This window comes from Homalodisca vitripennis, chromosome X, assembly GCF_021130785.1.
Source record: "Homalodisca vitripennis isolate AUS2020 chromosome X, UT_GWSS_2.1, whole genome shotgun sequence".
NCBI lineage: Eukaryota > Metazoa > Arthropoda > Insecta > Hemiptera > Cicadellidae > Homalodisca > Homalodisca vitripennis.
Window position 1 is genome coordinate 40,097,928 of NC_060215.1, and position 143,670 is coordinate 40,241,597.

At 33.4% G+C, this 143,670-nt stretch overlaps 3 protein-coding genes and 1 long non-coding RNA gene across 4 annotated transcripts; 2 read left to right on the plus strand and 2 right to left on the minus strand.

Annotated features, from left to right (window-relative positions):
- Window positions 1-10,905: 10,905 nt before the first annotated feature.
- LOC124368947 (juxtaposed with another zinc finger protein 1) lies at window positions 10,906-49,753 on the minus strand. The gene is made up of 5 exons (XM_046826514.1): window positions 49,627-49,753; window positions 41,707-41,907; window positions 28,330-28,438; window positions 25,543-25,686; window positions 10,906-21,885 (listed from the first exon to the last, which is right to left on the minus strand). The coding sequence occupies exons 1-5, from the start codon at window positions 49,730-49,732 to the stop codon at window positions 21,501-21,503; spliced, it is 945 nt and encodes a 314-aa protein (XP_046682470.1). The 5' UTR covers window positions 49,733-49,753; the 3' UTR covers window positions 10,906-21,500.
- A 289-nt stretch (window positions 49,754-50,042) lies between these two features.
- LOC124368948 (ATP synthase lipid-binding protein, mitochondrial) lies at window positions 50,043-60,989 on the plus strand. The gene is made up of 5 exons (XM_046826515.1): window positions 50,043-50,190; window positions 50,679-50,746; window positions 59,218-59,325; window positions 59,857-59,962; window positions 60,368-60,989. Exons 2-5 carry the CDS (start codon window positions 50,702-50,704, stop codon window positions 60,529-60,531), a joined length of 423 nt encoding a protein of 140 aa, XP_046682471.1. The 5' UTR covers window positions 50,043-50,190; window positions 50,679-50,701; the 3' UTR covers window positions 60,532-60,989.
- Window positions 60,990-72,843: 11,854 nt separating this feature from the next.
- Window positions 72,844-95,709, plus strand: LOC124368949 (phosphopantothenate--cysteine ligase). The gene is made up of 6 exons (XM_046826516.1): window positions 72,844-73,100; window positions 78,027-78,157; window positions 79,885-79,985; window positions 81,111-81,325; window positions 85,124-85,309; window positions 93,370-95,709. The coding sequence occupies exons 1-6, from the start codon at window positions 72,981-72,983 to the stop codon at window positions 93,538-93,540; spliced, it is 924 nt and encodes a 307-aa protein (XP_046682472.1). The 5' UTR covers window positions 72,844-72,980; the 3' UTR covers window positions 93,541-95,709.
- A 30,343-nt stretch (window positions 95,710-126,052) lies between these two features.
- On the minus strand, window positions 126,053-130,829 carry LOC124368950. The gene is made up of 3 exons (XR_006923022.1): window positions 130,669-130,829; window positions 128,005-128,157; window positions 126,053-127,081 (listed from the first exon to the last, which is right to left on the minus strand). It is a non-coding gene; the product is annotated as an uncharacterized LOC124368950 (long non-coding RNA).
- Between the last annotated feature and the right edge of the window lie 12,841 nt (window positions 130,830-143,670).

Genomic DNA, 143,670 nt, shown 5'->3' on the forward strand with positions numbered 1-143,670 from the left:
TTGTAGAGACAAAACCTTATCACTTGAACATATCTTTAGCAACTAACTGGAACTTGACATGTAATTATGAGGAGATGTAGGAAGAAGGAAGGAGGTGGGTCGGACACAACCAGGAGACGGATGAAAAGTACAAGTGATAAGAGTATTTAAACAATGTGCAGATATCAGAATCAGCGGTTCTGTCCCTAATCTGCCTCAGATAGCTTGGCAGAGTCCACGGCCTGTCTGTCCTTATGCATGCGCTAAATTCACGAGATCAGTTCAACTACTTCTAAAGAAAATCAAACAAATTTTTCCTTGAAATTAAACTCAATTTTAATGTCTCCTCTTAACCTCCTACTTTTAGTAAAAAGAAGCCTAATCTTCCGTTGCTATGGTTTTCAATTATAAAACCGGTACACGTTCACTAGGAAAAGAAACTAAGGTAACGTCTACTGCACTTGATCACTGCATAGCTGGAGATTGTGCTTCAGTAGGAATTAAACAGGTACATTTATTCAATGCCCAATTCTATGAGGACTTCTGCATGGTTGCCAGATCGACAGAACATTCAGGATAAGTAAGGGTCAGTGATTGGTGCAGCATCCTGCTGAGATCCTACCTTGAGGACGTTACATCCAACTTGAGGAGGGATGGTCAGTACTGTTAAGTCTTGCCACCGTGGAAGGGCAAACCAGCTCTGTTCAGCCTTTTCTAGTCAAGGTGGGTAAGGGAAGGCTCTCTCTCCTGTTTAGTCTTTAAAAAAAACTTCAACACTATGGTAGCCCCACCCCCTCCAACATTCATCCTCTACAGTAAATAACAAAGTTATCTCTTTACTCTAATCTCAACATTTGCAGTTAATGATGAACTGCTCCATTGGGTTGCCTAGATGTAAGGCACTGGTAGATATAAATCACCCAGAAATGAATCCTTTGGGAATGTGCTTTACTTCTCTATTTTTCCTGACTTTGACATGTTCAGTACCATGGTTTTTTATTTTAAACCATTCTACATGTTTCACATTTTGTTTTAGAATTTGCAATCCAAAGGAGAGACCCAATTCATAAAATTTGTAATTTGATATTTTATGGACGGTAACTGTCCATAACACCCATGTTATCTTTCCTAAGCCATTCATGCTGGCCTTCCCATTATTGTTGCAAAATAGAACTGTTTCATAATTGAGATAAACTTGCACAAAATTAACTATAAAGTAATCACAGTAATAGATTCTATGATTTATCTCTGTGTAAAAATGCTTTAACTTCATTATTCTTAATTTATGTATACTAATACTGAAGATGTATACTAATATTGAAACAAATATTAACACACTTATTTATTACTAAGCCATATTTTTAGAATGCTTACACATTTCGAATTTTTAATTAATTAAATATATTTACAAAGTATTCAAATATATATCTTGTCATCTCAAACTTATATTCAACAATTAAACCACTCATTTAGGTGTTCACTGACCACTGCCTGCATTCTATCCATATAATACACCGAAGGGATGACGACAAGCAATCATGTAAAGAGAGAACTTGTTAAGCTCTCCCTTGATAACATCGACCGTTTTGTCTACTCAGAAGAATGACATAAAACTGTTGGTTTTCAAACAAGCCGAAAAGCTAAAACTGGCAAAATTGAGCAATGATGTGTCTATACATGAATACCAGGGTAAACAAGCACCTCATGTTATAGTTGCAAGGTTATCAACTTGCAAAATTGGGCCATGATGTGTCAACTATACATGAATACCAGGGTAAACAAGCACCTCATGTTGTAGTTGCAGGGTTATCAACTTGCAATGAAGAGATCTACAACTCACTATCACACTGCCTTGTTGCAATTTCACGACATACCAAGTCCTTTATGTATATTGCTCCATCTCAAGAAGACTTACTCACAAAATGGATCCGTTATAGTCAGCAGTATTCCGACTCAGATCTTTTAAACCATTATAAGAAACCTGAGTTAAACGTACTGAGGGAATCAAACAAACCCAATCCAAAAAGATTCCTCACACTTTTAAAACCTTTGACATCAGACTGTAATACACTTCTACAACCATTGACATTGAGGGAATCAGACAAACCCTGTCCAAAAAACAGCAACCCCTCTTCACAACTATTGACATTGAGGGAATCAGACAAACCCTTTCCAAAAAACTGTAACCCTTCCTCACAACTATTGACATCGAGGGAATCAGACAAACTCTGTCCAAAAAACTGCAATCCTTCTCCACAATCATCGAGACAGGATAATAACTTAACACCAACTACCGCATGCTCTCACCAACATTTTTTAGGACACCACCACCACAAGCATTCAAAATTCAAAACCAAATTATAAGAGGACATGGGAACAAAGTGGACAAGCTTAACCATATAACAGCTGAAACTCAACCTAGCACTGAAGGAATAACACCTCAGACACAGAAAACTAAACCTAATGGAAAGGAAGATATGAAAATTGTAGTAGTACACCAAAACATAGATGGAATAAAAAATAAAATAGAGAGGCTTACACACTTCCTGCACAGTATTGACCCCTCATCTTCATTCTAACAGAACATCAACTAAAAAGTGAAAATCTCGAAAATACACAAATTCCAGACTATAAACTTATAGGAGGTTTTTCTAGGACAGAACAGAAGGAGGAGTCGCTGCATTTGCTAGCCTGAAACTAAAAAACAAAGTCACAATTGTCTCAGTATCCGATGAAACATCAGAAGCAGTCTGTGAGCCCATCCTACTGAAAATTAGTTATAAAAAATTCAACCTTTTCCTAATGGGAATCTACAGACCACCTCAAACCAATGTAGATGATTCAACAGACGTAATCTCAACGGAACTAGATAAAATCATAAACCTAACAACCCAATAGTTGTAATGGGAGACATAAATGTAGATAATCTAACAAACAACAAAGAGAAACAAATTTTAGCAGAGGCTCTAGAAGGGTACAATCTGAGAAGACTGTAACTGCCACCTACAAGAGTCACTCATCATAGCTCGACCTCTATTGACTTCATCTGTACGAACCTTAACGAAGATCACATAGCGTACAACGGGACTCTCTGACCACACTGCATAAGTATGTAGTATTACAGCAGAGGTACAAAATACCACCTTTAATGTGACCAAGTGAAGGATCATCAATAAACACACAATGGAAGAAACTAGAAGACTCCTAGCAGCTCAAGACTGGACCAATGTCACAGCTAGAGAAAATACTGATAGTGCTTCCAGTGCTTTTGAAGGTGATATGCGGTTTGTAATGGATATTGCATGCCCAAACAAAGTGATAAAAATGAGAAACAAAGAATCAAAAAAAAGGACTATGGGATACAAAAAGTGAAGAACTTAAAATATCCTACCTGGAGGCACTAAACAGAGAAATTCTCACAGGAAATGCCAACGATAAAAGAAATACGGCACTCGTTAAGAAAAATTATGACCTTAAACTTAAAGACCTGAGGAAAAAGCAAAATGTTGAGTTTATAGAACAGGCTGAAAACAAATCCAAGGCTTTGTGGAAGGTTATAAATTCTGGGAGAAAGGTGAAAAACACTGCTACCTACATAAACAGCTTGAATGCTAATGGAGAGATTCATAACTCACCTAAAAACATTGCCAACCTTTTTAACAAATTCTTTGCTACAATCGCAGAGAAGACACTGGAACAAAATAAATCATCTAACCAAAGTCTAACAGCTGACACAACTCAAAGGTTTCCTCAACACTTCCCTATTCCTAACCTACAGCTCTATGACACGACAGAAGAAGAAATAAAAAAAAAGTCATCGACTCAATGAAACCCAAAACATCATCCGGTGTAGATGACATTCCTTCCAAATTAACTAAATGTTGTAAGGACGAACTAACTATTCCCCTCAAGGACTTAATCAATAAATCTTTTAACGAAGGCATCTTCCCGAGTAGTCTGAAAACTGCGAGAGTCTACCCTAAATTCAAGAGCGGTCATCACATAGAAGCAGAAAATTATCGCCCAATATCTTTCATTTCAAATTTCTCAAAAATTCTGGAAAAAGTTTCCCTAAATAGGCTACTTGAACATCTCCAACAACACAACCTTCTTACCCCCAAACAGCATGGCTTCATTAGGAAAAGATCAACAGCAACAGCAGTAATACAACTACTTGAAAGTATAATACGTAGATAAACTGGAACAAGGCTATATAGCAACAACGATACTGCTGGATTTCAGCAAAGCATTCGACTGCCTTGATCACAAAATGATCATCAAAAAGCTACAAAATCTTTGTATTAATGGAAAAGAACTTCAGTGGTTTGACAGCTACCTCAGCAACAGAAAACAACTGGTAGAGATCACATATAAAGACAACCAAATAATAAAGAAAGCGAAATCAGACGTTCTACCAATCAGTAGAGGAGTGCCCCAGGAATCGGTCCTTGGCCCTGTCCTATACATTCTTTTGACAAACGACTTTCCAAATTACCTACAGAACCTCTGTGAAGCAGTGATGTTTGCTGATGATACCGCATTGATTGTTGCAAATAAAAATAAAGAACAACTGGAAGTAGATACTTTTATAGCCTTCAACATGGCCAGACAAAATGACTATAAAAATTATCTAGTCCTAAACGAAAGCAAAAGTTACCAACTCATTTTTACATCAAATCCAAACCACCACCAAGGGCTCCCAGAAATTACTACAGTCAAATCTAGTAAATATTTAGGCATAATAATTGATAATAACCTTACATGGGAACCTCATCTAGAACAGCTCCGCAAGAAACTTAACTCGGGCATTTTTGTTATACAAAGTAAACAGATAAGCAACATAAAAACAGCCATGACAGCATACTATTCACTTTTCGAATCACACCTGAGGTATGGGCTGATAGTCTGGGGAGGAACTAGTGCCACACTCCTTCAAAGAATCTTGATAATACAAAAAAGGGCTGTAAGGACACTTAAGGGCCTGAGTGTACGGGATACTTGCAGAGACGCCTTCAAGGAACTCAAAATACTGACTATAACATCACTCTACATCCTTGAAACTATCCTCTACACCGTGAAGTCCGGCCAAGCCAGATTGGGAGACCAGCACAACTACAACACAAGACACAGGCACAACTTCACACTTAACATACACCATCTCAGCCTCTTCGAAAAAAGGCCGTCCTACCGAGGCGCTGTCTTCTACAACTGTCTGCCTGAAGAATTGAAGAAGCTACCAGTGAGAAACCTGAAGACATCACTGACGCAGTGGCTGATGGACAGACCCTTCTACACCCTGCAAGAATTTCTAAACTGGAGGACTTAGAAGAAATAACAACCTATGTCATTTGCTAAATGCTTTTTATTGTATATATTAATTTATTTTATTGTATCTTGACGCAATACTGTACTCTATGTACATGTAAATAAAGATGATTTGATTTTGATATGCAGAAAAACTCTCTGAATAAAGTATCTTTTAATTATATTTTTGTATTATTCAATTATCAAGATCAAATTTAAGCAAGAAAACTTTCAACATACAACATTTTGGCCAATAACTTAGGGAAGGAGATGGTCAGCTTAATAACAAAGTGGATCAATATAAGCAAAATGAATTTTCACATGATTTACATTTACATGATTTTCATTTTTTGGCCCCTTGCCAATAAGCAATATTATTATGACCACAAAGAGATTTAGTTTGACAGTGTATCACAATATATTTTGTTTATAAAAACAACACAATGAATGAAAGAGCTAGACCTTCATGTGGTAAACACATGAAAGTAAATATAGGGGTAATGTTATCATGTTTAATAACGGATCATTCTGTTAACTGTTTTCCATTGATTTAACGTTGACTGAAATTGGCTCCCAGGACAAGGCTAAAACGTTTCAAGATTCAAATTTTGTTAAAATGTTTTAACAAGGTGTAACTAGGAAACAGGTGTTACTTGCAGCTGTAGATGTTTACATATAAAATACTAAACATAAACAATCTGAAACTAGACAACAAGGGTATGACTTTTTAATTAAAAATCATATTAGATGACCTTCAATTTAAAACAATGTCAGACATGTTGGGAAATAAATTAAATAAGCCAACAGACATAAAACAATATGAATCAAATTCATTGCTCTATTCATTCTATTTAACGCCATCCTTGAAGGGAATAAAGTTACACAAACAATAGTCATAGTCATAGTCATAGTCATAGTCATATTTTCTTTATTAACATATTCTTCAAGAACAGTAATAGAGTCACAATGTTAACAAATTACATAATTGATATTAATAAATAATCAATACAAGATGTCAGAGCCTCCAATCTTCCTTGTTTACTTCTGTGAATTCTTCGATGGTGTATATTGGGTGGTCCACCAGGAAGTTGTGAAGACATCTTTTCAAGGCAGCTCCCTTGAGGTTTTTTCACAGCTTGTGGCAGGAGGTTCCTCAGCTTCCTACCAATGTAGGATGGTTTTTTTCCTCGAAAAGTGATGTCCGATGTAGAGGTAGTGTGTAATTTCCTGCATGGCGTGTGTGTTATGTGTATGAAGGGTTTTTTCCTGTTTGTACATGCAGATTGGTCAACGTGCAAAATTACTTCTTGTATGTAGAGTGCAGTAATTGTCATAATTCCCAAGGTTTTAAATGCTTGTCGGCAGCTTTGTTGGTGTTCGAGTTCCGCTAGGGTTCGGATAGCTTTTTTCTGCAGGAGTAGTACTCTGTTCAGGTTTCCTGCAGAGGATCCACCCCAAACAGCAAGTCCATATACCTCACATGAGTTTCCACCAAAGCATAGTAAGCTGTTTTTGCTGCCTCCAAGTTGCCGATACATTTTATTCGGCGTACTACATATATACCAGTGCTGATTTTTTTGCAAACCTGGTTTACATGCTCAGTCCACGTAAGTTTGTGTCAATAGTTTACGCCAAGGAATTTGATATGGTCTTTTCTTGATACATCAAGTGGGTTAGGGATATGGTCCTTCCTCTTGCTGAAGTTGATGTGAACTGTCTTCGATGGATTCATGGCTAGATCATTCCTTCTGCAGTAATTGAGGGCTTTACTGAGAGAGCTTGTGGCACTTTCGTACACTCCTTCAGCAGAGAGTCATTCTTAATCAACAATGTTGTATCGTCTGCATACATCACACAAGTGGTATTGTGATCACGTATATAAGCTGGGAAGTCATTCACAAATAAGACAAAGAGAACTGGGCCCAAAACAGATCCTTGCGGTACTCCCGCGGGTAACAGTAGTGGATTGGATTGATGTGAAGTAGTTACACCATAAATGGTAGTTTGCAGCTCGACTATTTGAGATCGGCCTGTGAGGTAACTTACAAACCATTTGTTAGCTGTGTCTCTGATTCCTAATGATGTTAATTTCTTTGAGATGATGTCGTGGCCCAGGCAATCAAACGCCTTGCTGTAGTCAAGAAAGAGTGCAGATACGTATTGTTCTTTGTCTATTTGGTCAATAACATGTTCAACAAGGCTGATGATGGCAGAGCTGGTTGATTTTCCTTTCAAAAATCCATGTTGCTTTTCGGTTATCAGATTTTCTTGTTTTAGGTGAGCCATGAGTCTGTGTAGAGCTAATTTTTTCTATGATTTTTGAGAATGTTGAGATTAGAGAGATGGACGGTAATTTTGGACTTCCAGTGTTGAACCTTTTTTATGTTTGGGTATACTTTAGAGAGCTTAAGGGCTGTAGGGAACTCACCAAGGCTGAAGGACTTATTAATTATGCTGACTAAAGGCGGCATTAGCTCTTCAGAGCAGTGTTTCACAATTTTAGAAGAATATTCATCCACTCCACTTGAAGATTTTGATTTTAGGGCATTTATGATGTTCCGTACTTCATTGATGCATGTTGGGGTTAGATATAGAGATTTATCAACATAGTTAAGTGGAGTTTCGTAATTTTCATTATCATCTGCGTCCCCTGGGGAGCAGTTATTCTGTTTCAGCGTCAATTCTGCTACTTCTGTGAAGAAGGTGTTAAAGTGGTCTGCAGTTTTGTGTGGGGTTGTCCACATGTTTCCCATTCACTGAGAGACATATGTTTGGCTGTAGTTGATGTTTTCCTCTTCTTTCATTGTTTTATGACATTCCAAAGAGCTTTACTTTTGTTGTCAGCTGAGTTGATGAAGTCAGCATTAGCATTTTTTCTTATTTCTCTAAGTTTTTTTATCACCTAATAGATGACCACCCAGCTGATAATGCAGTTAATTAAAGAAGAATAGTGGAAACTAGAGCTTTCTATCTTAACCCAGTACAAAATGGCAGCTGATTGAAATAAATTAAAAATGAAATGAAGCAAAACATTAACACCCACATTCAGAAGGTAATTAACTTCAATATACAACCACTTTCCCTACAAACTCAAACCTGTTTTACAGTTATTACCTGCTGCAGGGAAGGCCTCCCTTATTTTATCAGTTTCGAGAAAATCCAGTGTCATGTTCAGTTTCTGGTTGAAATTAACAAAGTTAAGATGTGTTTTGTGATACTTTACATTGAAATGGAGTGTTTAAGTGAACAAGAGCATATTATTATCCTGATGATGCGAGGCTACGGAGACCGGGTGAGATCTTATGATGAAGTAAGGAATTTATTTAATGACACTTATCCAAATCAAAACTCTGTATCTAAATCAGGAGTTCAAAAAACATTCCGTTTCCAGGAAGCAGGCAGCGTTAATGACGGCCCCAAACGTGGACAACCTAAATCCACAACAATGCATGGTCACTTGACGTTTTACAGTCCGTTGTAGAAGATCCTCATGCCTCAACGAGGGAGAAATGTTTCTCAAATATCAGGTATATCTCAAACGTCACTTATTAAAGTTTTACATGACAGTGGTTATAAAGCGTAAAAAGTTCTTTTAGTTCATGAGCTAAGTGAGGACGATTTTAATCGTCAAGTAGAATTTCGTGAAATAATGATGCGGAACATTGATAATATTACAATTACCTGTAGATTAATCAACATCTGCTTTCTCAGATGAAGCAACTTTCATGTTAAACGATAACGTTAACAGACACATTGCTTGTTATTGGGCTGATATTAACCCTCAGTGGATGAGTAAGCAACATCCAGCACCATGGAAAATTAAACGTTTGGCTTAGCATTGTGAGGGATCAGTCTGTTGGGTCCCCTTTTATTGATGGAAACATTAATGCCGAGGTACAAAATGAGGTTTATCCAGCTATCCAAGTGGCAACCAACAACTGTAATGAAATTTGTTTCAAGCAGGATGTAGCACCTCCACACTATGGCCTGCATGTCCACAAGTATTTAAACAATATTTTTCCAAATCGCTGGATAGGCAGAAAAGGAAGTATCGAGTGGCCACCAAGATCGCCAGATCTATCTCCACTTGACTACTTTGTGTGAGATGTCACATTAAACGTCTATAAAACGAAACCCCAGTGCATCAATGACCTTAGGGACAGAATAGTAGCAGAAATTTAAAAAAATCTTGTGTGGATCCATACAGCGTGCAGTTTGAATTTCTACAACAGACTTAGGGATTGTCCAATTGTCCTGTGACAGCAGTTTGAACATCTCATATAGGAACATAGGTTAGTAAGTTTTAGCCGTATTATTGCTTAACATAATTGTAATTACTAGTACTGTAACTACATTAAAAATGTTTAAACTGCCCACCAAAAAGACCATTTTGGGGAAAGGGTTCGCATTTGTTTCCTAGAGGGGTTTCCTGAGTTTAATTTTTCTATCTTTGTCTATTAATAGTTCAGCAGGATCCATCCAAGCTTTTAACTTAATTAATTTTAATGAGCTGCCATTTTGTTCTGGGTTGAGATAGAAAGCTCTAGTTTCTTCTGATTTTCTTCTTTTATCAAGGCCTTTCAAATGAGGTGTTACTTAATGCGTCTTTACATTTAAAAATTTTGAAACACCTCTCCAAAATGGAATTGGAGTGTATCCATACTTAACTCACATTGTACATTTAAATAACCAACAGTTATAATTATAGCCGGTAGGCCTACCGGCTTCATACATTACCGGCACACGTAGAAGACTGCAGGATCAAGTTTTGTTACTGCTGTCGTTACTATTAACTGTGTTATCAGCTGGACATTTAAAAATTTTGAGCTGCCCCCTCCCCCCAAAACCCATTTTGGGGAAATGGGCAAAGTTTTAACAGTAATTAAAAAGTTCACTTCTATTTCCTAGAAAGGTGTTATAGTTCCATCCCTCTATCTTTATCCATAAAAAACTAAACAGAGTGTAGCTATACTTTTAACTCACACTGTATGTTTTATTACATTACAAGCGTGTTAACAATTTTAGTACTGATTTATAACTGGGAAATAGTTTTAACTACTTCACACATGATAGTACCCTAAACTTTTCCGTTAAAAATATTTTTGTTAAGTACAATTTTGATGTTAACATTTAAAGACTCTTTCCTGTGTGGGAATCACCTGACTATCTGATAGGTTCATGACTCTGCTGTTTGCACCATAAATATAAAACCTGTACATTCAGCTTTGCACTGGACTCAAATGGCTACTGGCAATACAGATTGTAGTTTCTTATTGGATACACCAACAGTGAGTTTGCTAAATAATATCTATTACGTAGCTATACTTTCCTTGACTGAGGGTTACCAGATTTGTCAATGTGACCAACAGTGGGCAAGGCAAGGTTAGATTCTGGGTTACTCGATTAGTTTGCACTGTGATCTCATGAAGAATGACATGATGTAAAGCGCATCTATTGGTAGCCCATGAACCTCCCACCTCTAATTCTTATTTTGGAATAAGTACAGTCTATAAGAGTTATGATAGCTCCGGTGTTGAGATTCAGTATAAAAGTAATTTTTGTTGACCTGGAAAACATCTTAATGTGGAAAGTGGTAGCAAAACAGATAGAAAAAACTCTGAAAACTGTTAACAAACTGTTTATTGTTTGCAACAAGTAGATATACACATTCTATCACATGACTAACATTTCAAGTGCACCAAATTAATCAGTCGGTTATTCCATTTGGTTTTACTTGCAATCACATTGACGGACAATGGGTCTCTTGATTTGGAGTATCCTGATTGGAGAATTGTGTCTCAACACTTCAGAATCATAACTAAATGTACACTGATACATAAGCAACTAAATATAGAGGTCAACAATAAAATTAACAACTCTTGCAACCTATCTAAGTCACTGGCATGAAAAATACGACTGTCTTAATTTTTTAAACTCTTTAAATGTCGTACTAAAATATTGATCAAAACATAAAAAAAGATCATTGCTTGTTGCTTTTTAATTTTGTTAAATACAGCTATTCAGAACTGTATTTAAACTAAAAGTCAATAAGATTTCTCAAAATATGTTTTTACCTTTAGTTTAAAATATACAACATATAGTGGATTTAAATTTTAGTGAGATACTAACATTCTTAAATATGATGTTCATATAAGTGATTAAAATATTCTATGATAAACTGGTATTCTATGGGAAATGTATTCACGCTCTTATAGAATATGAGTACTACCAGCAACATAAATGAAATGATTGTATTGAATCAATATAAAATCGTAAGTGAATTTGATGTCTGTGTTTTCTATCAAATCTATCATACAGAACTTATTGGTGTATTTTAAAACTAACACTTAAGAAACAGTAATTTTAGCAATTATTACTATTTCAAAGCACTCTACAAATGTTAACTGTTTAAGTATGGACATTTTAAAAATTCATAAGGCCTTAAAATCGGACCATACCATTAATTTTAAATATTTTTTGAAAAAAACAATCAACAAACCAATTGTTATATCAACTCTTAGGCATACAAAATAAACATACAGTCAATTATGTAAATTTAAATAAATCATACTAAATATCACAAAATTGTAACTATTATATACTCCATCTCTAGCATTTTTCTCAACAAATCAGTATACTTTTTAAAATATATTGGCTTCTATTTTTTACAAGCTATACACATGGGTATTCTCTGAAATTTAATGTAATACTATGAAACCTATTAACTAAAATATAACTTTCCATTGTGAATGTACCATTACTAAATTATCAAGTTATAATGTATTTCTCTAAACTATGAAATCAAATGCTTAGAGAAACCTTTGTATAAATACAATTATTTTAATGAACTCGATTCTAATATACTTATATCATTTTGTAATAGCATAATTAACAAATCAATAATATAACAAATCTAAATTAAAATGATCGAGTTTACAATGTATTTATAATTATTTTTCTATATTAATGATTATATAAAAATAAAGGAACAAAATAAATGAAAATCATACAAATTATATTATTGCTGCAAGGATTTCATTGTATTTCTATCACAGAACTACCATAACAATATTCACATTAGTTTATATACACTTTACATTTTAATTATAAGATAGTTAGCAATAAACTGTACCATCATCTTAGTACCGAGTTGTATGCACAGATTCAAAAAACAATATTGATGATGCAACTTTAATGACAGTGGAAGTTTATCTATAAAAGAACACAATGAGCAACTTTATTGTTGGAATTTTCCAACCTGAAATAAAGAAATATGCATTACTTCTGCATAATAATGAAGATTTAAATTAATACGTATTTTACATTTTTATTGCACGTAAAGAGTATTTATGCACATTATATAACCCTCGAACTGCCGTGTGGGTGTGTGTGTATGTGTGTCATTGTCACTACCGTACCGGTACTTAAAGTCAGGTTCTGATATTTATGCAAATCTTTAGGAATTACTTACTTTTTACAGCACACATCCTGTTGCACACAGAAAATATAGTCGCCAGTTTGAGGATTAAAGCTCTAATTAGTAATTTAACTCCTGGTCCCTGCTATGTCTCCTTAAAACTTACTGTCCTTAAAAGTTTAACTTAAACATTCAATTGATTGTAGAGAAGTTTATTTTAAACTACTAACACCAAGATTTATTTATACGAGTATATCTTGTATATTTGGATATAAATAAAAACGATGTAGCCATTTCTCCTATACTTTTGTGGCTTATTTTCCTAGTGTGAAATTATAGAGAAGGAACATGCTGGTTTTATTGTAATTGTGATTTGGGTTGAGATCCTTGATGTAAGGTGTTAGTTTTACTTCAGAGCTGCACCCATATTTAGTTTTATTTCAGACCTGCACCCATATTTATTTAGGTACAAGGGACAATTGACTTTGTCTTTCAAATAAATAGTAGGCCCACCAACAGGTGATGGTATATTTGACACTGCAGTCTGAACCTATGACGTTGGGAGCCAACTCCACACATCAACCACCACAACTATAAACCAAACCTTGATAACCTGAACCTGAAGGAACAGGGAAAACATTTGAGTTTCCGAGGGTCAAAACCACCAACTTTGAATTATAGAGGGTCTACAGGTTACTGGACTCGAACATGCTAGGTAATGCATCACATTCACAAACGCGTTCAATAGCAAATCACAAAGTGTGGTACAGAACGCTGCAGTAAACAAGTGGTGAAGAATACATGACACTTCTGCAAGGCACAAGGCAATTGTTGGCCTTTTCACTAGTGCAGTTGCTGCACTTCAATTATTGAGTTGTCTCAACATATACTTCAAGTCTTAGGTGAATGGATTGGAACTTCACAGTTACTGCACTGTTCCAGATAATAGAATTTTGACTTCTATCAAGTAATTTTTTATCAAGTAATTATAACACAACACTTTAGTTTTAGAGGTGAAAATTAATAGCGGACTTATAAGAACTTGAAAAGAACGCTACTCATCAAGGATTTTGTATTGAGTCAATGAGGGTTAAGTTATCAAGGTTCAACTGTAAATACAATAAAATGTGATTTACACTGATACGGAGATCAGATGTGGTCATGAGGAGGACTTTTCAAACTTTACGTTCTGACATCTCTGAACAGAATAACTGGCTCCTTACAATTGATGGATGTTGGTTAATTTTAATAAGATAGATTTGCCTATTATGGGCAACAATATTTCAGCATATTCTTTCACCAAGTTTCTTGGTCTTTTTTAGACTCAAAACAAAGACTTTTCTTTCCACAGTGATTAGTTGGAAAAGCAAACAGATCCAATCTGCTTTTTTATTAAAATAATATTTAACTGTGTTTCTTTAGTCATTATAAACACAGAATATTCTTTTTGGTTTTCAAAACGTTATAACTATGGTTTAATTACATGAGGTAGCACAAACTTACAAAATTTTAATAGTATATGTATAACACAAAAGAGAGCATAAATAATTAAACACACAAAAACCACCCATGATACATTGTAAGTAATTACTCACATTAGCACAAATATTGACTGCCAAGTTTGTATATTTTTGAAACATATACATCAAGATTGATTTACAAATAATAGCCACTTCTGTAATGAAAGTGATACAGCTTTGCAACTTTGTCTTTACCCAGTTAACTCTACAAGTTACAACTCTGTAAGTGGGAATAGGTCCCACTAGATGTAAAAAACAATCTTTATAATATTGACAATGAAAGGAGTATTTTATAACTTTTTTCTTAACAAGTTAAACAAATATGTATTAACCATGCTTTTTATTTTAAAATTTAAAAGTTTTAAACAATCACACCAATTTTTGTAGTGAATGTTACAGAATGATTGAATAACTGAAATCTGAGGCATGACGTAGATTTCCTGGATTCCTAATTTATTAGTTTTATGTTACATAATAATAATTTTATTATTATTAAAGTACACTTACTAATGGACAATATGTATAAAAATGGGAAATAAATAGCTCGCCTTATCTTAATAAAACTTTGTTGAGTATTCAAAGCAGTAATGAGGGGAGTATTAACACATAGTTCAATTAATTTAGTTTTACGAGACCAAACTTTAAAACTATTGAGAAAAATTCTTTATTTAAATAGTACAACCTAAACCACTTATAACAAAAATATTGAGTTTTGAGAATCTAAATAATTCAATGTAAGTCTTGGTTATAAAAATAAAATAGATACAAAATTTACAAATAAATCCAAGTTCCAAAAATCACAATTATGTAACAGGCTAGATTTACAAACGAGAAAGAATTCCTGGAGTAGGTATATTCAAACCTACCTCAATAATATGCCAGAGACGATGAGAAGTCTAACTTCGAAAGTTCTTCAGCAAACAGTAAATTAGAGTTCAGGAAACAGAGTGAATGAGTCATGTTATGGTACAACTTTTTATCCAAGAAATGTTCAATATATGATAGACACAGAAATGATGTATTTAGAGCTGTTGTTTGAGGGTGTAGTGAAGATGGAAAAAGAGAGGCTCTACCTCTGAGGTTTCCTGTCTCAGGAAGCAGTCTTCCATATCTTTAGTTTTCACTTGAAATCAATTTGGAATTGTTACACAGGGTGGCAAATCCTATATACAGGGCCTGTTCCCTCCAGAAATATGTCAGATGGAGAGATGGTGAATACATCCTGGACATTTATATTGGGGTTATACTGGGTTCGAGTGAGAAGCTGTTGAGATCAAGGATGAGGAAAAATATTCTTAGCAGGTTGAATGAAGCTGAGACACTTGGACCTATAACAAACAGCAAAGGAAGTCTACAGGATTGAAGCCGCATAGGAGGGTAAGGATAAGGGAAACGGATCTGAGAAGGTTGGCTAATGAGAAGGATAATATTGTATCCAAGAGGGGCCTCTCAAACGTGTTTCAACATGAGGTACAGAATTCTATGGCCAACAGACCAAGAAAAGGTTAGGGTGTTGTCCAAGAGTAGTAGGTGAACAAGAAGGAGAAACAACAGTAGACCTTCTTTCCATGAATAAATGACTAGCTACAAAATGGTCATTGATCCAGAGACCTAAGGTAAGTTTCTCAGAGCGGAATTTTGAGATTTCAGGTTAATGGAAGATGTGAAGAGAGGAAGACATCTTTCACTACAACAGATCTTGGCAACCTACTTGTAGAAGAATATTCTAGCTGTTACTTGTGGTAATGAAATGAGATCCTAGCTGAGAGCAAAGGATCCTTCGCTGGAGCTTGTACACGATGTGAGCGGGTGTGACTGTGCGAGATTATAAGGATCATCTTAGGTCTACTAAAGCTCTTATCAGAATTAACAAGTTCCTTTACTGAAGGATGCAAATTTGTTCTTTGCCAGATGAAGAAAGAGGAATTTGGACTGTCAAAAAAGGACTGGAAGAGAATGAAGGATTACTACACTCTTCTGTTGACAAAATAGGATTGAAGGACTGGGCCTACAGGGTCCTCCCAAACCCAATTAAAATCCAAATTAACAGAACTATGTGCTACTTCCTATAACTAATTACTTGTAATCTCAACATTAGTACATGAAAAGATTAAAGGACATAAAGTGTTTAAAGGGTAAAGGTTATCACACATTGTTACAAATTTCATTTTCAATGATCTAAATGTAACCATATGATATAAATAATTTGAAAATGTCTTCCTTCTCTCAAAAATCACAAAATACCCACAGACCTAAACAGGATGAAAATTCAAAAATTATGGGACACAAGGTAATTTACAGAGAGAAAGTAGCACATATTGTCACACATTTGACTTTTCTTTTAATCATAACCGAGAAATAATCTAAAAAGTAAAAAAAAAAACGAAAATCTCAAAATGAATGGCTGTCATCTTACAAGACAGTCTATAAACTGTTGTTTGACAAAAAATTAAAATCTGGATTCAAAGCAATTCAACCTGTTAGGCCTGTAGGAAAAACAAAACAACTGTTCCATGTATGTATATAACAGATACCAATTGAAGTTTTTACATAACTATTAGAATGGTTTTAATTGCATAAAATTTTAGTAGAATTCGGATGGAGATTAACATACTCCAAACAACAGGCATTTTTGGAAATTTCAAAAGTTCATAATCGATATTATACTCATCTGGAGAGCCTAAGAGGGGTTCACTTAAAAGATTGTTGAACTCTGATCACTATTTTATTGTAAATAAAGATGTATTCCAGGTAAGGGAGAACTGCTAAATCACTATAAATATGTTGCAAGTGTGGATAGTTGTCTCATGTTTAGATCTGAAATTTGGGTTTAGAAAAATATGGGAATCACTCAATGATTTAAGCAACAATACTACATAGCACGTTATCTGTGGACGTGTAGGGTACTACAACATTATGTATGAGGGCAGAAGACAAACATCATACTAACGGATGTATAAAACAAGAAGAGAAAAAATGTCCTAAGGATATGAACGATGTGCATCACATTGCCACAAAGAGTTACAGAAAAAGCATGAATTAATGACTTTCACTATTAGACTCATTTATTAACTGAAGTAACTAACACAAAACTACCAGGATAAACATTTTTATGGAGACATATGGTAGTATCAGATACATATAAAGCACAAAATAAAAGAAAAGGGTGTGAAATTTTATGGTCGTAGCACCTTGAAAATGATAGATTTTATACCAAAAAAGGCACTGAGAGAAATTACCAACAAAAATGTAATAATATCAAATAATCAACAGCAATATTTTTACACTTCGCAGGAGCGAGTTGAAGCAGTAACAAGAGCTCAACTTAATGTTGTCTACATTTTTCTAGCTATTTACACTTAAATACATGGAGTTTGTATACGAACATTGAACACAACTCTTGAACAATACGTGTATGCTCTAAATTGAGTGTTCTCTTCCAGGAAAATAAATTTTTATTAACAATGACATTTGCAACTAATTAAAACTCATGTGAACTGTATCTCTTACCATAATTAATATTATGTTTAAACTATTAAAGAACATTTCTTTAACATCAAACTAATAACTGATGTACACCTCACTTCACTAAATAAAAACAAGATATTATAATTAAAGTAAAATGCTACATTGGTAAATCCTAAATGTGAATTCAATACAGATAAAATTAATTTTAAACTTTTAACAACTAAGAAAGTTAATGCAAAACGAAACACTTAAAGCTGCATGAGTTTAACAAACTTAAATCAATTGTGTTTATGTTTGAAGTAGTAAAGGAATAATATTGAATGTTAAATAAAATGAGTATTGAAATATGTTTCAATTAATAATTTTAAAATCACTTGTATGCCCACTAACACCAACATAAATATTCTATATAGGGCTATCTAGATTACATGTTACAATTTTCTAGGTCAATTTCTCAAAAAAAAGACATTCTTCTTTAAATATGTGTCCACAAATAATACCTTCTCAGCTAGAGCCGCCCAAAGTTCAGGAAAATTAAATTTTTTTGTTTTTTCCCATCCGCTATCCATTAAAAATCACTAGATTTAGGGATCTGCAGTAGTTTTTTATCCACTTTTTCATTTATAGTGGTACCTGATCCAGAGTTGGGGGATTTTTAAGCTCTGAGGCTTTACTGTGTGAGGAAGAATATTTTTGAAAGCTAAAACTTTACTTGATGACTTGCCAGGTAGGTATGAGTTTACTATAGCACAATTTACAGTGGTACTTCGTCCAGACTTGGGGATTTTAAGCTCTGACTGAGGCTTTATTGCTTAAGGAGGAATAGATACTGAAAGCTAAAACTTTACTTGATGACTTGCCACGTACTTGCTTGGATTAGTTAACTAATTGGCAATATCCTTTTTTTTCTCTTAATTTTGATCTCTTTTTAATGGATTCATTATTTTTTATAATTTCCCCTTCCCTCAAACTTGCACTGTGTAACCTTACTCCCCTAAACATTAGGATGCTCTAGCTTAGACTGGCAGTACATTTTCTTTTATAACACATAAGTTTACAACAATCATGGAAAAAATATCTTATATCTTGCTTGACCTGTACTACTTGGCCCAGAGATTTGTCTTACAAGTATTGAGACATATTTATGTCCAAGCATATATCACCATTAATATGGTAGTTTTATTATATTTCAATCTACCAGTGATAGCTTGTATTATGAGTTTACTGGTTCAGTGAAATTTCAAATGGCTCAACTAACATTTTTTGAAGCGATAAGTATGTATTATACAATAGTCAGAGTTTAATAAGTCAGTAATCCAAACAATTAAAAAATTGCAAATGGCATAAATATAAAGCAACAGTATTGCATATTTTGAAGCTTGTGGGACAGATGTTTAAAAAAACAGAAGTAAAAATTGAGCACAGATGAGACAATATGCTTGTTTTTGACCTACTTTGCAAGCCAAGTTAAGGCTAAAAGCTTCTATAATATAGGCCAATCACCATCACATTAATAAACAAATAACTAAAAACTTAAAGGTTACTTCCAAACTGCCAGAAATGACCAGGTAAGTGACTGCTTGTAAGGACAGGATCGCTCAGCAGTAACCTCTTAAAAAGGAAGCCATACGTTTTATTTGACATTGATTATCTAAGTGATATACCACTGTACCCACTAGACAACTATTTTACAAACGGTGATGTTAATATAAAAATAGTAAATTCACATTAAGTGATAACATATAACGGTCTCATATGGTTTTATAATACAATCATTAAATTATTTGATGGCATGTTATTAATTTTTTTTTAAGACACATTCAATCAGCGACTGATTTACAAGCTATCACTGTAGATTCCTTGCCTAACTTTTCCATCCAACCAACATAGCCTTTTTTTAATATTACAAAATATTTATTTTTAAATTCTTTATATGTTATGTTGTCTTCAAACAAGAATAAATTCTTGAATATCTTTCCTGGTGAATCAATTTACAACAACTTAACTATAGTGAATTGTTTATTTTAACCAGTTAATTAATGAAAATTAACCATAGCACTTAAATTAAACAGTTGGCTGTATATATTGGAAGGAAAAATTGTCTAAAATAGACAATGATCTTAATCTTGCGATATAAGTAAATTAAGGCTTATGAAAAAACCACACACTCAAAATTAGGCCTATAGGAAGTTTTTATTTAAGGACTAGAACATAGGCAATGACAGGAACAGACAGCCGTACTTCGTTCCTGGGTCTTTTATAACATATAACATTAAACAGTTCTTATACGGCCATGTCTGTTTTAGAATTATAATATCGTAACTCGATATTGACTAGACTAACACTGAACATACAAATGACTAATGTGACTATAACCATGTATTTAGCCCAGTTTTCAACATGCCTATATTTTTAATTATTTGTGAATCAAAAGTAAATTAGTGGTGCTTGTGCTGGTATATAATTTGAATAAATTTTGTCAATACTTGAAAAAGCTTGTTCAGTAGAAAAGCAACTCACTTTAACTGCTTTGTCAAAAATAAAACCTGACCAAAATCAGAATTTTTGGTATATCTTTGCCAAACAATGCATAGTTATCATGAGGAATGTATTATGGAATGTGATCTTAAAAATAACTGGAACTTTAATGCTTAATTTTGTCACTTAACTTTATATATATATGTGTGTGTGTGTGTGTGAGAGTGTGTATATATATATATATATATATATATGTTTTAAATATGGCCAAATCAATTATATTCTAGCTAGAAGCCTGTAATATTTGTAAAGATCTTTTGGAAGTTTCCAGAAACAGCCCATTATATTAAAACTAAACTAAAATAAAACTCCCAGAAAAGGAAACAGTTCACTGTTTTCTAATAGTTGAAAACCGAGCCAAAAACATGACAAAATAAATCTGATACTACATTTAGTAATGTACATAAAATAAATAAGTCTACACTACTTTGAGTGACCTTTCAGCCATATTGACTATATACTAAATTTACAAAACGACTAATCATACCGTCTAGCTAAGAGCGACTAAGCGTATATTTAGGAGCTAATTGCTTGCGTGCACTTCGCTCAACTAAAAGCACGAACCATAAATGATTAGAATCAAAATCCTCTCTGGTTGGAGAAAAAGAAACTACTGCCATCAAATGTCTTTGAGAAATACAGGGGATGGTAACAGCCTAAAGGCAAAAAAGTGATAAAGTGACCAATTTCCTCAAAAAATAACCAGGTTTTTAAAACAATAATAAATATAATCTTAAATCCATGTTTTACTTCATTTTTATTCATATAAAACTTAAAAAAATTTAATAAAATAACCCATTATACAATAAGTATAATAAAACAAAACTAATATGAATTCTTGTAAGTGTGTCTTGGATCAACAAAAGTAATGTAAAATAATTGATCAATGATGCAATAATATAAATTTAAAATAAAAGTTACACTCCAAAAAGGAAAAATACCTACCATCCCTGACACAGTCAGATACATTATCTATGAACCCAGAGACGATTTTTGGGAAGCAAAAACACAGTTATAAGAACACACATGGGAGCATTCTTAAATTTCATTCCAAATTTAACCAATGTTCTGAACATATCTGGACATAATGGATAGTTTCCTTTCACAAAAAAGGGAAAAAAATCTCAATGCTTTAATGTTTCATAAATTAATGATTTCAACTTAATTATTCATTCGTATTATTAAATATAACTTTAACAAAATCTACAATTTATGAGGTCTTGGCCACTGTTAACTCAGATGAGAAAATCGTAAGTACAAATAAGACTAGCTATTTACATATTTATGCTAGGATCACCTACACTGGACGGGGAAGAACTAGAAGGGGAGGGGAGAGGAGAATGTGGTGAGGTTGCTGGGGTAAGGACACCGAGTGAGGGAGGGGGAGGGGGAGAAATAGCTCTTGGAGATTTCTCCAAAGGCTTGGTTGCCACAACTAGGGTCTTCACTGGGAGACCAAGGCTGGCAATGTGTTTCAAGGTGAGTGCTCGAACAGGCTGTATCGTCGTCACCTGACTGCTAGGAATCTGCAGTACCTCGCCTGTCTGTGTTGTGATCGTTGTCATGTTGGCACCACTGTGGACTACTGCTGTGTGGTTTTTCAACCCAGAAGAGGTTTTGTAACTCTTACCACAGTGACACTTGAAGCCCTTCCTCACCCTAGAAAATACAACAGTAGTTTAGTAACTATCAAACTAACACAGAAATTATACACGAATGTTAACAACCGGATCATATGCAACCATAAAAGTATTTCATAAAACAAAGCCTAACGTTCCCCTATTTGTGATTAAGAAACATAATAAGATTACAGCTGACAGCACCTGTTAACAAGCCATCGATATAAGCTAACTGAATACTGACAGAGGCCAGTTGTTCCTGAGCCGTGCCAGCCAACTTTAAATGAATAATTTTTTTTTATTTATTCTTTATGTGGAGGATGCATAATTTAAATTTTAATATATAATTATGACAAATGAAATTTTATTCATAGTAACATTGAAACAAGGATCATATATTAGATCACAAAGGAAACATTTTCAACAGCATCTACTCGGAGGTAATTCTACACTGGAATAACCAAATTAACGTATGACTAAAGTTTAATGACAATTACACTGATAGGCGGCCATATTCTAACACATATAACAGCATCTTTAATTTTCAACCCAACCAAAATTATTAAAATTACATCGTTTTCCTTCCAGCTCAATTGGAAAAAGTAGGCCGATTTTCTGATGTATTCCATATTTCAAAACCTGCTGCTCGAGATACAAAAAAGTTTATAACAAAGGTTTAGGAAATATAAGCATTCCAGAAAAGTTATAGCTTTTTCTCTAGTTTCATAAGTAACGGAGCTGTGAATCATATGATAAAGCTATATCACAAGGCAAGTTATACGACATAGATATAGATATAAACATTTTGGATGGGAGTGGTTTTGGGCTCTGGGTGTCATATTCAGTAAAGTGATGCATAAATTTTTAGTAAGTGATACCCTGAGGGAGAATGCAATAAGCTGATTTCGTATAGAAAATCTACCTAAAACTAACAAAATGAAAATTGGAATGACCATTAAACTATTTTAATATTAAGGCTCACGATGCCAGTTACATGACTATTATCTAAGTTTTCCAGTTCAAACCAAAAAGAAGCTAACACAATAAAAATTTTGGGACGTTTCAGCCTCATTGTGGACAATGATCATCAGCTAACGATTGTTAACCCATTGGGGTAGATACATATGGTGGTTATGGTTATGGTTTGACTGGGACCAAATGTAGTCACACACTGGGTGCGTGGTCTGCATTTGATATTATACTATTCATTTTATTCGCTGTATTTTCACTAGATATCATTGGCATATGCTTTGCGAAGTCTTTAGATGCAACAACCAACCACATTCCATTTTCATGAGTAACGTAAACCTGATTTCTGTTGATTTTTATTGTCTGTTTAGCTTGTCATCAGCCAGCAGCTTAGATATTCACTGTATAGTCTTACAGTATGTTATAATGATGGATCATGAATATGATTCACACAATATAGCTATGTTGAGAGGGGTTGATTCAACGTGAATGTTCAGTTTAGCTCCAATTCACCTTCCTCTTAATGCAGCATCTGGAATCTGATGCTGTCACAGATTTGACTCCTGGAATCTAGTGTCATGTTCGTGTGGAGTTCCAAAACATAGTCTGTGACGAAGAAGCTCGAAATTAACTTTTTACATTGTTTCAACATCAGATACACCTAGAGTACAAAATATAATGTAATATAGGTGAAGAGGTATTCCCCTGTCTCATCAGGTGCACGAATGAATACACTAAGAAGTTTTAAACAAAATCTCTAAGTAGGGTGAAGCAACCGAGTTTTCTACACATATGTTCATAATTGTGAGATACAATTAAAAAAAGCAAGTTAGTATAAATATTTAGGATACATTTTATATGATATTAAATGGAAAGAAAATGTTGATTTCTTTATGTTTAAATTTAATATTTTATTTTATTTACAAATTTTGCCAATTAAGCTATGTTCTAATAGAGGGTGATTTAAAAATGGTGTATTACATATGTATTCAGTCACCCATGTTATTTTAAATTACTGCATGGGGAGGAGTAAATAAAGACAGTATTTCACGATCAGCCAATCAGCCAATTACAGAAAAAAAAGGTTGCTGCATCACCAGTGATGCTTACAAAAAGCCACCCCACCATCAAGCCAGGAATTCTTTTTTAATGCCATGTCGTCCTCCACAACCAAGCACAGTACTCAAAGGGCTGATATGCCATAGTATGGTCTTTCAGTTACATGATTTGTTGTAAATCACAGGTCAGATCGTCAAAAGCTGCCCTGCCAGTTGTAGCATGCCATCCTCCGTTAAAGTACCAAGCCAATTGGTTATCCCAACTCAACCAAGATAATAAAGCAAATTTACAGAGTATGTAAAATCATCCATGAAGAATTGGAAACGAACAAATAAGAGAATGGTTGTTGTTCACTTTGGATAGCTAAAAGCAACCTATCACTGTTTAACACGTGTTTACTGTACTTAGTATTTGCCTATCTAGGTATATTAAAACAGACAGGCTCCCACTGAAAATCGTCCAGTATTTCTTCCTTTATGTAATAACTGTATTATTATTGATGTTTCGCATAACCATTATTTCTGAAATTTTAATTATTTGTTATGTTTTCTACTTCATTTTTAATTTTTTTTACTGCTTAACTATCAGTTGGGTTCAGTTCAAAAACTTGTCTAATATTGTTATTAGGTGGTTTCCTCTCTCACCAGGATCAATAACATCTCTGTTTGTCTGGTTCCAGGCCATGGGAATCAAGGGAAATCAAAGAACTGATGTTTCGGCAAACTTGGGCTAAGCTTCAAACATAACAAGACCAACTTTTCTATGGAAACCATGGAAACTTTTCTATGGAAACAATGGAAACTTTTCTATGGTGTCTGGCACTTATAGCTATGTCGAACTGGATCAAAATGATCACATAAGAGAATAGAAAAAGTTGACAAGCTTAAGGATGAGTAACCTTGTTCTGTATTCATCTTCTCATAGGGTAGTGTGTAATCAACAGCAATGAGCAGATTTTTATTTTCTCGTATTTTGGAAATGATGACAGTGCATGCATATCGGAGGAGACATCTTCGTAAATTCAGTGTTTCTATACATAATTCTGTAGACTATGCAATGATCAACACTAAACTGCTGTTTGACTATCTTGTGTATGGATAGTAAATGTCTTAAGGAAGACCTGGTTAGTTGCTTCCAACATTTGTAGGTCTACAGAAACTATGAACTGCTAGTGCTTCATTTCATACTTTCAAAACATGCAATAGTAAATTGTGGTTTAAGTACTTGGCTGTTCCATAGAAGAACAAACATTTCAACAGCCGCTTAAATCTTGGCATGTCTGTAACTATTAAACATATTTAAAACAGTGTTTGGCACAAAAGTACCAAGTTCAGTGCACTAAAACAGATAAAGTGATCTAAACATTTTAATGAAAAATAAATCACATAATGAGACCAAAATTGTTGAAATCTGACATTTATTCAAATACAAACTTTCTGGTACACAATTTCTGTTATACCTTTGGCAAAGGTCAGTGTCATTTTTTTTATTCTTGAAAACAACCCATTCAACAATGAACAGCTTTAAACTAGGAACAATCTGTAGAAGATATTTATCCTGGAAATTACAAATCCTGATATATAACAAAACGTTGATGACGAAACCAATCTTAAAAAGTTCACAACAATTTAGACACTGATTTTTAAAAAAATTATAAATTCTGACTTACCTCCCATCGTGTTTGTGTCCATTTTTCGAATGGTATTTGATTCCATTTACGTTTTTGTACCGCTTTTTACAGCCAGGTACCGGGCAAGCAAACGGCTTTTCTAAGTTTATACCATTTGGGCCTGGTGAACTGGGAGTCATCATCCTTGAACAGATCGACCTTGTTTAATCGATGTATAAAAAAAAATAGCTGAATTCAGCTATTTCAATGGATAATTGTAAATTAGTTCATTTATGTGATCTCTAATTTTTATCTAAATATTGCTAGCTTTCATAAAATAAATTTAGAATCAAATTTGGGTTGATTTTGAAATTTTGTTTTAATTCAGGACATAAATTCAAAATGTAATAATTTTTTATTTACATAAATAAAAAAATAAATAGTAGGATAAATGTTGCATATAACCTACTTTTGGTAAGGTACTAAAATCCTACTAAGTAACAAATCATCCTATTCTAAAAGATGAAAAATGTTTTTATACTTCTCAAATGTTATTAGAATAATTCATTTTGTGAGTAAATTTCCAATATTTATACTACCTTATAATGCTGATTTAAACTTTTCTTTCTACCAAAAACTTTGGAGGATTATATTAAAATCTCCCCCCTGCGTACATCTGCTGCTAATCAACATGAAACTCAGCCTGCCACTTTTTCTGTAACTTTATACTGGTCACTGTCAAAGAACTGAAATCACATAGAAAAAGTGCTTTAGCATGATTATTTAGATATATATTTATGGTAATTAAAGTGTGTAAGAACCTAATGGGGCAGAAAAGGAATGATATAAGAGCTGGATGTAGTGAAACAACATTGAGCTTCAATCCCATTAGAGCCATGTCTTCAACTCATATATCCACATCATCAGTTCACTATATTGTTCACCTCTTCATGTGAAAGAGGAAAAGGTGGGTAGGTTAATTAAATCCACACAGCCCCTGCAGTACTGGTGGTCATTTTATTCTACTAACTGAAGTTCACTTGGCCACATTAGGGAGCTATATTCAAGATACTAAACCCATACTCATAAAAACTGTGCAATCTGATATAACAAAATCTCACGCGACTTGCATGACGAGAAGAGGAGCAGTTTCAAAATGTATAATTTTAGCTTTCAAAATTGTGGCCATACAAAATTTTCAAACTGTAATAACTGAAAAATGGGAGATTGTATAAAATATTTATAATAATAGTAAAATATGACTATTAGATAAACATTTTAATAGCAAGTTGATTTCACTACAACACATAGTAAGGGAGTAATATTGGATTTATTGAAAGCCATCCTTCACTTAAAATACACTCATCAGGTTATTAATGTTTTACAACTGCTGGTTAGTAATTTAAATTACAACAGCAATGATTACATTCAATACCTGAAAGTACATGTAGCCATTACATTAGCTCATTGTTTTCATTTTGAACATTTTAAATACATCTCCTGTTTTTAAGTTATTACAGTTAACCCATGTGAATGCTTTGATTGGTAAGTAGTAATAAAATAAGTAACCTTAATCACATACTTTAATCCATTGCACTATGCAGGCCACTAAGTATGGCCCATACTCCTTTATAGCTCAACTCAGGTGGAATCACAGGTAGTTGTCCTCTAAGCTCGGTGGACAGTACATAGTGGACCGGCTGGGTTCTAACTTGGCACACTTGCGTAACCGTGTACATCACTTCGACTCGGTTTAAATGACAGTATTTGACATTCGGCTCTTTAAATAACTGACATATAAATTAAATTATCAAACACTTTACAAGGTTTATTACTTTCAAGGTTAAAACTTTATTGATTGGTTATTTTTTTACGAACTAATTAATATTAGTTAGTTTTAATTTATGCGTTGACTTATTTTTAAAGTATATTTATTTGCAGGATAAAAATACGATCAGTGTCAAGTAGGTCTCTAATATAAACACAGTATAAACTCTTTTCCATATTTTGAGATTGATCTCCACCAAATGCACAATATTTTAATAAATTGATAGGATACACTATAGCAGCTACAAGAAAACTGGCACACAGTTAAAAAAAAATTATAGACAACGTTTACTATGGTATGTGCAGCAAATAGAGAAATATTAATTTAGTTATTTACTTGGCCAAGAGATTGCAGCACTTTCCAGCCACAACTGGATAAGGATTGAATTTCATAACTGTGCAATACAGTGTGCTACACAAAGTGGCCTCAACGGCCAAAACAGAGACAGGACATGATCATAAACCTCCTACATATTACATAGAACCCATATGGCCATCCATAGTTTCCCCCGAACTCAAAGAACAATCTCATAAGTTCAACTCAGAGCTCTAAGGGTTAAATTTTGTTGTAAGGAATATTTAACTTGTTGACAATACACCTTTGATCACAAATTATCCTTTATGATACCTTTCGATATACCTTTATAAATGTTTATATAAAATATGATAAAACCACATGAACAAAAATGTGTACACCAAATATGTAAGGACCTTGTAAGTAGAATACTTAATAGACAATTTTTTTACTTTATTTATTGATTGGATGAAAAATCCCCTGACATGAACTTCTATTATAGATTACATGACTTTCAGCTAGACATAACTACCACAAAAAAGATAGTCAACTGTGTCCAAAATATAACGAATTTGAAAACAGTTAATTGTAGAAATATATCCCTTTTTATATCTTGAAACATACACACAGTTTTATCTTGTAAATTTAATCTGAAACGCACATTAGATTTAGAAAATAATTAACATATTAAATATACATACTATACTATACACTGTTATACTTACTTGCTGCCATATCTAAGAATAAACTCTGAACTGAATTCTTCAGGAGTTGTCCAAGAGTCATTACTATCTTCCAGTTCACTCATGAGCTCATCATCATCAGCCTCACTACCTGAAAGATGTAGCAGCATGTTAAAACAAAATGCTGTACAATCAAATAGGCACAATAGTTTTCAGGGTTCGTGTGAAGTTTTCAGGAATAGTGATATTTTTATAAATTGTGTAATAAACATAATACATAGAAAACTGCTTAAGATTTACTCTTTTTTCAATCCACGATATTAAAGGTGGTATAAGCTAGTTAAAGAAAAGAGTCCAAATGGCATTATTGTTGGTCCATTTATACTTCCTTACAAAATAAATTTAAGGAAGGGACACTTAATTTAAAATAGCAAAGTTGAAAATTCACTGATTCATTGTCTCTTGTAGACTGATCTGTAAATCTTCTTTCTCAGTCATCGTAATATGTGTTCTGCGGCCACACAATCTTTGTATTGAGATGGAATGTTGTCTACACACCCACTGTGTTCCAAGACCCTCCTTGTTCTTGTAGTTGGGGATGATGACAAAGTTTTCAAATAGTGAACTAAAGATAACAAGGGAGTGTTGGTCTTGGCTCAGGAGCACAATTATTAGGCTTTCAATCAACAGTTTAAATGAAGGCTCTCTGGCCGTGCTTTGACGATTCATTAGTCTGGATATGTCTAAAAACTATCCAGTCACCACTGTAATCTTTCCTGGGTTCTGGATAAACAAAGTGCTCAAGGTGAGTATGATGACACCATTGGTGTAAAGGCGAGGAGTGGAAGCACATTTTTCTTATTACAGATTTTTTTCACAGTCAACAGATGTTTTCGAACTCAGGGAGAGTCCAAATGTCAGCTTTGAATCATGGATCGGAATTATATTCACTTTGTTCATGCTCGAATTAACTGCATCTCCACAAGAATATATTCAACAAGAAGAACTTTAAATTTAAAGACTCGAAAGTGGTTATAGAGATGGAGATATCCAATAATAATTAAGCAAATTATGACTGCTAGGATAATTTGTTGCCAATTATGCGCCAGTTGTACTTTGGAGAATTTCATATAGAGATGCAGATAATAGCTAGTACAATTATATAATGTTCACAGAGGTAATGTTAAATATAAAAGAGTTCCTTGACTTTACAATCAATGGCATTAAACCAACTTTGGTTTTATGACACAGGCGTTCAGTTTTCTTTTCTTATTTGATGGCCTATTGATAGCATTCTTCACATAACTGTAAGTATTTTTTTCATTAACAAGGTGTGAAATTCTGGCACATTTATATTCCATTACTGAATTTCTGACTATACCCGTTGGAAAAAAACCAGGTTAGGTAAAGAAAAACTATTTTTTTTTCTACGGATGGATAGTTAGCTGAATCTGATGTGATGAAACCTTAATGTCAAATTGGTTGTAGCAATGCATAATAAAACATGGGGTGTTTCAGGCTGGATGTGCGACACTGAAAGAGATAAATTCAACCTGATCTTGATTAGCTAATTGACTGATGAACTGTGTTTATTCAATGAAAACACAGGCAAATGAAGAATTGGTTAATAAGATTCAATGGTTTTAGTCACTGAATTAGTCACTTATGAACATACAGTGATTTATCAAAAACTATTATCATCTTTCAAGCTTTGGTTTAGACAAACTCTGTAACTGTTATAGTCTTTCTGCTATAATCTGTAAATCGCATATACATAAAGAAACTGCAAAAATTAACATAAAAAGTGCAAACTTTAGAGAAACAAAAATCCTGGAGATTTGAAGAGGGAAGCCCGTTTTATATCTAGCTCCAAAGCTTACACAAAATCTCATTGACTTCAATGGAATGTCTGATCATACATAATCTTGGCACTAACACTCCAGAAAAGGCAATGATACAACAGTATGCATCAAACCAAGAGATGAATACAGGGTGGCTTGGTAAACCATTTATGTTACATAAATAAGTTGTTGACTACTATACCATGACTATGGATTCACAATATCTCTAAAGTAAGTTGACTTTCTGACGACCTTCTTATACAGTAGAAAATCATCTTATGTGGGAGGAAAACTCATTACGCATTTGTTTCAGAACCTTGGTGAGTAAAACTCAAGAAAGGCCTACAAAATTAGCAAATTGAGAAATTCATTTAGACTGCAAAAGAGTAGTTTTAGTCATAGACAATAATACTGCATTGTGAAGTAAGAGGCCAAAGATGTCATTACAATGTAACATTGTTATCATACTGTAAATAAGGAAATATTAATTTTTACTGAATTATTATCTGAATTTAGTTTTTATTTGTAAGGACTTTACACTTTACTTTTATTATAAACTTGTTTTATTTAGATTTAAATAAGTTTTCTTAATATAACTCACAAAATATATACATTTAAAACAAAAGAACACACGGATACTTTGAGTGTAGAATTTATTATATAACAAGACTTTTATCCACTCAATTTTTCAAATTAATCGTTTTAGGTCATATAAACACATTTTTTCATCTGTTAAAAAAACAAGAAAACATGCATTACAACACACTATAAAAACATGCTTTAGTATTTGGATTGGGGTATTATGTTACTAGTTTAGTACTGGGCAACACAACAAAAACTAGAGTGACATTATCAGTTTACTATGACTTACTTGATTCAATCCGTTTAAAATAATGTGCACAGATTAGAATAACAAAAATTAATGTAAGTACTCTAATATTGAGAAGAGAACAAACAGTATTTTAGTACTATGCGATTCTCCTATATTGAATTTTAGATAACTTGAGAAATCCCTATAGAAACACTTATACTTTTTTTTAAATATGTTTGTTTAGTGAGGTTTAGCATAGGAGCGATCGCTTAGTAATAAAAAACTCAAAAGGCTATTATTTTCAGAATTCATTTACAACTAAAAAATACACTGTTGTTAATTAAACAGGTAAATGGCTGCACTCATAATAACTTGCCCGCTATTCCATGAACACTTGGAGAAAATTTATTTTTTGAAGAAGAAACTTCAATTATTGCTACCGAAACAGGTTTTGTGGTAGATGGGCGAGAAACAGCAACATCTATTACAGATACAAATCTTTTTAAATTTATCAGATATACAAAATAGTAACATGAGAGAATAAGAAAATATACATTTCAATTGTTTTATTAAAGAGAGGTGGTGAATATTTAAATGCAAATAAAAATTAAGAATATAACTCATTATAAGTGTCTCTACTTCTGTTGTATACAAAAAAAAAAACAAACAAACAAATGAGGTTTTTTAGAAACTGGGTTGTAATTTCTAAATAATTGGCTCCTAACATTTTGAGCTTTGGTCTCTGTGTTTTAATCACCTTTGTGAATACATTTAAAGTTTCCAATAAGTACTCAATCCCACTTTATGTTTAGTATAAATTATTGTGAAAATTTATAGCAGATAATTCTGTAGATACCACAGTCTGAGTTATCAAGAAATCAGTTTCACACACTATTTCAACTGAATGAGCAAGAAACATTGTATGCCAACTGATAGTTTTAATTACAGAAAATATATGAAATGTTACTAGAGTAATTACAATTCTAATTCTAATTGTTCATAACTCATTTAATAAGAAATTAAAACTATTTATATAGCTCACTGATGTGTGTATATCATAAGTTTCAGGAAGAAATATATACTGGACTGGAACCAAGAATTCAAGAACCTTTAGAGAGAGTTCAATACGAAGAGAGACTGCAACAGCCGACTGACTGCTTAAATCATTTAACAATACTAGGGAAATGAAAGGGGTAAACACCCCTGAAGAGCTCAACTTCATTATCGAAAGCTTGGTCCTCACTTAACTAAGCTCTCCTATGTCAAGCTTCTGAATAATTATTAAATCATTCCAAATATTGAAAATTATTGAAGTCCGTGAAGTATTTTATAAGCAGTATGGTGGACAGTCAGCTAGGTTTAGCTGAAAGATATTATTATCTTTTTGTGACTAGATTGGCAATCAGTGTTGATTGTGATTATCAGTAAATACCTTAATAAATAATATAAAAGTAACTATTTTATTACTTAACTGAAAAATCTGTCTTTTAAAGTTGGAGTGCCAGATTTTCTGAGAGAGAAGGTTTATAATCCAAATATTTGGCCTTCTGGCTCATTTATAAATCACTTCTGGTTTTCAAAACAACTTTCAGGTCACCAAAGTGACTCTTCCTTTTTGGGAAAAGGGCAAGACTGCAACTGCAGTGGGCGAAGTTACTAGAACTAATCTGTTCAAAATTTAACATGGCTGTTGTATTGATAATATTATAACTTCAGTACCTCCGGAAAGATTGTGTGCTGAAGTCCTCCATACAGGTGATGTGTTGGACCATGACACTGACCTTGACATTGACCTTATATATACAATCAGCATGAAGAAATAGTACTTTCCATAGAGTTAAAAATATAACTAGGATAAATAGGACTGCTGACTACTGTCTATTGGACTATCGCTTCAACAAATCAATTGGTCAGATGTTTATAATTGTAACAATGATTTAAATTGTAAGTCAAATTAGTCTTAGACTTGTTTGTGTGGGTGGTTCATAGTTTTATTCCTCAAAAGTCAGTTGCAATTAAGATTAATATTAATTGGTTATCATAATGGCCTAGTTAATCTTTATCATCTACTAAAATGCACTAATTCTGAGACAATCCTGCTGAAAGGAACAAACAGGTCTCTTAAAACACTATGTAGAATGGAAAAAAAGAACCAAACTTACTGCTAAATGTAACAATATTAAGACCTCTGATAATAGATAAGTCCTGACAATGGATTTCTTACTATGTTAAGACACGTGTAAAACATAAGTGATGATGTTCCCACTAGTATTAATGACCATGAGCATTATCTTAGCAAAAGGGAAGTGGGAAGTAGGCCAACTGAACATTTTAAGAGCAGAAAATTCTCAGTTGAGGAGGTTTACTCAAGTCATTAATGATCTAAGAAAAAGTGCTAGTCTTGATGTATGATGTCTTAATGCAAACATTTTTAAAATATCTTCTTACAACATCAGTGAGATATTGATTTACGAGTTCAATTTGTAGTGTAGGATCTTTTCCCAATACACTTATGCTGAGTAAAGATGGACCGTATACATGTGCCAATTTTAGACCGATCTCCATCATACCCTCATCTTCTTAGAAACTAATAAATTATTGTCCTACTGTCAGTTTGGTTTTAGACCCAACCATAGTACGACACAGACAGTGCATTCCTTAATGACAGATGGTTTAGATTACAAAGAAAATGTGATATTTGGATCCTTTGACATATTCAAGGTCTTTGACATTGTAACCCATAGTGTCTTGGTGGATAAATTGTCACATTTGTTTTTCAACAACATGGCTGATAAGTTTTTCAAAAATTATTTGGAGGGCAGACGCCAGTCAGTCTATGTTAATGGAAAGCCGATAACCAGGGGTCAGTTCTGGGACCCATCTTGTTTGTAACGTACATTAAATGCCAAGTATTGCTGCTTTGATAAAGCAGAAAAATTTGCCCTAAATTGTGTTTTATATGCAGATGATCTAGTCTTGTGTGTTAAGACTTCTATACGCTTAAGCTCAGTTAAAGTGATTGATAAAGGGTCCACAGAAGTGGGTATTTTAAAGAAATATTAAGTTGGTGTTGTCCAAATAAATTAAGTATAAATGGTGACAAGATCCAAGATCTCAGGAATAAACTTGGCTACAGAAATGATGATGCTTCACTTAAATTCCAAGGAATCATTACAACCTAATCTCAAATGACAATCATATCAACAGTGTTGTTGCTCATTTGGCCAAGGGACTTTTTATGCTACTTTCTCTAAAAGATAGTGTTACGCATGACGTTATGTTGAAAGCCCACTACTCTAATATTCACAGTCATTTAACTTTCTGGTTTTTCCTTGAGGAGTAATGTTGGATTAGCAAGTAAAATGTTTATTCTACAAAAAACTGTGCATTTAATTTCTAGAGTTCCGATACATGCACATTGTAGGCCACTTTTCATTAGCCTTGGGATTCACATTCTGCTATCTTTGTATGTACTGTATACGGTTCTGTCCATCATGTAACCTCCCTGGATATTCCAAGCCAAACGATGTTCACGCTTGTGAAACCAGACAAAGGCACAACATTAGTATAGTCAAGTACATGTACAGTAGCACCCAAAATAATTTTAGTTTAATTAATGTATTGAACTTATGTAATGCATTACCACAGAATATTAGATCTTTCACCTTAAAGAAGTTAAAATTAGTACTTAATACTATTATAATAGTCTGCATGTCTCTACAAGGTCCATAATTTTTATGGTATTTTTTTTTTTTTATTTATTGTAATTTTATGTACTGTCTTGTTTATTTTAGCTTAGCTTATTAGCTAATTTTACTGATTGTTAACATTTTTAATGCAACTTTTGGTGTCCTTTACAAAAAACATTCTTGGTTAATGAAATTATAGCAGATATAATACATTACTTTTATCTAATTTCTACTGAACTAAAGTAAGTTAAATAATAAAAAATATTAGCTGGCTATTGTAATTTTGTACTGGAATTGAATTTTACTATTTAATTTCGCATACTTTTGAATTCCCTAGAGGTTTTCATAATTTTACAGGAACAGCAACGTGGTTTGTTGCACGGTTCTCATCCATTAGTAACGGGTCGTTGTACTTTAGGTTGGACAGGTTCGTACATCAAATATGGAGGTTTGCAAAGTATTACTCTAGATGTTTTAGCCATAGCATTTTGGGTATCTGGAGAAGAAAGTAAAACATTACAGGTAATTTTCATAATACTGTTAATTTTGCGTAGCCCAGGAAAAAATGGTGTAATAAACTTTGTTTGTGTTTTATTATTAATCTACTTGGTAGATTTTTTGGTTTGTTTATTAGTAATTTAATTAATAATTTTTAGACTGACCTTATCATATAATTTCTATGTTTAACTAAACAGCTGATTTAAGACTAAGTGAAGTGAAATATTAGTCAGGTTTACTAAATATCCGAATAGTATAATAAAAATCCCCCTTAAAGAACCACACAAAACCATTTCTTCAGAAACCGTCTTGGAGGAGGTCTATGGAAATTTTTATTGTAGATCTTTATCAAACATTACCTTAAACTAAACTGCCATTTGAGTTAATCATCATGTAAACAACATGAAAAAATGAGTGACGCAGCCAGCAATGCCCGATCACAAAATTAAGAAATGTATAGATTATTTAAAAATAAATAACATCAACTCAACAGTCAAGCTGGCTTTATCAGGCATCTCGCACATACCGTTGTAGATTTACTCTTAATCAGCTGGGGTTGTGGCCACCAATAGGCTATTAGAAGTACATGAATCATTGCTGTTTGGGGAAATACCATTTCTTGTTGAGCGTGTGGACCTCTAGTTGATTACTTTAATTAATTCTACTTAAAAGTTTGTCAGTTTCCAGAAAATAGTTGAATAATACAAAACCAAAATGGCATTATATGAAGTTGATTGCATTGATTATGAGAGGATACGGCGGTCTACAGTGATCTTACCAACAGATTAGCTGATCTATTTAATGATAGATTTCAGAACAGACCACCTATTTCTAAACATGCAGTTTACGCTACAGTCTACTTCAAAGTATTTGGAAATATAAAAGATCGTCCACACAGAGGTAGATCTAAAACAATGACCTGTAGTGAGATGGCTAATCATGTACTTCAATCTTTCGTTGAACATCCACTCTTCAATTACAAAAGTTGTTACTGAGCATGACATAAGTAAAAGTTCTTTGTTTAATATTTTAAAATGTAACAAATACCACCCTTACGAAATAAAACTTGTGCATGAACTATCTAAAGACCATTTTGATCAGCGTATTGAATACTACGATACAATGATATAAAAATTGGATGAAGACCCGAATTTTATGAACAACATAGTTTTTACTGTTTTTGTTAAATGGAAATGTCAATCGACATAACAGTAGATATTGGGCTGATACAAACCCTCACTGGATGATAGAGGTCCACTCCCAGTATCTCAAAAAACTGAATGTGTAGGCAGACATCGTAGAACAAAATATTATTTTACATTTTTATTATAGATGAAAATTTGAAAGAAATTTACCACGACATGTTGGTTAATAGAATTTCCTGCCAACATGAATGTAGAAGGATTAAACTGGGATTCTGTTTGGTACCAACAAGATGAAGCGTTCCCTCCTTGTGCAGCAGGCATACATAATGTTTTGAACCATACGTTTTGACAGCGATGGATAGGTCAAAGAGATCCAATTGAATTACTTTTATTGGGTCATATATAAAGCAAAGTTTATAAGTCTAAGACCTCCAACCTAAATGACTAAACAAATAGAATACTATATGAAGCAGCAGGTATGTCTGCTGAGATGCTACAAATTGCTATAGATCAAAGTCAAAGTCAAAGTCAAAAGTTTCTTTATTCATATACATCAAGTACAGAGATAGTGTCAAAAAGTAAGTTATTACATTTATGTGATAATAATAATCGATAGCATCAAAATTCATGATTTGTCTGATAGTTTGAGACATCCAGATAGAATTCTTGAAGTGTATAGATGGCCCGTTGAGAGAGTAGTTTCCAGAGTGCAGTCTTCAGTTCTTTTCCCTTCTTCGTCCGTATTTCTGTTGGTAGGCAGTTGCTCAGCTTTCTTCCCATGTAGGTCGGTTTTCTTCTCATACTGCGTTAAGTGGTGAGTGGGAAGTTGGTACATTGTTGAGTTGCGTGTGTTGTAGTAGTGAATGTCTTCAAGCCTTGTAAGGTTTTTTCTCCGTCACGTACATCACGAGTTCTTGGATATAGAGAGCTGTCACAGTCAAGATATTTAGGGTTGGAAAGGCCTCTCTGCAGCTTTCCAGGGGATGAAGGTTTGCAAGGATTCTAATTGCCTTTTTTGTGGAGGATTAGAATTCTGTTCATGTTGGTTTTTGAGGTTCCTCCCCATACAGCCAGTCCATATCTTATGTGTGTCTCAAACAGAGCGAAGTAGGCAGTACGTGCAGTAGTCAGATCTCCGATAGCTTTGATCTGCTTGAGGGCATACAAGCTTGAGTTCAGTCTGTTACATAGCTGGTCAATATGAAGGGGTCCAAGATTAAGTTAGAGTCAACTAAAAACCCCAAGGAATTTTGGTTTGGTCAACTAAGTTCACTTCTGGTAAGGAGTTTATTTGCCCTGATCTTCTTCCAAATCCTAATTGGCTAGTTTTGGAGGGGTTCACCACTAAGTCGTTTCCATCACAATATTGATATGCCATATTGACAGCAATATAAGCATTCAGGCACAGAATTTTCAGGAGAATGGTTGTCGAGGATTAAAGTTGTGTCGTCTGCGTACATCAAAAGTTTTAGTGTATTCACTTAAGTATTCTGGGAGGTCATTAGTAAAAAGAATGAACAGCACTGGGCCCAGCACAGATCCTTGGGGCACACCTCTTTGGATTGGCAGAGGTTGCGACCGAAATGCCTTGGTGGTTCCTTTTACTGTAGACTTAATTTCAACTACTTGACTACGGTCTTTGAGGTAACTCTCAAACCATTTTAGGGCCGTTGCTGTTACACCCAGTGCATTTCAGTTTCTTCAGTATGAGGTCGTGTCCTAAGCAGGTCGAACGCTTTGCTGAAATCGAGGAAGATCGCTGTAGTTAGGTTCCCATTTTCTAAGCTGTCAATTACTGATTCTAGTTAATTCAATCATTGCTGTGGTAGTTGATTTACCTTTGACAAACCCATGCTGAGAGCTTGTTATCAGGTTGTTGAGTGTACAGTGTTCTAGAAGCCTGGTGAGTACTACTTTTTCACAGAGTTTTGCGACGTTGGGAGTAAGGATATGGGGCCTATAGTTGCTTAATTCTGTTCTACTACCAGTCTTAAATTTTGGATATATTTTGGATATTTTTTAAAGCGGAGGGAACGTGGCCCTTCATTGAAAGATTTATTGAAGATGTCAGTGAGGGGGCAAATTAGTTCTTCTGCACAGTGCTTTAGTACTTTTGTGGATATGTCGTCTATTCCTGCTGAGTTTTTGGATTTTAAGAGCTTTTAATAATTGATCTTAACTCCTCTTGGGTTGTGGGTCTTAATGATCTGAGTTCACTGGTGTGAGTCCCTCCAGGGAGTTCAAACTGGTCTCCTGGCAGTGCCATTATTACGATCAATGGTGTATTTTGCAATGTTGGCAAAATAATCATTGAACTGTTCAGCTACAGCATATGTGTCTTCAATAAGTTGTCCATTGATGGTCAGTTTGAGCTGAGGTAAGGTGTCTTGTTTTTTTTGATCGGGACACTATTAATCGTTTCCCAGATGTTTTTGACTTAATTTTGGGAGTTGGTAATTTGATCTGCGATTCTTTGACTTCTTAGGGTCTTCAGTCTTTGGTCATACTTTTTTTTTTAAGTCTGTCGCTTTGATTCTGTCAGCAAGATTTCCTGTGGTTTCAAAACTGGTTGAGGTAAGCTAGGTAATCATTCTTCAGAATTAATGCTTCTGCATCTGCAAAGTGTTTAGGTTTGGTCTTTTTAGTCCTGGCAGTTTTAAGAGGGCAAGCAGTGTCCAGAGCTATTGTTACCGTGGTTCTGTAGTTGTTGTAAGCTTCCTCTGAGTTTAAAGATGTATACACTTTTTCCCACCTTTCATTTATTAACAACCATTTCAGCTCATCCAAGTTTCTTCCTCCAATTGCTCTGTGCACTGATTTAGGTGTTTTTTATTTCCTCTAAGTTGGTGATATGATAGTGCACTTCTGGGCTGTGTGATCAGAGAGTCCAGTGTTAAAGACTGATATGTCAAGTGCTTCAGTGATCATATTGGAAGCAATCCAGTCTATAGATGATTTTGATATAGGAGTAATTCTTGTGGCTGGCAGATCAACTCTTTGAATATTATGGTAAGCGAGCATTTCGTTTAATTTTGCTGTGTTTCTGTATGGCTCCAGTATATCAACATTTATATCTCCCATGATAATGAGATGTTTATTTTCGACATGAGTGTAATCTATTATACGAGTTAATGTGGCTATTGTATCTTCTAAGTTACTATCAGGTGATCTATATGTGCCTATGATGTAAGTAATGTCTTTCTTAAAAATTATCTTGATCATTGCGACCTCACATGAAAGTTCTTGGCAATATTGTGACATATCAACCTCCTCAACATAAGCTTGTAGAGCATCTTCTACAAAGATAGCTACACCTCCAAGTCTGTGATGGGTGCGGCTGTTAGTGGGCTATTAGTTCAAAGCCAGGTAACCATTTAATGGACTCTATCTGGTTTTGTCGGAGTCCATGCTCTGTTAAGATGATGACATTGAGTTTTTCCAGCTCCGCTAAGTGAAGGAGGCGATGGGATTTGCTTTGTAGTCCTCTTATGTTTTGATGCAGGATGGCAAGTCTTCCTTTTTTTGAGATTTTTGTCTGCCTTGCTTTGAAGTGCTCAAGTCTAAAAAAGATGATTCCTTTTGATCACTTCGAGGTTGTGTACTGTTCTCCAGAACCATGGTTGTCACTCTGCTTGGGTAACTATTAATGATTTGCCTGTAGTGGTCTATGTTTTTGTTGAAGAACTCCTCTATTGTTTCATTGTGTGTGATCGTAGTCTTGCATTTAGGGGGGGATGGTGTGTTGTGATTTTCCTAAGTGAGGACTGCTTATTTGTGGCCGTGTCAGGTTCTAATCTATTGTTGTCACTCCTTGGTCATATCCTGGTTCAGTTTTTTAAAAGGAGTTTGGCTGTCTCTCCTGGTCATTTCCTGGTTCAGTTTTTTAGAAGGAGTTTGGCTGTCTCTCCTGGTCATATCCTGGTTCAGTTTTTCAGAAGGAGTTTGGCTGTCTCTCCTGGTCATGTCCGGGTTCTGTGTGTTTTGAAAGGAGTTTGGCTGACTTCCCTTGTAGTTTCTTGGGTCATGAAACTTGTATAGATAGATACTACAATCGTCTTGCTCACTGTCAAACTGCCGAGGGAGAACATTTGAACATCTATTGTAAAAAAAGGTAAGCTATAACAATAACCTAATCTGGACCTACAGAAAGTTTTATTATTTTGTGACATGCAGAAAATTGTCAAAGGTCTCCTTCTAGACTGTTTCTGAATGTGGTGTAAAGCCATCCACAATTTGGAAAAATTCTTTTTTTTATGCTGTGAGGTTTGTGGCTTCATTATTTTATCTAATAGTAGGAATGACAACTAAGCTTTATTCAACAAGCTCAAGTTTATAACTTTAAACCGCTGCCATTTTGGCTAGGGTGAACCTTTTGAGGTCAGATTTACGGCATTGTGTTCTCCCAATAGAGACCTTTAATTACTCAATTTCTTATGTAATTATTATATGCAACCTTAAATTCTACAACTGAAAATATCTATAAGTATAATCTAAAGTATTCTATAACTGTTAATGATTTCAACTACATGATGCAGGTTGAATATTTTGTGCTTTCTCATGTATCAGCACAAGCCTTCCCCTTCCCATATTGTCATTAGAATTGTTTCACTAAAACAACATAATGAGAGCAGTTGCATAATGTTTTACAATTAAATTAAATTTTTTGAACAGTTAAGCTTGTTCAACAACTGTGTTGCTTATTTTTTAGTTTGTGGTAGTGGGTTGAAGACAATACTACTGACAATAAATTAACTTGTTGCATAATATCAAAATGATGATCGAATTCTTTAATACAATTGTTTTTATTTAGGACAAGAACCTGGGGAAACTTTGATGTAACTAATCCTATAAGGACTTCAATACAGTTTCAAGAGTGAATGGGTAAGGGTGGGGGATTAGGGCCTCCTGCTACAGCCACCACGAGAAGGAATGTGTAAATAAGATGAAGAGGAGGCTATCTCCGTTTCAGGATCTACTGGTCAAGACAGGCAGGGGGAATAAACCAGCCAGAAGTGTACCTTCTGAGAATCATAAAATTGTTACTCAGAATGATATTTTGAGAAAAACTTGGCAAATTATTTAAGGATGGGATTTCAAATCCAGTACTGCAAGACAATTGAAAATCTTAATGATTATGGTGGTGTATCCCTGAACAATTTAAAACTATATTATGCAAATTAATTTACCTTATTAATCACTATTTAACTATTTGATATATTTGGAAAAATGTAATCAACATTAATTGATAGAGGTAAAATGTATACAAAATTCATTGTTTGGAATTTTAGGTTGTCTTCCACTTTCCATTCTTCCTTGCTTAATTCCACTGTGGCAATTTACAGAACATAAAAAATTAGCCATTATCATAGAAAAATACCTCTCACCTTATGACAAAGATCTTAATGACTCTGATAAAGAAAACATGTTTTACTTACCAGTTGGTGTTACAGACTGTGTGGATGACTGCACTTGAACTGGTGGTGGGGGGGCAGGTTTGACCACAGGCTTGTTTATTTTTGGCTTCACGTCTTTGTGATCCTTCCGAGCTGCATCAGTAAAGAAGGGAAGGATATAGCTGAGGGGCATGCACTGCGGCTGCTGTTGCTCTTTTTGTTCTATAACTAGGGGGTCGTAATCTGGAAATAAACAACAATATCACCATACCATTGTCTTATTTCAATTTGGTTTGTCAATTAGATTGAATAAAACTGCTTTTCACATGTGTTTATTTAAATTAAATCTTAATTTTTCTAGTGCAGGTGTACCTGCCATTCTCATCAACTAAAAAGACCAAAATAAACATTTTTATAACTTTTATTATTGAAGTTAGTAATGCAACAGAAAAGAACAATACTAACTAATAAGAAAATATAAAACATTTATCACCCTCATAGAAAGCATTGTGGAGGAAGTCAAATACGAGGATATGCACTGAGCTATGTGTATCTTTCCTGAGTAAAACAACGCAAACCTAATTTTGTGAGAAAAGGTTTCTATTTGTCAGTATAACTTTCTACATTCCTATCTTACTTTTGTACATTACTGTTATTCCTGTTAAAACATTTTTATAAATACTGCACCAGCTTCTTTGAACCTTCTGTACACAAGTTTGCCACCTTATAAGGACCCTTATATTCTGATTCTGATTCTGAACTACTATTTTTTTGTCATGTCATGAGATTGAATGTATGCTCGCAAAGATTCAGAATCTTAAATAAGAGCATAAGTCATGTACTACATCAAATTTAAGGTCTTTATTAATAGGTACAATGCTGCAAATTTGACCTCAAAAGGTTCACTTTTTAATAAATTACTCTGGTTTGAAGATTAAAACATTTACAATGTAGGTCCTGTTCTAGATGGTTTAATATTCTTGTCTTGGCTCAAGATTTTTTGGTCACCCCCTTCCAAAAAGTACATTAGACAGTCTATTTATGTAGTTATGAAAGTCAGATTGATTGCTACAAAGATCTTTTGTCCTTATTGATACTCTTAGGGATAGACTTTTTAATGTGAATTGGAAATATTGCATTTATTGCTGTCTTTGATATGGATGTTTGTTTTCAATTTTTACATTAGTGTCCAAGAATGTTACTGAATTTGATGAGATAAACCAAGCAAATTTTAAAATAATAAATTTATAGAGATAAAAAAGAAAGTCATTAAGTTTTTTGATACCATGCTACCATATTATAAAAATATCATCTATGTATGTACCTGAACCAAATTAGAGGTTAATAATTTTAACTGGTTAAAAAATTCTTTTTGAACAGTCCCATAAAAGATTGGTGTAAGAAGGAGCTATCTGTTTGCCTATAGCAGTTCCTTTAGTTTAAAGGTAATTTTGGTCTTTAAGTTTAAAATTATTTAGGATTAAAATCATGGTCATAAGTTTAAGAATGAAATTAGTAACAAGTTTGCTATCGTTTGGGCATGAATCAAGGTAATTTTGGGCAGCACTGAGACCATCATCTGTAGGAATATTTGTATACAAAGATTCTACATCAACAGTGCATAATAAGACATCTTCAGACGAGGGTTGATTAATTTGAGCTAATTAATTTTAAAATCAAGGCAACTAGATGAGTTGAACCTAAGTCGGTTCTCTTTTCCTTCTTATATAAATATTTAGTTCTATGTAAACATTTACAAATATTCTACATCAGCTGATTGGAATCTTGCTGTTTATGGTATTTATTTGTTAAATTCTTTTTGGCTGTGTTTTTAATTCTTGGTTTGGGTCCTGTTTCTTTGCTTCATTAAATCAGCGTGTTTCTGATGAAAGGTTCTGGGGACTCTAAATATAACATAAGAAATAAAACATGAACACTGGTTTTTGTTTTAACTTTGAACTACTTGGAACAGTATTGAAGTCAATTGGTATTACACAAGATATATATATTCACTTTTCCACCCTATTTTTCATGTCACATAATACCCGATATAATCAACATATCAGGAAGGCTGCCCTTCATGTCAGCAATTTATACACTTCATTCTAATATTTTTAAATCGCCTTCCTTTTCTGTGTTCAAAAAGAGTATTAATGATATGTTATCGCAGCTTGGATTGGATGGGACTGAGGCTATTACTATCGGTACCAATGGGTGATCTATAGCGTTCCACCCCCTATCATCACTGTAACAGATTTTCTGTATGTGTATTTTGATGAATCTGAAACTGTCATAATTATTATGTTATTCCCCATTTAATTATTATGTTCTATATCTCTATCCATAATTCACATTGATTTTTTTCTGTTATATTAAGTATTTTGATATATATTCATATGATATGGATTATTATTAATATTTATCAATTTTTATTACTACTAAAAATACAACATGTCATTTACAATAACTTTGGTATTACTGTACGGACTGCTTGCCCATGTAGACTCATTTCCATACTATGTTTATACTTAAGAACTATTAATTAATTGAACTTTGCTTTAGTAATGCTTATTATTTCAATGATCTTTTTAGTTTCACAAAAAACCGTCATAAATCTATTTATAATTTGGAAATAAACAATATTTATTTTAATTTAAAGTTAGAAACATTTTACAAGTGCTTTGAACATGAGCTTTGTTAAATTTATAGTTTTTAACACATTCACTGCGGCAGACACCCTAGAGCATACTGGATTGCCAAGAGTACTCGGTATCATTCAATATAGAGCCGCAGTGAAGGTGTTAATACTTTATTTTTAGGGACTTGAGTATGCTACAATATTATAGTTTTGTAAAATAGTTTAAATTGGTTATAAATTTAATAATAACAAAAGTTTCAAGAGGATAGAAATTTTCAAAACATTTTGCCTTTTTAAGAGTACATGTATTTGCTAATAAACAATGTTGATGTTCCAAAATATAATTTTTTAATTTGTATAAAAATAGTACTAACATTCTGAAATGTATTTTTAATATCTCGTAAACAAGGGGTTTTTATTGTATTTGTAATTTAGTTCAGTATGTGCTTTTTATAAGAAAATAGTAAACAGAAAAAAGCTATATGCTCTTGTACTCATAATAAATAGACAATAAACACATCGCTTGTGCTTGTCATCTTTGAATGTCTGTGCACAGTTTCCTATGTTAAAACTGTTGGCTGCATCCAACCTTAAATCACAGAGAAGGTTCTTTCCCATATAAAAATTGTCAATAGAAGTTTTACCCTTGATTATGAAACCTTTTAAGAAAAAAAAATATTCAATGCTATAAGCTGTTTCCTATTGAAATCCCTGGACGGATGTTCCATCCAATGGCTGAATGACGGGAACATGCGCCATCAGCCACGACAAACAACGCCAAGCGGAGTGTCGTGGAACTAGAGTTTAAGAACTGATGTCATATGATGGAGCAATTTTAACACACCCACGCGCATGCACACAATTGCAATAGCTACCTGACACAACTCTGCTCCCTGCTACCACAGGCAAAACCTAGTTTCTCTGTGCTACTACTGACTACCTACCTTGATTCTAAGCTTGTGTGCTCGACAGGCCTGAGAAGTTGCAACAAACCGAAAACCATTGAAGCTAATGTAAGTAACAGTGAAACTTTCATATAAATAAGCAAAATACTAGGAGAGCTGTTTGTTTAGCGTTTATTAAGGTTTTGTCTAGCTATTTGTAGGGTTTGTTTGGAATTCATGAGTGAAATGTTAAATAATAAACAAAATTGGTTTCGGTAGTGGCACCAATTCACTAAATGACCCCAAAAGCTAGTGGAATTTTATTTTGTTATTGATAATTTTGTGCGACACATTAAAAAAATTCTAGATAGCTAGCGTGGGTACCTAAACAAATAATTGCAATATGTTTCAAAGTATTTGAAATTGCCGCTAACGGCTCGGAAAGTCGCATCATTTTTCATTAGCATAGTTCAAAACATAAGAGGCAGGATTATACTTTATTAAATTATGAAACCAAAATTCAATTCACTCCTTGATTGTTGTCTTGATATTTTAAAAATGTTGCTCCATAAAAGTCAGGATGAAGTTTTAAGCATAATTTATTTGCAATTTTTAATTAGTTTCTTCTTTCTTATAGCAATAATAAAACTTGCAAGTGTTTTTTATTGTTGTTTGAAGCCTCTGTATTGCCTTTTAACTAATCATTGTTATTGAAATACAGTTTTTATTATATACATGCATTGTATTACCCTTTTATTACATTTTTGCTAAAAACCTATTAATTCTAAAGGATGAATTTAACTTCAACACTTCAATATTATTATTATTACCTAAATCCATACTAGTTTATCTTTATTTACCTTAATGTTTTGATATTAGCAATCTATGAAAAATCATATTTGTCACATGAAATGAATATTCTTTCTTTTATTAGATTTATATAAATAACATATGGTATAGCAAAAAATTTGGATGGGAATGTTGAGTTCGGATTTATAATCTGTCAGCGGCCACAGTCCTGGATAGTGTGATTGTTGTGCTGTTAGGCTATTGAGCTTATACATGTTCAGACTGTGTATTGTTCTTAGCGACTAGCGAATGATTCTATTCCAGAGAATTTAACATGAAGTGCAGTTACAGGCCTGATCAACGGACTCTGAGCAAAAGTGTGGGGATCCAGAGTCGACTACCAATGACAAAACCCGAGCATCTGGACACGCTGTGATACTTGTCAATTTGTTGGTTGGTGAGAAGCTGGTGAGGGGGGTTGATAGTGGAAGCATTGTTAGCAACTCTGGTGGCTTGTACGCGAACCAGGTCAAATCGTGTACATTGGTTGTTTACACTCGTCCCATGAAGATGATACAAGGTTTTATGATCAAGGGTTTTATGAACTAATCCCAAATTAAGAAGTTGCATTCAGTTACTACTGAATGCTTAAGAGCTGTTACCGACTTTGAACTTGACACACAGATAAACTGATGAAACCATACAGTTATTGAGAATTACTGTGGCTCAGACAATCTCATAAGGTTGATAAAAATTATCACAGAAGGCATAGTCTCCTATAAGTATACAACTCGAAAACTTCAAAACCTTTAATACAGCTGTTTACTTTCCTTAACCAAATATAAATTTGTAACCTTTTTTGACCATATGTTAATACTAAATATGAAATTATCAGTTTTAATGTGATGATAAATCTAAAAACAGTATATTCATAATGAACCACTATAACACTATAAAAATATTATTTAGAATTACTCTTAAGGCACAAGGAGGATTCTGCTGCTGAATGGCTTCAAATAATCCATTACTATTCACATTATTTCTTGTTTTTTTCAAAAGAAAAATTCAGATTCTAGGATTTTCATAATTTACTGAATGATATATGTTGAGGGGTGTTTATCATGATGGCCAAAGGCATTACTATCAATTGGGCATGCTGTGCTTGGTGATAAAGATAGAGATAAGAATTCTAACTTATTTTACAGACAAAGACCTAGTGGATTCATCAAGAAGTAATTGGAATTTTTTCCCTTCAATGTATTTGGAAATCTTTAAACATAAATACAAGGTGTCTTAAAAGTCCCACTTCCCCCATAAAAAGTTAAGTTGATTAACCTTTCTATGAATCGAGATGGAGTGATTTACTTTAGGGGTTGTCTATATGATTAACTGAGGAGCTTATTGACATATGAAAATGTTTGACTCCCCCCAAATGGGACATTTTAGGGATAAATCAAAATTTTCAAATAGGAACCCCTAGCAAGTGAAACCTTATTTTAAAGGTATTATAAAAAGAAGAATAATGGTTCAAACTACAGGTCTCTGATGTTTATCAAATTTGGTGGCCAATTAAAATTTGAATTTTGTTATAAAACCCCCACAGTTTAAATTACATTTAAAGTTATTGCATGGCAGATAGAAACATTCACTGGTTAATTATTTTGAGAACTTGGGACACAAAATCACAAAATAAGTTATTAAAAGATTCAACAAACAACAACCATGATTAACATTGCACTTGTTAGGTTTGGTTTTGTCTGACCGAAGGCAATTAGGAAGTCCTGGGAATACAATAGCTGGTTTTGCAATGTCATCTCTTACTGTTTACCAGTTAGTACATGAGACACATTCAGTCCAGTAACTTTGTCAAAGTGATCTTAATGTATGTGCAAAGTATGTGATACATATTAAGACCACTTTGACACAGTAGTCATATTGTCATCAACTATTAAAATTGACTCCAGTCTATTTTATTTTCTTTTTACTCAATGAATAAAAGTGTTGCTTGTTAACACTCATATGAATATACAAAGTTTGTTTAAAGATTTATTTATTCAGCTATTAACCTTTATTCTATCACGGATACCAATAAGACCAAGTGTCCATAAAGTGACACTTTTATTCATTGGATAAATAGAAAATAAAATAGACTGGAGTCGATGTTAAAAGTCAATAACAATATGATTTTAGTGCAGTCTTATGTTGTAGTACCCTTGTATGCTTACGGGATATTTTATTTTAACACTGCTATAAAACCTAATTTACTAAAAATAAAGGTAAATGAGTCATGTGGCAAGACATATTGAGAAATACTTTACACTTTAAATGTTGCATGAAAATTCATTTCTACATAGACAAGAATTAGATCTATGGTGGTGCATGTCCAACCATGGAGTTTGGCTGAGTATGACTGATGCTCATGAGTAGGATAACACTATTTCTCTTTTGTCTGCTGGAAGGATGAAAACATTTCTTATCTGCACAATTGTATGTATGTTTCTGTGTCTGTAGGACATCTGGAGAATGAAATGACATATACGGATTTGAAATTTTGCATGGAAACTCAGCAAAGCTTATTACATGACACGTGGTGTGGCATACTGTTACCTTGTACATATAATGTAGGATTATTGAGGGTTATGCCTTCTTGAATCCTGATTAGATTTATGCTGTCCATAACCTACCATACATAAAAAACACTAATTCTCCTTTTCTAATCGACGTCTGCTAGAATTGGCACCAATTAATACTTTTTTTTAGTACCCTATTTTCTACTTGTCATTAATTGTATTTTGTTAACCTAACAATTCAATGGGGTAGACTTTTACCACCAAATGCGTACCCCGACAACATATCAGAATATTAATATTATTATGTAGGCTTACATAAATTATGTTTACTAATAAGTAAAACTTAACGATCTTATACTTGGGCATCACGTCTAAAGCAAATCCATAATTAGTTCATATATAATTCTAAAATAAATATATGCCTTTAACATATAATATCAGTAAACAGACAAAATAATCTACTTTAGGTTAACTACTACTTTGACATTTAGGCCTATTGGGTTTTACATTTAAATTACATAGTTAAATATTGTTTTTGACATAAGAGTTTTTAAACAATTTAGTTGCGACTGAACAAATTCACTAATAGGCGAATTCGGTTGGATGACTTTAAGAAACTTATTTTATTTTATCAAAGGCCAAACAGTAAACTCTAAAAGTTAACCTAGAATATAGCAGAAGTAAATAAAGCCATAAGTATTTATAGCTTGTAAAATGGTAAAGGAAACCTTATAATTCTTATATGATAACATAGTATTTTATTGTACATTTCAATATAGGCTATTTGATTAAATTAGCAAGGCTTTTAGTTGTTTTTCTACTTCAAATTATGATTTAATTATTGTTTATGCGTCATATAAATCCGGGTATTCCAACGTATATACCTAGTGTTCTTAACACTAGTTTATCTCTTGAAGATACTGTTTAGAGGCTTTAAGCTATGAAAGTGCTTAGGCTAGGGTCGTCTTCGATTTTGGATTCTAGTAGCCTAGACCTTGACCTAACCTAACAAAGGATGAGGCGATAAGGGTTATATGGGTTGATAAATATGTATTGTTATTAATACTTATTTTTAAATTACCAATGTGGTTATCTTCAATATGCCATATTAAATCGCTTAAACTTTGAAAAGTAAGTCCACAGCCATTAAATTTACAGATGTTAACCATGAACACTGCCATTCCCATTACACTGATAAACAGCTGATTTTGTAGTAGCTCGTGAGTAAGGTATATGTTCAAAGTCAAACAATAGATATGACATTTCTAAACTTATTCGACCTAATAAAAGTAATTTGATGCTGTCTTACTGTATATTGTAACTTTTTTTACGTTCCAACAACCATTTAATATTTTAAAGTTACAATTAAAGTTTTTTCAGGCAATTTAATGTGCCTTAAGACGCTTTGTTGACTTCGGTTTTGGACTTAAATTTAGTTGATCAATAGAAATGGGAGGGTCGGTTGCAAGTAAAAGCCGCATCACACCAAACGGAACGTGAGTAAATACTCGTCCCCTATTGGCCAACTCGTTCAGATTCCGTTTTAGAGCTCCTCTCTTAGAATCACCTTTCCCTTGCAGCTGAGAGCTAACCTACCTCCTCCTCCTCTCATCTGTTCTTTGGCGATTTCGCAGCAGCAGAGGAAGTGAGTACATTTAATCTTGGTAAATCTTTAATTATTTGTGGTTTTACTAGTTCTTAACAATAATAAATGTTAATTAGGCAGGGCAGGATCATTTCAATGAGTTAGTAATTTAAATTTTATTTTAATTTTGTTGAAAACGTTCATTCAAGTTGTGTCTTTGCAGACGAGATTTCCTTGACGCCATTTTTCAGGTCAACCGGTAAGACAATCCTTTGATGGTTAAGTTTTAACTCTAATTTTAGCAGATGCAGCTCGTTGTGCTGCTTCGATGAGCACAGGACATTCATCATTGGTTCATTTGTTGTTTCACTCGGGAGGTAGCAATACATTCCATTTAACTTGGTCCCTCCTCTGCCTTAGTGTTCGCCTACCCTCTTTCTACTTCTACTCGTGCTCGTGCTCGTTCTCGTTATCGCATATATTGTCTAGTGTTCAAAATATCTCTGCACTTTATCAATATACTTAGTGGTTTTCATTATTTTTTTTAGAACTACAAATCCTAACCTTCAAGATGTACTCCATTGCTAAACTCATCGCCCCTGCTGCCAGGACTGCTGTAAGTACAGTACAGTTATTTAAATTTATTTTACTGATAGTTTGTATTAATCTCATAAATTAACTGTAGCGATTATTAAACTTTCATACTTGTTTAATCATGAAATGGAATTGTATGATTTGAAGATTACAATCTTAAGCCAATGGAACCCACTTGGATCTATATAAGCCTTTGGATAAAATTCTTTTTTTTCTGTAAGACTGTTTGACCTAACATGTGGTTTGAGTATTAATTTTATTTAAATGTTGATTTCCTAACAACAAAGGCTAAAAAATTATATCAATTTACTTGTTAAAACAACAGTTAAGAGACCAAGGTCAATTGTGGGTCAAATGAAGAACTTCTCTTACTTAGTGGTTGTATATTATAAGAGTTTAATAAGTTTGATGATTATTTACTTTTTGTACATTAGTTTCATTATTGAAGTTTAGTATATGAAAGAAAAAAAACATATTATGTTGATCTGAACTTAAAACAGTTCAAGACGCTTCTCCTCCTTGCTCTTATCTATTAGTTTCAATGCCTAGTTCAAATTTTACAAATGATTAAGAGAACTGAAATTTTAGAAATAATGTTTTTCATCATTAAAATACAAACTAGTAATATATCACAACATAGCCTAACTTTTTTTAGTTTAGTATGCACCGTATAGATGATACTAGGGATCAACAGAATGAAGCTAATAATGTGATTAAGGATTAGGCACCGTAGTTTTTTGAAGTATAATTTATGTTTTAAATTGATCCTAATGGAGATATAAATTTTAAGCCATTTATTGGAGAAGAATTGAGCGTTTATTGACTTAAGTGTAGGTTATAGAAAATTTGTTGTTTATTATCTTGTTGGCTGTAGGATTCATAATTCAGTGTGACTCTTAAGTCTAAGTTTCAATTGTTAATCGAGAATGTACATATAAAATTTAGTATACTGCAGGTGTTAGTGTATTGGTTGTTTTTTTGAAATTATGACGGTCTGTCCTCAAAGAAATAAATTTTGCCATTCATGTGCTGTGCTTGCTTTACTTTACTCCACAGATTATTGTTTCAGATCTATGTAGTCCATATCATGCACTAAATAGAACACTTGGGATTTGTAGCCTATTAACCATTTTAGTCCATTAATTGTTACATTGAGCATGTCATATCATGTACTTGGTCAGAAAATGATTTATCAGGAATTTAGTGTAAAAATTTGTAGGCAATCATAAGTGATAAGTGTTTGTACCTTCAGGTTAAGGGTGATAGGTGGTTGTACCTTAAGCTTAAGGGTGATATTTCCTTATTGAAAAGTGGGCTCTGGGAGTGACCTCTGAACACTGCTTTGCCATTAAAGTACCGTATAGTCTATCAATATGGCTGTCTCTCATATATTAAAAAATACATGTACAATTTTGTTCTGGTTTATTACTATCTATTGTCATAATTTCTTCGTAAGTTACAATATTAACAATTCGCTTGAAAGTTGTAGTTACAGTAGGCTAGTCTTTTCATGAACCTTTGATTGTTGACTGGAAAATTTCTGTTAGAGCTCCAGTCAGCTATCTTATTAAAATTATTTTACCAATGGGGTCACATAAAGTCATATTGATATTCGGGTTGAAATTTAAAAACAAAATAACATGAATATGCAGTCTACATGAAGTATGCAACGAAATACAATATAAGATGACAGATTCATTTTTAGTTTACATTTAGATGCAAAGCTAACTGTAAAAGTACTTAACTTGTAATGCAACTATTAGAGTTGTTAATTCATTAAACGTCATCTTATTAATGATATATTTTTAAAACTGATACACCTCTACAAAACTCTATACTGTTTAAGTGGAAAGGCATTAGTTTCATCTCCATAATAAGTCTTCTACAGGTATAATCTACTAATAGTTGGCCTCTTATGGAATTAATCCTAAATTCTTCCTATTTTAATACACCCCTAGCCTTTAGAATTATAATTCTTAAGCAGATGAAATGTACATTCTTCACTTATGCTTTCAATTAAAAACTTATCTTTTTAACTGTAGAAAATGTGCCAAGAAAATAGATATTAAGTTAATACTAAATTTTCCCTCTAAGACTGATGGCTTGAATGTATTTTGTTTGGTGTTAAGTAAGGGAAATTGTGATTTATTTTACAAGAAAATCATAATTATGGGTCAATCCATTTCAAATCACCCAGGTCATGTTGCTCAACATTTTTAATTTGCCTAATTTTTTTATTATGAGTTCCCTATGGGTAGACAATCACAAAACACTATTTGAAAAAATTTTACAAGCCGTAGTTTTTTTCCTAGCGGCCATTTTTAAAATGGCGGTTTTGCAGATTTTAGTAAAATACGCAGTTTGCGAAAAGTTTAATTGCCAAGCTATTTTTAAAGATATCAGAATAATCCAAAAACCAGTGTGTTCAGCATAAAATGAACTTCAATTTGACGTTATAATAATGTTTCTTTTGTGCAAGAAAGTCAGTCAAACTTGTTCTGCAAAATCTCGGAAGAAAATCGTCAATTGTTACTTTTTAAGACCCTGAAAGTTTAAGAAGGAAAAGAGACTCACTACTAATATTTTATTTCTTTGTTAAAACTAATATAACTACCTACTGAAAAAGTTTTAGCCCTGAGAATGCTCTCCTTTTTTTTCTAGAGCTTTTCAAAAATGGCCAAAAGCCTAATAATGTCAATTTTCTAGGGTTAATAACTCAAAAGGGACTGAATGAAAATAAATAAAAATTTTACACAATGTTCTTTATACAAATAGGAATATCTCATAAAAAAATTATGACTGAGACTTAACTACATTTAGAGATATACAGCATTGAATTTCAGTTAAAAGCGCTACCCTTTTTCTCGCTTGTGCGGTACCAAGTTAGCAAACAAGGGCTTGTTTAAATCATTATGTTAACAATAAACTTATATTTAATGCTCAAAACATTATATTCCTTATTTAAACCTACTTAGGATTTACAATAAAAATTAGTGACCATCTTGATCACAATACCACGACTGTGTACACATTTTAACATCACCTAATTAGTGAAATAAAGAAGATAAACCCTAATTTTGAAATGGTAATTTACTTTAGCGTTGGAGCAAGCAGCTAGTACAAAAATAAGAAAAACTTCATTAATGTTTGCCTACACAAAAATGATTTCGGTTTAAAAGCAGAATGGAATTTCTTTGCCTCATCACACGGGAAGAATTCTTGCGATGATATTGGGGAACCACGAAACGAGAAGTTACACTAGCTTCACTTAAAAGACCTTACACTGAACATATCCTGACTCCACAAGATATGTTCAAATATTGTTGAGAAAATGTTACTGGAATTCAGTATATTTTTTGTTCCTTCAGCCGAAATCAAGCAAATGGAAACAAAACTTACTGAGAGATTTGAATGCTATTTACCAGTGAAAGGAACAAGAAGCTATCACAGGATACATCCCCATAAGAGGCAACCAAATAAGATGTTTTGTTACTTCTGCAAGGAATATAATGTTTTGAGCATTAAATATAAGTTTATTGTTAACATAATGATTTAAACAAGCCCTTGTTTGCTAACTTGGTACCGCACAAGCGAGAAAAAGGGTAGCGCTTTTAACTGAAATTCAATGCTGTATATCTCTAAATGTAGTTAAGTCTCAGTCATAATTTTTTTATGAGATATTCCTATTTGTATAAAGAACATTGTGTAAAATTTTTATTTATTTTCATTCAGTCCCTTTTGAGTTATTAACCCTAGAAAATTGACATTATTAGGCTTTTGGCCATTTTTGAAAAGCTCTAGAAAAAAAGGAGAGCATTCTCAGGGCTAAAACTTTTTCAGTAGGTAGTTATATTAGTTTTCAACAAAGAAATAAAATATTAGTAGTGAGTCTCTTTTCCTTCTTAAACTTTTAGGGTCTTAAAAAGTAACAATTGACGATTTTCTTCCGAGATTTTGCAGAACAAGTTTGACTGACTTTCTAGCACAAAAGAAACATTATTATAATGTCAAATTGAAGTTCATTTTATGCTGAACACACTGGTTTTTGGATTATTCTGATATCTTTAAAAATGGCCGCTAGGAAAAAACTACGGCTTGTAAAATTTTTTCAAATAGTGTTTTGTGATTGTCTACCCATAGGGAACTCATAATAAAAAAAATTAGGCAAATTAAAAATGTTGAGCAACAAATTTTATTTTTATTGGGTGATTTGAAATGGATTGACCCTTATTTGTATATCTTTTAGCTTATCAAAACGCTTAACGTGGCCTACAAAGTTCGAAGGGGTTGGCTTTTGTAGTAATGCAGATAATTTTTTTTGAATCAACAGAACCTCTTGATATGAGGACTACAACTCCAAATCATAATTAAGGATTGAGTGGAAAAGTACAAAATAATAAACGTATTTAATGTAATCTTCTGGAACTAAGTCATCTAGTCTATTAAAAATGGAAATTAGTCTATTTAGCCTTGCACACAGTTCATCAGTATGTTGGGACTAGGTAAGTTGGTGGTCAGTGTAAATATGTCTACTCAGAAACTTAATGGCCTCTATGGGCTTAAAAGATGAGGAAGCTGTCTGAGGCTGAAGATGATGTTTTGGGCTTTGTCTTACTGAATGAAAAACCGTTAGCTGGAAAACATTCTGCAGAATGTTCCAAGGTTATTTATCGCCATATGGTTAAAACGAGTAAAAGTGTTTTTGATAGATTTTTTTTAACTTTTCAGGTACCTTATGGGGTAAAATTTTATGGCTTTGGTATATCAACGTGTTATGGAATGAATGTTCTGCAAAACTAACTCTTATATTACTTATAATTTTGTTAAGATAAAAAAAAAAAATCAAACCTAAACAAAAAATAATGTCTGCCGCTAAAAATTTTGCAATGCTACACAATAGTCTATATGTTTATGATTAAATACGAGTAGCTGGACAAACTGTCATTGCTAAAAGGATTCAATCAAAATGAAATGGATGTGCAGACAACTAAATATTTTCATCAAATGCTGTATAACATGCAATACTCCAAATAGTTGGATTAGTGTAGACTACCTGTACCACCAGTCTTGAAAGTAATACAAAATAATAAAATAGCTATGGCGGAAATCACTTGTGGGTTTCTCACACATTTATTTGTAGCAATAAAATCGTCAACCTGAAGCTCAAAGGATTATAGACCAATAGTATTTACGTTACTTACTGCTTTTAACCTACTCATTCTTTGTTTTACACCTAATTTTAGTTGAAAACGACAAATTCAGTGAATTTATTTTAAAGTTTGCTGGTTTAAATAATAAATCATGCTTTTATACGGTTATGAATTAATTGTTCAAGGAAAGTAGCCATTCAGAACTTAAAACTATTACTGTGGCCGTCAGTGTGAAAACAACTTTTGTCAGTTACATTTTATAGCTCCCTGAGGTCAGACATGAGTTGTTAATTGCTATCTTGTCACATGAAAACATTTGGATTTCAGAATACATAGAGTATATTACACTAGTGAGGTTTTTTTGTTACATCCTTCACTATAACCTTCAGAACAGACTCCTAACATGAACTTGTTCTATAGCAAAGGTAGTTAACATCAGTACTAGCAACTGGCCAACACGAATAAATGTACATAGGTTGACCCCTATGTTAATTACAATAGTGAAGGTAGCACTAAAAATGCCTGTGATTATGTTCTCACTATTGTGATTAAGTGCTAGATAGGAGAGTAAGCCATGTTGCTCTTCTTAACTTTATTGCTCAGCAAAATATTTAATTTTCACTATTATTCCCCTGTAGTTGTACAAAAACTAACAAACCAATTTGTCACATTAGTCTCATCATGCTACAAAAACAATATATTGCTTTAATCTTTTGTTTAAAATTAAAATTTAAAAATATCCCAAATTTAAAATTGTTCACACAGTGAAACCCATTCTATAAATATTCAAATGTTAATTTATCAATTCCTTATTTTTAAATGGCTGGATATTTCAAAATGTTTTTGGATATAAATGTTATTTTAGTATGTGTTTTATTATTCAGCTTATATACCAGGCAGAAACATGTCCGATTTTATTTACCTACAGTACTGGTAATTAATTTAGCTCACCATTGCCCATCAATTCAAAGCTACACAAACGGTAAATTACACTATATGATATGATTATTTCATCTTTAAATAAGTCAATTCATTGTATTGTATAAAATCTACAATTTTTTGTTTAGTTTTGGGTTACTTTTTAATTATTTCTATTTTACTAAAAATATAAGTTTGGTTATATTTAACTCACATTTATTTAGTACAATGTATTTGCAACTATTTTTGCTTTTTTAAAACATTTTATGACATTGGCGGTCCTATCTGTTTTTAATTTATTCATTGGTTACTTTTAACGGTTTTTGAACCTAAGCTTGCATGTTTTTAGTTTTGAAAGATTACATCTCTACGTGATCGGAAGACTAAATTTACTCAAATTTATTACCTTAACTCCCCATCCTTATTTTATAATGAATTTTACTAAAATTGTGATATGAGATTTTCCAAGTCGCATTCTTTGTATTGGATCTCTACCCCTCTCTGTATATTATTAAATATTGCATGTGTGAGAAATTAAGAAGACATACCGATATGTGGCTATCAAAGAAAAAGGAATATAGCATGACTTTTTCTACAGTCATACTTAAGATGCCATTGTAGTGTTAGAACATTATTACAAGCAGAGCGTACATTAGCAGTGTATTATGAATGAGCAGAGGATTTCCTGTGGCAAATTGCCATTTTTACTTGGCTCCAGTGGCGCAAATATTTATAGCTAGGGTTTACAATTATTAATGAAACCATACAGTTCTATTCCAAGATTTGTAATGTAATTTTTATCAGTAAAAATATTAATTCAAATTTTAACTCGTTTTAATCAATGTTTATTCCACGGAATAATAATCCTCCAGTTTAATTTAACTAAAGTGAAGTGAATAAATAATTCAAACAAAAGGCTAAATTATAATTTATGTTCATAGGTACATTAAAAAAAAAATTACTTTTTGCCAGTATTGTATAACTTTGAATTATTACTTCAGAAGTGCTGTAAGGAACAATTTTTCAATTAAATGGTTTTACAATGATATTTAAAACAGTAAATGTGTATCATTTATTGTATTTGTGTTTATGATAGTAACTTATTGCTTACTATGTAGTAAAGAAATTTGTCTATTGTCTAATTCCAGGCTACTTTAAATTGTTTACTTATTAAAATAAACTAATTCAGCTGGGTTAAAAGCATATGAGCCAAAGTGATCAAGTCATAAGTGTTTTAAAGACATCAACTATGTATACATGATAAATATTTAAGGAAATGGTTTGTTAAGTTTTATGCTTATAATTTGAAATATACATCAGCTTCGGCAGGTTATCTTTTAAAATCATATATGTAATATATTTGGACAACAATATATGGAAACAATGGTGGGTAATTAATTTCTTCTGAATTAAATATTTTCTTTACTTGTTTCTTATCCCATATCACGTTGATTTGCTCCTCAACAAAGAACACAGTCATTCAGTGTGTGACCTTTGGCTTTTTAAACCTACTATCCTCTTGAGTTTCCACATTAGGTGACAAATTATTTGATATTGGTTTTATTTAAGAAAAATAATGAATAAGTGCTTACAAAGTGCCTTATGGATGTTACATTCAAAATTTAAAGTTTTTCTTTCGAAACAAAGAAACAGAATTTGTACATGTGAAATAAATTGTACAAGGTTTTCACCTTGGCGGTATTGCAACACAAAAGGTTGGATAGGCTGGCTGCTTGTAAAGTTATGATAACTTAGCAGTCATTACAAGCAAACTGCCATGTTTATTGCAATGTTAGAAAATGACCCTACTAAGCCTGCAGATAACCCCTTTCTGCAGTGGTAGGTCATAGAAGTATAATTTGACGTGTTTGGTATTATAATTATAAGTACATACTTTATATAAGTAAAGTGACACTAAGCTATTCATATATTGTTCAGTGTTATGTTTAATTATCAAGCAAAGAAAAACTTAGTATTATTAATTTGAGGAAGTTGATTAGTATTATTAATTTGAGGAAGTTGATTTCAGAATGTATGTTTATTGAGTTCCTTGATTGCTGCTAAGACAGCTTAAGTTGCATACCAAGAAATTAAAGAAAGTTTATTTTGCATGAAACTTAAGCTTTGCTCTTCTGTAAATCTCGTTGGTTACAAAGTTTTCAGAGTAGGAAAAGTAACATATCTGATGATTGGCCCAAAACACCAGTGGTAACATTGTATTGTGTCCAACCCTAATAACTGTATTAACCCATGAGCTATCATTCATACAATTAAATATCAAATATTTGCAGAAAAAATAGCCTGTGTGTGTCAAGGGGTTTTTGACACAATATGTATATTTAAGATGCATTTAAGCATATTTGACATTTAATTGTTATTGAATATTGCTGATGCTGTCATTTTGATGTGTTTTTTCTCGTTTCAGCTGGTCTCCGGCTCAAGGACAGTGTACATGAGGCCTCTGAGCAGCGCCGTGTCACAGACGACCCAGATTAGCCAACAAAACACATCCCCAGCCCCTGCCGTTAGTTTGGTGAGTTTCTTTGCTAAAGAATCATTAAAAATAATGAAATGGTGATTTATTTTACAAGTTTTATCATTGGCTTTTGAACAATCCTTTCTATACCCTATCAGAGTTTTTTAATTACAAGGATATTAAATTTTAGTTTGTTAATAATGTAAACCGGATCCATTACACGGCTCGCTAAATCTGTTATACTACAATTTAAAACATATATTTGTAACAACAATGAGATTTCAGTAAATTGTTCAATTTTGATCTAGAAACTGTCTTATTTTATTCAATATTGTAAATTTCATCTGTAGAATCTTATATCGTAACCTGTTATCCAAAGATTTCAATTTGTTGTGCTAGTATTGTAGTAATTCACACGCGCAATCAGTTAAAATATTTTTTAAATTTAATATCTGTTAAACTGTTAAAACTGACTTTGTCAATGCATGTCATATGTAAAAAGGCAAATATTAATTTGATTGATTACCTTTTTCTAATGATTCAAAGAATATGTTACACTCCTGTACAGTGTTGTCTATGATTTTTCAGTTACCCCTCGTACGAAGTTTCCAAACGTCAGCTGTATCTCGAGACATTGATTCAGCAGCCAAGTTCATTGGAGCTGGAGCTGCTACTGTCGGAGTCGCTGGTTCAGGTAATATACATTGTTCTGATTATTTTACTTAACCTTCAATATGACGATTTAGAAACCTTATCAAAATCAGAAACTGAATATCAAGACACAAAACATTGCATCATAACATAAAATTACAGAATAATATTGTAATGTTTTATGATTTTATTATATGTATATAACAAGTCTATTTACATTTGGTAATAATTTTATAGTGAATTAAATTTTTTAAATAACTTTTAGTTCCTATTATTTCATGAACAGCATATTACTTTAATTTAAGAAAATGTTTCATGTACTTCGTTTTGTTAACATAAAATGGGTTAATTTTAACTCATAAGCGATCATAATTATTTACTTCACACAAACTTCAATTTTTCCTTGGTTTTTATTAGTAATGGATTTAATTTTGATGTCTGTTTGCAGGAGCTGGTATTGGAACAGTCTTCGGCTCCCTCATCATTGGTTATGCCAGGAACCCTTCTCTGAAACAGCAGCTTTTCTCATATGCTATCTTGGGGTTCGCCTTGTCTGAGGCTATGGGTCTTTTCTGCCTCATGATGGCCTTCCTGTTGCTGTTCGCATTCTAAATTTCTGCATTTTTAGTTTCACACTGCCCTAAAAGTTAACCTTGCCGTGGATTAAACTGTCTTTGATCGGTTTTTTTTATGTATCTTTGAATAAAGGGGTCATTCATAGAGACATGAACAAACAGTAATACTCGCTTCTGTGGGGAATGTATTCAAAATTCTGAGTCAACATTGTAATGAACATTCTCTGCAATGCATATGGGTCTAGTTTATTCCATGGTGTGGGTTCGCACGTAGATATTATAAATTTGTCCCGGCCTTAATGAAATGGAGTTTTATCCAGCTTTCAGGAAGGCCAGACCAATCAACTAATTGGTAAAGTATCAAAATTTTTTTGTAAAAATCAATACTTTGTTGTATTATATGATTTTGTCTAGAGTTAAGCGACTTGAGACTACCGACTTACGCTATTGTTGTATTGTTATTTTTAAAAATATACCATTGTGGAAACGATTGGACATTGGATTACATAAATATACCTCTTCCTTCTTTTTAAGTTAAGTACGGAAATTCCACTGTACAGAGTTAGAAATTAAAAAAACTTGCTAGTTATATAATGCCTTTAATATTATTACCTTAGTTCCTTCATTATGAAATTGAGTGTTCTATATTGTGTTTTATCTCTTTCATGTTCATGTTTTGACTGGTGCAATAATTGAGAAAGTTAAATATTACAGTATAATTATTTGTTGAAAGACTCTGCTATTCAAATTATCCAAAACTTAAACATATGTTTTTCTATTTCAAACATGTGTCCTAATGTATTAATTTTTATGTTTGCCTATTGCACTTATTTCATCATGTGAGTGATGTGATCAGGCTGATGTATCACTGGCTTTACCTACAGAATTCAAGGAATTGTAGTGGAAAATTACAAGTTATGATTTTGTGGGAAAAATAATTGACTGGGGAATATTATCTTAGTACATACCTATATAATAAAACAAAAAATTAACGGGCAGTATGGTTCCATTAATAACTTGTTAAACAATCTTAACATTTGTATTCTTAATTAACAACTATTTTTAAAGCGATTTTGTAGAGATCCAACCGTTAATTCAAATGAAAATAATATATCAATGATTAAATCTGTGGTATTACAAAAGTTCTGTAATGTTTTGGGTAAGTCGCACAATGGTTATTCTCTGTTGTTTTTTGGGCTTTATCTTTCAATAAAAAATATTAAAAGCTATTGGTTATCAAATTTTTAAAATTCATGTTTAACACCATGGTTTAAAGAGGACAGTTTTAAAACAGTTTACAAATTTATTATTGAACACACAAAATTAAGGTCATACAAGATACTAAAAAGTTGTAATAACTATTTTAAATTTTGTAAATTTACAAAAGCGTCTACCTATGCAATAACATCTGAGATTGTTTTTTTATAATTTCAAAATTATCCTTCTATTCTCCAAAATGGGAATTGGTTGGAGATAATAAAAAGAAATTAAAAGCAAGATGAGCAATTGATACTGCAAATTAAGGTCTTGAAATAATAAAGCCAAGGACACAAAGAAAACTGATTTCTGTTACTAAGTCTAATATCATTTAAAGGTAAACTTCTGTTTGACACTATGTATAATTTAAGGCCAGGTACACAAAGGAACTTGTATGATATTGCCATGCAACTTTATATTGTGTGCATATTAATGGGGCAGCAGTTGCAGCTAAGTCATATGGCTGGTGCATTCCTCTCATACATCGCATGGACTCAAGACAGGAGAAGCATTGTTTATATTTCAGTGACTGACTATGACTTGAGAGTACAATAAGAGGTGCAATTAAAGTATTTCAGTGTATTGTAAATAGCTGCATTAATATAGTGACCAATTATTGTGAACACATACTTATTTCATTCAGATTTAAAAAAAATCTAAAACTATGAAAGGTTTTAATAAAAAATGTTTTACTGTATTAGTCCTGAATCTACAAGAAAAGTAAGCTTTCTCGTTACTGAAAACAAAAGCTTGTAGACCTTTAACCCTTTGAACGCCGATATAAATTTAGTATTTTTGGTACGCTCATTTAAGGTGAAAAAATAAAAATGAAAATTCCTTAAAGCTATTTTTTTATTCATTCCTAATGAATAATAGTCACACAAAAAAATAAATTTTACAATAATGTATTACTTGCATTAAAATAATCACATTTTTTCATAATAATGGAATATTTCAATCAAATTCAGGTTACAGAGTAATCAAATACATGTGATTAAAACTATGTACAAGGATAAGAAAACAAATTAAGTGTAATATGCTGATCTTGATTTAAGTTCTGATAATAATAGATTTAGGCTGTTGTATGGTAAACTTCAAAACAAAAATCGGGATGAAGCCATGGGGTCTCGAGACATGACTTGCAGCTATAATTACACAACAGAAAAGAAACAATGAAAACTTTATTATAACACCTAAAACATGGTAACAATAACTTTTTACAACTGTATAAGGAATGGCAACGCAAGAACACTTCCCAAAGGCACAATGCGTGCTCCACTGATAGTCTGTAATGGCGGATAGTATCGTCATCGGCGTACAGGCGGGAGTAGGAGAACAGCTGCCAGCAACAAAACATTTATTGTTTACCTACTGCTGACAGTTGCAACTGGATTATTTGGTCAAGCCAGTACATTACTTAGTATTGTGGCTTATATATTGAGCTTATAAACTTCAAAAACAGTAATAAAATACTGTATATGTTTATCGATTGGAGGATTATTTCGTCTTTGGTGTTATAAGACGAAACAACATCGCGGATTATTCCGTCTATGGCGTGCTAAGGATTAAAAGTCTCCTTTAGTTATGTTGATATGGCTTTTATACAAAATATTTTACAATTCACAGGGTGGTGTACGTGTACTGAAGAGGCTAGGATAATAATTTAGAATTTTCTCTTTAAGTTCATTTTAAATATGGTTGTTATTTCGAAAATAACCACATTTAAGGTACATCTAGAGACACATGTTCTATATTATTGTCCCTGTCTCCTGATTGTACTTATCCCTATAAACCATAAGAAATTTCTCTGTAAAAGTTATACTGACATTCCAAGAAAATGTGTAATTGGATATTCACTTTATTTTTATAATGAAAAAACTAGTTTTCTTAAATGAGTAACTTTATTACAAAAAGTTCATTCCAAATGTTTTCAAAACTTTCAGTGTTTTGTTGTTTGTCTAGGAAAAAGTTTAAAAGTGTTGCCAAACAAGAGCTGCTTTTAATATTACATTAATTTAAATATTGATGGACATTGAAAAATCAAATTGCAATTTTAAATTAGGTTTATGATATATATTGTAATAGCTTCAAATACAACTATATTCTTGATGACCGTTTTGTTGTATTAGATCAAAAAAATAATATGAAAAGTATTAGTTTCATTAATTATTACATAATGTTTTGATAATTTCTAAATGTAATTTCACACGTGTCTGTAATAAACACACTTTGGATCAGAGTGTGTTTAAGCTCTGGGGTCATGTTTTGATGAGTTGTGTAGAAATGTTGAGAATAATACAAAAAGGACAAAATTGTAGACCAGTGTGGTATTCAAAATCTTTCTGAAAGAATTCCTAATTATTGACAGTTCTTTATTGTCGTATTCTCCTCAACGGGAAAAGGAGAAACAAAACTTCATCTGGTGACATGTTGCCAAATGCAAGTACACAAACCAACAGGCATTTGGTATGACACCTTTAGAACAGACAGCCCAAATTGTTACTGCCAAACATTCCGAGAAACTTGAGGGTGTACTGCAAGCATCACTGAAGAATACTACCAATGGTTTTGGTGTTAACTACATCTTGCTTCTTATTTGTGACACACAAGTTGCTCAGTATGTGTTAAGTATGAGTATTAATGGGTTCAATATAGTTTTTGGATTGTAGCAAGTAAATACAGAGTACTTATTTACTTGTATCAGTGCCATGAAGTCAACCGGGTCAGTGTAATTTGCCATATACTCCTCTTGTCACAGTAAACGATTTGTTGTCTATTGGTTACAACCCTCAAAAGTGGAGCACATTTTAGGCCAACCAGGCATGGTTCTTTATACTTGTTTCAACCACAACCAATACTCCAGATATATAAGTTATATATATATATAAGTTATATATATAAGAACATAATTTCGTAAGAACAGAGACAAGTAGTTTGTTCATAATTTTTCTTAATTATGATGTTTTACTGCATCAAAACAACTGTCGTTATACATATCTTTTGTAAGAGGAAAAATTTAATTTCTACACTATTTCAAATTTTATTCCGATTTCTCAAATGTCTAGCTTCAAAATATTCATACATACTGTTATGTAAAACTATTATTTCCAAATGTTATTTGGAGTGCACGCAGAAACATTTTTAAAACATATTTTTATTTGAATTTGCTGATTTTATAAATTTATAATGATTATACACTTTAAAATAATTTATGATTTTTCAGTTCTTATGGCTATGATGTTCATTGTTATGTGGGAAAATCAAATATAAACGGTAATTTTGCTATTCTTCTTAGAATGCAGGTCCTACCTACATAATATGTGGAGTAGATTAGTTTATGATGAGAGGAAAACTGTTCTGGTTAGTGTTCAAGCTCAGCATTGCTATCAGTATAGCCATGACCAAGCAAGGGACTTTGTCTGCTGCACAACAGATTATAATGTAGTTTTTAACCACTGAAGGCATTAAAACGTTTGAAATAATGTCTCAGAATCGTGTTTGTGTAAGAAAGACAATTCCAGGTAGGATGAGAATGGGTAGAAAATGTCATGATCGATGCCCAAGGACAAGTCTTACAGACTATAATATTCGTACTGTTCGAGAGTTTTTGCCGGTTAACTGTGGAAGAAATTTTATCGAAAGTGCGTATCAGGTATGAAAGTATTCAATTCATTATCACTGATCAACTCTGTTCCAGAAAAATTAGTGCTCTATGGGTTCTGAGGTTTTTTTTTGCTAAGGCACAACATGTTTGTTTTTTTGAGACCATCTTTGTCAATTTTCTTAAAAAATAATTTTTTCTGAGTGCTATTGTTTTTTTGTAAGTACTGTAAAGGAACCTCTGAACAGGCTTGCCTTAGAGGCCCTAGATTTTCTTAAATTTCCTTCTTGTGTCAATATTTACCTACTGTAATATGTACATACTGTATATTGTAATAGTTAAGGCTGTTTTCAATGCAAAACTACTAAGTTAAGTAATAAAATAATGGTCAGTCTGACAAGAGAATTATTAAATGTTGAGATAAAAGTGTACATTTTGTTAACTGTTGAAATTTAAGAAAATAAAATTCTTTATTCTTTTGAAAGGTTGTGACTGAAAAACAAAAACGGGTCAGGTCGGAGATCACTGAAAGGCCTCTGGATCAATTTCAGTAAGAAGGCAAGGTGTTTTGAAAGCGCGTAATTATATTTTATGAGACATGGGTCATTACACTCCTAAGTCAAAAATGGCAAGTATAAGAGTGACGGAATAAGGATGAAGATTGCCCTGTGAATGCCAAATCTTGTCTAATGAAAAAGCCAATTCAACGATTTTTTTTTTACTATAGGGGAATTTTCTACATGGTCAGCGTACAGTGAATGCGCTGTCAGTTGTTAGGGTAAGTGAAAGCCGTATATTAAAACAAGACGAGACATGCACATCAGGGGTGACATTCTCCTCTATGACAACGCTAGGCCTCACACTGCTGCTCTGACAAGGGATACCCTAGAAGAAATGGGCTTGGAACACCCTCCTTATAGCCTTGACTTGTCCCTCTGTGACAAGCTTTTGTATTTGGTCCTATGAAGGAATCATTGGGAGCAAAACAAGTCAAGGAGTATTTGCACAGTTGGCTTTCAACTCGCCTTCAAAATTTCTGTTACCAGGGAAAAGTATGTAGATCACGCAGGAGATTATATTGAAAAATGTAAAAACAATAATAGGGTTATTAACATTTTTTATTGCCATTTATATTTTATTTATAAATAAACTAACAATATCTACAAATAAATAACAACTAGAGGTTATAGACTAAATTAACATAACAAGAAAAAAACAACTAGTAAAGATTTGAGACAAATAACATCAAAGAGTAAACAATTCTCAAAAAGCATTTTGACTAACTCTAAAAAACTCCTGAAGGCTGTAAAAGGATTAACCAGTAACCACCTATAAAGCCTCTGTCTGAAAATTGTCAGAATATTTATCAACCAATGGTATTAATTTATTGAAAACTTTTAATGAAATTACTCTATTACTGTTCATGGTTATACTAAGATGGTTAAATTCAATTTCTAAACTATTTCTTTCCTGGTATTGTAGTTATGATTATTGGATCTGAAGTCTAATCTGGATTTTCATAACGCACACTAACAAATCGAAAATATACAAATTACTGCTGGTATTTCCTGAGCTACGAAAGGGGACCTACAGTAGTCTAAAGGGTTTGACCCTTAAATAATTCTTACAGCTTTCTTTTGAGCAGTTAAAATTTCATTTATCCTACTGCAATGAGACAATATCTTAGAATGGACTGGAAAAGGAGAAACAATCAGTTCTTAAATAGTTTTAGGAACAAAAAACACAAGACGTCTTAAAAAATAAGTTGGTTTTCACAATTTTTAAGCTATATAATCCACATGTGTATCCCAACTCAATTTATTATGAAGGATAACCCTTAAAAACAACTTTACTAACCAAATCCTCATCATCAACATCCACTGGTCTCAAGCTAAACAGTATATTTCTAGTTTGTTCTGTATTTAGTATAAATCCATTCGATATAAACCACTGTGAAGCATCAATCACTGTTTTATGAACAATATCTTAGTTGATTCATATTTTGGCTGATATTTAAAAAAGTAGTGTAATCTGCATATAAAGTCGTTAATATATTTAGTGAATAATGTGAGTCATCAATTGATATTAAAACAACGGGCCCAAGACAAGAGCCCTGGGGGACACCTCAATTAACTTCTGTTTCTTTTGACCACACTTCATTAACACACACTTTCTGTGTACGGTCACAAAGGTATGATTTGAGAAATGAAAGTGGAACACCTTGCACACCGTAATATTTAAATTTCGTAGTAAGATCATTCTGATTTACACAGTGAAATGTCTTACTGAGGTCACACATAGTGGCCCAAGCAAAGGTTTTATTCTCAAAAGCCGTGAGAACATCACTTACTGTTTGCTCTATTGCCTCAATAGTCGATTTACCCATTTTCTATAACCATATTGAATCATTCAAAGAATTCTATTGGTTTCCAGGAAACTACTTAGCTGATCGTATACTAAAACTGCAATACATTTAGACAACACTGGAATCAATGATACAGGCCTATAGCTCTTAGGTCTATCTCTTAGACCATTTTTGTTAAATGGGGAAGACCTATGAACGATTTAAAATATTAGGAAATACTCCTTCGTAAAAACAAAGGTTTATACAATTAGTTAACGCACCAATAAAGCAAAAAATAACATTTTTTTATTAAATTATTATAAATATCCTGACTACCAGAGTTTTTTTTAACAATAAATTAGGTGACATCCATGACATATGTTTTAACTACCAGCTGACAAGAACCTTAGAGTAAATAGAAAAATACCATATTACTGAGAAGTTTGGTTCTACCTCCTTGTAACAATATGAATGTTAACGTAATCTGAGAGCAATATTGGATAAATAATATCCTATACAACCTTAGATTTGACTAATTGTAAGGATTTTGTTTTATGATATTTTTTGCGGAATCCTACTTCTGTTTCTTATATATAATTTTCCGAATTCATCAATGTGTTGGAGACTAATAACGTACAGTCATATGGCCAGTTTACATTTATTTAAGATTCAGGATTATCTGAAGCTATCTAAGCGCATGTTATTTGAAACAGTCACAAAACCGCCTCTTTAATAAAGGCATTTTTTTCAGTCACTAAGTATTTCATGATATTTGTGCCAAAGTATAAAAGTTATTTAATTGGATTGTCTAAATACAAGGACATGTTAGTTTTATAAAAGTTAATAAATAAAAAATAGAAATAACTTCAGTGAAAGGAAAAACAGCATTTCTGCTCTAAGCAAAAAGTATCTCATTGCTTATAGACAGACAGTGGCCGTCTTCTTAGATTTCAAAGCCGTTATTGAAGCATTTTTAATGAATAGAATAGAATAACTTTATTGATCTCAAGGACATAAACATGCATCAGATCATGTCAGTCATAAAACAACTATAATGAAGATAAACATCATAAAACAATAGTGCATTTCATTGCATGCAAAGCAAGTAAAAAAATACAAGCAAATAATATATAAACAATGTTTATGTGAAACAAGTCAAACTGTACAAGCATTAAAAAATCTAAAAAAGAGGATATTTACACAAAGTCTACATCTGCAACATTTGATTCATAAAACTCGCACAGCCAATAGAACGGATTTGCAATCAACCAGGCATGCATTATTTTCTTAAATCTTATAAAACTAACATGCTGAGCACTTTGAGACAAACAGTTAAAAAGCTTTATACTCACAACCTCATGAGCATTTAGTACTTTAGAGACCCTGGTGAAATGTCTAGCAATTTGGCTACTGTTTCTTGTGTTATGTTTATGTACATTACTGTTTAGTGTGGTGTGGGGCAGGTTTTTCTTTACATGCTGCAAGCAGAGAAAAATAAACATATTAACGATAGTCAGAATACCCTCTTGGATAAATAGTGGTCTGCAGTGAGATCTGAAATCAGCCTTTGTAATAATTCTGATAGCTTTCTTTTGTACTAACAAAATACTGTTTACTCTACAAGAATTCCCCCACAAAAGCAAACCATATGAGAAAATACTTTGAAATAAAGCGTGATATACCATTTTTAAATGGTCTTTAGAAACCAACGGTCTTAAATGTCTTAACAAAACTACAACTCTACTTAATTTTTTTTTTTTAAACATGCACATGCCAGGATAACTTGGAATCCAAAAAAATCCCAAGCAGCTTCACACTTTGAGTAAAATCACATTTCCTATCATTTGCCTATAGAGTAAATAAAATACGCTGGGTCTTGTCATGATTTAGATAAAACATATTTTCTCTATACCAAGCATCAGCCTGCTCAATTAAATTAGAAACATTTACATCAGTTCTAGAAGTCAAAAGAGTGACATCATCTGCAAACATTATGGTTTTACAGTTAATGTTTTTGTCAAGATCATTTATCATAACAAGAAACAAGAGTGGACCCAATACCGACCCCTGTGGTACACCAGAGGATACCTCAGCATAATCTGAGAAACTGCCTTTTGAATAAACTTTTTGAAACCGATTGCTGAGGTAACAGTTAAACAGTGAATTTTCACAGCCAATTATACAATTGTACCATAGTGTTCAAGCTTTTTCAGCAGAATATCCTGGTCAACGCAGTCAAAGGCCTTAGAAAGGTCGCAAAGTACCGCACTGGTGTCACATTCTCTCTCAAAACTGTAGAGCACATAGGACACCAAATCCCCGACCGCGTCCACCGTGGACAGTCCAGATCTAAAATCATATTGACTATTGGTAAACAACTTATTGTGCTCAAAAAAGTGCTTAACTGCAATTTCATTAGTGAGTCGTAGACTTTAGCAAAAATAGGTACCAGAGAGATCGGTCTATAGTTACTGACCTCATCCTTATCACCTTTTTTAAATATTGGCACTACTTTAGAAACTTTAAGCTTGGATGGGAAAATACCTTCGAGTAGACTGGTATTTATGCATGAGGCTAAAGGAAAAGAAATTACATCAATTACATTCTTGAGTACTACAGAAGATATACCATATATATCACAGCTTCTCTTTGGTTTCATTTTGGCTACTATATTACATATGTCCATAGAAGAGACAGTACTCCATTTGAAGGAAATCTGAGGGGTTGCGACTTGCACGAGATCGGCTTCCGCAGTATCCACTTGGGGGATACTCTGCCTCACATTATTTACGGCCTCCAAAAAGAAGTTGGCAAAAACATCGGCAGCTGGAATATCGTGATAGACATTGTTTGAGCCCAGCTCGCTCTTCACAACCTGCCAAGCAGCTCTACATGTGTTGTCTGAGTTGAGAATAAAGTTAGCATAACTACTTTTCTTAGCTTCAAGTATTTCATCTCTATGAAGCTTTTTGGCTTTTATGTAGACCTTTCTATCAGGAGCAGACCAGTAGTACAAGATCGTCTAAAGGAGCTCATAACCTCATCTTTCAATGCGGCCAATTCTGCTGTATACCATCGTTGACATTTAGTTTTAGGGATGTTAATGGTACTTTTCTTATGTTTTACAGGCAAAAAGATATTTAACCAGTAAATGAATATGTCATTAAATTTATTAAACATATCTTCACAGCTAAGGCCACCCAACAAAAAAGCCCAATCGAAGCCGTTCAAGCACTGTTTAAAATCCATGAATTTCAAAGATGGTAGAGGTCGAAAGCTAATTTCATCAACACCCTCATTAGCCTTAATGTCTGGTTTGATTTTACACAAAATAGACAGTTCAATACTCAAAAAATAATGGTCCGATATTTGGCAATCATGAACTTTCACCATATAATCAGAGTTTACAATGTTAGTGACAATATAGTCAATACAGGATAGGCCTCTTGTTGGTTTGAAATTTGTGCAAATAGAGCCTAGCTGTTCTTAACAAATTGTGGAGTCTAAGAGTATTCAGTTCATTTCCACAAGTTTCAATGTTAAAATCTCCACAAAGAACAATACTACACTAAAATATTTGCAAATAATCCAAAAATAAATCAAGTTGGTCTAAGAATATTCCAGCATTACTACCGCTTTACTACCAGAACTCCTCATTCAAAACCAACTCCAGATCACGATCGCGGAGACCTATTTTGAAAGACTTATAGGTATCATACTTGGTCTTAAGCAATTCACAAATAGCGTCCTCAACACCATTGTCACTCAAATACCGTTTCAAATTTTCAATTGTAACTTCTGGGGTGAATCTTGACACGAACACCCAAGACTTCCTTTCAGTTGGATACCTAACTACAGTTTTCAGGTTGTTATCGCCTTCACTAGCTCTAGCCTTGGTACTAATAAGAGGTGTAGCAGTTTGCCTTACTTGTTTCTTAGTAGGCTTAAAAGTGTTTATGTTTAATGCACTAGATTTTGATGCCACAACAGAAGAATAAGTTGGGCGTTTAGCTTCACACACATTGTCCAAAGATTTGGATGTAGATAAAGGTCTATGCCTACTGATATCCATGTCTTGGTAGCTTTCGTTAGATCCATTTGTTACGTTTAGATTTATATCCTCATTCACAGTCACCAGTCTATCTGTGGGTTGCTCTAAATCGATAGTCACAGCTTTGACAAGCGATTGTTTTTGTTTGAGGTTAACGATTTGGTCACCTAACCTCTCATTTTGACTAACGACATGATCAAGTTTATTATTTATATCAATATTGTCTTTGGCAAGTCCTCCTACAATACTGAACAACTTACTAATTAAACTGTGAACATAGATTAGATCATCAACTTGATTAACGTTACGAAACAATTCATCCAACTTACCATAGCAGAGAGCACAAAACCGGTGAACACACTTAAAATTATCAACTGCCGGAGTTAAAACTCAAATATATTTATTCCAACTTAATATCGGTTGTACCACTTTTTTGCTGCCATAGGAGTGTACAAGGTTTTATGGTACGCCGAACGCCAATAGATTAGTTAAAATTGTTTTAATCGGATATAGGACAACTGCAATAATTACATTTTTATTTACTCCTCAGATGACTGTGATATTTAGAAAGTTATTTTATATAATAAGCTGTGATATTGATACGTTTTGCTGTGTTATTAGCTCTTTTACATTTTATATTGAACAAACTCTCCCCGTTTTATAGAATACAACATACCAACCATTTTAAATTTAATCAATACAAATGAGGTCATCAACATAAGAGCCACTGTCAAGAAGACCTTAGTCCTATACAATGATTCATACATTAATCATGTTCTCTTTATAAACCCCAAAATGAAATATTAATGTATCCCAACTCAAACACATAGTCAAATTTGAATAGAAAATATTAAAATTTCTTATTCCAGCTACAAAAAAGGAGTTGATACAAATTACAAAACAATCGCAAGATAACAGCGAGGCAGCATGGTATAAAATTTGAGTGTACTCTAGAGAAATAGATGATAGAAAGAAACCAATTGTAATCCATTGAGTGGCTACAGTACATATTTTAACCTGTACAGTACAAACTATCCCAGCTGAGTTTTGGTTTTTTTTCGTACATAACAGAAAAAACTGACTAAACTTTTCCTCACCTGACCTATAACAATTTTTCACTATTCTGCGTTCTGTTTGAGTTGGTTGCTTGTTTTGTAACTCGGTTTGTTTACATATTCGTAATTAAGTTTTGTTTTAGGTAAATTGTTTGTTGTATGGTTTGAGTTTAATACAATGGCAAATTGGGAAGAGTTTTATGCATCCTATAGACCACCATCGAATTTTAATGAAAGTAAATCAAACATAACAACGTTTGTGAACAAACATTTTGATAACAAAATAGTTTTGGTTACGGTAAGTTAGAATCCGGCGGCTACTCATTATTTAACACTTTCAGTGCCAAGCGTTTTGTGGAATTCAAATTAAAAGTGATTAGCCTAAGCTATGTTTAGATCTAGTATTTAAAATTACGTGTCATATTTTGCAGTAATTCATGTACAGTGATAAGAATATGCCATAACAATATTTATATTTTAACTCTTTTTTGTTTTGCAAGTATATGTGTATTAACCCTAGAACACTACCATGATTTGGTATACCTTTGTTACTACCAATATGTAAATTTTACGTGGCATTTGTATTTTTATTTCTTTTTAGGTTATGTGAAGGTTTATTTGTATGCCTCTGTGTTGTGTTTTTTTTTTGCCTATGTGCTTGCTTAAGGTGGGGATGCGTATGTCAAAGCGTGTGAGACTTTGTATGCGCGTGAATGGTGTATGGATTGGTGTTCACCACATATAGCTTTTCCGCAAGGGCAGTAAGTTGTAGTCTTTCTAGAAAACAAATAGAATCTCATTAAAAACGAAGAATGATTTTACAAATCATACTTACACTAAATAGCAAACGTTAAAATTTTTCCTAAAAATTTATGCTCAGATTTAAATAATTCAATATGACAGGCAAAACATATAGTAGCTAGCCTACTAAATGTGGATTATGTTTTAAATCCTAAGTATAATGACATATATAATAAAAAATAAATACCTGCATTTTTGTAGTCACAAAATGAACTGTACTTTCGAGGTCCTTGTTGATCAACTACTGCATGTTGTTGATGCTGCTCCAAACATTCTCAATACATTTTTTCAAGTCAACAGATAGAGTTCAGCTCTTAAGTCTAGATTGTTGACTGGAAAACATTAACTTTTCATGCAGACTCAGCATAAACTCCATTCTTGGATTTTAATTTTTCTTTTCCAGCGCAGTAGCTGTTGAGGACATAAATAATATAGGCATTTATGCAGGTAATGTTTATCATGTTATAAAGAAAACACATCGGCCAGCGTTTGGTCTGCCACAGTTCATTCCTTAACACATCTAATCGAACTTGTCAACATTTCCTTTTATTGAATTGTACGTCATAATAACTTCTGGTTTTCCAGATTACTCATTGACTACAGCACTTGGATGTATTGTGGAGACCAATGTAACGATCTTGTTACGTTTTGGTTTATAAGAAACAGCTGTAATGTCATCATGAAACAGGAAGAGGCTACTATCGATTTCTGTAATTAGTATCTGTGAACTCAATCAGTAGTTCCTTCTTGTTTTTTTAATGGTTCCCACAAGGTTACTTTGTTTTTTTCTAGAAGCCGAGTTGCGAGTGGAATGGCTGTAAACCTATTATCAATGGTCACATTACGATTGCTCCCTGATGTTGTTGGGGAATCTGTTGGCCAACAAAATATTCTGCTAATGGAACCTTGGGAAGTGTCGTGCCTTTACCAAGATAGGGTTTTGCACAAATCATATATTTTGTGCTGTTGTCGCACATCATAACCATTTTTATTCCGTATTTGTTGGGTTGGATGGGATATACATTCTGAAGGGGCATTTCCCCCTAAATCCAACGAGCTGCTCATCTATCGTGATGTAAGTACTGGGCTTGTAGTTCAATACATAGTTAGTCACCAAAAGTTCCCATATTTCATTTATAGTTGCATGTTTGTTCTCTTTCTTCCTTTCTTCTCTTCTATCTTTGGAATCGAATCTCAAGCATTCAGCAATAAAACAAAATGTTCTTTCAGACATTGTAGCCCAACATTTATTTCCACATAGGTTAGAGAAGTTAAACAAAAGCCTTGATGAAAGGCGATTGTCCTTTAGAGCACCAGACAAAATCAGTAGGCCCTAAAATGCGTGTATTTCTTCTGAGTCTACATATTTGAGCGAAAAATGTGATGGATCTTTATACTTAGCTCTATTCAAACTTATTTCTTCATTTGTATGTCTTATGATCTTGTCAACTATTTCCTGAGTGAAAAAAAATGTTTAAAACATTCTCTACAGGATCTTGAGCTTGTTGTGCATTTGCGGTAGGACCAGGGTTAATGTGAACAACTTTTTTGTCAGGTGTTTTCCTAATCTTATCTTCACATCTACAATGCCATAGGAACTCATCCTTTCCAAAAAGCATGTCTGTATCTGGCTTGACAATTTTGGTAGTATCAGTTTTTTTCTTGTTCTGTAGAAATAACAGGCAAGTCTTGATTCCTAACATCAGTTAGTTTTCTTAATTTTGACGATCCTACTGCCACTGCACCGTTATCTTTTCTTTTCTTTGCTGGCTGGGTTTGTTTTCTCTCAATAATTTTTATGGTCACGATAATCTCGTTATCTGAAATTTCATTGGCGTCTGGCACGAACTCGGGGTCTGCATCATTGTCATACTCATCTTCTGAAGAGCTTTGGAATTCTAAGATATTGTCGTCTCGTTACTAAGTCTTCCTCGAGTAAATTGAGAATTTCGTCATCTTTGACAATACTCGAATCTGCCATTTTGATAATACAGATTGTCTTTACTAACTCTAAGATAAACTTTGTTTAACAAAAAAAAAACCTAAAATAGGTTTACTTACTTATTTTACTATACAAACTTACCTATACGTAAAATGTACATATTTTATTTATCGAGCAATACTACCTAAAATTGATGCACAGCCTAAATAAAAATCAATATTGAGACAAGGTAAAGACTTACACGCACTCTTATACTTTGGAGGCCGAACAACTACAGATCAGTAGAAGTACTGCCCAAAGCTTGAACCAGAAGGGTGGGGGGGGAGAGTACGCAATAAACGTGGCGCATATACGTAAAACTTACGCACAGTAGTATTCTAGGATTAACATTTTATAAACTCAATCAACTTTTACTCAAAGATATGAAGAATGAAAAATAACAAGAACACCAAAATGCTGCCTTGATTTTTTATGCAGAATTTTCAGGATAAAGTTTAAAGAAATACGTACAAAATCTCAAACTTATGAAACCAAACCACACTAAAAGAATGTCACTACTGCTGATGAGGGCTGCAGTATAATAAGTGTCCAACATGACAATCAAATCAACTATTGATTAGAAATATCTAAGCTGTAAAATACAAAACATTTCAACTGTAGGTATTCATAATTAATGTCAGCTGTTTTATTTTACAGAAAAACAATATTGTTTCGTACAGTCTTTAAAGTAATATAATTCTGTTACACATTTTTTTTTTCCAAATTAATTCAAACAAATTTAAACTTAAATCATATGTATGGTATTTGAGTAATGGCTGCTAGAGATGGGAAATACTGTTCTTTGTCAATAACCTAATACCAAAATTATCTGGTGAGGTATTATATTTTAGTAATATGTTACTGTGGTAACATAATACCAGCTGATTCATTCTAGGTATTAGCATTATGCTGTTAATGAACTGACGTTACTAAGTTGCGAATAAACTGAGACAAACTCTACATGTGTGGGTCTATTTACACACAGTGTAAAAAAAAACAAACTCACTGTAATGTAGCTAATATTTGACTGATAGGCTTATAAAGTTATAAAATGATTATTTCAAATTTTCACTATACAATACAATTATTGTTTATTATAACAAAATTTGAATAACTTATTATGGTGTAATATTTAGACTAGTAGACTACTTTAAAATATACTATTTATAATTAATATTAACTGAGAATGAACATGTGAATGACAAATGAGTTGGGTTTGTTTTAATGTGTCCAGACATAAGTCTGTACAGTTCCGTATCTATTTTGATAAATATATCTGTTTATCTGATCCCTCTTTCCCTATCTACCCCTTTTTATTATGTGATATAAGTAGGCTTAGATTAGGTTATCATAAATATGTTACTAGTAGTACCAAAGAGCACACATGATCTGAGATTGGTTTTGGATACTGTTTTTATTTTTCGCAAGAAGTGCGCATGGCACCAAAAATGCTCACCGAAGCCTGCACTGATGGCCAGGGGCATTTCCGATTCGTACTTTCCCAACCTCAGATTACATGCCAGATCATCCAACATTATCTGACATTAAAAATTCCCTTGGCCATCATTGCAGACTTTAGTGGCGCCTTCCATCCCGCACTTCTGGTGAAAAAAGAACGTCCCTCAAGATAGTACCTTAATTCAAGCTCAGATTACATGAGCACTTGTAAATTGTAGCTTTAACTTTTTCTGTTTATAATACATATGTATATATAGCATAATAACAAATAGTAGATATGGACAGAGTGGCCTCCAGATAATACCAAAGTACCCCAACCTTTATTACAATATAAGCTGTCTCTAATATTAGTGGTGCACAACAAACAGAACAAAATATACAATACCAGTTTTTAGTGTGTTTTGGAGCATCACTGATAACGATCTAAAACCACCTTCATAATATTCCTGACAATTTAAACACCACAAATTTTAACGTGGAAACAAAAGTATCAATGGGAGTGCTGATGGCTGGGCGGTCTAAGACGTTAGACTTTGGGTCTGAGTTGGAGATTGCGCAGGTTCAAATCCTGTCTGTGACCGTTGCACTTTTTATCAGTACCATCTATCTTGTACTGTATCGACTCTCCTCATTGTTTGATAGAGTATTGTAAGAAAAAAATGGTGTTTTTAACAATAGTGAATGAATGAATGAGATGGTAGTTCCTTGCTAGTTGGTTTAAGTACAAATGTCAGTGATGAAATTTCAACCATTTTGCTCTTAGTGGAAAGCATTGAATTCTTGCAACATTTTGAACAATAAACTGTGGAAAACAATGTTTTCTCTACTAACACCATCTATGAAAATGTCAACAACCGACCAGCAACATCTAGTTTACGTCTAGTAGATGGAGCAAGCGGTTCGATTTCAAAAATTAAGTTTTAATTAGTTTTATTTTGAAATGCAAAGTGAATCATTTACCATAACACACTTTTTTTCAAACAGTCTGGTGGAACAACAGTGCCATTAGAACTGAACACAGTCCGATTCGTTGACAACTTCAGTGCAGGAACTAGAGGATCGGCCTCCACAGAATATTTCCTAGCTTCAGGGTATGCAGTAATTTTTCTTTACAGGTAAGTAAAAGTGAAAAAACTATTATTAATCCATTGCTTATTGTAATCTAAAGTTATTCCCTGAACACATTAGGAATACAGTACAACATCAATAATTCGAATTAATCAAAAGTAATTTTTGAATTTGTTGTCTTTTTTCCAACTAACCTAAATCACTCATTTGTTTAGTAAGAAAATCAAATAAAGACCTAATTAATTTCTATTACTAACAAAACAAAAAGTATTCTACGAGTTACGAGTGTGCTTGCACTTTTTTTTCAAGTCATAACATCAGTATCCGGCTATTGCAAATGCTTGAAAATGTCTAGGCCCTGCTTGTCGATTGTCACCTTCATTCTAGTCTTCATCCGATGGTACTATTTCTGCATCATATGGAAATAAAACATCTAAAAATAGAATGTATGTGTGTGTTCTGTTTTCTAATGTATGTAATGAAATAGTACATCTAAGTTAACAGATAACCGGAATTTGCATGCAACTCATGCAAAAAATGTGATTCAGTACAAGTATTTACTAGATGCAATTTTTTTTGCCATAGTCGAATCCGGATTATTGACGGTCAGGATTTTTGATGCTTATTGAAGCTTCACTGTAGTAAAATTGAAAGAGATTAAGTCTATGAGAGACCTCTCAGACTTGTTCTTAGGTTACTGACTCTTTTTCAATTCTTAGAGTTCTCACAAGTGAGGTTAATCAGTACAATAAAAACTTGAAGCTTACCAGCTAAGATAAGCCTACTAAAATTAGACCATCATTGTTATTTGCAATAATTCTCTTACAGGAACCGAATATAATATGTGTATCCTGCTTCTTCATTTTATTGTTAGTAATTATACTGTAAATTTTGATGTTTAATTCATTTATGAGAAACTAATGAGAAAACAAGCAGATTTCTAATGTTTTGTATTCTACTGTTCATGAGTTAATGGGTATAACATATATATATATATATATATATATATATATATATATATATATATATATATATATATATATATTAAACTTATAACGGGCCCTTTTTTACTGTACTAGTACAGATTTTCAGAAAGAAATTGTTATGTGTATACATTTCTAACAAATACTGGGTTAAAACAAAATTCATTAGATTCATATAATTTCTTATTTTATCTACCAATCTTTAAGTGCTGTTTCAAGTATAAAAAAATGTTTCCTCTTTATTATTATTTCTTTTCCCGTATTCTCTTTTTCCATTTATGTTCTAGGCAATTAAAAAAAGTTAAAACAATTTTGACACCACTTTGACCATAGGTGAAATAACAATTTTGCATAACTATAAATACCCACCATTTTAATAAATCCAATTTGAGAATATATTTAAAGTATTACCTCTTACAAAAGTACAGGTCTCCTATATATTACAATGCAAAATTACAACATTTTATATTTAACACATGCTCTTGGTAGTTAATATTTCAAATATTTAAGTACTATGGATTCAAATGATAGATAGTCTAGAATTGATCCAACTATGATGGCATATGATTTAATTTTGGACTGAAGCTAATTTACTTTTACTCTAATTTTGACTTGTAGATGTAAATAGTAATAGTACACTTGTTTTATTTTGATAATACGTTAATAGTAATTGTTTAGATTTTCAAGAGTTGTGTTAGTTGGTAATTCAAGTAGTTCCTGATCGAGATAGTATAGATATTTAGTGTTTGTTCTGCATCTAATTAACTCTCCTTAAAAAAATTTTTGTGCAGGTTAAAGTCTCTGGAACCATTTGTTCGTCATTTCACTGGTCAACAATTTTTGAATACACTTACTGTTGTTGGAGATGATCCTGACAGACCTAAAATCCAAGGTAAATTATGTTTTATTTATCTTATTTAAGTAATTATTCTACATTTTAATGGAATAATGTTGTAAAGGTGGATATAATTATGTAGGGGTGAGCGAGTAGAGGGGGAGAGGGAGAGGGAAAGAGAGAGAATTTTGCTAATGTTCTAAACAGCCAATATCTTATTTTTCTGATGCTGACAGTTTCTCAATTGTAGTTTTTCAATTTATGAAAAATCTGAGGTTGGCGGTAGTAAGGAGGTTAATGTATACTAATGACATAACACTTGCCTACTTGAGAAAAATTCCACAGACGAACTAGCTCATACACAGGACTCAAAAGAGCCACTCAATACAACCATTCAAATTACATGGTGGTGTAACATGATGAAGACTGAGAAACTGATATTTTGTAGAAAATGGGATGAGATTGCTGCTCTGCCAGAAATTGACATGGAACTACTGGCAAAATTTTGGGTCTGATAACTGATGAAACCCTCACTGTAGGGCGTATTAACAACCTATGAATTTAGAGGGTTAACACCAATATTTATGTCACAAAAATCATGTACAATGTCTTATGGTTTGGACACGATGAAGACATACCCCTTCAATCAATCTCATCTCAATCATGGCACTACTACGATAGGAAACACCTCGGTTGCCAATATAGAATTCTGATTCATAAGAATGTAATAAAAGCTCTTAAAGGCTTAGGACGTGAAAAGTTCAAGAACCTCCATATCACGATAATTGTATCTCTATATGCTGGGAGAGCTGTCATAATCAGGGTTGAATAACAGTCTTTCAAATCTGCAGTGTTCTAAGGCATCTAGAGGATATTTTACATCCATAATTAGTCATAGTAATATATAATTTATTTACTTCTAGCAGAGTATAGAGCCTAAATGTAAGAATATCCAATAAACAATTGAGCTGTGTAACACTGAAATACCTACATGAAACTTGAAATATTCATACTCATTTTGTTAAAACATTTCAAGACTAGCCAACGTCCTGTCCCTCAATTACCGGAGCTCCAAGACTAAAGCCAATTTAAAGTTTTATCTTCTCAATAAGAACCGTCTTAAACATTTTAAACTACAGACAAGTTTCAATTACTGTTAATTTAGTTAATTTATTATTACAGTGTCAGACAACTTTGTCCCCAAGATGTTGCCATTGTTAAAAAACTACCAGTCCGCCATCTCGACAGGCCGGCTACTCTGTATTGACTTCACCACACTCTCTGACTACCTGTGGTTGCTGCGAGAAGCTTGCTTGCAATTGGCACCATTGCAAAAAAGGGCTCTTATATACCTTGCAGCTGCAGTATCAGACTTCTACATTCCTGCAGATAAAATAGTAAGTGGTTGTCCTTGATATACTGGATTCTGTAATGCTTTAACACGTTCGCTACCAGGCGGCGCATATTTGCTCCGCCCGGGTCACCGTAACAGACCACCGTTACAAAATGTGGTTGTTCTACACAGACCGAGAAATGATTGGTGTGAGACTAACCACAGACCAAGGATAAAATATTGTTGAATTGAGCTATAATTCAACAAATAACCTAAAATGTACGTCTGTACTGTTCTTATTTGATATATTGCTGATTTGCGTAATTTTTACGGCGGCGCATATGTGGGACGCTCGGTCTATAGCATCAAAATCTTAGCGTAGACCAAGCATCCCATAAGCCACTTTTTATTTGCTCAATTACTTTAGGTTTTAGGGTAAGTTTCAATCAAACATGCATATCTTATTATGATAGTATTTTAATTCATGGTACAACTCAAACAACAGAGTCATAAATACAAGTTCATTGAATGTATTATCATACATACCTTATTAGGCTATAGGCCTACAAGAATTTTAAGTTTAGAAATTAAAAAAGTAGAATATAAGAAAATTAAGTAGTAGAAATAAAATTTATTTTATTTCAAGGTACAAAAACATAAATGGGGTTCTTTTTACTCTACAAGACATAATACATGACTGTTAACCCATATGTCATAACTATTTAACAAAATAAGTGGACATTTATTAAATAAGTTATTAAATTTACACTTATAGTCAGAATGTTCCACGCTACATTATATTTAAGTGCTCACATATTCATAGTCTAATTATTGTGCCACTGGTTATAACAAGTTGGCATGATAGGCCATGATAGGACGTAATTTTTAAGATATCCAGAGACCAAGCGTCCCACATGTGAGCCAGATATCCCCATAGACCAATACAAAAGTATCAAGCCTCTAAAATAGACCAGTGATTTTTCATGGCAATAATAGTGGCATGCAAACAGCAGCACAAATATGGGACGTCAGTCTATTTGAGGTGCCCCGAGCGGCACATATTTGGGATGCCGGTGCACGGGAAGAAAACCGTGCGGCTCATATTTTGAGCCGGCTGGTCTGTAGGTATACGACTTTTCTTAACATGGTGGTAGCGAACGTGTTAATAGATGAATAAATTCAAAGTAATACTTTTCTGTACTGTTTTGCCAAAGTATCTCAGAAGAGGCACAGCAAAACCCCATCTTCATCAGTTGGATTTAAGAACAACAATAAGATAAACTACTTACTTACTATTTATTACTTTTTTATTTTTTAACAGTTAATAATGAATAACATGTAAAGTGACATAATTTTCTAATTATTACACTTGAAATTTTTTTAAGAATTTAAATTCTGTCTTACCAAATATTCATCAAATTATTAATTGGTTCACAATTATCTTTTTGAAAATCTTTTGGTTTGCTTTACTTTCAACATAAACCTGATGACAGTATTTAAAATCTTGGAATTTGCATTTAATTCTGTGTATGGCCAGTTGCATGTAGTTTAATACAACCAACTTTAGACGTTAATTACTTACGTGTTAAAACACTGTATGTATTAAAAAACATAGCACCCATAGATTGAGACATAACAAAGCCCACTGCTAATCTTGAGGACAAAGTTGGGTATTGTGTTGGGTAAAGTGTTCGTGGATCTGTTCTCCTGTGGGGGTCTCGCAGTGAAAGCGAGCATAGGAAATCACGTCCAGGAGATAGAGCCCAGTTACTGTTAACACACCCAGCCGCCTGAATCCATCCCGGCAAGAGTCCCGCTTTTCTAAAGCGGCCACGATGCAAACTGCTCTTTTTTGAAGAATGAAGAGTTGTTCTAAGATTGAGTATGATGCTGCACCACACAGTGGAATACAGTATCTCAGTCTTGACTCTATCAAAGAGCAGTAGATCATTTTGTGCAGTTTGGTATTTCTGTGAAGAACAAAAAAAGGGATGACGAGATTCTTTTGCAGAGAGAATCAATGTGCAGTACCCAGATAGGGTATTTATCAGTTACTAAGCCCAATTACCCGTAGCTTTCCACCTTAGGAATAGGGGTGTCTTCTGTCAGGAATATGTGAGGGGAGATGCTATCATCTTTCCCTCTCGTTAGAAATGAAATGAGCTGGGTCTTTAGAGTGCTTATACTCAGGAATGACTCTCTGAAAAACTCACATACGCCCGACAGCGAGGCAGCAGACTCTGTCTCAATATGCTCGATGTTATTTCCTCTAAAGCCTAGAGCTATGTCATCAGCGTGATATATCACTCCAATATTAAACACTTGCTAACAGTTGTCCCAGACACAAACCATTTCCTCTGCTTGGCCTCATACTTCACCCAACCCTTCCCCTATTATCAATCAATCAATTGTAATTCTTGTTGTAAATTTACAATTCGATTACAAATGTAATACTGTCAATATACAAGGTTGTGTTTGTGCCTTGTGCTTTATAATTCTTATGGTTTCAAGAAGAATTACTCATTATTGTGTACAGGAATCACTCCACCTACCAGACATGTAACTACCTTCTGCTTTTGAGTTATTGCGTGTTTAGTTCTTCTGAGATTGAGGTATTAACCCTTTAAGGAGTGAGTCTAAACGCTACATAATGAGTAAGGACGTCATATGACGTATATTCTTATAGTGGCCAAAAGGAGTACAGACGTCATATGATGTTTAGTTTATTTTTGTATTATTGTAAATGCATTGCTATTACTGATTGCCTTTAGGTAGATTAGTCTGTAAAGTGGTTCCATCTATCGGCAACATACTTAACTTCCATGTTTGTGCTCGCATTCACTTGTGATGATTTTATCACCAGATCGTAGTAGCCACCCGGTAGAAGCCACCGACTCAAGGTCGCGTCTCGCACGCATTGCTTTGCTGTAAGAATATGTCACCACATTATACTAGCCATTCCTTGTATACTGCATACTGTGGTTATATTTATCTTGTGAGAGTGACATATTTGTTAAACAACCATTTAGTTTGTTACTATTGTCCAAATGGCAGGCAATACTGATTGAGTCTGCCGTAGTGAGGAAATAAGTGATGTTGAAAAAGTACTGAAATATTGACTTGTAGAACACGTAGTCCTTTTTTATTAAGCTTTCAAATGTAAATAAACATTTTTTAAGAGATTTTAAAGATTTTAATTTTTTACTCCTTATGATACTTTTTTTTGGATTTCATCCATTACTCATTTTAGACTATCAAAGGAAGACGTCATATGACGTCCATACTCCTTAAAGGGTTAAATTGTAAAGCTTATGTCCAATACACAGTAGTCTTTTTCTGCTACACTGTGTATGCAGATTACACTCCTGTGGGTTGATATTACTTGTATCATGGAAAGGATTTATCATATGAATTTATAATAAGATATTGGGGTCATGACCAGATTTTGGTGTAAGGCTTAAGAGAAAGAAGTTGTTTCAGTACATTTTGCTCATCAGTGGGTCTAACTTAAGTAATTTTTGTGCAGAAGAATCAGACAGTAATGTGATCTCATTGACAGAATTAGATTCGTTCATGAGAGTGGTAGTGGCACTAGGGATGATCATGTTCAAACCATTGTTATTTGGAATTATATTGCGTTTTTGTTTTGAAATAGAAGAAAGGTCTTTTAATTTTTGAGATTGAAGTTTGGATGAAGCACAGTAGAGTTGTCAAGAGGTATCTAGTAGAGATTCTTAAATAGCCTATGTTTTGTTCATTAAAGCTATTTTTTATGTAATGTATATGCTATATTTGTTGTGTTTAAGCATTTCTCTAATTGTTTTTTACAACTTTCTACTGAATATAGGTGATTTTTTTTCAGCCGGAGCACAAATTGCAATCCGGAGATGGGCCTTTGGTGATTACACTGCAGTTGGTTCCCAAAATGTTAGAACCACTTGTGTCAGAATGGTTGCCACATGCTTTTGTTGTATCTTTCAAACTGGAAACTGACCCCGACATCCTCATTAAGAAGGCAAGACTTGCCTTGCATAGATATAAACACAAGGCAAGTACAAAAACCTGACAGGAAAGGATATTAAATATATCCTATAAAAAGTGTATAAAGAACATTTAAAAGTTATTGGATGTATTGTGTTCACAATTCTCATAGAATCAAATGATCTTATCTTTCTTTTTATGGTGAATATTTAAAGACCAGATAGATTGATAATATGCAATTGTATTAGGATAATTCAAACATTTTTAATTCATACTTTTTGTTATTTAGAACTTTTTCTTTGGTTCCTTAACATACCTTTATACTATTATAGTTTCCATAATTCAAAATCTGGGGTATTTCAAATTTTTATTGGTCCCTTCAGCTCTAATTATCCAAGTTCACTGTAAGATCTGCCTGTCTATGTTCTTTTCTGACCTGCCAAGCTCCATATATACTGTTTTGTTTTTAATACATAGAGTGACAAAAAGTATATTTCCCTAAATAAATAAATATTAAAGTAAACTCAACTTTTAATACATGGCCATCAGATATTCTTAACTTTCAAACTGGAAAATCATGAAAGGCATAGATATAAAATACATGTATTTTGTTCACATTTTTCATATTGAGAGTGAATATTTTGAAATTGTCCTTCTATTAAAAGGTTTTAAACTTGTTTTCCCTGTTATTGGTATTAACAAGTTTACTTCCAGAACAATATGCACTTTACTAAAAAATTTGTATTATTTACTGTTTGACACATGCATTGATATAGACTAGCTATATAACTTATAAGTAACTTATAGGTAATAAATCTTTATTTTACTTTTTCCTTTCTAGATGGTGATATAGATGTTGATCACAAGGTCATATGAGCTCATTTCGTAGCATATCATAATATATAAGTGACATTACAAGTTGTGGGTAAATTTTGTCCCAGCCGCTCTTTGTTTAAGTCCACAATATTCCATTAGCTCGAAAATGTTGGCCATTTGCAAAGAAGCAATGTTACGATGGTTTTTACAGCCTACAAAATGAAATTATGTTTACAATGTTATTTACAATCTCATCTACCTGAATTTTTATGTCACTACACAGGGCCGGTTCTAGACATTTTGCTAGTGCTTCTAGAACAATGTGAAAAACCACACAGTGTGTGTGAATGTTGGTCACTTGAACAACATTCTGGTGCCCCCCCCCCCCTAAAAGACTTATATGGTAGTTAAGATTATCTCTGTGTCTCGATTCATTAAAAAATACGAGTAAATATAAATGCTTAAGAATGTGGGAACGTGCGAAATATGAAGAAATGTAGAGACTTACTGTAATTATCAGCATATGTTAAATATGCTTGCCCTTATTTATCAAATGTAACATTTAAAACAATTTTAAAACCAATTACATATATACAAATTTAAAAACCAATTGCATGTATAAAAATTCAAAGTTAATTAAGTGTGAACACATCAATAAATATAACACAAATCAGTTTTAAGTAAATTAAACCATTTATTTACTTGTTAAATAAAAACAAACTTAAAACGTTTACATTTAACACTGAAAAGAGATATTCCTTGCTTTCATTTTGGAAAATTTGTTGAGAACGTAGTCAGTGTCCATTTGGTTTAAAAATTCATTATCAATGGCCATTGTTGCCAGTCCATTCAAACGTTCCTCACAAATGGTGGATCTGAGATGTTTTTTATTAGTTTCAACTTAGAAAAACTTCTTTCACCACTTACTACTGAAACAGGAAGTGTCAAAAGGATTCTTAGAGAAAAAAAAAAACACATTAGGGAATGTGTCCATATAATAATTTTTTGTTATATACGACAAGGCCGTACTTGGAGAACTTCTGGGTAGCAAGATTGGCGCAAAAATTACAAGCTCTTCGAACAGTTCAACTCCGTTTATGTCACGTTCTTGTCCATCACTCAGAACATTGTGAAGTTGTATGCAGGTGTCTTTCAAGGTCTTCTTGCCCCATGTCTGAAGATTCTTAATGTCATACAGAAAACTAAAACTCTTGCTGTGGTTCTCCATGAGTTCAAACCTCTCTTTCATTGAGTTGAATGCTGTATCGGGCACCACAAAGAAAAATTTCACTTTGAATGATGCCAGTCCAGCCTGACTCGGTTCATCCTCACTCTCATAGGAGAATTGCCTTTTTGTTTTCTTTGGGCGAACTTTGGTTTCTTTTTCAAATTCAGCAGAAACACAATTTTTTCTACCAGTTCTGAAGCGTTTATGAGAATGCTATTGACACCTTCATCAGATCTTGTATTTTCCAAAAATGTCTGAACAATTTCATGCAGTCTAGTATTATAGCATAATATGTTGCTTGTTTTAGGTCATTTATGATTCGGTTTTGGATCTTTGTGGACAAGAGATAAATAAACTCATTGTGTATTAGTTTACTCGAATAGAGAACATGTGTCTCTGTAACAGGTCAAATTACGACATTTGAATATTCGCGGGGAATTGGCAGACTGTGACGTCAGTGAATCGGCAGACTGTGACGTCAGTGAATCACATGTTGTCGGAATTGAGATTTATTTAATTAATAACGAAGAAATATATTAAACTTTATACGGGAAAAGATTTGATTAATTAAAATGAAATAAACATAACCAAAATTCGTGTTTTACAAAAGTATTAAATAGAATTACGCAGAAAAGCCAATTGTGGGATAAATGACTTGTATATTGATGACGTCATAAAGCACATGTTGCTAAAATTTTAAATAAAAAGCTTTGAAAAAATAATAAAAAGAAAATAGAAAGACTTAAATTGATTAATTATAGTAAACGTGATAAATTTCGACAATTATAAGAAAAGAATCAAATTATATTTATTCGTGAAGACGCTGATTTGAACGGGAGAGGGGATGAGTATTGTTTTGAGTCGGTATGTGTAGTTTTTATACGGAGATTCCGTCTTCTCTTTCCAGACTTGAAGCAAGGAGGTTGTGTGGATTCTCCTGAGATAGTAGTGGTGAAATTAATAGGAAACTGTAATATGGTGTATTGAAATTTTAATGAAGGATGGGATATTATGTTAGACTCTTAAATTATCAAAGCAAGGTGAGTGGAATTATATATGTATGGACAGTGTAATATGGAATAAATTAACGTCAAGGTCACTTGGTTTGACTTTTCTTTGAGTATCCCATTTATACAAAAGTGTGATAGGAACTTTAATGGAGTGATATTAAATTTTTTAACCACTACTTAACCTATTTAAAAACCTGAGATAGACATAGACTTGTTGTTGGTGACAACATCACAGACATTCAAATTTAATAGTAATTTGATATTAAGTTGGAATAGTATGAGTTAGCTAATACGAAGTAATTTACATCACCAATGAGAGGGAGCACATTTTGAGTAGTGATTGTGACAGAGGATTGGGACAGCAATTTGTTTATCTGGAAGGTGGCAGAGTTTCAAGCAGTACCAAGGGAACGCAGCTAGCTTTGGGCAGATTTTGAGCAAGATGGCGACCAACACCATCCGGAGCAAAATGGTACAGCAACGTGGGACTGGTAACAAAAAGGCGCACAACTACATGGGGCGTCAACAACACTAAAAAACCGACACAGCAAATTGACACAACTACGACGGGCAGATCTCGTGACAAATTGGCACTGCAACGTAGGAGCGGATCTTCAGCAAATTGACGCAGTCAACCTGGGGCTCGCAGCAAATTGGCACCCAACGTGGGGCTCGCAGCATCTCTTTAGAAGTAACTCTTCCTACACGTTCAGCCATGACAACATCAAATTTGGAAATATACTCTACAAGTTTCAAAAAGTTACTATTGTTACGCTCGAAAAGAGTCTCTTTTGTTCCTTGAAAAGCCGACTCCTGAGATCCTAAAAATTGGACAACACGAAGTAAACGTTTAAACACTTGGTTCTAATGTTCTGTTTCAGCTCGAACGGTTCTCTCATGCTCTTTGTTGATCATTCTATCCAAACGTAATCGTATCACGCCAAGATTGACAATTGTGTATGTGGGTAGAAGATTTCTCATGACTGGTCAAAATCTTGGTTAATCTTGGAATATCCTTGGTCTCCGGCATGAGATGAATGCACATTTCCAAAGACTGCAGGCAAAGCATAATACTATTTTTTTATATTGAATACATCAACCAATTCCTATGGACTTTTTCCTTATTGCTAACTTTTCTTGTGAAATGAAGTGAAGAGAATTTCCTACCCTTATCATTAATGGGAAAGTCAATGTCAGTAACTTGCACAGGACTACGCTCAGTAAGAAGTTTTCGTATCTCATCCGTATGATTGATAGTGACCACCCTCCACAGTCCATAGATAGTAGTGGGGACATGCCTCCGGACAGCTTCTGATGCTACAATACAAATCCAATTCTAAATTTCTTTAAGGTCGCATAAACTAAAAACTGTTGTTTAATGAGGTATTTCGTTTTTTGAATATTTAATTAATGTAACTCAATTCAATAATTATTACATAAGCTTTCTCTTTGTAAAAGAAGTAATTTCTAGTACCTCACCTAAATTGGCAGCAGCTGTTGGGTTTTTGCAACATATTATCAAACATTGCAACATCCATTGTTTATATTTTATTTTTTACATGGCCAGCAACACAACAGAGAGGCAATAGGCAATAACAAGGATGAAGGACAAAAACAATGTTTTACAACTTTTAAATTTGCCCATATGGATTTTTGATTTATTGGAAATTTATATATCACCAATGAAAGATAAACGTTGTCATACAATTGACTGCATAAGAATAAAGTAGACTCCTGATTATCCATGATCGCAAACAAATAAATACAAATAAATAAATAAATAAATTACGCAAGTTAAATGCACATTACAGTGGCAACTAAGATGATTAGTGTGAGGAGGCCCATCATCCTGCGCACAGACTATAGAGTTGTTGTTTATTTCACCAACCACCGATGAGTCATACATATCCCGATCCCATATCGCGCCAATACTACTAGGCCAATATAGGCTCTCCAATATTATTTGTTTTGTAAATAAACATGACTAAACAAAGTTAAAAGGTATATAATATATTTTGAATTAATGTTTTATTACTACAACCAAACCTACCTAACCAAACCTATTTTTATTATTACCAAACCTACTACCTAAACCCGTATTCAAGCTTAACTTTGTACTTATTTTAAATGTAAATAAAATTTGTAAAATTAGGCCTGAATTAAGTATTAACTTAGTTTCATTTGTTTGATGACTTGTCGACTGTAGTAGTTACAGCCTCCAATATTGTCAATTCATCTTCTTTTACATTGGCTGTAATAGCAGTATCGTCCTTGTCCAACTTCGTTGAGAAAGTTGAAGCCGTAATAACTTCTGTAGTGCTTTTGATTGTATTTTATCTTCTTTTGCGTGCCGCAATTTTCTTTTGTGGTTGGATGACCCAGAGAGCTTTTTACTACTACTGCCAGCACTAGTACTAGACCTAAATTACGTTTAATAAACAAAGAAGCACTAGATTGTGAATGGTTAAGCGCGGTTTTGTTTTCTACGGTTAGGATCGAACGAAGAATGTCATTGTAATGCATGGCATGAGGCAGTAGATGACAGAGCAACGCAAAATGCGATGAAGGGGGAGGAGCGTCTGCCAGACGAGTTCAAGTAGATGATGGAGGGGAGCCCAACGAATGAGTCCATTTGTTATTATTGTTATTTGAGAATAACAATAAATCAGGTAGTGGGATTTGCCACCCCTCCTCGCGGGTTAGCAATATTGTCGGCCTCGCTCAGTGGAGAAGGGCGTGAGTATTGGTAGAGCGCCAGGACAACCAAGTTCTTGCGCAGTGACAGAGGACTACTAAGATTGACGGATACCCAGATGGTTACGGTTTGCTCGGTAATAAGGGCGCCACCTTGTTGATGGGGTGTGATAGTCGCAGGTCTCCAACAAGGAACAGTTTCCTGCCCTCAGGTATGCTCAATCGAGACCACTACCATGCACGCAAGAACTATTAGGTTTACGACACTAAGCCTTAGGTACTTAAATTAGCCACAGATTTCGGTTGATTATTTTCTAATAGTAAGTTGCAAGGTCTCTAATTAAATATCAGGCAATTAGAAATTAAAACCAATATTTCACATATTTCATTCTGTATTGCCTATTTCTCTCACAGTGCTAAGGTCTTAAACTAAATAAACAAATATTTATTTAACTTAACTTAAACTTAACTCGTTGGCCAATTGAAATAAAAATACGAAAAATTATTACGGTAGGAGCGCTCCGATTACTAATACAAAATTACAGTGGCCAAAATCATGATGACCATATTCCTGAACTACAAAATTACAAAACAATAATTCACATGAATACATAATGGCTAGACATTAAATTAAAGTTGAGTCCCATTTGTCAAAGTTCGAAACTGGATCCACCCTGATGCAGTTATTCAGGCCTAGTCCGATAGGTAGAGGCTCCACAATGACATTGACGGAGTTAGTCCGACCTCCCAGGGGAGCACGATGGAATAAGTAGTGTAAAGTCTACTCACCAACTGGGCGGACCCAAAACACACACACGAGCCGTCGATTGTATCGTCCGTGCAATCCAATATTGAAACTTTAATTTCATAAAGTCAGTTTTATTCATTTTCTGCAGCTCATTGAAATCAGTAAACATTACTTATAATCAATCATGAAAACAATCTCAAACTTAACTTAAAAGAAACCAGCTGACTAAAACAGCAACATCTGTCACTATTGTTGGTGTGTCTAACATACTCGTATTTAGCTTACAGCGGCCAGTAAAATGTAAAGAAACGTTTAATGTATAAACATAAGTACATTAAAAAAGCCCAGAATCTGCCAATTACAATGATATACAATATTGGTCTTAAACACAAAGCATAATTATTCTGACACAGAAAAATTAATTACGTTTGTTCTTACTTAAACTAGTTAATTACAATAATTATAGTAAAGTGTATTGAAGTATTAACATAATGCATTAATGTATGCACTTTCACGGCAATGGTAGGTATAAATTTCATGACAACTGCCTTTACATTATTCTGAGTAAAACTAAATAATATACAAACATTAAAAGTTACCGATTCAATTATTTATAGAACAGTTAACAAGTTTAGTAAGGAAATTTATGAGAGACGATGCAATTGTTACGAGATAATATCTCGGCCTAATTATGTACAATTTACAGAAACAATATGTGGTTACAGTATTTGACACTATGAACACGTATTTACAACTATTTATCTCCGTGAACTATTAAAAGACTAGATTAGTATTAATTTATTACAGATAACGTATTAATTTCCTACGTTTATCGACAGGACTTGACAATCTTATTACGAGGCCCAAGGCTTAGTTTACCGTAGATATTTAATTCTGTAAAGACAAAATTATTATACTGAAATTTTACTAACTGACATACGCAAGCGACAAAATATCAATGGCATGGTAATGGCTCACCTTAGCCTAACTCCTTTAGTTGAACAGCTGATTGGCGTCTAATCAGTGACCGTTCTGTTATTGCAGCAACAATGAATGCGCGCTTCTTCATTTGGATGTAAAATTTCGTTATGTAGAGTGATCAGTTCTACATAACAATTGCTCAGGTAAAACAGAAAAGTACACGTCACAGAGTATGCTCAAGGGTATATATGGTTTTCCCTAACTCCTCAACTCCTACAATTTGGCGATTTTAATAGTAGTCTAGTGTCCTTTTTTAATATTGAACATTGGAGAGCTCTTAGGCATCTCCTTTTGCTTGGCACCCCAGGCGACCACGTACTTTGCTTGCCCATTAAACCGGCACTGACTCTACAACTTTTTGTGAGAAGTGTAAATGCACCCAGTTGGGCAGAACAATAGATATTCTTCACAAGTACAACAGACAAGAACAGGTGTTCCTTACCATCCCAGAAACAAACCTTGCAGCGCCTTCTCATTCTCTTTGCATCCTTTTTGACTTTGAATCATACTTTTTCTCCTTTTGATTTTTCTTTATTATGCTATTACTACTACATATTAAAAGTAGAAAACGTTCTAATTTGTTCTAACATACTGTTTATTGCTTTATTTTAGCTTTTAATAATAAATTCTAAAAATGCATATTTTTTCAGCTTGTAATTGGGAATATGCTTAATACAAGGAAACATCAAGTAACAATAGTGGAGCCAGAAACACACTACAACATTACTCTTACCGATGTTGAAATTTCATCAGGGGCAGAGATAGAAGAAAAAATAGTCAATGATCTTCTCCAAAGACATGAAAATATTTTAGCACATTAGTATATTTGTGTTTTCTGTCAATTGTTTTATAATTAGCTCTCATTGTTTTAATTGGTATAACAAATAGCCATAACAGAAATCAAGAAAGCATTCTATCAAGCAGAAGCAAGAAGCCATGAAATATGAGTATCAGTCATATATAATTTTTATTGCTTGTCATTGTCAAATATGATTGAGTGCAAATCTAGTAACCCAAAATAGTAAAGTGCTTAACATTGATCATAGAATTTAGATATTGTATTAGAACTTATGGTCCAAAAGCCAACCACTAGTTCTCATTTCATCAAGATATTTAAACAAGTCCTATCATATTATGTTGTTATTTTAAATATGACTTTATTAAATAACACAGGAAACAGTCAGTTTTGTATTTGGTAAATGAGGAGTCAAAATTACATACAATGGCTAGTTTTTGAGAGCATGTTTAATCAGGCAGAAAAATTTCCAAAAAAAGGAGGTATGGTGTCGGTGTTACAGTTACATTAGATAACTTGTATATGGCATAAAAGTATATGCTTTTTTGTGGTACACATTTAGTTCATAACTTACTCTCATTGCAACTCGTGCTTACCAAAAACTAATAATGTCAGATGGCAATAACTGTTAGTTCAAATCATAAACTTACTGTTATATTTCATTATATGCACAGGGTACAAAGAATAGCATAGTTTCAATCAAATCAATAAAAGTATTAATGTAATAAATAAGTTATTAACAATTGTTAGATTAACCTACTTAAGTACATTGTAATATAACTTATAGCTTGCCTATCATAACAAATAATCTTAATTTATTCTTTAGCTTAAATATTCATACAAATTCTTTAAAAGAAAACAGAGGAAGTGTATATTTTTGGTAGATAAAATAACACACTCTAGAAAACATACTATTATGTGATGTCTAAAGCATGTTATATTATGAAATTAAGGACTGTCCTGATCAACATTTCGTTGATTCTAGTATTTCTTTATTAGTTTTGTATATTTGGTAAGAAATTGCGTTACATAACGAATTGAGCTTGTTTTTTGAACACTGTTTTTTATCCCTCCACGTGAAGAGCCATTGTGATAGGGAGATGCCAGTTATTTTTGTGTGTTAACTGTTACAATCAGTGTCAGTCAGTATAGGCAAGTCTATTGTATAATATTGTCCTGTGATTAATGAGGGTTGATTGTAGATACAAACATCTATACAACATTAATTTGGTTGTGAGAATTTAGGCATTAAGTAGTAAACATTGTTTTTATATAATTTCTTTACATACTGTGAGATAATATTGTACAGTTGACTTTAGAAAACTCTATCTTGTTTTGAATGAGTCTGTTCTCTTATACAACAACAATAGTAGAAATCAAATTTTGTTCTCTTATACAACAACAACATAGAAATTTAATTTACAAAGAACTGTAATGCATTTGTAGATCAGTTGAATTCTATTATATGTCTCCAATTCTTAAACCTTTTATGCAACATATGTTAGCACATAGTAATAATTTAGTAAACTTCAATATATGGACATTCCTTTATCAGGGATAGAAGATCCATGTCCTCTATCTGTTAGGACGTACTATATGAGAATTATGGATCTGTCCCATATAAATCATATGAAGACTAAAACTGCTCAAGCATTCCACTGAATAAAACCAGAAGAATAAAACTGAAGCTTGTTACTGAATTTTAAAAGAAAAAGTTTGAGAATTGGAATTTAAAATGGAAGTTAATTGTAATTTTATGCATTTATTGCCTTATCTGACAAGCTGTGATGAATCTTAGTGTTAATTTACTTTTATAAACTTGAAATGGCCTAATAATAAAACATTTGAGTAAATGCTAAAAATACAAAAAATAAAAATGTTTAAAAATGGAAAATTTAATAGAAATGATGATATCCAACATTCCTTAGCATTTGTTTGAATAGGAGTTAGATCACTATCACCTTAGTTTATTATTAGCCACACTCACTTAGAGAAGTTGGGGTTGTTTGAATTGAAAATGCTATTTACTTAAAGATGTTAAATATTCTTTTTCACTACTGTTCAAATTTATACTATAATTTGTTACTGTACTTTTAATGACAGAAATAAGAATGTTAATGTGTTGGAAAGTGCAATAGAGTTTATATTGTTAATGTTTATAATGTGGTTGTTGAATAAAGATACTGTAATAAAACTTGCTTGTCATTTATTTATAACCATAGTTATAACCAGATTTCAACATGAGGCAGTTTTATTCTCAGCATCCTACTTTGCAAGGAATAGTGCGTTAGAACTTCACCACATATATAATACACTTGTAAAAATCAATCTTATTACAATTTTCTGCATACGTCATTTGCAAAATCTAAATTATACATGTAGCATCCATAATGTATGAAAATACTTACCATATTTTGTTTAAAGTTTGTTCTTGACGATGGAAGGTTTGATAGGATAACAGGATTTCAGACATTTTGGATCATTAATTATTTATTTTTTAAAGTACAGAACATATACATAGGTATAGAATACATAAGATTTACGTAAAAAATTTATAAAATTACACAATATACAAATATAGAGTGTAAAGCAAAAAGCAAGGCTAGAAATGATGAACGCTTACTTCAAATGCAAAGCATAAACATCTATTATTTTTAAATTAATGATACAATACATTAATAATTAATTAAAACTATTGTAGGCAATCTACAATAGTTAGAGAAACAAGAACATTATGGAATGTGTCCATATAATCATTCCCTAAACTCCATATAGCAACAGGACTACTATATGTCCTGTTCTTCGAATTGTGTTTTAAAATATTTGTGTGGTGAATCACAAGGCGATCTCTGGCCCAGCACATGGTGCAGCTATCTATTATAACGATATCACCTGATTTTGCAGGCACTTAACATCAGTAACACGCTCAAATGATTTTGTAAAAAAATATGTCATCCATTATAACACTAGAAAACAATGAATTGGTATACCATTATTTACTCTAATTGTTGAGCAATAAATCATTAAACTAACTATAATGAATGTACAAAGTATAAAGTAAACCGTTTGTAAGCATTACACCTAAATTGATGTAAGAGGGTATTTTTGTTAATGGTAGGTTTGTTCAGTGGCAAACCTGTAAGCTAATTGTGAAAGTGACTGCTTTAATAGATGTGTCTTTGTTATGTTGTCGTGGTTAATTTTCTCATGCTTATACTGTAGTTATTTCCTTTACTAATGGCTACTGTCTAAAGCACTATTACAATGATATGTAGTGGGGAAGTGATCAGAAGAATAATTGAGTATTGTGATAAATAAAGAAGTGTGGGAAAAATCGTTGATTTGTCCTATGTCAGAGGAAACTGCGCAGGCTGCAAAATATTGAAATGTGTCCGAAAAAACTGTAAAAAGGATTTGGAAAGAAGACATCACATGAAAATCTTCGCAGCCCTGGAAAAATAGGAACCTATCTGATAATCACAATTTAGTTGTAGATGACTGGTAGAAGGGTTTTTTTGACGTGATAAGGGATTTTTATATTAACAAAAAGGTTGTTCCAACTTGTAAGAAATTGTTTCCAGTACTAGTAGGATTGAAATAGGGCAAACCTACACACACACACACACAGACATTGGACACTAAGATTGTTATAAAAGAAATGAGATTCAAGTGGAGGAAATGTGGTCAGAAGAGGAAAGTCTTGATAGAACGGGCGGACATTATAAATTGGAGGTACTAATATTTATGACAAATAAAATCACTTAGAGACTGTGTGATGTGTGTGTGTGTGTGTGTGTGTATATATATATAAAATTTCCCACATCAACATGGCAACATTTCAAAAACTATTTCATGTAAATAGAATTAAATGTTTACCATAAAAGATTCCCTTAAAATACTGACTTCATTTAATTATGTTTCAATGTTAGATGTCAGTTTAAGCTATTTTTAGGTTAGCTTTTGTAATTTGTTAAGTTTGAATGAAAGTCAATGCCACCTGTTAGTATAAAATAATTATACCCTAGAAGAAATAAAGAATATTTAGTTATATTTACATTTGATGGCACTGAAATAATTTTGGTTACATTGTACCGTAGTTGTAATTATTATGCTGAATTGCGGTAGGAAGTAGGCTCTTTTGTTAACTAGACGCTGTGCGTGGACATTGTTTGTAGGTTCGAGACAAGTAAATCAGCTGATCGAGATGTTTACGGTGATACGATCCTGAGCCGGTTGGCTTGAGAGAGGGGGAGCAGTGTTGGAGTGTCGACGACAGGGTGCAGACGTCCAGTTGAGAAGCAGTAGTTCTTCCTCTAATCTTCTAGTTTGGGATATAGAGTAATTCTTTTATCGGGTGTAATTTAAATCAAGTTATTAATTTTCTTTAGTGCGTATTAGTTTCCTATCAGCCTCCATAGTCTTCAAAGTAGTAAGTCCCGTACCAGCGTTTAGTTAATATCTTTTATTTTTTATACTGTTGTGATTAAATTTCTAAAGTTTCCCATATTACAGAGTCTGTGAATTAATTCAATTTCTGAAGTATTGTCAATTAGATTTTGATCGTAAAGTTAATATCAAGTTTTGTGTTATTTTGATTTTGAATATTTTGAGAAGAGAACCTTTTAGTTTATTTTGTTAATTTAAACCATTTTGGAGAAGTATACATTTTAATTTTGATCAGACTCTTAATTAGATTTGATCGATTGTGAGAAGTTTTTGAAGAAAATCAAATCTAAAGTTTGTAAACTTTGTTAAATTTTTGGGTGAACTTTAATTCGGAATAAATTAAGTATTTCCGAAAAGTTGTTTTGATTTATAAAGTATTAGCTCCAAAGTAATATAATATATGTACTATAATAACGGTACAACATTAAAACAATGTTATAATTGATCAATTCTATACTACACATCTTCAGGACTAAATTTGATAAAATAAATTCATTTAACTTATTTTCATGAGAGTATAACTTTATTACTTCTAGCACAATTTATTTAAGTGTAGTACATTTTCTAGTATTCCAAATTGCATTCTTCTTATTCGTAATTTATTTAACTTAAGTTATTAAATGGCTAATATTTATGGTTAACTACTTTAATCATCACAAAGTAGTCTTTGTATGTTTGTCTTAGTTTTGAAATTTAATTTTCTATGCGGTGCTAAATAAATGTTATTTACAGTTAACATTTTTTAAGTATTATAGAACATCAAACTATGTAATGTTACAAAATAATCACATAATTTCATTCATAACTGTAATCGTTATATGGAGTTTGGATTCCCAAATGACGTCTGCACTATTATTGCATTAATTACACTTAAGAGTCTGTACAGAGGTGGCTAGTGCCTTCAATTTGGTGGTATGCAACGAGGCCATAGGTCCTCTCTGACTAGCCCACAATAAAATAAAGAGCATTTTTACATGCACAGAGTATTAAATAAAGTGTCAAAATATTCATCAAAATTATACAGCAGTCTTTTTTATTAAATTCCTTTTAATTTTTTAAAATATTTAGTTTTGTTTGTTATTTCTTTTATTTACCATGCAAATAATTATAAAACTTACCACCCTGATACAAGGGTACCGTGTTGATAGTTTCTGACTAGTTTTGAATGTACAATAAAAAAGTTACAAAAACACAATCAAAAGCTAATACTCGTAATTGCTGGAGATTTCAACATATAAATGGGTAACATAAGTAGAAATAAATGTAGTTTCCTTAAGATTTTTAAAACCTTCTCAAAGCATTAAAATCTTTTTCCTTCTAATAATCAACCTACTCGCTTAAACTCTTGTATTGACAATGTTATTGTTAACTTTAATAGGAACTTCTATAGCATCACTCTTGCAGACCACTCTTTTTCAGATCATGTACCACTTTTTGTTCTATATGTATTCTGTAATGAATCCTTCAGGAAATCAAAATAAATATCTGGTCTCAAAAACATGTTACATTAAAAAAAAAATAATATATCGATTTGTTTAAATCTAAAAAAAAGTAAAGAATGTCTTATTTTACCAGGCGAAGTTAGGGCTAAGAAGCCCTCTCTAACACTTAACCTGGGGACCAACGGCTTAGAGGTGACTTCCGAACCACCACCAATGGGCCGGGCAAGGCGGGGCCGCTTGCAAGGACAGGATCGCTCAGCGGTCACCTGTCCAAGCAGCAGCCACGCTCGGCGTTGCTTGATCTGGTTATCTTGCGATAACCGCCGTACCCACTACACTGGGCCATTGGCAAAAAAAAAAAAAAAAAAAAAAAAAAAAAAAAAAAAAAAAAAAAAAAATTAGGTTTCTAAATCTAGTTTAGAAATAGAAAATTGGCAGATGATAAATTACTTTCAGCAGAACAAAATTAATGTAAAAAACGCTATTTGATGAATTTTTTAAGAAGTATGTAAATCTATGGCACTTTTGCTCTCCTCTAATTAAAATACCTTATAAGACTCGCTCAAAAAACTACAAAACTAATTAATTGATATACTCCTGCCTTTGCAGAAACAAAAACTAGAATGTTGACCCTTTATACAATTTACAAAAATCTAACCATAGCAAGGGTCTGTGCACTGTGAGGCTGCATATAATGTCTACCCACAACCAAAAAGAATTACAGCAAGCAAAAAGATTAGTAGTCGAGAAGTATATTGGAAAATGCGCAAACCCCTGCTGCAAGGCAGCGTGGAAGGAGATAAGCAATGAATTTTCTCCAACTCATAGTAATGAGGTCAATCTTTGATCCATAAGAATTAAATTCTTTTTTCTTAGACTCTGTTTAATCAGTTACGCAAAGGAACAAATCCAAGCCCAAATCCAGAAGAATGTTTTGGAGAAAGGGGAGGAAATCAAACTATCATTCACATGGTCTGAAATATCTTCATCGGATGTGTAATTAAAGCAGTTTCAAAATTTTCAAACTCAAATTCTATGGATTACTGTTGGCTTTCTAACTCTACCATTAAACAAACCATTCATCTGATTAGTGAACCGCTTGCTTTTGTTTTCAAACAAATGCTTGTATGAGGGATATTTTGTGCCATCACTCAAAATTAAAAAAATAACCCCAATTTTCAGAAAAGGAGATAAAAACTTGCCCCAAAATTACAGACCTATTTCGATCATTCCTATATTTTCTAAAATATTTGAATCTTTAATGTACAATCAGCTTAGTTATTTTTTGAGTCACAAAACTTACTTTCCACATGTTAACACGGTTTTTCGGCAGGGTAAATCTACTACCTCTGCAGTAGTACTTAATTTGATTGATTTATCTCTGCATGCTTTTGAAAGAAAAGAGTCAGTTTCTGTAGTGCTATGTAATCTTAGTAAGGCTTATGATAGTGTTCCATTTAATATTTCTGTTAAATAAACTAAGTCTACGGTATTGAGGACAGCTTATTAAAAAATAATTCAGTCTTATTTATCTGATAGGAGTCAATTTGTTTCAGTAAGAAATAAAAGTTCATCTATAAAACCCATTGAGACAGGTGTGCCTCAAGGCTCCATTCAAGAACCCTTCTTTTCTTAGTATATATAAATTATTTTCCTCAAAATTTAAATGTTCATTCGATTATTTATGTTGATGACACCACTTTAATAGCCCATTACAAAATCTTAATTATTTAAAACATATCACTAAACAAGCAGAAGAGCATGCTCTTTGCTGTTTTTTTTTCTAATAAATACTATATTCTAATCCTTAAAAAAACACAATATCTAAATCTAAGTAAAATTAGAAAAATAATTTGACTTTGCCTATTCAATGTAAAGTTTTCAATGGCAATACAATTCTTGATTCTTAAAAAAATTTCCAGATTGTGCTGAACAAAAGGAATTCTTACTCTATGCCTTGTGTTTTAAGAATGAGAGTTTCCCAGTAGTAATATTTCAGACGATAAGCATTATTGTTTTAAAATACACAGTTATAATTTTTTTGGTCATTGAAGAATGATTTTACAGGAGTAAAGTGGTTATTCTGACTTATTATTGAATGAACTAATAAATAGCATCAAAACAAATCTACTAGCTGTTACCTGCGGCTTAATATGCTATTTTTAAAATCAAAGTCCTTGTACAACTTTGTAAAAGCACTTATGATATAATATGATGGAGTTTCATAAAATTTTTCAAACGTAAGTAGACGTACATAAAGTAAATAATTATTTAAGTGCCCATTTTTAAGAGTATCAGAATTTAACCTGACTTCTTATGTGATGTTCTGCACATGTAGGAGCATTTCTGGTTCAAATGAATTATACTTCCAACCTCGTCACAGCTGAGTCAACAAATACAGAGGTCTCGGAAACCTATGTTAGTCAAAAAGTGTTTATTTCTAGTCCTTGACATATACTTTGTCAAGATATTTCTAGTTCACAGAGAATTTGTCTTGTCCTGATGTAAAAAAAAAATATATAAGACTGAGAAAACCAGTTTAAGAGGTGCCTACTTCAGCCGTTTTAAATTCACTTACGGTACCACAGTTTAGTTTGACTTATAGTCCAAAAAAAAAAAAAACTACATACAATAATATGTAGCTCTCGGAAATCTGCTTTGGACCAAAAGCATTTACTTCCAGCCCTTGTAATCTACTTTTGGTCTAAAATATACTTCCAGTGCAATAGTTGAGTGGACCTTGTCCTGATGAAGAAAATATACCTACACCCGTAGGACTGAGAAGCCTATTGTGGCCTAGAGCGAAATCCTACCTACTTCCTATCTACTTCTGGTATAAGTAGGAAATCCTGGCAATATTACAAAAATAATTGTTTATAAGGTTTTGCGTTGTAGAAGTCTTGTTGTTTTTTGGAATGTAGTATGGGATGAAATGGATAATTGAGGCACACTTCTCTGACATCTGACACTGGTATAGATTGACTGGAGGAATGGATGTTAATACAAACACCTTGCATTGTTTCGACATCAGAGACACATAGGCTACAAAGGAGCTAGTTTTGTTGCCCAATAGCTATACAATGTAGCCTAGATGATGAGGTATGAGTGCATTACAATATTTTAGACAAAAAAATCCCAAATCACCGTTGAACAATTGTTTTCTACACATAATATAGCTATATTGGGAAGGGTTGATTCAATGTGAATATTCAGTTAAGCTCCCTTTCACCTTTCGCTTTAGTGCAGCATCTGACATCTGACACTGGTATAGATTGGACTGGGAATGGATGTTAATACAAACACCTTGCATTGTTTCGACATCAGAGACACATAGGCTACAAAGGAGCTAGTTTTGTTGCCCAATAGCTATACAATGTAGCCTAGATGATGAGGTATGAGTGCATTACAATATTTTAGACAAAATCCCAAATCACCGTTGAACAATTGTTTTTCTACACATAATATAGCTATATTGGGAAGGGTTGATTCAATGTGAATATTCAGTTAAGCTCCCTTTCACCTTTCGCTTAGTGCAGCATCTGACATCTGACACTGGTATAGATTGACTGGAATGGATGTTAATACAAAACACCTTGCATTTGTTTCGACATCAGAGACACATAGGCTACAAAGGAGCTAGTTTTGTTGCCCAATAGCTATACAATGTAGCCTAGATGATGAGGTATGAGTGCATTACAATATTTTAGACAAAATCCCAAATCACCGTTGAACAATTGTTTTCTACACATAATATAGCTATATTGGGAAGGGTTGATTCAATGTGAATATTCAGTTAAGCTCCCTTTCACCTTTCGCTTAGTGCAGCATCTGACATCTGACACTGGTATAGATTGACTGGAATGGATGTTAATACAAACACCTTGCATTGTTTCGACATCAGAGACACATAGGCTACAAAGGAGCTAGTTTTGTTGCCCAATAGCTATACAATGTAGCCTAGATGATGAGGTATGAGTGCATTACAATATTTTAGACAAAATCCCAAATCACCGTTGAACAATTGTTTTCTACACATAATATAGCTATATTGGGAAGGGTTGATTCAATGTGAATATTCAGTTAAGCTCCCCTTTCACTTTTCGCTTAGTGCAGCATCTGACATCTGACACTGGTATAGATTGACTGGAATGGATGTTAATACAAACACCTTGCATTGTTTCGACATCAGAGACACATAGGCTACAAAGGAGCTAGTTTTGTTGCCCAATAGCTATACAATGTAGCCTAGATGATGAGGTATGAGTGCATTTACAATATTTTAGACAAAATCCCAAATCACCGTTGAACAATTGTTTTCTACACATAATATAGCTATATTGGGAAGGTTGATTCAATGTGAATATTCAGTTAAGCTCCCTTTCACCTTTCGCTTAGTGCAGCATCTGAAATCTGACAATGGTACAGATTGACTGGAATGGATGTTAATACAAAACACCTTGCATTGTTTCGACATCAGAGACACATAGGCTACAAAGGAGCTAGTTTTTGTTGCCCAATAGCTATACAATGTAGCCTAGATGATGAGGTATGAGTGCATTACAATATTTTAGACAAAATCCCAAATCACCGTTGAACAATTGTTTTCTACACATAATATAGCTATATTGGGAAGGGTTGATTCAATGTGAATATTCAGTTAAGCTCCCTTTCACCTTTCGCTTAGTGCAGCATCTGACATCTAACACTGGTATAGATTGACTGGAATGGATGTTAATACAAAACACCTTGCATTGTTTCGACATCAGAGACACACATAGGCTACAAAGGAGTAGTTTTGTTGCCCAATAGCTATACAATGTAGCCTAGATGATGAGGTAATGAGTGCATTACAATATTTTAGACAAAATCCCAAATCACCGTTGAAACAATTGTTTTCTACACATAATATAGCTATATTGGGAAGGGTTGATTCAATGTGAATATTCAGTTAAGCTCCCTTTCACCTTTCGCTTAGTGCAGCATCTGACATCTAACACTGGTATAGATTGACTGGAATGGATGTTAATACACAAACACCTTGCATTGTTTCGACATCAGAGACACATAGGCTACACAAAGGAGCTAGTTTTGTTGCCCAATAGCTATACAATGTAGCCTAGATGATGAGGTATGAGTGCATTACAATATTTAGACAAAATCCCAAATCACCGTTGAACAATTGTTTTCTACACATAATATAAGCTATATTGGGAAGGGTTGATTCAATGTGAATATTCAGTTAAGCTCCCTTTCACCTTTCGCTTAGTGCAGCATCTGACATCTAACACTGGTATAGATTGACTGGAATGGATGTTAATACAAACACCTTGCATTGTTTCGACATCAGAGACACATAGGCTACAAAGGAAGCTAGTTTTGTTGCCCAATAGCTATACAATGTAGCCTAGATGATGAGGTATGAGTGCATTACAATATTTTAGACAAAATCCCAAATCACCGTTGAACAATTGTTTTCTACACATAATAATATAGCTATATTGGGAAGGGTTGATTCAATGTGAATATTCAGTTAAGCTCCCTTTCACCTTTCGCTTAGTGCAGCATCTGACATCTGACACTGGTATAGAATTGACTGGAATGGATGTTAATACAAACACCTTGCATTGTTTCGACATCAGAGACAACATAGGCTACAAAGGAGCTAGTTTTGTTGCCCAATAGCTATACAATGTAGCCTAGATGATGAGGTATGAGTGCATTACAATATTTTAGACAAAATCCCAAATCACCGTTGAACAATTGTTTTCTACACATAATATAGCTATATTGGGAAGGGTTGATTCAATGTGAATATTCAGTTAAGCTCCCTTTCACCTTTCGCTTAGTGCAGCATCTGACATCTAACACTGGTATAGATTGACTGGAAATGGATGTTAATACAAACACCCTTGCATTGTTTCGACATCAGAGACACATAGGCTACAAAGGAGCTTAGTTTTGTTGCCCAATAGCTATACAATGTAGCCTAGATGATGAGGTAATGAGTGCATTACAATTATTTTTAGACAAAATCCCAAATCACCGTTGAACAATTGTTTTCTACACATAATATAGCTATATTGGGGAAGGGTTGATTCAATGTGAATATTCAGTTAAGCTCCCTTTCACCTTTCGCTTAGTGCAGCATCTGACATCTGACACTGGTATAGATTGACTGGAATGGATGTTAATACAAACACCTTGCATTGTTTCGACATCAGAGACACATAGGCTACAAAGGAGCTAGTTTTGTTGCCAATAGCTATACAATGTAGCCTAGATGATGAGGTATGAGTGCATTACAATATTTTAGACAAAATCCCAAATCACCGTTGAACAATTGTTTTCTACACATAATATAGCTATATTGGGAAGGGTTGATTCAATGTGAATATTCAGTTAAGCTCCCTTTCACCTTTCGCTTAGTGCAGCATCTGAAATCTGACAATGGTACAGATTGACTTCTGGCTTCTGGAGTCCACGTCTGTCTGAAGAGATCTATAAAAAGTCTGTGACGAAGCTACATCATCGTTTTGACATCAGATACATCCAGACTACAAAGGGGCTCAGTCTGCTTACTCAGCAGCTATCCAGTGTAGCCTTTGTTTAAGTGCATTCAATTGTGCACCTGATGTTTCTGTATACAAATGTGTTAGGTGACCATGTATTGTATTTGCTAAAACGTATTGCATTCACGAACCATAGGATATGTTAGTTGAGGTCTCTCTTTGTGATATTATCGTGTAACCTATGACATATGTAGTGTGAGATACATGTGGCGTAATGGTGACAAAATCAAACGTGGGACGGCATTGCAGCACTGACAAGTGCAAATCAACTAGAGGTCAAGAGGCTGCAGGTCAAAGTACTAGAGGAAAAAGAACAATGTGCCCAATGCAACGAGTCATTAACAGAGCACAACATGGGTCGCCATGACAAGGTATGCAAGAAACCAACTGGTGAACCTTGGATGCCATGCACATGTTTTCAACAATCAGTACCCATGTCTAGCTTACGTTATCACATTGCAAAATGTTTGCTTCTAGTGCCTTTTTCTCATAAATAGTAATAATGAAGTATCATCTCTGGCTACCATTTAAACCCTTCACCAAAAGTAATGAACTTCTTGAACCATGTGTGCACATCAGGTGGTGGAATTAATTAAATAGGTACAGAAAGCATTAGAATCATATGAAAATGACATAGACGAAAAACTATCACATTATAAAGGATTCTAAGATATTCCTTGAAAGGCTTAGAGACCCGATATCAAAAACTTACATAACATTTTGGAAAACACAATCAAAGCTAACTTTGTTTCAAAACCGAGTATACCAAAAACAAACATTAATAAAGACGTTTTTCAAAAATGAACTTCAAGACTGCAAGCGTTGTTCTTCTCCGCACTATGAACATTACTGAATATGTTAAAACAGAAGAAAAACTGTTGGCTGAGATGGACAAGTTTTACATCAAGGGATCAAGTTGGGACCTTAAACAAAACTCTCAATCTTGAAATCCAAATCAACTGTTAAAACCTCCTCCTCCTCCTCTGGGTATCCAGAGGATAACCCATACCATGCATTGCCTAGTGTAACTCACTCATTCTGTAAGTCACTGACATCTGTAAAAAGTCACATATAACAAGATTGCTGATATCATATACAGAATGTGTTTGTGTGCAGCACATTTATAAAACGAGCAGAATCTGCATCTGTAGCAGAAGCGAGTGGGGGGGCTGCACAGACCGGTGACCAAAAAGTCCCTAAGATGACACATAATGACTTAAGGTATCAATGACCTGTAGGTTGCCAACTTAACAATTATGACAGCATACTCCAGAGTCAACAGTGGCTTCAAATACATGTTGAACGTTATAGAAATGTAAGTACGATTGGTCACAACTGCTAAAGTCAAAGAGTGGTGTGGATGTGGCCAAGGGCAGAGGAACGATTCAACCGGGCCAATTAACAAGAAAATGAAAGTAGAGTTTGAGGTGGGAAATTAGTTCAAGTGGATCAACATCTTGTAAGCGTTAGTTGCACAGTTACAATGAGGTGGAGATCTACAGATTCAACAGCATAACACTATCCGGTGTTGATGAAAGTCTTTAAAACGAGATATTACAAAAGTTATTAAATTGAAATCAAAGATACTGACTTTGGAAACCTAAACTGAAAATGGTGACCATGTCCACCATCACTGTGAAAAAGTTGCGTTTGCCAACAAATATAAAAGCAACTGGTAGTGAGAGATCTTTGCAGTGTCCAAAGTCACTGACACAAGACCAATTACATACAGAAAAAACTGACACTCATGGTGAAGAAATAGAAGGTTCTTTTTTATGATAAGAAATTACAAAAGACAGTACTGTAAATTGTATACAGTTTGAACCATGACTGTGCACTAATGCAGAAATTGACACCAAAGTATATATTGCAAAGAACCACTAGCCAACAACCTCATACCGCAACCACTTCGGTGTCTGATTGTCGGTATATCAGGATGTGGCAAGACCAAATCTGGTGTACAACAGAGAAGAAGTCAAGTTTAAAAAGCGCTACATATTCTAGCAGTTTATACATCAAACGGCTTACATATACACTATGCAGACATTCACTGTTATCGAGAAAAAAGCTGTATAGGAAATTTAAAAAAAATACACAGCAGCCAATACACATCAGCTTTTTAGCTGGTTGATAGGTAAAGAGCAATGGTGAGGATCTCATAACGGTGGAAGAATGTGACTGTAACGGTTTGGTTATGTTTGACGACTGTCTGATGGAACAGCAAAACAAAATTAAAAGATTACTTTATAAGAGGGTGACTAAAGCGGATATTGTGCATGTACTGAGCCAGAGTTATAGCAAATTTCTTTAATGCGGTAGACATTGCATAGTGTATGTTAATTGTCCGAATCATTTTGTTTAAAATTTTAACAAGTGCACAACATTAAAGTATCAGTCTAATATACAGAATATGCTCTCATACCCCACTCATTCCTGCCAATATTTTCCACTTACATTGCTGGTTGTCAATCTTACTGATCGTGTAGTCACCCAGTCATATAAACTTGTCAATACTATAAAATGCTTGGGACACTAAAAACATTCCAAAGAGTTTTAAGGCATTAGGGAATTCTTTATTGTATTTGAAACATGTTGATAAAACAAACCCCCTGTGAGGGTAAGTATTCGTAAATCCCCATCCCATATCTCCCAGTTCAGAAGTGTCTCTGCCTCTTATCTCATATCTATGTATGTCTCAGTCTATTGTCAGAGAACATTTAGATATACAAAATGATGTTGTCTTAAAAATGTACAGACTAGCTAGAGTCAACAGTTGTACCTTTTTAAAGACTTCCCAGCAAGATTCTCTGAACTTCAGGGCCTGTAATTATCCAAATCGCTTGATTTTTGATTTTTAAAAACTGACTATATACACTGACCCCAATACATCAAACCGTAGGTAAGGGTGTGGGTAAATCAAGCCGTAATATGCCATCATCAGAACCTGAATAGGGCAGTATTTGGCTGAAGACCTCAAAACATAAATTGCCAGAGGACAATCTGAAGTAAACATGGTCAATATGAACATTCCAAGTCAATCCCCGATCTAGGAATATTCCAAGGAATTTAGAAATACCAATTTGATTGATCATAGTATCATTTAATAAGCCGACAGGCAAGTCATTTGAATTTCCTGATAGCAATGTGAAAGTCAGGAAATTTGTTTTGAAGAGTTTACAGTGAGAATGAGGCTATTAAATCTGCACACAATTGTTAATGTCAACAAAAGACTGTTTTTCCAGGATTGTTTTTGATTTGTAACTGAAAGAGAGTGTTGTCTCATCAGCATACTGTACAAGTTTTCCATGCAGTAATGATGACACTATGTCATTGAAATAGATTAGAAAAACAATAGGACTGAGTATTGATCCCTGAGAGACTCCTAAACTTAGTTGAATCTGTTCAGAGAATGTATTTGAGATTTGGACAATTTGTGTTCTATGGCTTAGTAATGAGATAAGCCACTGCAGAGATGCACCTCTGATGCCATGAAATTCAAGTTTGTCAAGCAATTTGGTGTGGTCAAACAACAATCAAATGCTTTAGATAGGCTGAGGAAGACACTTTATTTGGGATTTTGATTCTCTGATGACAGGTTATGTTTGTTTAAAAACAGAAGCATTCTGGTCAAAAAAGTTGTTCAAATATTTTGCTAAGAACCGGCAAAATTGAGACAGACCTATAATTATTAGTTAAGAATCAATCATCTTTCTTAAAGATTGGAGTTACTTTCTTCGTTTTAATACGCAGGGGAAAAACTCATTGTTTAAAAGACAGATTGATTAATTGGCTTAATGGTCTCACAATACACATTTAGCATTTTTTATGAGCCCTACTAACATGAAATTAAAATGGTTTTTTTTTGGCTGAGATTAGCTGGATGGGTTTCTTGAGCTCATCTTCAATGATAAGAGCCAGTGCCAATGAGATAACTGGACTCTGCTTACGTATGGGTTTTCTCCTTGAGGGGCAGTGGACAAGGACCTTGCTTACAAGCAACGGATGTGAAGAACCTTTAAAATTCATCCACAACCTCAGTTGAATCTTCCACCAGTCTGTCCCCAATTTTGTCTCTGATTTTTTCTGGAAGTTATTTTTATTATTTATGATGTCCCAAAGTGTTTTAGAAACATTTTAAGACAAGATAATTGGTTTTGAGATATCATATGCTTTGGTTGCTTAGATCACTTTTCTATAAATTTGTTCTAGTTTTAGAAACAAATTTAGAATTGTTTATTTATGGATGTTTTTATTATCTGAAACAATTTTAGTTTTTCTCTCAAAAACAAAATTTCTTGTGATCCATTTATTTTTTTATTCTTTTGGGGCATATTTTGATTATTTTTTTAGAAAGCCATACACTAAGATGATAACTTAAAGAATCTGAAAAAAAATTTAATTGCTGCTCTATTCACTAAAATGAGTTGAAAAAATTCAACTTTTCTTTGGAAAGAGAAGCGGAGTAATATAATCTGGCTGTGTGAACCTGATTGTTTAAGAAATTCTGGATTCCCTATCGATTTTCCTCCACTATATCATTTGAGTATAGCTTCTTAGATGTAATAACTTTTCTTAAAGGCCTAGGACCCAAGGAAAAGCTGTCGTGAAGGTTTCAAGGATCTTCGCATCTTGACAGTTGTGGCCCTCTACATCCAGGAAGTGATTATGTTTGCCGACATGAATGAACTCCCTCGGGGAACAGATGTACACCAGTACAACACTCGACATGCTGACAACTACATCCTGCCAGCACACCATCTATCACTGTACGGGAGGAAAGCCATCGTACATGGGACGCAAGCTCTACAACCTGCTGCCAACCGAGATAAAGGCTCAGAAGGGCAAGAAACTGAAGATGGCACTGAATAGATGGCTGGTGACCAGGCCATTCTACACGCTGGAAGAATATCTACAAGACACATGACCATCTTAGACATCAAGACTGCTCAATTCAACTTATTTATTTTGTAAATTTTAAACTTTAACATTGTATTATTGACGCCAATACATTTCTCTATGAAATTTTGTAAATAAAGAGATTTTGACTTTGACTTTGACTTAACTGTGGTTACCACATATACTGTGACACTTTTTAGAAGGTTATTAATTATGTTGTTAGTTAACTGTCTGTGATGTTACCACCAGGTACATTAGTGTTTATGATGAGAATTCCAGGCCAAATGACCCTAACAAGTTGAGTAATCGTTTTGTGGATGGGTGTCCAACACATCGATGTTAAACTCCCCCATTAGGACAAATCCTGTTGATCAGTTAGGTCAGTCATATGGATTTGAATTTAGAAAAAGTTTTCTTCATTTCTGCTGGGTGACCTATAAATTCTAGTGACAATTGATTTTGATTTTTTAATAAAAATTTGATTCCGACTGCTTTTCAATTGTTTTTATGAGTGGAAAAATGCCTTCAGAAAAATGTTGTCTTACAAATATTGCCACTCCTTCTAAATTGGATAGTTGTCAGCAATATGTGTTGTCCAGTATAAAATTTGAAATATGACAATGGTCAATGTTTTTGGTATTGAAATCGTTCTCAGTGACTACTAGAATGTCTGTTCACAAATCCTCGCACAAGTATTGTAACTCATCTAATTTGCTGGTGGCGGATTGTGCATTTTGGTGAAGCAGTCATGTTGAATCTTTTTTGTAACATTTTTGAGCTTGTCTGTTTTTCTTGAATTCATCATCATCATCATCATCATCCGACGTTTCCGTTATCACGGGTCGTTGTACACAGCCTCCTCCACTTTTGTCTGTCATTCCAGGTCTCCTCTTCCTCCACCTGTATTTTCTGTAGTCCCCTTCTCTCTATGTCTTTCCACACTTGGTCCTCCCATCTTCCTCTCGGTCTTCCTCTTGGTCTTCTTCCTCTTTCCTCCTTCTCCAGTGCTATTCTAGGCATTCTATTATCTCCCATCCTCTTCACATGCCCCATCCACTGTATTCTTCTTCTTTCCACTGTCTCTTGCAGTGAAACTACCTTCAATCTTTCTCTGGTTACTTCGTTCCTTATTCTATCTCTTCTTGTAGTCTTCTCTATCCCTCTTAAAAATCTCATTTCTGCAGCTTGCAATCTGCTTAAATAATTTTTAGTCCATTTTTTTCTTGAATTACGTCAGTTAATTTGGTCCTTTGCTGTTAAGTTGGTCTTTTAATTTTAATTCTTAAAAATCAGAATTAATTTGGTGATGGTCAGTCTGTCATAATTTTGGATTGTGTAGTGAGCGGTCTCCGCGTAGCTGCAGTGCTGGTGTCCGAGGGAAAAGAAGTGGTACTACCTACCCGACAGAGGCAGTTTCCACGCAGCAGCAGTCTGCAAATGGTGGGGATGTATCTCCAGGCGAAGTCGCTTAGAGGCAGTATCTGGTCAGCTGATAGTTTGCCTGCCTCCAGATCCTGCTTACCCCTCATCAGGCTCTTTACCAACAGCTCGGCCAGTATCTTCTTACCAGGCATACGTTCATACCATGACAGGTGAACCAGGGTCTAGCAGTTTAACTCCCTCATATCTGAAGCATTATATGTGGAAAGTTGACATGCAAGTCACTCGCAACAATTTAAATATGCTGTGCGTGTTTCACCAAAAGAAACATTATACCAAATGAATATACAATGATTTTGAAATGTTGAAGATGGAGCTTGTATTGGCCTACTATTAACTTAATCCTTACATTTAGAACACACAAACCAATACTTAAAACTTTTATTTTTGTGAGGTCTTTAGATAACAAGGCTATGTTCGTCAGACACATCACAAAAGTAATTGTTTACATTTTTGAAATTTACTTCAATGTTTGAATCATGTAATATGGCGATACTCCCACTGAATCACACTGCTGAATCCTATACCTTATTATTGTAAGTGATGTAAAAGATAACATCCACAAAGAGTAGCTTCCAGTTCCAGCAACATCAAGGCATGACTTAATATTTTGTGTATTATCGTACAAGAAACTAAATCTGTAGAGAGATTCATTAGCTACAGAGACTTTAAACGAATAGATGAAACAGCTTTCCTAACCGATGTTCTTCAAACACCATCACATTCAATCATTCAGTTCATGCTCCTGTGCTAAAAAAAACAATAAATAAAAGGAGATTTATTTTTTGAATCACTCATGATATCCTTAACCTTATGGCTCAACGAGACTCAATATAAAGGAAAGCATAAATGACTGGTGTTGTGGTAGTCATGGACCAATATTGCCAACTTTGAACAGAGTAAAGCAGGGTCTTCTCAACTTAAGACTATACATAAACACCATTATTTTCCAACAGAAAACACCAGTCTTCGAATGATATGTGGTGTAATATAAGTAAATTGGGTTTTGGTAAGCAGCATTCATTTAAAGGGATGCTGATTGGGGGGGGGGTGAGGGGAGGGAGGATCAGCATCCCTTTAAATTAATTGAATTATTATTTTCACAGCCATCATCACCAAAACCAAACGAAGCAATGCCAAATAATCTATTCTACCTCACTGAACATAGTCTCGTGCAGAGCATATCCCACAATTTCAGTTTAAGCCAGTATTACAGATATACACTTTTAAATCTATTCATCAAATACGATCAAATGCTACAGGAGCTGATAATATTTAAATTATTCTAGTGAAAAAGATTCTCTTTGCTATTCTTCCTGCACTTATAGATGAACATTTTCTTGACTGTATGTACTGTACAGATTTTTAATCTATTGTTAAGGTCTGGTATTTTCCTGACAAATGGAAGTTAGCTCTGTCCGACCTTTAAGCAAGATCTCATCCGCTTCACTCCCACAGGACTATAGACAGATAAGTATTCTCCCTGCTTTCTGTAAGGACTAGAGAGAATAATTCACTGTTAAATAAGTTAATTCCTACTGTCTCACAATATTCTGAATATGTATCAATCTGGCTTCCGTCGTTATCACAGTACAGAGGCTGCACTCATACATGTGACTGACGATATTCGGCTTGTCATACAAAAGACAGTGGACTATGATGGTTTTGATCAATTATTCAAAGGCTTTCGATTCAGTTGAACACGCCCTGTTATTAGCCAAATTAAAACATTTGGTTTTTATGAGTCGACTTTTCTTATTGGTAGACAGCAGTGTGTTGTCATTGGTTGTATAATGATCTCTCTAGGTCAAATCAGCTGATTTACTGTCTTCTGCTTAGAAGGCCATCTGTAGTATTCTGCACTTTGTTTATCTGCATTCTTGCTGTTGTTGGTTGATTCTACTGAACTTCAATCTGATTTCAATTAATTGGCATATATGAATAGAAGTCATTTTCTTACTTCCGAATAAATAAAATTTATGCTGGTATACATAAATTAATTATTGCATAAATAGTTGGATTCTGACATCAATTTAAAAATAATTATTTAATTTTCAAGAATAAATGTTAACAAATTAAATGCTTTTTTGTATTTATGGTATAAACAAAAATATTTTATATACATCCATAAACAAAATGGTTAAAATTGCAAATAAATTTAAAGTCAACGACTTAGTTTTCACTAAAGTAAAAGGATTTCCTGCCTGGCCTGCTCAAATAGTTGGCTACAATAATCTTACTAAATTTGAAGTTATTTTCTTCTCAACCAACAAATCAGCATTTGTAAACAAAACAGACATATACTATCATAATGAACTTAATAAGCAGAAATACACACTGGATTCTTTTGCAAAACGTTACAAAGAAAGTTATAAAGCAGCTATTACAAAAATAGAAAAGTCATTGGTAATAGCAAGTAAGTAAATCCATTCATCTCTAACACAGGAACAGAAAACTCCATCAAATAAACAACTAGTTCTTAATAAAAGAAGTCTATCCTTGAATGTACCTTCAAAAAAACCTTAAGCTACACCAACACAAAATCATCACAGACTGATTTCTCACCAACTTCACTCGACGTGGCACCTAAAATAAATAAGGAAAAACAGTTTACTTTCAGTTCTGGGAAAAAAATGAGTGACAGATGACACAATCTTATTGTACTATAACATTCTTACTCTCTTTTTTCTACAATCTTACAGTTTTACTTATGAATGCTGTTGTAACGCATGCAATAATATGCCTTCAAGATTATGACCACCTCCTTGAGTCCCTGAAACTAAATGAAAAATCACATATTTTTTCCCTATTCACGACTTACACCATGAGGTGAACACAAACGACACTGAAGACAAACAAAACCTTTACAAAACCGAAGGCTCCCACTAAAGCTTAATGGGGTTTGTTAGAAGTGTAAATAAATTTATGTATTTTGATTCAAGCCAAACATATAATTTGCCTCAAGCCAAGCAGATATTCAAGAAAGTAAATAAATTTCTCGGGGCTGAAAATGAAACTTCCATACAAATTGTGGGAGTGCCACAACAGACAAACACCTTTGACTGTGGCATTTGTCAAACTCTGCTTATGGACATCTTGCCTGTGATACAAGTACCTTAATATTTTAACTGTAAACTTTGTTGTTTTTAAATTTCTTTCATTATCTGTCTGTAACTTTGTTTTGTTATTTATTAGTATTGTTTAAGTGATCATTTTAATTGTTTAAATTTTAAGTGTTAACGTTGAAGCTTTCTAGTCACACTGATAGTACTAAGTTGTTTTATCTTCCTCTTTTGTGCATTTTTATTTAATACATTATGTATTTTATTTGATAAAATTTTAATTTCTACCACTAGATTAATGTTTTTCTTCAGACCACAAATTTGTTAATAGTTTAAAGGAAAACATTTTAGTGTAATATAGTTTATATTAGTATTATAGTACATGCTTACTATGTTTATGACTATGTCTATTATACAATTTGTGTATTTAATGACAATAAAGCTTCTTGACTCTTGAAAGCTTCTTGACTCTTGACTTATCATGCTACAACTATTAATCCTTGGCTTCCTTAATACCTTAGGTGAGCCCGGAAGTAGGCTACTGTGCATGATTAAATAAGCAGACATCTTGATTAAGCGAGCCCAGCTAGCATATATGTGGCACAATCATCAACATCTACTGTTAAAATCACAGATAATCTGTGATATGATGTTTAAACCCTCTGTACCCACATCCTTCCAACCTCAGCCTATAGATGTTGAAACCAGTAATATGTCTTCATCTTATCAAGATATTAATAAAAACACATATAGAGAAGAATGGCAGGAGGTAAACAATTCTAAATATTCTAATCTAATAAAATATGAAAGTGGAAACAAATCTTGCATATCTCTGTATAACAGATTTAATGTTCTTCAACAAAACAAAAATGGAAACACATATAAGGATAATTTAGAAAAACGTAAAACAAATCAATCAAAAGCTAGGATTACAGGAGGGACAAACAGGGCTTCTCTCAAACCTCATTGGTGTGAACAAGTTAAGATTGAACTTATTGTTGATAGCCAAAGGAGGGGCTCCCAGAACTTGTGGGCTCATGTAGTAACAGAAGTGTGTCTGTCGATGGATTAGTCAGAGCTGGTGCTGATGCAAAATATGTTTATAGTCAAGCTACAAAATCGCATAACAGGCCTCTCATTCTACTGCTGGAACTAATTACTGTCTAAAAATAGCTCCTAAATTCATTTACCAAAAAAATGGAAGGTGAGTTGAAAGTTCTAAGTTGTTCAAGGCCAGTCTGTATCACAACGATTCTGCCCCGCTATGACATTAGTCCTGACGATGCAGTACAGTATGAAATTGCTCTAGATAACAATTATATTAGAGAAATTGCCTCTAGAATAAACAACGTTGACATCGATTTAGAATTATTTGAAAGAAAACCATTTTACAAACCATGAGATGCACTTAAACTACAGAAGAAAAAAGAGACTGGCACATATGACTGTAGACTTTGTGAAGAAGACATTTGGGCCATTACAACAAGGGAGCAGTGATATGGCCTCAAAAACAGATGTATTGTCATGTGTAGCTGACAGACGTATCAATATAATTGAGGCACACAGGGCAGATGTAATCAAACTACACAAACATGAAAAAGTAGGTTTTGTTCACAGCATCTCGGGTTACTTCAATAGTCCTCATGAAATGACTGAATGCTGGTGTATCAATCGTGTTTAGAAATCATTTTTCAGAAAATTCAGACCATTATAAACCTGTACTTTTTAATCTTATGAAATATATCTTTAAAACCCTCAATTAGTTAAACATAGCAGTTTAAAACACTCCCACAATATCAGGAATAAAAACGCTGCGTCTAATTATTTCAATAGATTGAGCAAAATTCTTGAAAGCCATTCTGTTATTGCACTGAGAGTATACAACCATTTGTTACCCTTAGTCCTAAAGTACAATAAAAACATATTTCTGAATAAATACTACTTATGGCTGTTAGATAACTCATTTTATGTATTGGACTAGTTCTTCTGATTAAAAAACATTTTATTATAAAATTCCCCAATGCCACTGGCTGTATGTGAGTATTGTAGTTTATGTTTGTGTAATATAAGATATAGATAATCTACGATTGATATATAACTGACTTGGCTACATTTATAATGAAAGCTGTAATGAGACTTTTACAATGATCTTTATTTATAGCAATAAAAAATGTTGATTGATTGATTGATTGTGTCTTGTCTAGGAGTGCCATATCTTAGATTTGGAAAACTGTTTTGTTGTGTACCACAAGGATCTATACTTGGACTGTTACTATTTGCTTTACATGTGAACGACATAAGTACTGTACTGACTTTTACTACTTTTCTCTTATATGCAAAGAGGGGATAACATGATATTTGAGTGATCGCGGTGGTGTCGCCACGGCTCTGTGAATTTGTTGTGAAAAATTGGGTTTATTGAAGTTGCTGTGTTGATATTTTGTGTGCAAAAGTTGACTGAAGTGATAATGAATATTTTTTGTAAGTACTACACCGTGGATATTAATAGTTAACCCGAAAACAGTAATAATTATAATCTAGCCAACAGATTATAATCTGTATCGGGAGCCAGTTCAAGGTCATGTTGTACAGATTAGCTTCCGGGTTGCTAACGGCCATCAGTTGAGATGGCACCACCGATCAGGAAGACATGGAACAACAGTGCTAGTGAAATGACCGTTGACCAACAGCTTGATTTACTACTAGCCGGTGTAACTGACTTTAACCTGACAACCAGAAGTTTAGCTCTGATATAAATAATTCTATAGACTTTTGTAATGGCCAAATTAATGATTGTTTAAATATAATGGAGGAATACAAAGCTAAAGGAATACAGTGTGAAAGTACTATTGAAGTACTCTCCTCTAAAAACAAAACATCAAAGAAACATTTAGCTGTAATTAAAAAGCCTGAGCTTGCATCCGATCAGTACTCCTGCAGCAACTGCCTACAGATTCACGGATTGTCTCAATCTCAACAGGAGGACATCATCACTGTCGTCAAGAATGTAGCCAGATCTTAGAGTTTTAATTAAGAACAGTGAATGATCGATGCCGTCCATTGTCTAGGGCAGAGCTCGAGTGATCCTACTGCTCCTCGTATCATTATTAAATTTTGTCGGTGCATAGACATGGAAGAGATAGGAGGAAGGATCGTGTAAAGAACGGCTTCTTTGCTGCTGAGCTCGGGTACCACATAATCTTAATCAATTTGTCGCTGACTAAAGAAACTGGAGTCCTGTAGATGGAGACGCGGGTGTTCAAGGAAAGGATGAGCTACAAGTACGTGTGGATAATGAGCACAGGGAACATCTTCCTATGGCGAGAGGAGAATAATGTTGTAGGGGAGTTAAATCTGCTTGTAATTATAGATAGCTATCACCCTGCATTGTTAATTGAGTGGCTGGTTGAAGAAAGGACGGAAACTGAGAATTATGGTAACAATAAGTCTTCATATAATTTTGCTAAAGCAGACTTTTTAAATCTTTACCTGGACTTTGCTCATTGTAACTGGGCAGACCTGATAAAAAATTTTAACTTTAGCTGTAAATGTTTTTTACAATAAAGTGTACAGAATTTTAGATGTGCATGTTCCATTATACAAAGCAGTTCGCCACAAATACCCCTCGTGGTTTTCACTTGACTTGACTAAAATGTTAAAAAGAAATGCCACACTTCCATGAACAGTTTAGATAGTTAAGATCCTAAATAAAATATGATTTTAATATTTATATTCAAAACATTGAATTTAATCTGTTAAATAATCCAAAGTCATTTTGGAGTGTGTTAGAAAGGTTGTGAGGGAGTGACAAGGATCTGGCAACATTGCACCTGGGTGATAGGGAGTTCGTGGGGGGTGATAAGATAGCATGCTGGCTGATTATTTCCATTCTGTTTATGAGCCAAACAAACTTGACCTTGATGACTTGTTGCTCTCCAGTCTTGGAGAATGTCCACACATTATTTATTTCTGATTTGAGTAAAGAGGAAGTATTGAGCGCTTTAAATAAATTAAAGTCGAAGAGTTCTGTGGGTCCAGATAAAATTCTGCCTTATGTTTTGAAAGCCTGCACAAACTCGTTTGCCAAGCCACTACATTTTTTATTTAACCTTTCATTAAAGAGTCCTTATTTTCCAGTCATTTGAAAGTTGAACTCAAAAAGTTGTTCCGATACCCGTTTTTATGGGTAACGTTATTATGGGTTATTATGTTATGTTTGATGGGGGATATAAAAAATTACAGACCCATTGCAATTTTGTCTTCCCCTGCTAAAGTTTTCGAGCGTATACTGTACAACAGATTGCTCAGAAATGTAAAAAGTTTAATACTTCTGCATCAACATAGTTTTTTTCTGGGAAGATCTATTGCCTCCAATTTAATTAACTTTTCTCAATACACAGTTAACATGGTTGATTAAAACATTCAAGTTGATTGTGTTTATATAGATTTTGACAAAGCATTTGACATAGTGGATCATTTAGTCTTACTGTCTAAGCTCCATTACTATGGTTTATCAGAAAACTCTCTAAAATAGTTTTCTTCATATTTGCGTAAAAGGAAATAATTTGTAACATATAGTGGGTTTTGTTCTAAAGATTTTCTCATAGAACCAGGAGTCCCTCAGGGATTAAATCTTGGCTCTGTTATGTTCCTTATCTTTATAAATGACATAACTGCATGTATACAATTCAGCAACATTTTAATGTATGTAGATGACTTACAAATATATAAAAGAATCAGAAGTGTTGCTGACTGCCATCAATTGCAGAATGATATTGATGCTCTGGTTGCCCGGAGTAAAAGAAAATCTTAAGTTTAATGTCAAAAAGTGTGCAGTCATGACTTACTCCTCGCAGAGTAAAACGGGGAATCATTAATTGTAATTATGTGATGGATGGTGATGTTTTAAGTAGGGAAACGCAATCTAGAGATCTCAGGGTAATTTTTTATTCCAAATTATCATTTTAAAATCAGTGTTTACCATTTTTTTTACAGATCAAGTAATTTCTTAAAAAAATACAAATGCAGTCAAATTGCCTCTTTTGTTCATTAGTTTGTTCAAGATTAGATTAAGGGTCTGTTTATGGAATCATCAATCTTATCTTTGTGATATAAATTGAATCTGTTCAAAAAGAAGTTTTTAAGGTTTTTTTTTACTTCCAATCATTTGGTTATTACACTATTGATATACCCTATAGCGAACTGTTGACCATCTTTCAGTCAGTTGTCAAGTCTTGGGGTTAGGAGAAAGGTCAACACCTTATGTTATCTCCACAAGCTGGTGAGTGGGGGGGCCGTGGACGACAGCCTCTTGCTCGGTCAGCTGGACTTCAATGTCCCACGACCAAACTCACGCATCACTTTTCCGTTTGTCCCTGGTTACTTCCGCACTAACCCAGCTTACCATTCACCATTTAAACATCATGTGTCAGCCTGGTAACTCTTTTCCTGTTGATATTTTTTATTTAAGTACAAATTGTGTTTATTGATAGTGTAATCAACAGAGATAAAGAATATAGGTGACCTGTAATTCATTTGAATGTTATTTGTTCATATATTGTTTATTCAGTGTTATAATTGTTCTTGTTATTGCTGATAACATGGTTTCTATTTTATGGTTGTTACTGTTGTCATGCTATAAAGAAAAATTATTGTAATTTTTATTCATTGTTATGTTGCCATGGTTATATTTTTTCGATCAGTGCACACAAGTGATGTAGGATTAAGTTGTTATATCATGAAGACGGTCTGTGAATGAACTAACTAAAAAATATTCTTCATAAAAATTGTGAATGTATGGTTTATTGTTTTTGTTATATTTCCTGTAAATATTTAATGCTATAATGTAATTGACTTTCAAATTTAGACTGAGTATAAAGCAGTTGAATTGAATGTTCAGAATCAGAATCAGAATCATTTATTGGCCATATAAATATTTCATACAAAAATACATAGGCAAGTCACAAATTTTATCATAACTTAAATTCACAGTTATATCTTAAAAGTCTAAGATTGTCCACTGTCCATTCATGAACTCCTGGATAGAGTAAAAAAGCATTTTTTAACAAAAATTCCTCAACTCTTATCTTTAAACTAGCATTGTTAAGCAGTTGTCTATCTCTAGAGGAATTTTATTAAGGCATTTACTAGACATAATCAATGCGCTCTTATCAACTCTTATGGAGTCTAGTTTCAGGTATATCGACATAATGCTTAAATCTATTCTCATATGCATGGATCTCACCTCTTTGTGAATGAACTAACTAAAAAATATTCTTCATAAAAATTGTGAATGTATGGGTTTATTGTTTTTGTTATATTTCCTGTAAATATTTAATGCTATAATGTAATTGACTTTTCAAATTTAGACTGAGTAATAAAGCAGTTGAATTGAATGTTCAGAATCAGAATCAGAATCATTTATTGGCCATATAAATATTTCATACAAAAATACATAGGCAAGTCACAAATTTTATCATAACTTAAATTCACAGTTATATCTTAAAAGTCTAAGATTGTCCACTGTCCATTCATGAACTCCTGGATAGAGTAAAAAAGCATTTTTTAACAAAAATTCCTCAACTCTTATCTTTAAACTAGCATTGTTAAGCAGTCTTATCTCTAGAGGAATTTTATTAAGGCATTTACTAGACATAATCAATGCGCTCTTATCACTCTTATGGAGTCTAGTTTCAGGTATATCGACATAATGCTTAAATCTATTCTCATATGCATGGATCTCACCTCTTTGTGAATGAACTAACTAAAAAAATATTCTTCATAAAAATTGTGAATGTATGGTTTATTGTTTTTGTTATATTTCCTGTAAATATTTAATGCAATAATGTAATTGACTTCCAAATTTAGACTGAGTATAAAGCAGTTGAATTGAATGTTCAGAATCAGAATCATTTATTGGCCATTTAAATATTTCATACAAAAATACATAGGGAAGTCACAAATTTTATCATAACTTAAATTCACAGTTATATCTTAAAAGTCTAAGATTGTCCACTGTCCATTCATGAACTCCTGGATAGAGTAAAAAGCATTTTTTAACAAAAGTTTCCTCAAACTCTTATCTTTAAACTAGCATTGTTAAGCGTCTTATCTCTAGAGGAATTTTTTATTAAGGCATTACTAGACATAATCAATGGGCTCTTATCACTCTTATGGAGTCTAGTTTCAGGCATATCGACATAATGCTTAAATCTATTCTCATATGCATGGATCTCACCTCTTTGTTGTACCGCTGTCTCCATTTTTTCCGTACATAAATCAGACATTAGAGAATATACAATGAGAACAAGGATAGTAATCCAAGATTTTGAAATAAATTTCTACAGTGTTCATACCTGCCAAATCCAGCTATAGTAACGAATTGCTTTTTTTTTGAACAAGAAATACATCCTGTGCATGGACAGAGCTACCCCATGCTATCAACCCATACATCATATGACACTGGAACAGGCCACAGTATGCTTGGCGGAGGCCATCCTGATCTAACTCACCACACAGACGCTTCAGAGCATGTGGGACCAGTTAAGTGTGGGATCCAAAGTGAATCCCAGAAGTTTTGGAAGACTATCAGCAGGGCCAGATTTTTCTTTAATTCCAAAAAGAACTGTGGAAGTTTTTTTCTTCATTTAAAACCAATTCATTAGCAGTAAATCAATTTTGAACAAAATGTTGATTGAATTTTGCTAATGCCAATGCTCGACTGCCAATCTTCTGTGTGTTGATGATGGTGGTATCATCAGCGTACAGGATGACCTCCGTTGGAACACATGTGCTAAGGTCATTTATCATTACTAAAAAGAGTAGAGGCCCAAGGACAGACCCCTGGGGCACTCCACAATTTACAGGTAAAAGGCAAGAATACTTATTACTTAAGGGGACTGTAACGTGTCTATAGGAATGTTAATTTCCATAAACCAATTACAACTATTTTGTTTCAGTATAAGAGCGATCAAGTGACTTGTAAACCAACAACCCTTTATTTTAACAATGCACAACTCCCAAAGGAATCCAATATTTAAACTCAGTATAAATTAATAGAAATTTTAATTATAATGAACACCAATAATAGACCATCGCCAAGCTATCTTTTTTACTTTTAATTTAATGTCACTATTTCTTATTTATAAACCTTCAGATGTTGACATGTCCAGACTTATAATTAACAATCATTCAATAATTGTGTCCTTCAAGTTCTCAGTGCTAATATTTTCAACACAAACTCAAAATAAAAATCTTCATTAAATTTCAAAATAAAATAATCTTCATCAAATACAAAATGAAACAACTAATAAAATAAGACTTCTTCTCAATATAAAAATCAAACAAATTAAGGTTATATTAATAATTAAGTAGGAACAAAGACAATGTCCAACCAGTTAAACTCAAAGTTTTATCAATTACTAAATAAATCCTTATTTGCTGTAAATTTCCAATTTTCAAGATTATCGAATTACCCAGAATAATCTGGTTGCCTTTGAATATTAAATTTAGGAGCTTGTGATATATATAGAATCTCAGAAAATAAAATATAATTTCTTTATCCGTAGGCTATTCCTGAATTAAAATTAAGTAACTTGAACAAGAAAATACCATTAAGCAATTTTCTATTAAAATTTTAAATTCTAACTTTTCACAGTACCTCACACGTTTCCAGAAAACTTCACAAACCAAAATAACTGTTATTGATCAATTACTTGAAAATTCAAACTTTAAATTTTGAAAAGAATTTAACTTGAAACTCAACCTTCCTACCGAAATATCTACACGGCAAGAGTAGGCTAATCACTTCTACCACGGACTTCTCTCCCTGAGCACACAGCAAAGACTGCTCTATAAACCCACTTGAATCAACTGGAAACCTCTCGAAGTACCTCCCACCATCCAATCAACCTAACGTTGGCGAATTAAAATTGACCAAACACAATGTCTGAATTGGACGGCACCTATCCAACCCAGACCTGTATCTTATGGCCAATACCTCGAGACAAAAGGAAGCTTCTAGGCATTCCTCGAACCCGAATCAACAAGATATTCAGCACTGCTGAAAGGATCACAATTCTTACAATTCACTTATATTATAAATTTACAATTCTCTTAACATAAATATAAATATTCCTATAAATTACTAAACAAATATAGGAAGCATCCTATAGAGACATATTGAACTCTATTTTCTAAGTAGGAATCAAGAAGCTTAAGTGATACATTTTTTACATTTAAATATTTTAACTTATGAAGAAGAAGCTCATGTGACACACAATCAAAGGCCTTGCTGAGATCACAGAACGTTACTGCAGCATAGGCTTTGTTTTCTAATGACTCCATAACTTTGTCATCTAAACTAATTAAGGCATCAGTGGTAGAGAGCCCTTTCCTAAAACCAAATTGCGAATTGATGATCAGCTTGTTTGATTCTAGGTAATTTATTAGTTGCTTACCTATTATAGTATAAATTTGAACAGTAGTGAAAAAGAGTATTAATTTAACAATCTTTAAGTAAATAGCATTTTCAATTCAAACAACCCCACTTCTCTAAGTGAATGTGGTAATGTGATAGTGATCTAATTCCTGTTCAAACAAATGTTGGATACCATCATTTCTATAAAATTATCCATTTTTTATTTTTTGCGTTTTTAGCATTTACTCAAATGTTTTATTATTAGGCCATTTCAAGTTTAGAAAAATAAATTAACACTCAGATTTGTCAGATAAGGCAATAAATGCATAAAGTTACAATTAACTTCGATTTTAAATTCCAATTCTCAACCTTTTTCTTTTACAATTCAGTAACAAGCTTCAGTTTTAATCTTCCGGCTTTGTTCAGTGGAATGCTTGAGCAGTTTTAGTCTTCATATGTTTTATATGGGACAGATCCATAATTCTCATATAGTACGGCATAACAGATGAGGACATGGATCTTCTATCCCTGATAAAGGAATGTTCATATATTGAAGTTTACTAAATTATCACTATATGCTAACATACGAGGATATATATATATATATAATATATATATATATATATATATATATATAATATATATATATATATATGCATTATTGGGATATTATCACAAAATTACATTGGTTTGCATACAAAAGTTACAAAAATTGGAGACATATAATGTCATCTGATTTAAAAATGTATCACATAAATAAATGACAAGCAATTTTTATGACAGTATCATTACTAAAGAACCACTTTATATGCATTAAAAATATAAACTGTATTGCACTTTCCAACACATTAAACATTCTTATTTCTGTCATTAAAAACAGTACAGTAACAAATTATAGTATAAATTTGAACAGTAGTGAAAAAGAATATTTAACAATCTTTAAGTAAATAGCATTTTCAATTCAAACAACCCCACTTCTCTAGGTGAATGTGGCTAATAAATTAATGTGATAGTGATCTAACTCATATTTTAAACAAATGTTGGATATCATCATTTCTATAATATTATCCATTTTTAACATTTTTTTTATTTTTTGTGTTTTTAGCATTTACTCAAATGTTTTATTATTAGGCCATTTCAAGTTTAGAAAAATAAATTATCACTCAAATTGTCAAATAAGGCAATAAATACATGTTGCATTATTAGGATATTATCACAAAATTACACTTGGTTTGCATACAAAGTTTAAGAATTGGAGATATAATAGAATTCAACTGATTTACAAATGCATTACAGTTCTTTGTAAATTAAATTTCTACGTTGTTGTTGTATAAGAGAACAGACGCATTCAAAACAAGATAAAGTATTCTAAAGTCAACTGTACAATATTATCTCACAGTATGTAAAGAAATTATATAAAAACAATGTTTACTACTTAATGCCTAAATTCTCACAACCAAATTAATGTTGTATAGATGTTTGTATCTATAATCAACCCTCATAAATCACAGGACAATATTATAGAATAGACTTGCCTATACTGACTGACACTGATTGTAACAGTTAACACACAAAAATAACTGGCATCTCCCTATCACAATGGCTCTTCACATGGAGGGATAAGATGGTATTCACAAAACGAGTGAAGAAGAAGAAAATATGTACTTCAAATTATAAACCGATATTATAACATGCATTATTACAATATAAGTACAATAAGTAAAACGAGACTTACATCAAGTTCTACAATGATTAACAAATACAAAAACAAAACTTAAAGCTATTATATGAGCAAACCGTTAGCTTGGTTGTCACAGTAACACCATGATAAATTATACTAATCACCTAATAAAAACGGTTTATAAATATCTCCTTAAACTATATAATTTTATTCAAACATTATCTCATTCAAACTGCCTTAGTTCAATTAAATATTGTACATACATAGTGTTATAAATTAGATTCTTAAATTATAAACAAATATAATACAAAAATAAAAAAAATTGAACTAAATTGCCTCCTTCAATAAAACATTTTACAATATTAAAAATAAACAAAGTAAAGCTTTTGATAGCCAGAATCAGAAATATATTCTCAACAATCTACAAGCTTTAGGCATACAAGAAAAAAATGCATCATTGGTTTCAGAGCTACTTCAGTAGAAGGATACACATGACTGAGATAACTTAGAGATACTAGTTAATACTAGAGATACTAGGCAATAGGAATGTTGTGGTGTATTTCAGCCTCCACTATTGTTACTTGATGTTTCCTCGTATTCATCTTGTATAAGCTGAAAAAATATACATTTTTAGAATTTATTATTACAAGTTAAAATAAAACAATACTTTAAAACAAATTAGGATGTATATATTGTTCTGTCTAACTGGGTGCATTGACACTTCTCACAAAAAGTTCTAGAGTGACATACAAATTGAGGTAGATGAAATTATAAAAAAACACTGTAAACACAATATTATTTTGTAGGCTGTAAAAACAATCATAACACCGCTTCTTTGGAAATAACTAACATTTTATATCCAATGGAATAATGTGGATTTAAAGAAAGAGCAGCTGGGATAAAACTGACCTAAAACTAGTAACGTCACTTATGTATGATATGCTATGAAATGAGCTCATATGACCTTCTTGTGATGTTACATCACTATCTAGTAAGGAAAAAGTAAAAAATATTTATTACCTATAAGTTACTTATAAGTTATATAGTTAGTCTATATTAATGAATGTGTTAAACAGCAAATAATACAGTAAACTTGTTAATAACAATAACAAGGACAAATAATATAAAAACCTTTATTAATATATGGACAAATTCAACACTTCCCCTCTCAATTAGACAAAATTTAAACAAGATACATCTATTTTATATCTATTTTTTCATGATTTAAAAAGTTAAAGGTTAAAACATCTAATGGCCTTCTATTACAACAAACTTTTAACATTAAAAAGATTTTTTATTTTCTTATAATTTAGAGAAACTTACTTTTTAGTCACTCTGTATTTGAAAGCCAAATATTATATACAGTGTGTAAATATTCACCTTAAAAAAGATTATTTGAATCTAAGAGAATTATGATCACAAGATATCTAATAGCTTACAAATGTTATTCACTTTCTGCAGTATATTTTTCATACCTTTCCTGTTAGTTTTTTATACTTACCTTGTATTTATGTCTAAGTAAAGCACTTTCTTACCTTCTTAATGAGGATGTCGGGGTCAGTTTCCAGCTTGAAATATACAACAAAAGCATGTGGCAACCATTCTGACACAAGTGGTTCTAACATCTTGGGAACCAACTGCAGTGTAATCACCAAAGGCCCATCTCTGGTTTGCAATTTGTGCTCCGGCTGAAAAAATCACCTATATTCAGTAGAAAGTTTTATAAGGCATTTAGAGAAATGCATAGACACAACAAACACATATTAATAACAATAAATAAATTAGCTTTGGTAAAAAAATATATTGGCTGTTCAAGAACCCTTTTTACCTCTTCACAACTTTACTGAGCTTCATCTCACCTTCAAACTAAAAAATTAAAAGACCTTTCTCATATTTTACAACTGCCCAGAAATTGAAATATGTCTTTCACTGAACATAAAGTAGTCTAATCCCAAATAACAATGCCTAGATCATGATACTCCCTGGTACCAAACCACTACTATTCATGAACAAATCTGATTATGTAAATGAGGTAAACCCAAATATAACTGCCCAATTGTTTTGCCTGGTACGTGGAGTGACTCCTGTACACAATAGATAAGTACTTCTTCAAGAAACCATAACCTTGTATTTTGACACCATAACATTTCTTAATGGAATTGTAAATTTACAAGAAGAATTACAAATAATTGACAAGAGGGGAATGGTAGGGTGAGGCCTGAGACCAGGCAGAGGAAATGGTTATTTGTCTTGGACAAATACTGGAAAGTGTTTCACATTGGAGTGACATTTTCCATATACAGGAGCAGAAATATTTCCAGTTACTGAATTGCTGCAACCTAGAAAATGCTTCTCTGGATGATGAAACTAAGATCCTATCCCTTGCAAATTTTTGGCAGGAAAATGGGTTATTTTATGCTATTATAAGAAGAATTAGAATTAAAATTAACTTGTTCTCATTTTAACACCTCTGTTCTCCTCTCAAATAAAACTTAAAAAAAACCCTTGAGAAACTTAACTTTTTTATGGCCAACATTCTGATTTACACCTAAAAATACTGTCAGTGCCAGGTTTCAAATATTGTAACATTTCTACAGGTAGTTTGGTTGCAATATTGAGAACACAAATATTGCTAATTAACTGAGAAAATTACTATTATTCAGGAATGTGTGACAATCAAGTTTGACTTACTTATAATTGTAAACCATTTATTAGTTTTATGAATATTTAGTAAGACAGAATTTTCAATGGTATGTAAACATTTAAATGGAATAATTAGAAAATCTTCCTTTCAATAATCAAATTCATGACTCTTTCATTGTTTTCACAGTTAAAAAATAATAATTTCACAGGTGCATTGTTCTGTCCAAAAAATATGACAGACCGAAGGATACCGTTTTTGTGTATGCAGTGTTGTAGTTTATTCATACTGTAACTTATTATGCATGATATAGAGAGGTTTATTGTATAAATGAGCAACGTCCAACTCTGTATGATGTCAGTTGTAATGAAATTAGTAACACAAATAAAAGGCAAAAAAATAAAAACTTTCTAGTATCATGCAGACAACTTGGCAAATGCATTGCACCTACATAAACGATTTCTGCCTCAACCATTTTGATACTAACTTATAAACAAAATGGATGAGGGTTCCGTCCCTTTAAAAACGCTTGTATAGTTTGACACAGAGAAATTCAGTGCAGATAGGTGACACAAAGATCTGGTATAGTCATGTCAATTTTGACTTTTTCGTATCTGTTTGACAAGTTATAATATATATATATATATATATATAAAATAATAGATTATTGTCTTGTATTTGCTGTATTTTCCCCCCAATTGTGGGATGCATTCACTGCTTTTTAATCCTACAGTATGTACACTTCTATTCCATTTTAGTTAAGTCAGTTAAACAAATATTTTTTGTGACTAAAAGGATTTTCTTTGTGCCCTTAAAAATTATTTTTACAAGATTAGTTTATTACTTTCACTGCTTTTGTAAGTGTTAGTAATTATACACCTCTTTAACATTATAGTATTGACAAATATGTACCTAGGAATAAATGTATTGATAAAGCACTTTATGCTGTAATTTGTATTGTCTTAATGTTTGTACAATTTATAAAAAATAAAGTATTTATTTACTTCAGTCAACAGTATTTGGTTGTGCCACAATCCATCCAACATTTGCTACTATGTTGAAGTTTCAAACCACTTTTGTTCATGTAGAAATACTAATCTCGTAATGTTTAAGTTGGTAGACATGCAAAGTTTCGAATAGCATGTTAGTGAACAAGGAGGTGCCCATAGCACGTACCTCTCCCACTACGCGTGTTTTTTGCAGGTATCTTTTGTTCTCTGTTTTTTATAATGGAAAGTTTAAATAGATAAGATGCACCTGTGGAATTTTTTTCCTGCAAAAATTTGGTGATAAAAAAGTACTATAAAATAAGTGCCATATAGCATCTTCTGTCTGACGTTTCAAGAAGGTAGCACTTCCAATTTGACTCTGCTAGAAGTAGTTTATTTTATAGTGTTCTGTTCGCTTCTCGGCCTTTAGGCTAAGATCAAAGCGTATTTTCTGTTATATACAAGCATCTTGATTCAACTCCAATGAATATTGTGTGATTTTTTAAATATTAATAATAGAATAAAATGTTTAAATAATAATTTTAAATATTTATGACAAAGGTACTCACACACTATTGCGTGATCAAAGGTGGTAGGTAGGTGCTGGTGGCACTCACAAGGGGGTTGAGGGTGGTGCTTTCCAGATAGCCCATGGACGGCAGATTTTCTTCAAAAGTGCCAGGTCCAATATCTAGTCCTTACAATAGAAGAACCTGGACCTTCTATTGGAAAACCTTGGAACAAATAAGCAGAAACTGTTGTGAGCTTTTAAAATAACTGAATAACATTTAAAATCCGTTGTAAGGGGTCCGGTTTGTCCAGCGTTAGTGGTGTCAATTTGTAACAGGGTTGGATTGAGTCTGCTATGGACTCTAAGAATATTGTAGGATGAAACCCATGTGGTTGGATGCCAATTTATAAGTATTGGTATAATTTCAGTAAAGTTTGGTTCTCGGAAGATTCTAAACAGAACAATGGAGTGAAGTGGTACAACCTGTGTTTAATATGTGCAGTGGGTGTTCTGTTTCAGAAATTGTGTCCCTTTTAGTCCGAAATGGAGTTTTAAATGGATTTTCCTTGTGTGTAAAATTTGGCGGCCAATATCCTCTAGCTCTTTGTTTGAAGTTTGTTTCTGTTGTTGCAGACCTATTGTGACCTATATTCTGTAGTTCAGCTTTAATAATTAGTGTTGTTTAGTTTTCTATTAATTGCAGGTTTTAGAGTTAGTGAAGTTGACACACAACATGGTGGTTGTGATTCCTGACTTACGTGTGTCACAACGCTGCAATACCGTACCTAGAGCATCAGGCTACTCCCACATCTACCGATATCATGTTGATGACACAATGGCAAAACTACGTGTCATTCAGAGCGACAAAAGACAATTACTGAATTCATGTCCTTTAACAATTAATATTGTACTAAAAAATAATACCAGTACTGTACGTCCGGTTTTTGTCCGATTTAACTTCTTAATTCAACACATACTTAACCTATAAGTTTCAATTTGGTACTTTATTTAAATTTCATTATTACTTACTGTACTATAGTGTACGTAATTCATCCTAATAAAATCTTATTGAAAGTTTTTTATTATCTATATGATGCACCCATTTTCATTTTTCAGGTAATTATATTGTACATTATAGTTATAAATATATATAAGAATTTCTTCCTGCACGTGTTCGGATTAACCGGATGTTCAGATGAAACATGTTTCGGATTAACGGGACTCCACTGCGCTTATAAGACATTTTAACATATGACATATTAACTCATGTAGTATAACTATTCCAACTACTAACTAGTCTTGAGTCCTTATATCAATACTAGACTATCTACAACGAATTATAATAACCATCCAAACACATATAACATAAGTCTTTGTTTAAAACTTAGTCTCCCACTGTAGCCTGTGCTAGTGTGATGTGTGATTGTTATCCTAGTACTTGTGATTAGTGCTCGGGACTTGCATCCTCTGCAATGACAACTCCTGGACTGGGCTCCAAGCAGTTTTTGGGTATGTTTGACTCTTTTTCTTTCCCTTGTTTACTTCTTTCTGTTTGATATTTTGGTTTGTATTAACACCTCCTCCACCTGACGAATAGAATAGATTCCAATCCTCCAAACGTTGTATTATTACCTTTTATAACCTCTAATGAAAGCAAATTTCCGAACTCCTGTTATCCTTATAACGTAATGTTATGGTGACTAGATCTGTAAAATTGCATTGTTTAAACACTGAGATAAATCACAATTTGAAAGACGAAATATGAATTTATCATATGACAGAATATCTCGAGAAAGATTTCTTATGTAAACTTGAAATTTGTATTGAAACTTAATGTTTACATAGACAAGTATGAAATCTATGATGGTCCATGTCCAACCACTGAATTTGGGAATTTGGCTGAATGACATTGAAGCCTGCCACTCAGTAGGCTGACACGATTTCTCTTTTGTTTGCCGGAGGATATAACACTTCTTTTCCATATGATTGTCGGTTGTTCCAGCTGTATGAAATGTGATGCATTTCTATCATAAGTCATAATGATATTCTGTCGTTTTCGAGATTCCTTCAGAAATCAGGACCAAACCAACCTCATGCTTATTAGTGAAGTTACACCTAGTAATGCTATTATAAAATATGCTTATTATCATTTTTATTTAACTGTATGTGAATGAAATTGTACTAACCTCAAACCGCATCCTAAGGTAAGTTTTGGACACCGATAGTTGAATTGTTCTGTTGACAATAAGTCAACAGCTGATTCCAGCATCGGTCCCTGCTTAGTGTGCAGGGGTTCCCCACTACAACTAGCAGGGCTCTAGCACGTGTTACTGCCACATTAAATTGCTGCAACCAGAAAGCAGACATTGTCAGGAATTTTACAAATAATTATATGGCAAACTTACTTAAAACCATCATTCTAAGACATATATTGAAACAGATTTCAAATATAAAACACAACTATTCGTTTGCAAGTTCAACCAATAATTGATCAAATATATTGTATGCCTTATAGGTGATTTGCATAAGCTATATTGTATTATTATAATTCATTAAAAGTTCACTTTTATGAGCCTCATGTGTTTTAAGAGTAACTATCAAAGTTTGATGATTATTTCATCCGGTACTCTGTAAAATAATACAGAATTTATATTGATAAGTCATAGTTCTTCCTTTATTCCAGCTGTTGTTTGATTGATGGTATGTCAGATTAGCTACAGGCCTTATTATATCTCTGATTTACTTAATCACATTCTGGACCTTAGAAGTGATAAGTAATGATAAAAACAATGTACTATGTTGCAAACATGAAAATTGTCAATCAGGGACCAAAAATGCAAGTAAATAAAGTACATGATTTAATTGGTGCACACTTGAGATATTAGAGTTCCTAAAAATTTTGACTATTGGGTAACAAACATTATATACCTTAGGATTTGTAAGGAATCCCAGTGAGTTCTTCATTGAAGGATCACTTTGATTGGATGATCTCACTGTAGAGATTATCACAACCAATTTCTCTTTGCCCTGGAACTGGTGGACTGAGCCTACTTCGACTGATTTCCAGCCAAGAGAAGAGAATTTCTCACGGAATGTATTCACCTGTTAACCAAAAAAAAGCAAATTTTGATGTTAAAAATAGAAATTTCATCAGTTTAGAGTAAGTTATAGAACTCAAAAGTCACTACACCCAAAAGTTGAAACAAGCTTACACAATTTTAGAGAGAATGTTGAAAAGAAAAATCCAAGGATACAAACAGAATGTTCAGTTGGCAGCACATACATTGTAACTAAGTTGCATGGTGAAAATTTAACTTATAAAATTTAATATCATGGTATATACTTACATTTTGGACTCTAAAGAAAAGAAATCTCAATACTCAATTCTCACACTATTGAAAATTAATTAAACATGTGTATTGTATTTGTTATGTTTACACACACACACACACACACACACACACACACACACACACACACACACACACACACACACACACACACACACACACACACGCACGCACGCACGCACGCACACATGCACGCACGCACACACACACATGCGCGCACGCGCACACACACACACACACACACACACACACACACACTCAAATTAATTCAAGATAGTAGCTTTCAATATGAGAAAATTTTTATATACCTGTTTCCTTTCTCATAGGAAAGGGCTAAATGTATAAAAAAGAGGATGCAATTTAAAATTTTGTAAGGAATGTGCACAAAGATCTCATTGATCTAGAACTATTCCTCAAACTTCCTTTTTCTACTGGCAGATGCTGAAAATTTAGCAAGGAAGTTGGTAATTTTGTTCCGTCCTGTAGACACCAAAGAAATTCGCCAATTAAATACATGTAGCTCCAATAAACAGAAATTGGATTCATTGTATTTGTCTGTGAGTCAGCTCATCACACTAGCACTACTTACCCACTTGTAAGTTAGCTATTTACATTTTTGTATTGGGTTAGATTGTGAGTCTTGTATTCTTGTGAAATTACAATTTAATATTAGTAATAAATATACTTTTAATTTTAAAATCTCTGCACATCAGCACTAAACATTAGATGCATAAGACTAAGATATACACCATGTTTATTAAAGCTGTATTTTCACACTTCAAGCCAAAGAACAAAACATGTTAAAGCTTTGTTATGGATTTTAGAAACAACCTCTATAAGAAATAAGTTAAATCTATATTTCATGTTTTAAGTTTCCAGACTGTTGAACTAGTTCTAGACTCTAAGTTTATTAATTCAGTATTTTTTAGGATCAATGGTAAGAAACCAAAGTATTTGCCTAAGAGAATAATTTCTGTAAAGGCTGAAATTATCATGAATGTCGATGTGGTATTTTTGACCCACACCTATTAATACATCCTATCATATACTTCCAAGATCCTCTGGTGCTCACCTGTTTCAAGTAAGGAGTTATTATTCCGATGTCACTCTGTTCGATTTTTCTGTTTGGCAACCCATTCTTGAAAAGAGTGTCCAAGTAAGACACTACTGTCTGGATCTCCAGCATGTTGTAGTAGCTGGAATATTATACTTATTACAACACTGTAGTGTAAAACATATGTAATTATTAGTATAAAAAAATTCATAGAATCAATGTACAGATAGTTGCTGGAAAGTCTTGTATTACAATTCAAAACAAACATGCTCCGGATGTAAGTGGATACGCACATCCGCCCAGACACTGATGATGAACAAATAGCAAATGCTTGTTTAAGCAGCGGAAATGCTTATTTCTAAAAATAACCTGACTATGTAAGAGACAGCCATACTGATATCAAAATATTGGTACTCACCAATAATTACGATGGAGAGATTTGGCAGAGGCGTGGTCAGGAGAGCTGGAGGGGCGACAAAAAATCAGGAACAACGAGGGAGATGGAGGAAGTCTGGGAGTGGATTCGGAAGGCGACGTTCAGGAGTGTGAGTGCGAGTCTTTGTGTGTGGCAAAAAATTCTTTTAGGCGAAATAGTGTCAAGTGCAAACAAAATGTAAGTTAAGAAAATCTTGTATTTAATTTTAGGAACGTAATATTATATATCAGGGTTTCATTAATCAGTTTAATATGTTTCATTTAAAACTCCAAGGTCTGTACCTGAAGTGACTAAAAGATAAAGATTATCATGTGTAGAAATCAAATTAATAGTTTGATATTGAAATCATATTTTCCTATTCCATATATTTTATGTAAATGTTCTCAATTTGGAAAAGTCACTCATATGTTTTAATCATGTAAATTTATGTAAATGTTTGGATATTTTAAAAGAAAGTTTTGTCACGTTTAGTTCATGAATAAATATTTATTGAAACACTACAAAATGTACTATGATGTTTAACTAATACATTTTTTTCCTTTTAATGGATGGGATAATTTTCTGAATCAGAATCTATTGCAAATTGATCAAATGAAAATTGTAAATTGCACATGTTTACATACAGTATATCAATATTATTAAGTTACAACTAAAACCTAAGAATATCAAATGAGTTGAATTTGGAATACTCTCAGGTTTAAAAACTTATATTAAAATAAACACAATTAATTAACCCATATACAGAATTAGAAATTAAATTAGCCAAATTTATAACCTAATTTAAAATAGTTAAAACACTAAAATACATACGAATAATAATAACAATAAATAGTAAATTTAAAAACGGCAACATATAGGACAAACGAGTTATAATAAAACATTACTAGTAAAATTCACATAATCCTCTCTTGTAAAAACTCTTGAATAGTATGTATGACAATGATTTAAAACAAGTTGTTATTTTTAATTTAAAATATTTGAAGGTAATGTGACAGGCAGATTCAGGTAACATGTTAAACATTTGTACAGGTATGCTTTGCAATCAAGCTGTATTAGAAATGCGGCGAGTGCATCTTATAGATTTGAAATTGGCGCACGTAATCTATCAGCAGACGCGAACACGACAGCCAGCTGCGCTGACCTTTAGGTCATAGTTTTAACAATGGGAGCCTCCTAATTTCAGGAATTCTAGTAGACAGGTTCTGGTAGGATGATTCCTGCCTAGGTTAGCAGAGAGCGGAGGTAGTGTGGGAGTCGTTGTGCGGCTATCGGGTAGAGTAGACCGGGTAGAAGTGCATGTACGTTGTCCAGGCTTAAGTATAATTGTTAGGGAACTTTCGGAACCGTATCTAAATTATTAGTTTATCTTTCGCCATCAAAGCTGGTTGGGTTTGGATAGGGGGAATCTAGTGGCTGATCCACGTTTAATTATTATTCCTCTGGAAAGGTGCCCTCTTCCGGTCGCGACGACACGAGGTGGCGAATATTGGTAGCGCGAGCCGTCCGCCTCGGATTCCCAACACCATTCCTAACCAGCATTTAATTTAAATTCACGCATACTGTCCTATTTTTCGTTTTCGAATAACATACCAGTGGACGTAATTATTCAAACAATGGAGTAAATCTCCCCAGGGCAACGACCGACGCCACGAGGGAAGCAGCGACCTTCACCAACAGGATCAGATAACTAAATTAGTTTTAGTAATTTAAATTAAGCTCAATTTATAAACTTCTCTTACATACATTGAATTAAACATGTATTTTTTGTCCTTAATTTAAAATTTATTCATCAATACTAATAGCTCAACCTTAATAATTTTAAATTTTTTGCCCTTTTGTAAAGTACTTAGCATTTATTAATTTAACTACTAACAGTAAAGTCTCCTTTAAATTTAACTAATCAGAGCTACGATTTGTATAACCAAGTTCTATAATTTTCTTTGATACTAGTAACCTGAAGTACGCTTTGTATTAGACTGTAACTCTGTTTTTATTTCACTAATTATAGGTGTTTTGCAGTATTTTTCTTTTGTTAACTTTTACTTATATAACTGGCCATTTATTATTTACAGCTACAATTCTTTTTTAAAGTTTTCCATAAGGCTTAAGTAATTTAAAAATTTAGCTTCTCACATTCGTAATTTCCGTCTGTCTGTCTGTTCTAAACAAGAATTTCTCGTTTCATTTTAAGACAGTTTTACAAATTTAATTTGTCAATTTTCCTCGTAGTTATACTTATAGTTTTATAAGCTCGCAATTGTTATAATTATATTACTTCAATTATTAACCGAATTAGATTTTCTTATTTTCGGAACTACAGTAAAATGTCTCGACAAAGATTAGTCAGTTTGCCTTGCAGGCACGTAATTGTGTAAGCAGAGTTCCTCAGATCCGGTTTTCGTATCACTCCATAGATAACGAAGTTCAATTATGTTACTCTACTTTGTGTATTTGAAGAGGTTAATATAGATTTTACTACTACAGTTAATCATGAATATTTTATAATTTCCGGCCAATGTTTTAAGGTACTACGTAAGTTATATTTGTAGGCCAACGTTAATTGACTTCGTTTTCACTTGGATATGTTTTTAGGGAATGATTTCATTAAATTAATTTACGACGTAGCCTTATATACGTGAAGATATTGGTTAAAATATTTAGTGTTAAACACATAATAATGACTGGTGCTCTCCTTTGTGTTGTGAATTGCAGCTTGCTATCATTTGTAACTAACCTTGAGTTACGAATACAGGTAAGATATTTGGTGACATTGTTATTTTTTGTTATTGCCTATGTTTTACTTTCGGTAGAACCTTAACTTTTGTGGTGTAAATATCTCTTTTCTTCGAAATATGTTTAATTAATAGTTATGAACACAAATGTGACCCTTATTGTTAAATACTCTCTGGGAGGTATAAGTTTTTATCTGTAAATTGCAAGAACTATTTTTTTTTGCCTATCTGTGAACTAGCATCTGCCTTTATTTTTATATGACAGTTTACTATTAAACTTAATAATAATAGGTTAACTTTTGCATTACAGTTTGGATAGGAGCCTTTGTTTCAGGCACTTAAACAGTTGTTACAATAATTATAATTCTAACAACGCAACTTTAATTTAATAACAACTTATTTATTTACAAGAGATATACATGCTAGTTTACAGAGTAGTTGTTATATAAATTAAACTACTGTATCAATGTAAAACTAATTTATCAAATTTTAAAGTTTTTGTTTTAACTACTTGAATTTTTCCTCCCCAGTAGGTTAGCTATATTTTCCTCAAAGCTAGGTCAGCCCAAACAATTCGTTTGAAATAATACTCTTATTACTATTATTGTTTTCAGACTCCTCCTCCAGTCTAATAATTACAAAAGTAAACATATTTTGGTACCAGTTTGCTTTGTTTAGCTTATTGTGTTCCTATTTTCTCTCATCAAATATGTATAAACCAGACAATATTCCCAAAACTGTAGCGTGGATTAAAGAGTTAAGAGCAACTCAGGCCCGTGATTAGTGCTCTCTATTGGACATCACACCAGCGGGTACACTTGAGGGAATGATAGCTCAGCTTTGTGTTTATGTTAGAAAAACATAAATTAGGTGAAATTGACTCAGACGAAAATGTTAATGAATCCAAACTAGAAACTACAACATCCTCAACTGATGTTACACCAAGTCGCACAACATTCGGAGGTACAAATTAAAACCTTTTGTTTATTTTTCTGTGTGCCCAACATAGCATGCACACCTTTACAGCCAATAGATCTGAATATATAAAATTTGATAATTGCTATGCAACAAATTACACAAACAACAATTGAATGCACTACAGAAGTAGTGTCTTCACAGATTGCCGAATTATTTTTAAGCCTTAATAGAGATAGTGATGCAACATTTCCTTCTGTTGTTCGTGAAATGATTAGAGTCCTACCTATGACATCAGGTTCATCCCTCCCAGACATCTTACAATTTGTAATTAAAGCTACAGAAATATTCAACTTGAACCTTGTAAGTGACAAACTATTTATTATGAATACTATTCCGCGGACTGAAGGTATATAGTTAAATGCTATCACGTCTAATCTTAGTTGGCTCTCACTGGTCCAGACAATATGTACTTCACTTTTAACTGATAGAACACTGAGGGAAGCTCAGAATCAGTTCTTGTACTGCCAGAAAAATAACTCAGAGTCCTTAGCTGACTATGTACACAACATTAGTGCAATGTTTACATTCTTAAACCCTACAGTTGACTTTACTACTATTATGGCAGGTCTCAATCCCTCCACTAGAGCCTGCTTATCAGGACTTATAACACCATATGGCATTAATGATCTTTTAAAATTGGCCCCCAAGGTAGATGATCTACGTCTTACATATTATGAAACTCCACAAACAACCAACGTACCCCTACCAACATCCCTTAATAGTCCCAATCCATATAATCAAAGTTTTCAACAGAACAACAGATTGTTTTACAACCGAAGCAATGGCCACTCTAACCACACTAATGGTCAACACCACTACCAAAATACCACCAACACCACATAACTTTAATCGATATACACCTCAAAATAGTCATAATGGCTGTCATTCACACTCAGAATTAGGAAATAACCATTCAGGCCAATATAATACACCAATAAAACAACACAAGTCAGGGTAACCACCAAAACGGTCAGCAGAATAGGCAAGCTAATTATTCTGGTCAGTTCAATTCCAAGCCAAAGACATTTAAACTTCCCAGGGGGGCATTCTTAGACAGGGAAATTTTCTCCACTAAACTGAAGGTGAATTAACCTGTCCGATCTATGGGCAACTTCTTCACCCAAAGTAGATCCCCTTACTATCTGGCTATCCATAAAAGAAATAAAACTTGAAGCACTAATTGACACAGGCTCCATATACTCAATAATATCCGGGTCAGTCTTTAAGGATCTTCAGAAAGGTAAAGGGTTTTACGTCAACTCACTTAACACCAGAACTCAAGCCATGACAGCAAATGGAACTTACATACATTTCCAAAAACAGATTAAATTACATTTTAAAATTTTACACCTATCTGGGACATTTCATTTTTTTGTATCAGATAGCCTACCAGTGGCAGTTGTTTAGGGTTTGAACTATGTAAATCACAGTAAAATGGTGATCAATGTGGCTCAGCGTAAAATAACTTTTTCCTTTGACACAACCTTAGTTATTAACCAATTCCAGAACCAGTCAGCTCAACCTAACATAGAACCAACTCATACAGCACCATATTAGGAGAAAACTTGAACACAAAACAAAAACACATTTTAAAAAACCTATTGCAGCAGTACCCAGATACCATAACATCCTGCCTCGGCAAAACCAACTTAATATCTTATACCAACCGTATAACAACTAATAAGATTGTCCGCTCAAAACCTCAAAACCTTTTCATTATGCTCCACCCAAACTGAAAGAGCAAAACAGCCATATTAAAGACCTGTTGAGTAAGGGTGTTATTCGTCCTAGTAACTCTCCATATTCAAGTCCGGCGTTTTTAGTCCCAAAAAAAATATGGTAAAAGTCGCATGATGGTAGACTACTGTATAATAAATAAGATGGTTGAGCTGGAGAACACTCCCATGCCAACAGTGGAGTCTTAGGAGTATTTAGGAAAGGCTTCTTATTTTTCCCACCTGGACCTTGTACCTAAATCACCCTGTGAGAATTCCAAAAAATATACAGCTTTTGTCACAAGCACAGGTTGTTACGGGTATATCTATCTCTGCCCTTCGGTTTAGCATCCGGTGGTATGGTTTTGGCAAATCTACTTGACAAAGTCTTTGCAGATATAAAATTCAAATTTCTTTTTGTTTATTTTGATGACCTAGTTGTCTTCAGTAACAGTTTCATCAAGCATGTACATCATCTTAAAATAGTTTTAGACAGATTTAGAGATGCTGGTCTGACAGTCCTGAAAAAATGGTTGTGGCATCTCCTAGAATCGAATTCCTGGGTCACATATTTCATAATGGTAAAATCAGTCTAAATCCAGACAGAAGTAAACCTATCGAGTCCTACCTAACACCAAAGAATTTAAAACAACTTTCTAGGTTTCTGGGAATGTGCTCATATTACTCGAGATTCATTAAAAGTTTTTCTCAGATTTCAGAACCTTTAAATTCTTTAAAAAGGAAGGGCGTTCCATACATATGGGAACCTTCTCAGGTGGAGGTATTCAATACCCTTAAAACAATTTATTATCTTCACCTGTTTTGAGGCTACCCGACGTTGAAAAACCCTTCACGTTGCAGACCGATCCCTCTGGCACGGCTGTGGGTGCTGTTTTGTTCCAGGAAATTTTGGATGGCAGCTTTAGCACCTGTAGCTTACGCTAGTCGTGCCTTGAACCTCCATGAAAAAAGTACTCAACATTTGAACTGGAGGCTCTCGCTGTTGTGTTTGCTTTGGAAAAGTTCAGAACTTATTTAGAGCATAGAGAATTTTCTCTTTTTGTGGATAATAGTGCACTTTCCTGGTTGCTGAACCACCCCAGGCAAATTGGAAAAATAGCACAATGGATTGCCTCAATAAAGACATTTAAATTTAAAGTCAGTCACATTAAGGGCAAAGAGAACATTGTTGCAGACTGCCTCTCTCGATTGTATGAGGAAGACCCCACAACTCCCCAACAACATGACACCAGTTCAACACCTTCGACAAGCAAACCCCAAAATACAACCTCAAAATGTGTAGTTCTTTCCTCTCTACCAGAAGCCTTCCAAGACATAAGAGAACATCAAGGCCCAGAATTAAAAAAATATAATTAAGTCAATAAGTCTGGACAACACCCTCCAAACTATGAAATCATTGATAATGTCTTAATTTATAAAACCCCTTCTCAGAGCAGACCGCGTGTTGTTGTTCCAAAAAACTACACCACAAGCTATTTTCCATGTACCACACGTCCCCAGTTGGAGCACACTTTGGAATCTCTAAAACACTAAATCGGTTAAAAAGAGCATTTTACAGTACTGATCTTACATCAACAATAATTAACATGGTTAAATCATGCTTACAGTGCCAGCGCTGTAAGCAAGCCCCAAACACTAAATACGGTTATCTATTGTCAGATCTAGCACGAAGACCTTTTGAAAAGATCATGATTGACTATGTTGGTCCTCTCCCTAGAACTAAATGTGGTCACCAATGGCTACTAACCATTGTAGACGCGTTTAGCAAACTTTCAGTCATGATCCCAACTAAGAATTCAACAGCTCTAACTACAGTACATGCTCTTAAATGAGGCCTGTTTTCCTACTTCTGGTTTCCCCAATGTATTGTCTCTGATTCTGGCAGTTATTTCAAATCTCATTAGTTCAAAAACATGTGCGATGATCTTGGGATTAAACAAATTAGGACTTCTCCTTATTACCCGAAAAGTTTGCACGCTGAACGTGTGAACAAAAATATCGGGGTTGCCTTGCGAATTTTCCACCACAAAGACAATACTCAGTGGGATGAAAACCTACATTTTTTCAAACCGCCTTTAATTCTTCTAAGCACGAGAGCACTGGCACATCACCCTCTGAAATATTTTTGGGGTACACTATCCGCACTCCTTTGGAAAATAAATGGAATCTTGACTAACTTTTAGAATGTAATTCTGAACCAAGAAACATGGAATAGGGATGGAGTAAAGCTCTTGACAATCTGATCCGTGCTAAGGATAAAGTATCCAAACAGTATAATAAAGGTCGAGTACAAGTTCCCTTTAGAGTGGGCGATAAAGTAATGTATCGACTATTTAACCTGAGTAGTGCACCCAAACACGTCTCAGCCAAATTGCAGCCCATGTGGTCTAAACCTTTGGAAATTGAAACCTTTACATCCCCTGTAACAGTTGCCTTGCGTGACCCAAAAACTAAGAAATTGGTAAGATCAGCACATGTATCCCATATTAAAATTGCATTCTCCCAACTCCACGACAATGATCTGCCACTAGAGATTTCCTCTATTCTGAAAAAGCCATTGTGACTTTAGGTTTAATTTGGGTTTATTTTCATTCTTCTTTCTTATAACACCTTACAAAATAACATTCCATTTTCTTCTTCTACTCTTCATTGGGACCCCGCATTGGTGGCTGTGCCTGACACTGGGGTGGATTTGGCTAAGGAGTTCACCTGCGTGTGCTCTCCTCTTGCTACCTGGTGTTGGGTTTGGCAATTCTGGTGTTTGGTCCAAACTG

Excerpts from the sequence above, each read along its gene's own strand:
- LOC124368948 (XM_046826515.1), top strand. The coding sequence starts at position 50,702 with ATGTACTCCATTGCTAAACTCATCGCCCCTGCTGCCAGGACTGCT. Across the intron at positions 50,747-59,217 it reads CCCCTGCTGCCAGGACTGCT|CTGGTCTCCGGCTCAAGGAC; the intron begins GTAAGTACAGTA and ends TTCTCGTTTCAG. Across the intron at positions 59,963-60,367 it reads TGTCGGAGTCGCTGGTTCAG|GAGCTGGTATTGGAACAGTC; the intron begins GTAATATACATT and ends GTCTGTTTGCAG.
- LOC124368949 (XM_046826516.1), top strand. The coding sequence starts at position 72,981 with ATGGCAAATTGGGAAGAGTTTTATGCATCCTATAGACCACCATCGAAT. Across the intron at positions 73,101-78,026 it reads ACAAAATAGTTTTGGTTACG|TCTGGTGGAACAACAGTGCC; the intron begins GTAAGTTAGAAT and ends TTTTTCAAACAG. Across the intron at positions 85,310-93,369 it reads TGCATAGATATAAACACAAG|CTTGTAATTGGGAATATGCT; the intron begins GCAAGTACAAAA and ends ATATTTTTTCAG.
- LOC124368947 (XM_046826514.1), bottom strand. The coding sequence starts at position 49,732 with ATGGGAATGGCAGTGTTCATGGTTAACATCTGTAAATTTAATGGCTGT. Across the intron at positions 25,687-28,329 it reads ATTCTTAGATATGGCAGCAA|GATGATGACTCCCAGTTCAC; the intron begins GTAAGTATAACA and ends GATCTGTTCAAG. Across the intron at positions 21,886-25,542 it reads GGACACAAACACGATGGGAG|GGTGAGGAAGGGCTTCAAGT; the intron begins GTAAGTCAGAAT and ends TGTATTTTCTAG.